At 41.9% G+C, this 104,346-nt stretch overlaps 7 protein-coding genes across 9 annotated transcripts; 5 read left to right on the top strand and 2 right to left on the bottom strand.

The window, feature by feature from the left end:
• The first annotated feature begins 12,955 nt into the window (after nt 1–12,955).
• LOC128742498 (glycoprotein 3-alpha-L-fucosyltransferase A) lies at nt 12,956–32,021 on the top strand. The gene is made up of 6 exons (XM_053838878.1): nt 12,956–13,041; nt 13,539–13,635; nt 18,171–18,194; nt 20,507–21,036; nt 31,257–31,440; nt 31,506–32,021. The coding sequence occupies exons 1-6, from the start codon at nt 12,956–12,958 to the stop codon at nt 32,019–32,021; spliced, it is 1,437 nt and encodes a 478-aa protein (XP_053694853.1).
• A 9,103-nt stretch (nt 32,022–41,124) lies between these two features.
• LOC128741514 (alpha-soluble NSF attachment protein) lies at nt 41,125–53,220 on the bottom strand. 2 transcript variants are annotated; one of them, XM_053837388.1, is made up of 6 exons: nt 52,994–53,220; nt 52,433–52,619; nt 43,067–43,198; nt 42,677–42,997; nt 42,449–42,611; nt 41,125–42,305 (listed from the first exon to the last, which is right to left on the bottom strand). In XM_053837388.1, the coding sequence occupies exons 1-5, from the start codon at nt 53,083–53,085 to the stop codon at nt 42,462–42,464; spliced, it is 882 nt and encodes a 293-aa protein (XP_053693363.1). In that variant the 5' UTR covers nt 53,086–53,220; the 3' UTR covers nt 41,125–42,305; nt 42,449–42,461. The 2 variants fall into 2 exon arrangements, with proteins under 2 accessions (XP_053693363.1, XP_053693362.1); XM_053837387.1 differs by having other exon boundaries at nt 41,125–42,611.
• Nucleotides 53,221–53,350: 130 nt separating this feature from the next.
• LOC128742872 (peroxisomal biogenesis factor 3) lies at nt 53,351–54,950 on the top strand. The gene has a single exon (XM_053839361.1). The coding sequence runs from the start codon at nt 53,572–53,574 to the stop codon at nt 54,667–54,669; it is 1,098 nt and encodes a 365-aa protein (XP_053695336.1). The 5' UTR covers nt 53,351–53,571; the 3' UTR covers nt 54,670–54,950.
• An 11,432-nt stretch (nt 54,951–66,382) lies between these two features.
• LOC128742237 (serine protease inhibitor 77Ba-like) lies at nt 66,383–68,544 on the top strand. Its single transcript, XM_053838528.1, has 6 exons — nt 66,383–66,843; nt 67,002–67,135; nt 67,202–67,401; nt 67,471–67,762; nt 67,824–68,186; nt 68,249–68,544. Exons 1-6 carry the CDS (start codon nt 66,828–66,830, stop codon nt 68,513–68,515), a joined length of 1,272 nt encoding a protein of 423 aa, XP_053694503.1. The 5' UTR covers nt 66,383–66,827; the 3' UTR covers nt 68,516–68,544.
• Nucleotides 68,545–68,612: 68 nt separating this feature from the next.
• Nucleotides 68,613–69,624, bottom strand: LOC128743230 (GPN-loop GTPase 2). The gene has a single exon (XM_053839771.1). The coding sequence runs from the start codon at nt 69,558–69,560 to the stop codon at nt 68,643–68,645; it is 918 nt and encodes a 305-aa protein (XP_053695746.1). The 5' UTR covers nt 69,561–69,624; the 3' UTR covers nt 68,613–68,642.
• Nucleotides 69,625–74,440: 4,816 nt separating this feature from the next.
• Nucleotides 74,441–75,660, top strand: LOC128743261 (RNA/RNP complex-1-interacting phosphatase homolog). The gene has a single exon (XM_053839807.1). The coding sequence runs from the start codon at nt 74,740–74,742 to the stop codon at nt 75,565–75,567; it is 828 nt and encodes a 275-aa protein (XP_053695782.1). The 5' UTR covers nt 74,441–74,739; the 3' UTR covers nt 75,568–75,660.
• A 7,639-nt stretch (nt 75,661–83,299) lies between these two features.
• On the top strand, nt 83,300–96,915 carry LOC128741830 (actin-interacting protein 1). Of its 2 annotated transcripts, XR_008412232.1 has the most exons (5): nt 83,300–83,581; nt 84,689–86,223; nt 95,789–95,939; nt 96,018–96,196; nt 96,273–96,915. XR_008412232.1 is itself a non-coding variant. In XM_053837914.1 (4 exons), exons 1-4 carry the CDS (start codon nt 83,566–83,568, stop codon nt 96,128–96,130), a joined length of 1,815 nt encoding a protein of 604 aa, XP_053693889.1. In that variant the 5' UTR covers nt 83,300–83,565; the 3' UTR covers nt 96,131–96,915. The 2 variants fall into 2 exon arrangements, 1 of the variants encoding a protein (XP_053693889.1); XM_053837914.1 differs by having other exon boundaries at nt 96,018–96,915.
• The last annotated feature ends 7,431 nt before the right edge of the window (nt 96,916–104,346 follow it).

The raw sequence follows: 104,346 nt of genomic DNA, 5'->3' as shown, positions 1-104,346 counted from the left end.
TAAAACATTTTCCAAACAACTTTCACTTACTTAGTAGCCTTTTTTTACGCACCTTAGAAGATACGGTACCAGTTTCCTGGAGCACATCCAATCTTCAACAATGCTTATAGAGTCAACAGTCGTCAACTCAACCTCTCTGATAGATTCACCGTAGACTTCCAAGGTGATGTCGTCCGCAAAGCTTCAATAGCTTAGCAAAGCTTAGCTTCAATAGATAATGGAAATAATTTTCCAGAATCCTGTACAGCGACACCGGTACTTGGACGTTCCAAAGCGAGTTGGCTATGGAGACCCAGCTAGCGCTATTAAACGCATTTCTCACGTCGAGTGTGACAATTGCGCAATAGCGGATACCCGTCCTCTTGCACTGGATTGCCACCTCGGTTGTCTTAGTGACAGACAAGATGGCATCGACCATTGCCTTTTCGGAAGCCGAATTGGTTCCTTGATAGACCGTTTGTAGTCCAAGTGTACTGTACGAGTCTGTTAAGGATAACCCTCTCCAGCACCTTGCCGGCAGTATCGAGCAGACAGATCGGCCTATAAAACGAGGGGACACCTGGAAGTTTTCTCGGCTTCGGCAATAGGACCAGGTTCTGTCGCTTCCATCTGTCGCTATGGTGTGAGATACTGGAACGTCGGCCGTGGGACGACTCAGCGGCCTGAGGCCAGAGCCTTGGCTCGTGGCGCGGAACGAGGCCCTCGATGATTCACTCTAGCATCTTTGGCGATCGCCCTGCGGGCGCCTTCACGCCCTTGGTCTTTGTCATTACGACCCTGTAGGCATCACCCCATTTCGCATTGGCACTAACACATCACCTTTCAAAGCAGGCTCGCTTGCTAGCTTTTATCCCACTCTTAAGTGCTGCGCGTGCAACAACAAGTGCTACTCGACATTCTGCCCTGCCCTCTTCCGAACGAGCTCTTTGCATAATTCTCCTTGCACGAAAGCAAGCTCCGCGGAGTTCCGTAATTTCTTTTGTCCACCAGTAAACCGGTGACCTACTATACCTAGGTCGGCTTTTCCTAGGCATGGTGGAGTCACACGCTCGCGACAGGACCTCAACCAAATGATCAGCGTTCGGATCGGGCATATCGCAATCACTGCACTCTCTTCGGATTGCTTCTACAAATACTTCAGAATCGAAGTATGATGTCTTCCATTCACGGGTGGTTGGAGTGATGACTCTACCTGTCGTCTGCCGCCTCGTTATCTGACCGACACCATATAGCGGACCGCCTGATGGTCACTGTGAGTGTAGCTATTGTCTACCTTCCAGTCTCCTATCAGACCAGGACTGCCGAATGCCACGTCGATGATAGACTCCGCACCGTTCCTACTGAAGGTACTTATGGTGTCGACGTTGGCCAGGTCTACGTTGAGCTTTGCCAGAGCGTCAAGCAGAATCTGACCCCTATGGTTCGTGCGACGACTTCCCCACTTAACCGCCCAAACGTTAAAGTCGTCCGCCACAACCACCGGTCTTAGACCAGTCAGCAAAACTGATACTCGGGCTACCATCCGCGTAAACCGCTCGATAGATCATCTCGGCGGAGCATAACAGCTGCAGTAGAACACTTCACCCACTTTGGCAACCGCAAATCCCTCGTCTGCGGTTGACACAACCTCTTGAACCGGGAACCTGCTTGTCGTCCATATAGCCGCCCGAAAGCGGACCTATCCGAGATCCAGTTACCGTTTCCGGCAGGGATGTGGTATGGGTCCGAGATGATGGCAATGTCCGTCAACGATTCAGTAACAGCTTGATACAACAGCTGCTGGACGGCGTAGCAGTGATTCAAGTTTAGTTGCGTTACCTGCACTACACCCGTGTTTGAGTCGACGGCGCGCCTGCCGGGTGCTTTGGGCCTCCAGTGAAATCGAAGTGCCGTTTGCCGGTACGTATCAGGCACTTGGGTGGCGCAGCACAGTCCCTCGCTGGCTTCTGTCAGGCCCCTTACAGCTCCAGGACTTGTACCCTCGCTCAAAGTACCGGAAGCAGGCCTCCAGCTGCTTGCACACGCTCAGTGGGCATACGGACCATCCCACCTTTAGCTTAGCCACTTTCAGGGCTGCATTTCCGTCTACCAGTGGAAGCCTTATACTAGCTACCTGGGTTCTCCCTAGTGCCTTGCGCTTTGCTCTTTTATTCAGACTGAAATTGAAATGCTCCATTTTCTTCAACGTAGATGATGGAATGACAGACCACGAAAAATAGGCGGAACCGATTCTTGTCGCTTGCTCTGGTACATAACACGAGGTAAGCCAGCGAACAGCATTATTCAAACGCTAGCTGAGCTACTGTCAATATCTTACTGGTATGTCTGGACGCGACAAAGGAGAAAGCATCAAGGGCAAGCGAAAGTCACGCTCGAGTCGTGCACGTCTGCAGTTCCCGGTCAGTCGTATTCATCGGCTGCTGAGGAAAGGAAACTATTGAAGCAGGAGCTGGCTGCCGTGATGGAATTATTAACTGCGGAAGTGCTGCTCGCGACAACGAAAAGACCAGAATTATCCCACGTTGCTTGCAGCTGGCCACCTGGGCTGATATTTCATCGTGACTCATGACTATATACGAACGGCTTCGTCGATCGCATAGCTGCTGTAGCTTTCCGGTTGGTTCGTTGCAACAAGCCGTGCCTGGTTAGCGGTTATCGGTACTCCAATTTACCGAAAAGAAAATTACGTTAAGTGCGTTAGTGCTAGTTTATTGCAAACTGGAGTTATGATAATCAAACAGTCGGTTCTTTTAAGGGCTACGCAACAATTGAAGAGTTTATTATATTTTCTTGTCCAGTTAATACGATAATAACAAAGGTAACGAGGGAAAAGTTGAATTTTTCGCCGTTGCGGACGACCAGCAAATGGCGGGAATAATTTTTCCTGGTCACGGACGACATTTTCTACCACTTCCAAAACGCCTGCAACTTGTAAATCAGAGTTCTTCTTTTGTAAGCCACAGAAAAGTAGAATTCAACGTAGAAACAGATCATGAATATTGATTTACTGTTTGGTTTAGTGTGACTGATTCGTTTTAGCTCCTAAATCTGTTGAGGATTGAACGTATACAATGTTCCTATTTTGATAAACGTTACGTACAACGCATGTAGCTTGTATACATGAAGAATCGTATTATTACATACATGGATACAGCCTACTATCGCTACAAAGAGACTTACGTAGTCCTACGTCACCTATGCGGTCGTGTCTTGTGCACAACCCCTCTGATTTTTTTAAAAAAATCTGGATATCCCAACGGTTACATACGGTGTACTTATGAACCCCCGTCCACGCATTTTCAAAGCCACCATTCCATTCAATGAACATACATATGCCAGAAATGCAGTGTACATTAGTCTTTGATCTAATGATCTGATATAGTTCTACGTCACCCTTTCGTACAACCCTTAGGGCTGTATACCTTGTAGTTTTAATTTGAATACATATATCTACTCCCTTTGTCAGTTCTCCTCACGTTATCTCCCAACCACTTCTAAATCTGTCTTATTATCGGTAATCCCTATAAATCGACACAAAGCCTTTTTTACGTTATTGAACCTTTTTTGATTGTCTACGCTTCCTTAAAGCAAATGTACGAGAAAGAGAAAGCAACCTAGTGTGTGGAATCAGGCAGTTAAATAATTTTCCACCTGTTTTATTTTACTTGGTTTAAATGTAGGTAAGCCTCTAGTATTTCTATGTGAAGAGAATTCTCGGATCGCCATTGAAAAATAAGTCGAACAAAAGTTATCTCACAGAATGAATAGGAGAGTGGGCTGATTTTAAATTCCTATTAAAAAGTAGGTAAAACATAAGTTATCTCTTTTTCATCAATGAAACGTAAGGATTTAGAACAATTCAACCTACCTGTAAGTTTTATATGACAAGTTTCTAGAAAATAAAATCAGTTGTTAAGAAAAAGCTTTAACGAGTAGGTACAATCCATAAGTAAGAATACGCTGGTTGCTGAGCATCTGAACGCTAACTCCGTCGTTAAAATGACCATTGGCAATCATCTACGGAACGACGCTAGTTATTTTGCAATGGTTTAACATTTTAACGACGCTGCTGGAAGCCGTTTGAATTCAGCAATCCAGCTCTCTACATTTTGGTGGATCCAGAGAGCGGTCAGTCCTTTGAGTTAGCCATACTCTACAATATAACATAAAATGGATTCCATCGTTGGTAATGACAGTATGGTTGATATAATAAAATCTGCAGAGGCTATGCTTTCGGCTTTCCAAATAGCCGCTGGTATTTCAGACAGCCAATCCACCGCACACGTCCCTGGCAGTAACCAACTAACCTCCAGTCAGATGGAGTCGATAAGAGGTGAGTCTAACTAATAGCGAGTCATTTGAATCCGTGAATCAATTCGAATTTGAATTTCAGGGGAATCCCAAACTGTGCCTCAGTCAGAAGACACAGATGATTGTGTTATTGTAGAACCCGTGTCAGCAGCTGCCACCGTCGGAATTCCTGCTCGAAATGGTAGACGACGAAGAAGATTAGCATCTGCGGTTCCTGTAACTGAATCTATAGTTCTTGACGATAGCGTTATCGAAGCGAATGACGATAGCGTAATTCTCGTGCAATCTCAAGATACCAGTAACGATACTTCAGCTATCAACTCCGCGCGAACCGCCAAACAGAAAAGCGATATAGAAGAGTCTAGTCCTACAGCTCGCTCGGTCGATTGTCCGATCTGTTTTGAATCGGTATTTACGGTAGGAGCATCGTCAACCGTTTGCGGTCATTTGTTCTGCCATGCTTGTATTAAACAAGCGGTAACTTCGATAAAAATGTGCCCTTTGTGCAAACGAAAACTGAAACAATCACAGGTTCACCCAATATATTTTAATTAAACTTTCTGAAAGAATTATATTTCTATAAATCAAGTAAAAATATTATAAAACTAACTAAGGTGTTGATAAAGTAAACTAAATGATACTTACAAACATTTACGCGTTCTAAGAAAGACAATATAATTATTGTACGCAGTACGTTCTAGATGTTCCTGAGACATTAAAAAATTACTATTGTTGTGTAGGAAGGCCAGGTCACACCACTAGGTGGATAATTTCAGATTATAAGTATATAACATAATATAATAAAACTATATAAGCTCTAACATGTTTTGTATTTAAGGACTGTGTATGTTTCTAATTATGTAACATAAATAATACTTCAAAAACTACAAAAGCAAAACCTAGAAAAGGTTTTCCCGATCGTATAACATTAAATTTTACAAGACCACTCGATAGGAGAAGAAAACATAAAATCACCATTGTAATATAACGGTAGAAAGTTAGCAAGCTACCACCAGCGAGCTACCACTTGTCTGCTACCAAACGAACTCGTTTACCCTCCCCGTGTTTGATCGGTTGCTAGGATATCATCGAAAAAACCCGCTCATTTCGCTCACGCTGTTCTGCCTTTCACTATGCCGCCCGACCAATTGCGTCAGGAGAGAACGATTTTATCAAATTTTAATTTTCTCAATCCACTCTCTCTTTTTACTTCACTCGTTGGCATTGTTTATTTTAGGGTGAATGAAAAATCTTGCTAATTTCCCATCCCCTAGGATTTTCGCTACATGCAACAATACTGCTGGCAACGTGTCCTTTGAGCATCCTTGTGAGTGTATGGGTGTTATTGGGCGAGCACCACCGGAGAAAGGTATACGTGGTAAAAGTGTCAAAATTAGATTTCTTTTGGATTGATTTTGGGAAAAGTGCTGTACTGTTCATTTTGAACAGCTTCAACTTAACACTAAACGAGATTTTTTCTCTAACGATTTTTGCTTTCAATCAGCTGATCCAAACAGTCATATTCAGAGTCACCACTGGTCGCCTATTTCCAAGGCATCTCAGCTGTCGCAAGTCGTTTTCGACCTAATCGAGCCATATTTACTTTACTTTACTTTAGGTATTAAGCCGCGATAGTTACAACCGATCACACTTTTTTGTAAATGCGACAAACAACTCCTTCTATCAATTCCTCCGTCGTTCTCCGATAGGTAACTACTTTGAAATCTTTAAAATAGCCCATTATAGAGCCGTTGCCGGCGTTTCTTGGACATATTTGTACAGCTTTAGCTGTCTAATGTTCAACCAAGGACCGTTTTGACATGTCTAGTGCATGATTGACAGTTTTGAGCGCAAATATACTGCTACTTTAGGTGATGATACATAGACTGTAGATTACAGAGGCGCCGAGACACTCAAAATCCGCTAAATTTTGAAACAAAACGGAGAGTACCATCATAAATAAAGGTAACTCTCCGCTTTCGTATGCTTGTATGCTCCGGTATGCTGGCAGATGGGTATTATTTTCAAATCTTATCCAGATTTTTGCAAATAATACCCACGCCGGCAGTAGCTGTTGGCCTGTCAAACACATTGATAGGGTTGCCAGTCCCTTGTGTTATTCATACCATATAGAAAGGTTTGTCTAAGGGTACCGCCAGAGTGCAAGCGACATGCGACGCGACGCGACATTTCTTGTCGAAATGAAATGTCGCGTCGCGTCGCATGTCGCTTGTACTCTGGCGGTACCCTAAAGTGTGTAATAACGGGTGACAACTAAAATTTTGGATTTTTTTCTTAAGCTGTCAAAAAAAAGACAAAGATACATGAAGAAGATCTGATTTACCGAAATTAACGATACATTATCCATTATTGAAAAAAAGAAATAGTATACCTACATTTGAAAATGGTCCGTAATCGGCTATTCGGCGAAGCTTCCGTTTGAAGTCCAAACAGGAGCGTTGTACGGCCGTCATGTCAATTTTGCGAATGCATCCCTTGGTTCTACCAATCAATTGTTTGCAATTTGTGTCTCTACAGTTATTTTTGTACACCAAGGAACTCAAAATCACAAAGAAATCTTCGATTGGGCGCTCTGAGACAGATTTGTCGGGTCGTGGTTTTGGGTACAAATGGGATCAAATGGGTATTCAGGAACGATTGTGTTTTTTTGGCGTAATGCGATGATGCTCTATCCGACCAAAACACGTATTTTCCATCTGCATGATGTTTTTGTAAAAACGGGGTCAAAATTTTCCTCAAACATTCGTCTGGCACATCTTAATTGATAGCCAAACCAGAGGGCTTGTTTTTGAAAGCACGAGAAAGAGAAGATGTCGTAAACAGTCGAAGCCGCAACATATTCGCTTTTTAAATGTTGATTGCACTGCAAGGTAGTTTGTCCAATCAATAAGTGCGCAATCGCTCATAAAAGCGCAATCGCTAGTATAGAAGAAAACTAAACCGAAAACGTGAATCGGGGCAATTTAAAATCGCATAAAACCGTCGCGAACGTTTAGGAACCTTTTATAGGAATTTCAATCACGATGTTTAGAATAGGACCAATGCACTGCCCAATGAAATCGTGTCTTTCGCGCTTATCTTTTCTAGCTATATAGAAGTCACGAGTGATTAGGCTATTTTGTATATTTGTACACATACTTCACTTTTTTCGTTTAATAAAGTTAGTGTCGTTTAAGAAACGGAACAGTGTCAGTGTCTTCTCAAAGTTTATCCAAAAAATTCCTTCCTAAAGTCGGCCTCATCCAAAAGTTCACTACTCCGGTTTTTCCACTGTAGGTTCGTTCCTCCCTTGAGTGAAGAATCAAGAAGTTCAGCCTTCATCGGTTCTGGGTGGGAAACTCCTCAGTCAGCCTGCCACTGACGTAGGCTGTATGGTGTACTTACAGGTACACTGTGTTAGCCCCCAATGATGCGTACGGTCATCTATGCTATGCTATGTTAGCAAATCTTCCTAGAAATCCTAGCAAAACATTAGCTGGTAAAAGTTTTTCATAAAATTGTCTACGGTGGTAAAGGGAGATCGAAGTAAGCCGGCCGCGCGAATGGATGTCATCTTTTTTCGCGAGCATTTTTTTCAATTAATAAATTAACATTAATAACGGAAACTAAAAGTTTTTTGAATAAAGGTTGATTGTGATACGATACATTTTGCATAAATCAAGTGTTTTGTCTCAGATTTGCAGTGATTTGTGTTTTTTCTCGTGATCAAGATCCTCAACATTAGGGAAAAAATGTTTCGTGTCAATATTTTTTCGTTTTTTACCAAAAACGATTTTTCTTTCAAAATGCTTTGTTCTCGGAAAAGGTGAATTTAGTGTTAGAGTGATTCATGTGTCCAACAGGATGTTGGATAAGTTCATTCCGGAAGTGGTCCATCTGGTCGTTGCCAGATGTCAAAGCAGAAATAAGCTTTTTTTGAGTTGTGCTGTTTTTTGTTTCAATCAAGTAAAGGCGATCGCTAATAGGTCCAGGAATTTGCTGTCGTGTTTGCTTATCGAGACCGAGGAGGACAAACAAGGAATGCGGGTGAGATCGTTCTGTAATTTTATCGTTTATTTTATTTTTGATATTCAAGTTAATGCTTCAAAATCTGAACACCATTTTTGTTATGTTAATTTTTATATTTATTTTAAGCCTTATATTTATCTAATTTCGGTAGCTCGTATGATTTATCTATTTTCAGAGAGCTAAATAAGCCGCTATAACCTTGGCCTATTGCAGCTTGGCTTGTGGTTAATGTCACAAGTTCATCCTCGAGGGTCCGGAGTATCACTTAACCTTTATTAGCAATTGATACTCCCAACGAAAACAAAGTTAAAATTACTCAGAGACGGTTGGTACGAGACGTCCCCGTTTCTTCCCCCTGTTGATTTAGAAATATATCTATGTATGAATAACTTATTCACACAAGATTCATTTCGTATAATCGTCTTTGCGGCAATACTTCACAGTTGGTCTGGCCGATTAAACATTTGTGATATATAGTTGATATTTTGCAAATGGGTATACAGACAAGAAAATAATTTGAATTATTTCTATGATTAGAAATAATTAAAATTATTTCCAGGAATCCTCATTGTGGCTGTGATGGTATTAATAAGATAAGAAAATTGTCTTCGGTGGTAAAGGTTGTTAGTTTTTCCGAACGTAACTTATGTCCGGAAAATTCTATATTGGAATTTTTGTTACTAAAAATTAGCAAGATTTTTTTTAACTTTTCATAACTGAGAACACAACCCAAGGAACAATTTGTGCTTATTAAACGTTTCACTGACAGCTTTTATTCAGCACATGCTGTATAGCTGCTTTTAAAGTATATCTAAACACCTCTGTTCAATGCTTATACAGTTGGTTTTGGAGAATTTAAACAGCACAGTGCTGAATATGGGCGTGGAAGATGCGTTTGAACGACTGTTAGGCAACGTATAGTAAAACGTTTATTCAGTACGCATAGGTATGTTTATTAAACTGCTGCTAATGGCACTGTAGCTACGTTTATTCCACAGCAGTTCAACATTTAGACAAGCAAAAAGAATAAAGTATGCCGGAAGTACTTTTATTTTATTTTGTGGGTTTCGTTATTTTCATGTTCACTTTTGTATTCGTATTTTTATAATTTAATGAGTTAATGAGTTTAATGAGTCACTTAAGTTTCCTGCTAAAAACCGTTGCTTGACTCAAAATTTATGAAGCCTGCCATACTTTTTTCATTCATCTGGATTCGAACTTACATCCTGACGGTCGGAAGCCATCGACGAACACATCTGAGATAATCTGACATATGACAGGCGCCGAGTTTTTAGCCGATGTGGATTTATCTGTTTAAGTTTGTCAAGCGTGGAACAAAAATGGGCTAAAATACATTTAAGCGCTGAAGAGTAGTTTCTTAAATCATGTTTGGCATCTGCTGCAAAAGATTGCTGCAGAAGTATTTATTCTGCACATGTTAAACATTTAATAAACTATTTGTGCTAATGTATTTCGCTTGTGCCACCAGCAATACCAGCAACATAACACACTCACAACGCAAAGGTTTTATTTTCTCTTAAATATTGACGACGGTGAGCGGTGCTATTGAGTGAAATTCACTGGAAACTGGAAATCCAGAACTTTCGGCTAGCTGCGAATATTGTGTGCGATTGTTCAGTTAGTTAGCAGTGATGTGATTAGCAGCAGGAGTGATTCGTGCTAGTACCGCAGAGAAGGAGTACTTTTGTCACCCCGTCATTAGTTTACGCAGATAGTCCTGAGCATATTGCTGCTTCAAGTCGCTCGCTGTCTGTGCACATCTATTTGACATCGACTTTGATTTAGTTTTTTTCATCCAAAAAACAAAAAAGAGCAGCGGATGGCACGAGAAGCAGTGGTGTTTTCGCGCACCGGCAGCGGGAGCTGGTCACACGATTACGGCGCTACCAGCAGTGGTGGTATCGTCACTATGCCACCCGATTATAACAATTCTGGCGGCTTTAGCTCGACGGAATTTATCTCGCTGAGCAAATCCATTGTGAGTAACTCGTAAACCGTCAAGCAGCCAGCTGTCTTTGGATATAAGTGTGTTAAATTTATCGTTACGACGAGGGATAACGCACGCCGAGGGAAAAGATACACACCGTACAGGCAACAACACATAAAAGGATTTCCACGACCAGCAAAGATTTGCGGCGGCTAAAAGTGGTTATGCAAATGTTTTCTATTCTTAATGTATCAAAAAAATAAAATAAAAATAAAGGGTACCTAATATAAATTTAAAGCAAGTGTAAAGTATAAAGTGTCATTCAAGTTATTGGTGTTATTGGCTGCCATCAAGCACCTTTTATTCCACACCTGCTCTTGGTGGTGTTATTGATACGTTTGTACGACGATTATTCGACACATATTCCACAATTCCTCTTAGCAATGCAGCTGATGCGTTTAGGCAACTCTCATTCCACTCTTATTCCACACTCGCTCTCAGCAATGCTGCTGATACGTTTGCGCAACGCTCATTCCACACTTATTCCACACTTTCTCGCAGCAATGCTGCGCAACATTTATTCCACTGTTATTCCACACTTGTTCTCAGCAATGCTGCAAATTCGTTTGTACAACATTTATTCCACTGTTATTCCACTTCTATTCTACACATGCTCTCAGCAATGCTGCTGATACGTTTGCGCAACACTCATTCCACACTTATTACACTATGATTCCACACATGATCTCCGTAATGCTGCTGATACGTTTGTGCAATGCTTATTCCACTTTTACTCCACAATTGCTCTTGACTGACACGTTTGCACAACGTCTATTCGACATGCATTTTCATGGTAGCTTTTGGGCGACCATTATTCCACACCTGCTCTTAGCCGTACTACCGATACGTTTGCATAATGTTTATTCGACTCTTATTCCGCACTTATATAACAACGTATAGATGTTGCTTAGAAGCTAAAAAATATATAGGATATGACGTTTAAACAACAGACAATTCAGCAAATTCGCTTGTTCAGCACCGAATGCTACCACACAACTCTTATTCCACACCTGCTTGTTTAGGTGCTGCCGTTTTGTTCCTTGGGAATTCTAAGAAAAAGGGTGGGATTGCAAGCGAGGAGTCCAATCGTCCAAATCCTTATAACAAAAACCCAAACTGAAAAATCCCTGCCACCCTGAAAGGTGATCGGCGCAAGGACATTCGCTCGGCATTTGACATTTCCTCGTTCGTTGCATGGTGTGCGTGTTGCGGTACCGACAGCGAACGAGAGCCAGTTTGCTCTACAGCAAGAAGGACCTTCACAATAAGGCTCGAGCCAGCAACGAGCGTATCTCTTTCCCTTTTTCGCGTATCCGCCGAATTCGGAACATTTTGCGCGAGAGTAAAACGCACCCATGAATCATGCTGCATGCATTCCATCCCCTTTTCGATATGCTCTTGTTACTGTGAAATCTCCTCGTTTATGTAGCGCACCGCCGCGATCATCGCAGCAAGCGTGTGGCTCTCTCACGCAAAATTGCGAGCGGATGTGCACACGGCTGCTATGGGGTGCGGTAAAATATCGTATAGGGTGACTCCTTCGGAGTGTCCTGGCTCTTCCATTGTACGTTCAGAAGCTGTTGCAATCGTATCGACTTTGACTAAGATGTTTTTTTTGCAACATTTTCAACTAAATTTTGTGATAGTAAAGTTCAAAAACGCTCAAATAACCTGATGTTATAAACGGTGTTACCACGTGTGGCTAAACGGACCGAGTGAGTCAATAGCAGACTAGCGAAACTAACAGAAAACAGTGCTGTTTGAAGGCAGGAAAAAAGAGGCGTATATTATTGCCAGACAGCGTGAAATTTTCGTTATCAATTTAATGACAATACTATAGAGACCGAGCAGCACGAAAAAAAAGGCACACACTCTCCATGGCTACCGTACGAAGCCAAGCACAGTATCCAAAATGATGTGGCCCACTTGGATATAATTGCGATTTAAGTGACGGTTCTTGTAGAGTTCTAGTTTTTGTTTTTTTTTTGCGTGACAAGCCGCGACTGCAGAGCCATTGTTGATGCTTATCGAAATACGCGAGAGGAAAAATGTTTCTGTTTTGCATCCGCTCGAACTAACCAGTGCAAGCATACCGCAGCAGCATTCAGTTCAGTTCTACCCGAGATGCGAGCGCGTTAGATGGAAAATTGTCGCGGTTCCAGTTAGCCATTGGAAAAATACTCCCCATCAAATAGTACAAAAAGCGAGTCATGCGGTTAATCGTGTTCAGTAAATGGAAAAAACTTCACAACTAGTGTATGAAACCGTGTTTAAGATGTCGTACTTCACAGTAGTGGCACCACGGACCATTAGACAGCAAGTTATATAAGTTACTCAGTGGTATCCCCCCGTTGTGTGCGAAACAGGACCCACTAAAAGACCCACATTTGATGACACTGGAAATCGATTACCTCACAAACAACAGAAAAAGAAAGAAAAACCCACGTTCACAAACCGGATAACTAAATTTCGGATAAGAAAAGTGCTGCCGCCTATCCTTGCGTTTTTTATTTGCCTGCCACTATATCGACCCATCGCTCGCGGACGCAGGACGGGCGAGGGAATTAAGACTGAGCCTAATCAAACAAAAATTGAAATGCATCGATCATGAGATTCCCCAAGGTATCACCGAAAAAGTGTTTCTTTCTTGTTTTGTGTTTTGCCGTGCTGGTGCTGTTAGTTTTCAACCTAAGGTGAGTTGCTGTAACTGGCCATGCCATGGACTGTTTTTCTTGTGGGAAGCGTGAAAATCTCTTCCCTTCCGCGCACACACATACACCCACCCACACCCGCACCACCTACAAACCCCTCATTTTGCTTACAGTAATCGAGCGCATGATGCTGACGATGGGGTGGCGAATGGGCCAGCCTCATGATTATTAATAATTTAGTTTTGACGACGAATGCCTCCATCCAGTATACGTGCGTGCGATGGTATCGATTTTCCAAAAACACTCAATCGTTTTGGGGGGAGTTTTCCCCGCGAACAGTTGTAAACCGGTGCGTGGTGGAGGGGCAGAGATTTTAATTCCGATCCAAAAATAATTAAATTCTCACATGTTGTTTTAATAATGTGCTTTCCTACACGCCTGTTCCGCCCTAATGTGAAACATCCCTACGAACAATTGTTATCCTACTTCTGGCTACACCTGCTGTGAACGGTTCGGTCGACATTCCTTCACATCGGCAGAGATCGGGAAGTGGGCAGCAAGACAACACGCCCCGCTTACGCCACCAGAGACGAGTACCAGGTGGAGTACAACAATCAGGATAGCGCCAAAGATGAGGTAGGTAACCTAAATGTGCTGCCACGAAGGACATTTGATTTAATTAGTCTTGGCGTAAAACTATGGCGTTAGGTTGACAAAGAACCCAATTTGGGTCATATAATTGTGCTTTCGGAACTACTTACGATCCGGTTGGCATAATAGAATGATTAGAAAATCTGACAAATACATTTTTTTATCTCTTTTGCTCCATTCTGTTATTGTGGCTTTTGGTATGTGCTGCTATCACAGAGTACAGAACAAATTAATTCCGCAGTATAGTGACAATCAGTGAAATGGACCGATGCGGTACCCCAACATTGACAAAACTGAGCACAAAGTTCAAAATGATACCTAATTTCAGAAATTTACACGAAGTGCTGGATATCTGTTTCCTGTGAAGCTATATTGTCTTTGTTTTTTTATACGTTGTGGAAACGAGGTCATTATTTTTGCGTTTCTTCCATTGTTTTACCAGAATTAATATGCTTTCGGTGGTTCATATAGCAATGAAAACCTATATTCTAGGTCTACGCATCATAAATCTTTTCATTTGAAAATAAGTTGAAATGTATAAAGCTTGTGGTCTTTGCCTTCTCTTATGTTTTGTAATGAAAACTTAAATTTTACAATTGCAATCAAATTTTAGACTTAGATCCCCCGAATGAGACGATTCAATTTTTAGTAGCTTATACTGTAAAATATATTGCTTGTAAAAAACGCCGTTGTAACTGTTGTTTTCTTTAATATTGAGCCAATTTTGGAAACAAAACGTCTAAATTTTCATAATAGCACTTGAATGTACATACCAGATTACTTTTACAAACAATTTGCTCACAAGTGACGTACATTTTGTTCCAAAACTTAGAAAAACTACCGAGGTTACTGACATGCGTTTATTTGTGCTTGGATAAGCAAGACCAGTCATAGCATGCCTTGATGCATTTCCGGCAACTCGGTCGATGTCTTAACCTTGTTTTCAGGAGAACGTGTTCGAGTATGACCAACTATGGTCCGGGACACTTTATATGCCGATAAATAAACTATAGTTTTGTCATTCCGAGTACTGTCGAGAGATGTCACATGTAGTAACAGAAACTGTTCAGCTCAGGGTACTTAACGTGTCTGCTAATGATAATACGGTTCGTTAAGGTCTTAAAAACTATAGACTTTTCTTACGTCGGCGGTCCCGACGAACTGCACCTTTCTTATCTTCGGATCCAGTTTCCGTCTTCTCCCGTTCCGCGTACAGTCGATTCGGTTTTGCCCGGCATTGTTTACTAAGACCGGCTTTCATCGCAAGGCATCGAAATTTCAATTCTTCCGCTGAATTCTATTTACCGCCGAGCATCTCTTTAACTCATTCCTAGAATACACTACGCCTCCATCCGAGCGGATCGCTTTTCGGCAAACTTTCATGCTAGTTTTGCATCATCTTCGAATACTATGCGATCTTTGCAGCAGCTTCCGATTTGTTCGTTAAAAACGGTTTCTCCTCGCAATCGCACCCTTCAACGATCCACCACACAAATCGGTATAAACGAGATCCCCGATTTTGCACCCCTTTTGGTTAAACAAGAGCACCCTTCAACGACCAGTCGGCATACCAATAGTTTTTCAGTCAATCCTGGAATGTGATAGACCTCCTTGACGGTCACAGGTACTTCTATAGCATTCCATTCAACGAACAAAGTCTACTCGAACCTATCGCTGTGATTTTGTTGTCATCAGCAAGGCCAATCATCGGATGCACCTCCGGTCACCTTTTTTAAAAGGAACTTGTCACAGTAGGGTGACCATATCGGTCCAACTAAAATCAGGACATTTTTTGCCCAAACATACAGATGAATATTTACATACGACAAATTGACTAACCTCATCACTCTCCATATGCTTAGACTTCAGAAGATGCAAGTCAAACAACGCTAGACAAATATGATGATCGTGATGATGTTCTAATATACAAACATACAGATAACCAAATTAAACACGGTTGTAGATCTTTCTTGTATGAATGCTACAGTGAGTTTCAGTTTAACAGTGAGCCTGCTAAACTTAACTATCGTCGAAATGGCATTGAAAAGCAATGGAAAACTCGCCCGAATGGACTAATCTGGTAAGGCTCAGAAAGCATCACCAAAGGAGACAAAGAAAGAAGAAGCCACACCGTATGGAGCCGGGATGGTATCAAGTGGTACATCCTTGCGACATGGCTGGTCTACCGTATTCTCCGACTTTCACCAGGTTCTCCGTTTTTAAATTGGCGTAGATTGCTTCCGCTATCCCAAGGTTTCTGGAAATGATGTCAGGGTCGTCTGCTTAGTTTTGTTGAGAATCGTTCGTCTTGCTTTGACGCCCGCTCACATCACACCTTCTATAGCGACGTTAAATAGCATACGGGGCTGTCCACCGACCGTTTAGATAGAACTCGAGAGTGCTTTCGAAGTACGCGCGTAGAACATCACTCGTATCAGGGTAGCTATGATTCTCCCGAAATTGAAAACATGTTTTTCCGCGGGTGCAGATGGAATCCAATAAGTGGTGCTAAAAAGATGTGCTGGAGCTCTGTGTAAACCGTTGCAAAAGATTGGTAATATGTCATTAGAACAGAACAAGTTCCCGGAGTGTTGGAAAAGATCCTATGTCTTTCCAATCTACAAGAAAGGGGATAAACGTGACATTGCAAACTACCGGGTGTGTCTTTATGTGCCGGGTCGAAACTGTTGGAGATTCTTGTGGGAAAGCTGCTACTTAGCAAAGTTAAATCGTACATCTCTATAGAACAACATGGCTCTTTTTGGCCAAACGCCCAATCAACACGAACCTTCTGCAGTTCTGTTCATTTTGCCTTCGTCAGGTTGAAGACGCTGCGCAAGTTGATACCATTTACACGGATCTTAAAGCTGCATTTGATCGTATTGATCACCAAATTCTGCTTCGAAAACTGAATCATCTAGGAGCTTCTGATGGCTTTGTCCGCTTGCTTAAGAGTTACTTAACAAATCGACAACTCTCAGTAAAGTTAGGCTCTACTGAATCGTACAGTTTTTGTAATCGATCAGGAGTTCCACAGGGAAGTAACTTAGGACCGTTACTATTCCTTATATTCTTTAACGATGTTTGCTTTGCGATACCTCCTGGCTGCAAGCTGTTGTATGCAGATGATTTAAAAATGTTCCTCACTGTGCCATCTGCTGAAGACTGCAAACAACTGCAAGATTATATTAATCTGTTTACATAGTGGTGTCACCTGAATAATCTTACCGTCAGTGTGTCAAAATGTTCAGTCATCACCTTTAGTCGAAACAAGACTCCAATCGTGTACGCTTAAGAGATCGCTGTGTTGTTAAAGATTTAGGGGTTGAACTGGACTCTAGAATGATCTTTCAAAACCACTACTCTAACATCATTTCTAAAGCGAATCGCAATTTAGGCTTCATAATGCGCATAGCCGACGATTTCCGTGATCTACATTGCTTGCGAGCTTTATACTTTTCGTTGGTGCGATCGATTCTTGACATCACTTCTATGGTGTGGTGTCCGTTTACAGAATCGCCAGAATCGAGGCTGTACAACGTAGATTCGTCAGATACGCGCTGAGACATCCTCCGTGGTCGGACCCCAGGAATCTCCCACCATATGAGGATAGATGCAAGTTACTTAATATCGAAACGCTGAGTAGCAGGAGATCTGTATCAAGAGCTGTCTTCGTTGCTCAACTCCTAAAGAGCGAAATCGATGCTCCTGAACTTCTGTCCGGCATTAACATTATGCCTCGTCCGCTCAGATCCCTAGAATTTCTTCGGCCTACTTATCATCGTACGCAATACGGACAACACGAACCAATCCAGGCGATGTGCAGTGTTTTTAATGACGTGTATGACCAATTTGATTTTACACGTTCTAATAAAACTTGCCCGTCTCGTTAGCTCGAATAGTTGTTCTAGTTCTTCACGATCCCTGTCCTGCTCCTAACGCTTTTTTCCTAAGGATCATGATCAACTCATTGCGCGCTTGTCGATACTTGGCCAAATTCTCCCTAGTTTTCCAAGCTTTTTTTTCTTCATCGCATGCACGATCACATCACTTATCAAGGTGAATCCAGATCCTAGCTAAGCTAAGCTAAGATCTTTTTTCCTCTCCAATGAATACTGGCATTCCGCGTCAATCGTGCCGCGTCATTTCGTGCACTTTAAGTTTTTTCACCTAGCTTCATCGATGGTTAATCGTATGCTGTCCCATCCACCCTTGAGTGTCGAATCATCTTGCTCCACAGAGGAAGGTAGAGTTTCGTCCAGCAGGTGCACGCAAGCCGCGGGTTGTCTAATTGTTTAATCGAGCAGGACTGTCCATAATTTTTAAAGCACGTGGACTGGTACTAGGTAAAGATACAGGCCGATATCCACACCCCGTAGGAAACGTATGTTGATATTTGAAGAAGAAAAACCAGCGATAAGCATTTAATAGATTTGGCCAATGTTCGCCTTGTGGATAACTCGGTCCCAGGTGGCCTTGTGGATAACTCTGCAAGAAAAGAAAGTGATTCTGATCACAAGGCCTCGAGAAGCTCTGAAGTTATCGTGTCGCTGTGCAAGATATGGATACGATGATAAGCCTATACATCGCTTCTCTACCGACCTGGACGATCATAGCCCCGATTACGATCTTAATGTCCCGTGGCGAACAACTTGTACGTCATCTACAGCTGCGCGTAGAAGGCTTCCTACCTCATCATCGGGTCTTCCTCTGCGACAGTAGGAGGTATGCTACAATTACGAAATTGAATATGTAAAGTCGAGCATCGATGAGGGCAAGATAACCTGTTTCGGACTGACAATATCGTACGAAAACAGGACTGACAAATTATTTGTATTTCAATTTATTCAGTAAAGCAGGATTTCATTTTGAAAATCAGGATTTTCACTGCAAATCAGGACACCAGGATAACACACGCGAAAACAGGACATGTCCTGGTAAATCGGAACGTACTTTACTCAGTGAGTCACTGGTCATATACAGCAAATACTTTGGCGCAATCTTTCTCTCTCTCTCTCTCTCTCTCTCACTCTCAGTTTCACTTTTCCTCTTCTCATTTTCTTTTCTTTTTTTCTCGAAAACCCTTCATGCTAATTCCACCTCTGAGCAAACTGTTGACAGAAGAAGTGATAGCTCTCCAAGTCTTCGGACGGAGGGGTTACTCACACGCAAATTTTCCTCAGAGGTAGATGTTAGTTATACCATCCATTTCAGGGTGAGCTGTCAACTGTGTCAACTGACTCCAAGTCTGTGGATGCACTCATGGCTTAGCCGAGATGTAGCATGTAGACGACTGTATGGGTAACAACACTTCAAGTCCGCGGACGGAGGGATCACTTGTACGGGATTTTTTTTTTAATTTCACAACGAAGACTCGCTACGGTGTGGGTGATAACATTCCAAGTCCGCAGACAAGATCGTTTACAGCTTTTACTGTTGGAAATACAACCAAGGTATTCAATACCACAGGGTGCGAATGCTGAGGGAATTGTTACCAATAAAGCCTGTTGCTTGAAATCGGAAAGCTTTCGAACGACCGATCTCAAACATAAAAACGTTTTAAAAGGGTTCAACGCAAATAATTAAAGATTATTCGATCTCGAAAGCTAGGAGAAGTTAAAAGTGCGCGCGGTGTTCAATAATAGAAGTTTTGTTTAAATTTGTGTAATAAGATAATATTATTTTGTGCAAATTGTAAAGTGAAATAGGTAATTGTTTATGGTTAAAATGGTCACTAAAGTGATTTTGATTAGAAATTTAATTTTCAAAAAACGTTGCTGGTGTACAGAAAGCTAGGTAAGGCTGAAGTTATACGATAGCTAATCCCCTTGAATAGGTCCTCGAGGGGCCTTTTATTCTCAATTCTGGTCTTTACAAATAACAGACTGCCTTTGCCACATGCATCCGTGATGGTAATGATCGACCTCCTCCACCGTAGACCCATATTGGCTGCTATTAAAAAAACAGCAACGCCAGCAAACCTATTCTTTTCGACTTCACACAACATTATCCCAAATTTTATATTCATTTGTTATTCGCGAATCGAACTCGAAAAAACTTGTAAGTCGTCGTCTGTTGATTTCCGCTTCGAACAATTCATTGGTTGTTTGGTTGGTCCTTTACAGGATCTAGGAAAATGAAAGATTTTCCTCTGGCAAGATTATCATCCGTGATTGATGGTTTAATGCAGCTCTCGCTATTTTCGTGCGAAGTTACGTGGTAAATATTAAATAGTGAAGACATTTCGTTTCCCATCCGAAATTGCACTCACCACAACCCACTGAGCAGTTCGTGGACGTGGATAAAGCACTTTTCTCCTGTCTCTCATTCTGGTGCGGCATCCTGGTGATTAACTGATGGCTCAAATTCTCATATGAACGGTTGGTCAAGTAAACCCTATCGCTTTGAAAGTTTACAAATTACTGTATTGGGAAATTTTTCTCTACAGAAAACACGATGTTCGCAAGTTGACCGCAATCGAAGCAATTCCTTCGTTCTCCCAAGTGTAACTTGTTACTACTTCGGTGTAAGATGATGATCAAGCTCAATATAATGCAATCACAGTATTACTTGTGCACGTTTGTAACCAATAATCAGAATCGTTATCATAATTTTTATCTGATTTCTATTGCATCGGGCATCACCTGATTGACTCAAAGTAGTTTAATGATGATCAATTTTGAGAATATATTTTAGTTACAAGAAGGTCCATTCTTTTATTGCAATTAACATTTTTTATATAATATAACAGCACAGATCCGATGTCTGGAATGTTCCTAAGATGTACATTTTATTTCCCAACTTTCAGTCATTATTCAGCACGGACGGCACCGGGCCGGACCAGGCAAAGGAAGAGAACGACCTGGACGCCCGCTACCGGCTGGACGAGCAGCCGGTTGTCCTGCATAGCCTGAGCGAACTGAGCATGAGCGAGCGGCCGTGGTATTTTTCCAACGGAGTGCGCTATCCGAAACCAGTTCGACGGAATAGAAAAACCAACAAACGTAACGCCCGACTGCTACCGTCGGAGACCTCGCGGAGCGATCGCATCACCAATCAGCTGATGTTCGTTCCTCCTAACTACGAAGCGATCAAGCGGAAGGGTAAATTGAAAACCATTCTGCTGTATAACGGATTGGGACCGTGGAACGTGAAGGCCGGCCGGGATGTGTTCCTTAATTCCAAATGCCCGGTGTCAACCTGTAGCATCACGGCAGCCCGGGAACGGGTAACGATGGCCGATCTGGTGCTGTATAAAGATCACTACATCCCGCCGGCCGTGCCACGGTCGGCCCGGCAGATCTACATGATGTACTTCCTAGAGTGTCCCTACCACACTCAACATGTCAAATTTCCCGATGTGTTCAACTGGACGGCCACCTACAGGTGAGTGTATACAAGTATAACCATTTCCGATCCGAACGGTCACACCTGAGCGACATCTGAACCGGTAATAATTGTTTGTTGTTTTACGGTTCGGCGATAAGAATGACACGTCTTTTTATACATTTTGAAAACAATGGCACAAAACATTTTGATAAAACCTGTGCGAGCGTGATTTGTTTGATTTGAACGAATCGCCGGGAAAGTGTGAATGGGCCTGGCTAAAAAAAAAGAATTCATTTCTATGCTATTATGAATGGCGCTACTTCAATCGTAGTCCCTTTTTGCTAAAATCGACATTCGCTCCGTTATCATATTTGCTGAGTTATCAACTTGTCATTTTTCCGTGAAGTAGTTTTAGGAGATAATTTTTATTTCTCACTGTATGAGACTGTCAACAACGATACTTGTGCTAAAGAGGTAACTCATCACTTGAAAGGATTTGCCATATCTTAAACAGTTATTTTCAAGTGATTTATCTATCACTATTATTGGCAGTGGGCACTGGCGTGCCGTGGCCGAAGTACACTAGGGCACGTGAATCACTTTCACCTTCTCTTTAAAATTTAATATGAAACAAAATTATTTCTGTGTCCCAGTTCCCAGCATCCGTAGTTTTCAATATAATCTCTTCCTATTTTTACGACAAATAAATTAATTGTGTAAAAATAGATCCAGTTTCGAGCCCAATTTAACGTCCAGTCATAAAATAAAGTTCAAGGTTAGTTCAAGTTCCTACAATTTCAAGTCTGCTTTCATGTTCAATTTTAATCCATTCAAGGTCAACTTCAAGTCCAATTCAAAACCAATCAATATTTATTTCAAATTTTAAGCCAAACTTTCAGTTGAGTGATGGTGGAAAACTCCGAAGAAAAGTCGGAAAGTTATGTTCTGTCATAAGGAAATTTTGCTTGATTCGCTCTTATCTGAGTGACCGATATCAAGCTGTTTTCCATAACGGAATATTATTTAGTTTCTTACTCATTATATCTGAAGTTCCAGAAGGATTAGTATTGGGTCCAATTCCTTTTTCGTTCTAGGTTAATGACCTTCCTTCCGTTGTTGGCCATTGTCAGCTGAAGATGAGGGGGTAAGGGAGGGTCATATGAAGAAACGCCTAATAAAGTAGTGTACCGCAATGTTTTACCCAAGCTGGGGGATTCCATGGATCGAACCAAGCTGCAATCCGAGCATTACAACCGGATTCGAACCCAATCCTCCCACCTGGACAGGTGGCTCGCCGGTGGTAATGATCCTTTGAACCACAGAGGTGCAGAACAAAAGAGAGACTCCACAACCCCCTTATTAACCTTCCGTTACTCGCACCAACTTTTGTAACACGGATACTCTTTATCTCGGAATATCTCGGAATCTTGGCTATATAGAAAGCTACTGTCTTCAGCAAAGTTAATCAATAGGTGAAGACCTTTCCTTTGGAGGATAATATTTTAAAAATTTGTCACCAGATGGCGCTCAAATGCACTGTAAATTGTACATCTTACAATTGCAGCCATATACAGATTGTTGCATTAGGAAAGATCATTTCATCATTCCCAAATGATGTAGTATTCTATTGACTAGATTTTTTCGAGTAGGTATCATGTTTTTTAGATGTTTTTCATATAAAACATAATATGATAGCATTTCTGCTGTCGGCAGCTTAGAAAATAGGGTTGATGGGGTGTTTTGATTCGCTTGGGCAGGAATGTTTAGAAAGTTGTTTGCACACTAATAATACATGGTGAGAAAATTTGAAGCTTCCGTTCATCTGCCTAGCGTTTTCGGTCCACTAAAACATTTTCTGAAAACAAGACCTTACGAATAAACAGATTACGTAGATACAACAAATACAGAAAGCTGACCCGTACACTAGCGCCGTGCAGTAACGAAATTGCGAACTTTTGCATACCTTCGGAATGATAAGCAACTGTTGAATAATTTAGCTGCAAACAGAAACCAAGGAAAAATGAAAAAACGAGAGAAAATCCTGGTAGACCATTTGCGGTACCCCTCACACGTCGCTCACATCGTTTCGGTTTACGCTGATCTATTTTTCTGAACAGTTTAAAGCATTAATGTATTAAATAATTACATATGTCATTTTGTTCATAATAAGTTTATTGAAGAATACACATTGGTTTGACATCGATCTGTTACTTTGACACAAAATGGCATCCAAAAATCTACAAGTGTTGTACATAATACAACAGCGCGAGTAACGGAAGGTTAAGCGTGTGACGTATTACAAACTCTACCAACACTTGGTAGGTTGAGTTATTTTTAGACACAAATTGTGCCTCTTCCTCCGTCTTCTGTAGAAACCACCGATTGGTCTATTCTATAGGAACGGAGCCTTTCCCCGAACACCTACGCTGAGAATCGCAGCTAACACGCTGACAGACGACCAGTGTCACACCTGGTCACGCCTGGTCAGTTAAACGAGTTAGAACTTCTCGGTCCATGAATCGCACTTTTGCCCCGCTAGGCGCTTGACGGTGTTTAATCAAATTATGAAAAAGTAAAATATATTTTGTAAATTCTTTTCACCGCATTTTCAAGAGAAATATCTGAGTGATGTCAAACGCTACTACAATTTTTCAACAAGTAATATGCTTCTGTTGATATCGTATTCGCCGTATAATGAAATATTACATCAAAACCACTCTAAAATAACATTTACCCATAACTCAGCTACTATGCTTCATAAACAACAAATGTTTATGATAGATTTAAGATGTCGAAGTAGCCACCCATCCATGCCAATGTAGTCAGTTTACTCGGAATCTGCACTGATAAATCATTGAATCGTACTTTTAGCCCCATCACCCTTTTGCCCCTCCTTACTCTACTCCAATAGCCGGTCGCGAAGTCTGTCGATAAAGAAGGGTCAAGTCTTAGAAAGACGTTTAAGCCCAAGGCTTAGCTGTTTTTTTAATAAGTAGTAGTAGTAGGGGAAAGCCACCATCATTTCAAGGACTTGCCAATGTATGTGGGTAGAATTACAGTAGATCCAAATTTGATTATCAAATGAATTTCACACTAATGCTGTTACAGAAGGGCCAAAAGGGATTGGGCGGACCCACAAGCAGAGGCACTTGTGCGCATTCCGGGGTTATAAGAGTCGCCTTCCAGCATTAGGATCCTTCCATGTAATAATCAACTTCGCTATACCAACTTTAACCCACGTGATGGTTTGTTTGTTTTGAATTGAGAAGTGCCATATTTGCTTCAGACCTTAAGGATTCAGGTTGGCAATCCACTCCGTCATCCAGCCTTCCACATTTATGATATCAATAATAATACTGTTAATATATGATATGATATTAAGATGAAATGTGGTATAAATGATAAAAATAGAACAATCTCACCAGCAGTCCTTCGTATGGAATAGAGTAGCGTCCTTTGGGTTCCATAAATGCTTCTTATTTAATTTTAATTCTTAAAAGTTAATTTAAGTTTTCATTCTGGTATCCATGTGCAGTATTAAAACTCGTTTTGGCCAGTTTTTACTATATAGCAGGAGATGCTTCATAAGCTAAAACGAAAAAAATAATTAAAATAACTTATTAGGCTTACCTATTAGCTAGGCCGTGTGGCTCCGCCGTCTGCCCAAAACCGCGGTTTTGAGACCAGGCAGCCGGGAACCACCCAGCAACGCACCTCCTAGCTTGGCTACTCAATAGAGCATTACCAGGTATGGCCACGTGGAGGCGCTAGGTAGGGGCTTGGGATGGCTAGAGCTATATTGGACGCTCATTTGCCTTCCCCATTTCATACCCACTTAGCTGTTTTTTTAATAATAATAAAAACTACAAGGTATACAGCCCAAAGGGTTGTACGAAAGGGTGACGTAGGACTGCGTCATATAATACTCATTATATTGATAACATGTTTTAATCGATGAAGTATAACTTTATGTCTGATCATTAAATCAAAGACTAATGTAAACTGCATTTCTGGCATATGCATATTTGAGTATTTGTGAGTATCATTGTTTTAGTGTTTATTTGTAAAAGAAGAGCGAAATATTCTGATTTAATTCTTCATTGAATCAATAGTGGTTTTGAAAAAAAACCGTTTGAAATTGTTTGGTGGCCCTGAAAAGAACTATGTTTGAGCTGATAGCACTTCTTAAAAATCAGTAGTATAATTACTGTTGCCAATATATAGATGGATGTCGCTATTCCTTTAGACTCTAGGATGATGGTTGCCCGCTAATACAGGAGTGATAGGAAATACCAAATCACTGTAAAGTAGAAATGGATTAGTTTTATCAAAATACTGACCGTCCGTCAGTGCGATCGTGCGGTAAATGAGCAGACGGCGAACCTAGTGTGCGATTTTATAGTCACTGGCTCTGCCGTTGCTACTTGTAAGCTAGTGTAGGTATGGGAGAAACCAGATCGGCTGCTGCTGCTGCTCAAATAATTATCCGAATGGAACGTTAATCATTTAGAAAGTGTAGAAAAATCTTTCCATTCTTCAATTACTATAGTTCTTATAAGAACTGTTTAAGACCACAACGGCCTACTGCTGAATTTGCTGCCCGTCAGTCGATCCGTTTCCATTTGCCTTCAGTGTTGGTTTGCGAAAATTACCACCAAAATGCCATTGGGTTTGCCTCGAATTGTCATCGAAGATGACATTAATTGCCACAAAAGCCCTTGGATTTGCCTTCAATTGCCGCCAAAATGCTATCGTTTTTACCTCCCAATTGCTATCGGTGTTGCCTCCGATCGCTGGTGTTGCCGCCAAATGCCGTTGCTTTCGCCACCGATAGCCGTCGATGGTAAATACTGACCGTCCGTCAGTGCGATAATGCGGTAAATGAGCAGGCGGCGAACCAAGTGTACCATTTTATAGTCACTGGCACTGCCGCTGCTACTTGTAAGCTAGTGTAGGTGGTGGAGGAAACCATATCGGCTGCTGCTGCTTAAATGATTGTCCGACACTGATTGAGCAAGCTATCGAACAATTTCGCATGTCTGCGATGGGGATAATGCATGTAACGTAAATTGCATCGTGTGGGATTCACGTTGGCCATTGCCCGCTGATTCCGCTCGTCTTCGGGGTCGGTGTTGCCGTCAATAGCCATCGATGTTGCCAATTGGATTGGAAAAGGGGTGTGGCTTACAAAGTGGTCTCAAAGGTTATTTGGATCCAAATCCTTTGGTGTATCTAATTGTCGTCCGTGCCTGTGAAGCTAGGCGATCACAAGGGAAATGTATGGGAAAATTCGGCCTTAAAACTTTACACACATTTTCACTATTTAGCGTATAAAAAATTATTATTAATATGTTACTATAAAATTGCTGGACATTTTATCTATCCAACGACATATTAACTGGTATGTTTCGTTCACTAGTATAGTAGCTATTAGCGTTTGAAATATTTCATTGAAACGTTACACTTCTATTTTTCGTTTTTACAAAGTGCTACCCAGTCCCAGTATAGTAAACAAAGACGTAGTCCTACGTCAAAAGAGCACGGGGAAATGTGACAGAAACTGGACAGGCGGGATAGAATAATAGGAAAAATTCAAGAGATAAAGAAAAAAACTGGCATGAAAAAATTAAGAAAAAATGGTGACAAAATGGGAGGGGAAACGGAACGTGACACAGAAATAAGTGGAAGAGAAAACGGGAGAAATAAGAGGAAACAAGATAACAAACAGGAGACTGCGGGAAAAGGAGAAGTAAGAAGAAAAGAAGCGGCAAAGAAGAGAAAAGAAGCAATAACGGTAAAGAAAACTAAGAAGAAAGAAAGAAAATGAGGACAAACTAGACAGAAAAGGAAAAAACGGAATCAAAAAGTAAAAATGGGATACAAAAGAAGAAAACTCGGGCGCAGGAAAATTGAGAAACGAGAAAAGAAAAAGAGGAAAAGAAACGGAAATGGAGGAAGAGCAAAATACAATAAGAGAAAGACAAAAACAATTAAAAAAACAGAAAACAAAAAGCGAAACTGGAAAAGAAGAAAAGCTGGCCTAATAAAGGGGCAAAAAAGGGAAGAAAACATACACAAAAACGGAACAGGAAAGAGAAAAACAGCAGGAAAGTCAGTACTGAAAATGGTGAAAAACGGGACTGAAAAGGGTGAAAAACGGGACAGAAAAGGGAAAAACGTAACACAAAAGGTAGGAAAACGGGAAAGAAAAAAGAGGGATAGCGAGAGAGAGAGGGAGAGAGAGAACGATTGAAACGAGGAAAACAGGGCAAACGGAATATAAAAGAAGAGAGATAGAACAAAACGGGAATGGGATGCAAAATGGGAGAAAAAAGAAAAGAGAAACAGGAAAAATGGTTCGAAAACAAAGGTAAAACTATACAAAAAAGACGACAAACGGGAGACAAAAAAGGAAAAACGGAGATTTCTGTTTATAAAGAGAGCCAAAACAAGAATAAACGTGACAGAAAAAAAAGAAAAAAACGAGGCATCCAAAAGAGGAAAAACGGGACAGACGAAGACGAAAAACGAGAAAGATAGGAAATAAAAAGAAATAGATGAAGACGAGAAAACAAAATTAAAATAAGAAAAAATGGGACAGGAAACGAAGAAAAACGGAACAATAAAACATAAAACAGGAGACAGAGAAAAAAGAAAAACGAGAGGAAGGAAGAAAAACGAAAGGATAAAGTGAGAGCAAAAATCCAGAAAATTGTACAGAAAAATTAAAAAGAACAAAGGAACTGTAATAGAGAAAAAATATCACAAAAGAGGTAAAGCATGTAAGAGAGTAAGATGAAATTATGTCAATCGTAATTCCAAGTAAAACTTCGTGCCTAATTTCGTGTCCATGATTGGTTGGAGGAAAGGGAGCACCGAGCACTGTGCTGATGTCTTCTGTCGTTGTTGGTTCATTTTCAAGAGCATCGCTTTTTTCTAAGTCAGCTTCACCTCGGCAGACAGGAATGAGCTTTCATGAAATTCACGTCTCTAGTGATGATTATTTTTCGTAATGTCTTGTCCCAAAGCGAACGCCAAGGAGCGTAACCAATCATTATCATTTAACGATCCTTCTGATTTAGCTTTTCCCGTTGTTGTGCCGGTATCCACGCAAAGCATTTACAACCAAATATCCATAATTTGCTCAAATTTGGCTTGGTAATTCTCCATCTATTTCGGTCCATGGCAGCTGGTCTCCAGTTCTGCGGGCACCCAGTGCTCGCCAGATCTCGGTCCACCTGGACTTGCCACCTCGCTCGCTGTGCCCCTCTTCGTCTTGTTCCTACCGGATTTGATGCGAAAACCATTTTTGCAGGACAGTTGTCCGGCATTCTAGCAACATGTCCTGCCCAACGTATCCGTCCAGCTTTAACCACTTTCTGAATACTTGGTTCGCTGTAGAGACGCGCGAGCTCGTGGTTCATTCTTCGCCTCCATACACCGTTCTCTTGCACTCCGCCAAAGATAATTCTTAGCACCCGCCGTTTGAAAACTCCGAGTGCTCGTAGGTCCTCTTCTAGCAGTGTTCACGTATCGTGCCCTTAGAGGACAACCGGTCTAACTAGCATTTTATACGAGAGCTCAAATAGTTCGACCGCAAGTGCTTGTGGAGTCCGTAGTACGTCCGACTTCCGCATATAATACGTCTTTTAATCTCACGGCTGGTATTGTTGTTCTCTGTTGCCAGCGAGCCAAGGTATACGAACTCGTCGACTACCTCGAACTCATCCTCGTCGATTACCACGGTACTGCCCAAGCGGGCCCTGTCGCGCTCGGTCCCGCCCGCCAGCATATACTTCGTTTTAGACGTATTTATCTTCAATCCTATCTTCTCTGCCTCGCGTTTTAGTCTGGTGTACTAATCTTCCACCGCCTCAAATGTTCTGCCGACAGCATCCACGTCGTCAGCAAAGCAGATAAATTAACTGGATTTATTGAAAACCGTGCCCCGCATTTCGGTCGCCACTCGTCTTATAACACCTGCAAGCGCAATGTTGAATAGCAGACAGGAAAGCCCATCTCCTTGTCGAAGTCCCCTGCGAGTAGTAAACTTACCCGAAAAGCCGTTTTCGTCCAAAATTTGCCATAGCTCTTGTCGGTTTACGCTATCATATGCGGCTTTGAAATCGATAAACAGGTGGTGCGTCAGGACTCAGAATTCGCGGCACTTCTGGAGGATCTGCCGCAGGGTGGAGATTTGGTCCGTTGTAGAAGCCGGCCTGGTAACTTCCCACAAATCTGTTGGCTTTTGGCGATAGTCGATGAAAGATGACTTGGGACAGCACTTTGTAGGTGGCATTCAGTAGTTCTCACAATCCAGCTTATCACCTTTCTTGTAGATAGGGCAGATAACCCCGTCTTTCCACTCCTCCGGTAGTCGTTCCGTATCCCAAAGCTTGACAATCAGTTGATGCAGACAACCGGCCAACTTGTCCGGGCCCATTTTAATAAGTTCCGCTCCAATGCCATCCTTTCCCGTTGCTTTGTTGTTCTTCAGCCGCTGGATGGCTTCTTTAACTTCCCTTATCGAAGGGGGTGGCACATCTTCGTTGCTTGCTACACCAATGTGGTCACTTCCTCCACTATCATTGTCTTCCGCCTGCAAGCCATTCAGGTGTTCATCGTAGTGCTGCTTCCACCTTTCGATCACCGCACGGTCGTCAGTCAAGATACCTCCTTCTTTATCTCTGCACATTTCGGCCCGCGGCACGAAGCCTTTGCGAGATCCGTTGAGTCTCTGGTAGAACTTCCGTGTGTCGTGAAAGCGGTACAGCTGTTCGAGTTCTTCGCACTCCTTATCCTCTTGGTAGCGCTTCTACTCCTTGAAGAGTCGGGTTTGGTGCCTCCGCTTCTGTTAATGGCTGTTTTCATAGCATTCCAACAGTCCTCAAGTGGGGCTTCATCCGACTCACCCTCTTCCGGCAGCGCGGTTTCGAGCGATAACGCGTAGTTTTCGGCGACCTCCGGTTGCTTCAGTCGTGCTAGATTATATTGTAGAGGGGGCCTGTATTGTATATTGTTCCCAACAGATAGTTTTTGACGTATCCTTACCATTACTAGGTAGTGATCCGAATCAATGTTAGCGCCCGGATAGGTTCTGACGTCGATAATGTCTGAAAAGTGCCGACCATCTATCAGAACGTTGTCGATTTGTGATTCTGTCTGGTTGGGTGATCTCCAGGTGTACCGATGGTAGAGGTTATGCTGGAAGAAGGTACTACGTATGGCCATGTTCTTGGAGGTGGCCAAGTCGACAAGTCTTAGGCCGTTTTCGTTCGTTTGCGAGTGTGCGCTGAACCGTCCAATCACCGGTTTGAATTACTCCTGACCAACCTGAGCATTACAGTCCCCGATGACAATTTTGACAACATGTCTTGGGAGCGTAAAATTCGTCTTTGCCATCTTCTGTACTTCCGGGGTGAGGGCCGTGCACGTTAATTATGCTAATATCAAAGAATCAGCCCTTAATTCTTAATCGTACGTACGTACGTACGTACCATCGTTCCTTTCCAGCATACCTCCTGCAGCGCTACGATGTCGAACTTGCGGCTCTTCACTTCTTTAGAAAGCACGTGGGTACTTCCGAGGAAATTTAGAGATCGACAGTTCCATGTTCCTAATTTTCAATCGTTAGTCCGTTTTCGTTGCCTGGATCTTTGCCGATTGTTCCGATTAGAGTTATTATTATTACTTACGGAGTCCATTGCTTTGATCTTTAGTGGTTCAGGCTTGCAAAGCCCGCAACCAACCTCACAGTATCGCCGGAGACCCAGCGTAGCTCGAAGGAGCCCACCTCCCCTGTCGGCATACGATCTTGGCTTCCACCGGGGTTGGTAACCCGATCTCCACCGAGGTTGCTCGTATCCCGGCTGGTACCACGAGGAGGGGTTGCTGGGTAAGAGGTTGTGGATCACTGTGGGGTCTATTTTATGCGTACCGTTGGTACGCATTACCCAGCCGTTTACCAGCCTTTACAGTTTACAGTTTTCAAATTCACCAACGTTTCCACGAAACTGCTGTATTCCGTGAGCAAAGTCATTCTGCGTAGTGCCTATAACCTATTGAAGAACTTTAACGAAGATACAGAAAAATGCTGGTATTGTTGTGATATCTAATAATAGATTCGCCATTCTACGAATACACCATTTTTCCAAGCCAAAAAAGCCTTCTGCAAAATCGAGGACCCACCTTTGTTTTTGTCTGGGCACGCTAGTGACAGTAGATCGCCTGCTTCGATCCTAAAACTAACATGCTTGGTTTGATCTTTTTTTTTTCAGAAAAGACAGTGACGTCGTGGCACCGTACGAAAAGTGGGAATACTTTGACCCTCGAATTCGTCAAGTCGAACAGGATCGCAACTATGCGCTGAACAAAACGCGCAAAGTGGCTTGGTTCGTATCCAACTGTGGGGCCCGGAATGGCCGCCTCCAGTACGCACACGAGCTGCAAAAGCACATTCAGGTTAGCTAATTATTTCGTAGAAAATTTCCTACAACAGACAAAACTAACGCTTTATCATTTCAAAGGTGGACATCTACGGTGCCTGCGGTACGTACAAATGTTCCCGCACGACGGCGGAAAAGTGCTTCGAGATACTGGACCGGGACTACAAGTTCTATCTGGCGTTCGAGAATTCCAACTGTAAGGATTACATTACGGAAAAGTTCTTCGTGAACGCTCTCAATCGCAACATTCTGCCGATCGTTATGGGCGCACGACCGGAAGACTACGAGGCCAGTTCGCCCCAAAAGTCCTACATTCACGTGGACGAGTTTGCCTCTCCGAAGGAACTAGCCGAATATCTCAACATATTGGATCGAAACGATGAGCTGTACAACTCATACTTCAAATGGAAGGGCACCGGTGAGTTCATCAATACCTACTTCTGGTGTCGAATCTGCGCGATGCTGCACGACGAAGCGTCGTTCCAAACGCCCAAGTGGTACGAAGACATTAACGACTGGTGGCGGGGACCGGGTGTATGCACAAACGGATCCTGGCGAAACTTTAGGGCCCGTAAGGACGCCATCAGCGAAGAATGACATCGAAACGATCATCATCGGAGGGGCATCGCGGCGGAGAGGCTGCAGAAAAATCCAACCGATAATGGTGCAATAAAGCTACCATGATGATTTTATCGAAGTTGAAATAGCTGACATCTTCCTGCAGCATGCTCATTCTAAAAAAACAACAAAGAAAAAAACAGCGGAAAGACTAACTAATCAGCAACAACTTGAAAAGAATTAATCCATCTTGGAAGGTTGGAAGGAAATTTTCAATTACCTTTATAGAAGCTTATTCAAGTAACCGTACCATGCGATCTAGTCCAACTTTACAATGGCAAAACTTAACAATAGACAAACAAGGATCTCACGATTAGGCAGTCACTAATAATGTTATATTCTAATAAAGTAAACCAAAGGGGCAGCACCCGCTGAAGAGTGTTGAAAGGAATACCTAGCAAATAGGCTGGCTGCAACCAGAAATCAAGACTAACGAAGCATTCGATTCATAATGTTATCCACTCATTTGTGATTTTAGTTACACTATTTCATAGGTTTGTTGTTATTTTTATTAGTTGAATTCTATCTTTCGAGCTAATCGTATCGTTTAGTAGGCAAGGAAGGGAAGGAAGCAGACAAACTATTTCGTCAGTATTATTGTTCATGTACTTTTAATCTGTATCGGAAACTAAGCAGCAGCTTAAGCAACCGCAAGTGATACTGCTATACCAAATGAAAAGCGCTCATACAACTCGTCACACTACCGCAACTACTATTACTATATCAATTTAGTTAGATTAAACAAAACTAAACTTAGTTAAACTTCTTCTCTTGCAAGTATCGAGTAGTGTAATGGAACAAAGCAAATGACTAACTATTAATTTAATGAAATTCACATACCAAACTACGTTTCTAAGTCAAATTACCATACCATAGTGTACGCGTTCAGTTGGTACAGTTCCACAGGAAAACAAATTAAAAGCATTAGCCTATAAGTTTTTTCTTTCTTCTTCTCTCGAACCAGTTTCTAATGGCAGCGATAAGTGAGCGGATTGATAAGATCAATCGAGTATGTATCGGACAAGTGTATTTTCTTGTAATCCGGAAAAGTTTTTCTTCTGTTCTGTTCTGTATTGTTCAGCGAGTGATGGTGGTAAAATTACCGGCGCACACGCACGCTGCTAGTAGGTATATTTTATGGCGATTATAAAGACAGAGAAATATGTGGATCATTTTGGTGTAGAAATAAAATTCAAATGAAATGGTTTCTCGCACTAGCGTATGGTTTTGCTGCGATGACAATGTGCCCAACTTAAACGCCAGAGAAAGATGTGAGCTGAGTGCGATTCCTAGACATAAACAAAAGTTGGAGTTGAGGTACCCGACCTATCAGATGAATATTTCAGTCTGGGAAATCGAGTTATGGTGGAATGACGAATCTATACCTATAAAAATGGATTTCTGTCTGTCTGCCCGTATGTTCCTTATAGAATCGAAAACTGCTGAACCGATCAGCGTGAAAATTTGCACGTAAGGGTTTTTGGGGCCAGGGAAGGTTCTTATGATGGTTAGAGACCTCTTCCCCCACTAAGAAGGGGGGGCTCCCATAATAATGAAATACAAATTTCTGCATAACTCGAGAACTAATCAAGCAATGAAACAAAATTTGGTATGTGGGGATTTCTGGAGGCAAGAATTTTTTCTATGGTGAATTGAGATGTTTCGAGTGAATAAAATTTCGTAAAAGGTAGGGGAGTGTCGTCATGGTTGGGTCACGTTTTGGAATTCGCCCATAACTTTCGTTTCGAAAGGAATTTGGGAAATCTAAATATATCGTTGCAAAGGTCTAAGAATAAGGTATATTTCCGGAAAGTTTTGAACTGATTGCTTGAAAAATAAAAAAAATATAGGCATTTACGTGAAGACAAAAAATGTTGTCATAGTCGGGTCATGTTTGTACAGGTTGGGCCACCGCAGAAAATCTATCAGGTATCAGCATCTTTGGCTCGACATCTTTGGACAACAAAAATCTAGGTTTTTATCGTATTAATTTTGCTTTATTTCTTCACATTTTACGTGACTGACATTCTCTAGCGATTATCCATCCATCCCATTGCAAATAGCGCTTTTCTAGTGTTTCACCAAACACCTTACTGGAGGGGATTTTTCTATAGTCTTCATGTGCAGCACAACACATTTCACATATTTTCAAAATTTATCTCGATAATTGGCATTTCATGAATCATTTCTTGAAGAAAAGTTCATTGCGCCCGGAAAACTTTTTTTGTAAGATTTAGTCACTGAATTCAGTACGGGTGTTTTGAATACAAACTCACAATTGAAACTCACAATATTGTGAAAAGTTAGCTATCACAGTAAGAAGTTTTACAATGGTTGTATCATAGATATCATGAGTCACTAAAACTGTAAAATCGTGATGGCCCGACCATAACAGTGACCCGACGATAACGACAATACCCTGCGTTTTGTCAGATCAATCCACACATCCTAAATCTCCTCCGTAACCACAACGCTCTGGGACTCGGATACAAAAGAGGCCTTCTGTACCCACTCCACGACTCCCAGACCAGGAGTCGGAGCTTTGGCAGCTTCCCCTTCTGGGTGACTGCGCCCTTCCGAGGCAAGAGCTCATAGTTCATAAACTATAGAAAAAGGAAAACTCCGAGGACCCGTGACTATCCTGCGGTACACAAAATCTGTTCCTAAAATGGAATAGCATTAGGCAATAATAAACCCTTGCCGCACCTTGGATACTGAAAGGTTGATTCTTCCTTGCCGACCCTTGGATGTGAAAGACAGAATAGGTCCGGGCGACTCCCAGATCTTGGTACAAGTAACGTTGGGCGAATCCAAGTTAAAATTGAAACATTTACGGAATGCACTCTAAAGTTGGCGATCCTTGGATGTTAATGGTAAAATATTTCCTTGGCGATCCTTGGAAGTCAAAACAGACCCTGGGCGAATCTTGGATCTTGTTATTGTAAGTTTCCCACTTTATCGAACGCGATGAATTAAACTATCGCGAACCGAAATCGTCTCCATCGTCTTATGTCGTCGATTATCACCATTTTCAAAGGAGTTCGTGGGACAATATCAAGCGGGATTCATGGGTGCCTGTGCCACCACGGATCACGATCGATCGAGATCAGCTATGGCAGATTATGCACTACTACGGATTTCCGGATAAACTAACGCGATTGGTCAAGGCGATGATGGATCGAGAAATGTGTGTTGTTCGAGTATCAGGGGCAGTCTCGAGTTCCATTTAATCTCGAAGAGGGTTACGGCAAGGTGATGGGCTTTCATATTTGCTGTCATGTCAACATCGCTTTGGAGGATGTGATAAGAAGAGCGGGGATAGACACGAGTAGCACGATATTCACGAAGTCCGTCCAGCTTCTTGGCTTCGCCGACATCATTATACGTAGGAAATTGTCCCCTGTTGTGAAACGGTCCCGGTTGTGTCGGGGTACGAAAAACCTGCCCAAAAAAGTTTTTTGAATATTTTGGGATTAATGTTTTTGTCTATCAAATAAAATAGAAAAAGGCAGTAAAATGCATATAATCTTAGTTTTGGGCCTCTATTTCATTACACATACAAATTTCATATGAAATAATTTATTCAAAAAATTTTACATAAATTTTTACAAACTCATTGTTCGCCCCGGTTGTGAAACAGTACAGTTCTCCGATTATGAAAAATTCAGAAAAACGATTATACAATACTTTCATAATCACAAACATTTTTAACACCCTTTTCAGGTACTTGAGAGCCAAATCCGCATATTTGAGATCTCAAACTTTCTGTTTTAACATACATTGATTACAATTTAGAATTAACATGGAAAGCATGGAAATCAGATAGAAGTTATTATATTTTCCAATAATGATCAACTGAAAATCACGTAACTTCCTGTAGAGAAATTTACGTGATTTTACACATGTGGATCATTTTGCGTGCATATTAATAGATACGGTCCAAACGTCGCCGTGTCTGCTATTATCCGTTAACAAACGGAAGTTCAGTCGCTGCTGAGGTGGGTGTAAATTTTGTATTAGAAAATATTACAGAAATTGGGACAGATGCCGTGGCCTGGCCCCATCCGCTAGTCCGTAAACTTGGAATTGGACTTTAACTTGGAGTTCGTACACGTACTAATGCGTAAACGTGAAAATCAGGTAGGGGTAATATGAAGCCTTGCAATCGAGTCGCAGAGGTTGCCTCTGGAGCACGCAGGGAAGGTTCCGGATGACGCTTTCGGAAGCCACGCAGCCAATCCCAAACAGCTAGCTGTATTTTGGTGTTGAAAACATGGGCTTTTCCATTTTTCTCCCCCAGCTAATATACAATGCTTCTGATTTCACGAGTAGTAGGTAATACCGTACCATCGAACCTCCGTTTTTAAAATATGGTTCACTAACACTTGTTCTTCAGCAGGAGTGAAAACGGTCTTAAAAGAACCGATTTAGAACACCTCAGGTCTTGATACCGTGGACCCCGTTCGTTTGACCATTTTTAATCTGAACACTTTTTAATTTGAACCCCGTTGGTTTACACGACGTGCAAATTAAAAATGGTTCAAATGTCATTCTCAATATGACATCATTTGTTTATGCATGACAATGCACAGAAACACGATTCGTTTGTACTGACTTAGCGTGTTTAATCGGTTTCACATTTCGTTTTCCTAACGATTAAGAGAGAAATCCGATCGGAAAATGCAATATTCGCACTTGCAACTGCCAACTAAAACAAACCACCAAAACAATAACAAAGAGCAGGGCGGCCAGTTCACACAGGTTTCAGCATATTTCGGGTTGCCAGTTGTTCAAATTAAAAACTAACCCCGTTAGTTTGCATGAGGAATCGTTCAAACGAACGGGGGTTCACTGTATTGCGGCTTCATATCTTTTCGCGTGCTCATTATGCCCCTAATCCCCCTAGATCTTTTAATTTTTTACAATAACATTCAGCTGAAAATCCTTGTAGAGAAATTTATGTGATTTTTCACGTGGAAAGGACGTCTGGATTATTTTGAGTGTATCACAAACGTTCAGGTGGCGACAGAAGCAACATTGAGCAACAACTATTGCAAAATTTCGTATACCACATGTTGCCAAAAAATTGCCCAGTTTAAGCGCACCTTGAGATTTACCTATATTATTAACGTGCGTTTAAACTGGGCAATTTTTTGGCAACATGTAGAATGCAACATGCGATATGCGACATGTTGCTAGTTGTTGCTCAATGTTGTTTCTGTCGCCACCTGAACATTTGTGATACGCTGCCATAGTTGCTTGGAAACATCGGGCAACAGTTTGGAAAAAGTTGCATGCCACATGTTGCCGATCTAAACGCACCTTTAGAAGAAGAGAAAGATGTAAGATCGTAGCAATCTAGGACAGGACATGACATGTGACTTCTTATTATTCTAGTTTATTGTTTTGGCGATTCCCTTTCAAAATTTACTACGGCAATGAAAAGTGTTTCCAAGAATGCAGCTGCAGTTTATCATAGAAGCTACTTGTCCTAGTTGATCACTAATTACACAAAAACAGATTCAATCTGGCCGAATTACACTTTCACTTGAGTTTTAGTTTGTGTTATGCTAACACGCCACGATAAACACACTGTTAAAATCCTAGTAACGTTAAAAATTTGATGGTTTCAGTGTTTGCTGTGGTTTCCAGCAACACTTTTGCGCTTCCCTTGTGAATTTTTGTTTCTACAGCACGCATGAAATCAGCCAATCAGGAAGCTGGCTCTTTTTTGACAGCAAATTGGCTCTTTTGCGATACAACATGTCACGTCCTGTGCTAGGCAGCAATCATAAAATGTATATAATGACAGCTTGGCAGAATAAAATACAGGTAAAGGGAGGGCTCCCAGTTGGCTCCGAGGTATGACGCTGGCCTAATAAGCCAGTCGTCGTATGTTCGAATCTCGACTGGGAGAAGCTGTTAGAGTCAATAGGATCGTAGCAACTGTCCCTGTAATTGCCCTGCACTCTAACAGCTGGCTGCGAAGTCTGTCGTATAAAAACAGAAGGTCAAGTTTCGATAACGGAAATGTAGCACGTAGGCATTGCTTTACGGAAGGGTATTTTCAGCAGGTTTCTAAATTCAGCCTATTTGCCTCTTCTTTCGCCAATAAAAATACTTTGCCGACATACAATTTTAATATGTTATAACTATTTTCTCAAGACTGTAAGTAATCTACTATTTTTATAAAATGTTCTTCCACTAGAACTAGGCCATAGACCGAAAAAATAGATACAATCACTTAAGGGGACATAAACGACTAAAATTTTGAAGAAATCATTATTTTTTTATTCCAGATTTTGATTCTGCAGTCTTTTCCGCTTATTTTGATACTAAATTTGTAATGATCCGACCACGGGAAGTGGCCGAAAAACGATCTTACACATAAGCGTTGCAGTGCGGCGTGGAACAACTTCGGCGGAATAAAACACCGCTCCTGGAAAACCATTGTTTTCAAACTTTATGCACCTTTTTCTCAGAAACTACACAACGTATTGGAACAAACTTTTTTTTTTGTTTTGTTGATAGTAGCTTGGCATAGACTTTTATAATTTTTGAGGTTTGTAAACGAAACACAGCCAGAGAAAAAAGAAAAAGGAGACAAAATTTAATTTTTTCATGCATCTATTCTTCTTCTTTTTCTTTTTCCTCAAAAAATAATGATTTTTTCAAAATTTTTGGTCGTTCATGTCCCCTTGATGGGTCGAAATTTGAATAGAAGTATGGCACGGGAGGGTAGTGCCATACTTCTATTCAAACACGCTTCTACAATCAATCCTCGTTGTTTCGTTTCCGCTTTGAATACCGTTGGATTATTTGGTTGGGTTTAAATAACATCCAGGTGAAAGGATTTTCTCTGTGGTAAAACGGTCATCTGTGATGATTGGTTTGCGTCGGCAATTGCTGTCCCCGAGTGAAGTTACGTGCTTGTATTAATCGAGCTAAGCTACATACCCCCTTTCCCATCTGCATTTTCCCTTACCAGCAACTGAGCAGTTCGAGGCTAACACCATCTAGATCGTCGTGACATGTCAGGCAAGCAGTTCTGCAGAGATATTATGATAAGGAGGTGGTCACTTCCGAAAGAATCCCTATCAACGTTCCACAGCAGGTGATTGACAAACCTAGGGCTGGCTAGGGCCACGTCGATTGCAGTATTGTGCTGACTGGAAGAGTAGATTGAGGAGCCATCATTAAGGATAACGAGATCCGTTTCTTCGCCAGACTCAGCGACAGAGGTGCCACGAGCATTAGCTGATGGACTTCCCCAGGCCGGATGATGGCCGTTGAAGTCTCCAAGGATTATTTTGCGCTCCGGGATCGAGTTTGTAATGCGGACAAGCTGGTTACGAAGATATGGAATGTTACCATGTGGCAGGTACACTGGGTATGTCAAATGTGCAAAAACGTGCAACCGCGAAACACGCTTCAATTTTTCTTTAATAATCAGTCGATTTTGGAAAAATCCCCTTTTGGAAATTCCTTACAATTCCAGATTTTCCAGGTTTTACCAGGTAGTTGCAACGCTGATGATGGTAGAGTGCGTCAAGAAGGGGTACCGTCTGCCATTCCGCCTAAGTGTGCAGGTCTACCTCCACTCTGTTCTTTAGCGGCATCTTAGTATTCATCCTGGCAGCACAAAGGCGAGAAATATCGTACAACAAACGGATTTCACCATTGGCGGTGGTTTCTTCTTCTTCGATTAGGGAGTCCAGGCTCTTTTGTCCCGGCTGCAAGTTTGTATAACAGCCTTTTCCGGTTTGGCATATCGCTCTTTCTTAACCGCTCTGATTTGCGTTCGCTCAATGCCGGCTTTTGCCTCTTTCCAATGCCGATCATGCGACAATCAATAAAACTGTTCTCCAATGCTTAAATGTATTTTAAGTGAGTTTTGTTGAGCTCACATCGGCCACAAACTCTACGCCAGTCGTATTTCAGAGTTTTGGGCCCCATTATGAAACGCATGTCGAGTGTCACTTTGCTCAACTGAGAAGTCGAGCTCGAAACGATTCTGTCGAGTAGTTTGATTTGACCACTCATTGAAGCAAAAATACGACCATTTTACTAAACAACTCGACGCATTTGAGGAAAGACCGATGACTTACGTAATAGGGCCCTTTCTCAGATACGTTCGTTGACGGACTCCGATCGACATGATGCGAGTTCGAGTCCGGGTGAGTGTAAAAGTATGACAGCAAGAAAAAGAAAGTTCAGAAAGTTATGAAGGAAATGTATTGACAGAGACTAACAGGATGGGACAAAGTGTAAAGTGGAAATAGCTAAAAATTTGATGGGGGAGGATCCTTTGAAGCATCTCTTTGGTAATTTATGGATACCACGCCAAAAGAACAGTTCCTCTTTAGAAACAACCATTTATCAAGGATTCTTACCACATTTTTTTAAAGAATTGCTTAGTAAGTGTGTATCCCTTCGATGCAAATAGGATGTCAAGCAAGCCGTACGTGAAAGAACTTCCCAATCAAATGATTTAAACGTTTCCTTGGCCGACTTTGCAATGTGTGATGTAGCATTGTCATGCAGTAAAATCACTGCCTTTTTTGGTATTCTGTTCATTCGAGTGTTCAGTACTAACGGCCTTGCTAGGTCAAAACCTTCTGACTGAGCGATTTCCATAGCGCTGCAATCGATGTTGATGGTTCTCCTGGACATGTCCAAGATATTTTCATAGCCAGTCACAATCCGATGGAGGAGAAATGGCTTTCTTTTGCACCTGGCGAGCAGCATTTCACATGTGATTTTTCGGTTTTCCTCGGCTTGCAAATCCAATTCCAACAATTTTCAGGCACAAAAACAGACATATATTTAAAGCTCCTGGAAAATACTTTTACCGTAACGGTATTCGAGCTCTGCCAGACAGATAGGAGTCATTTGTAGCTTGTGAATATTGGTAATATTGTCAATGGCAGCATTTTTCATGTGTCCGAAAACCTTTTTCTTTGAAAACCAGCCTGCGTGCCATTACGGGATTGATTCGTAATACTTTTCGGAAAACCTGTTGTCTAGCCCGAGCCCAAAGATCCGCGCAAAAGAAAAACAAATCTCGTCTATTTACCTTCATAGTACCTTGTTGTCTTTATTTATTGCAATTCGGAAACATGTAATTTGTTTTAGTGTTTGCTGTTTAATTTTATTTTGTGTTTTTTTTTGTCTTTTTCAAATTTACTTTAGCTAGGTATTATGCCTTCCGCCACAGAGCGCTCTATAAATGGGCACAAGTATATGTGTATATCGTTTCGATCCTTTCCGGCGTTCGCTCGAGACAGCTCGAAAGAAAAAAAAAACCAGTGCTCACGCACGTTGTGTTGGCCGGCCACACGGCGAAATGTCCCATTGTGTGTTGTTGTGATTGAGTAAATTTGCTTTACTGTGCACAGCTCGCTCGCTCCAGTTCCGATAAATCGTTAAATGCGCTGCTCATGTTTCTTTCTTTTCGTTACAATAATATGTGGGTAGGTTTTCTTTCGGTTCTTTTGCGTTTTTCTTTTTCCTATTCTGAATTTGAACGAATAGCTGTGACGATTTTCTATGTTAATTCAATATGTATATACGCTTGGGCTTGTGTGTTCTGTGTATTTAGAGTATAGATTTTTTCATATTTTTTTCTGCACGAGAGATTTACGATGTCACACGATTTTTCAACTATCTTAGAAGCTTATTTTGTTTTCTTGATTTCAAACACATTTGAGAGCGATTTAATTTTTCTGATCCTAAGGTAAACTTCGGTTGAATTTCCTGTGATTTTTTTTTATTTTCAAAAGGAGTTTTCCGCTATAATACGAACGTAACAGTTTATTGATTTTACTCCCCGGCGAATATTTGGTTAAGAGTTTTACTTCCATGTAATAGCTACTTCATATATTCTGACTAGTAAAAACTAAACGAATAAAATTGATTTTAATTGTTGTGTCAGTAGCATTTCCCCTTTTCACGATGTATTTCTATTGAAGCATCTTTATTAGAAACAAATTTCGTAACAAACAGAACATTATTTCAGCGGTAACATTTTTCGTTATGGTTTTAATTTATCAACTCAACCGGAATGATAGTTCCGCAATAACAAAACAAACGTGAGTTTCGCTTTTTCTTCCTGTCGGAACTTTTTTTTATCATGTAAAGTTTCTGTACTTAATCTAAAGATAAGTGATAATATTTTCATGGATTATATAGCGCAAACTAGAATAAAAAAGATTGCGATCTGACGCCTTTTTGCTGCTATTGCTGCTGCTTCCGTTGGGATTACTAAAAGCACGCACACATCCGTCGAACAATATTCGTTTGGCGATTTTAACCATAGCAAACATGTCGAACCAAACGAATGTAATTTGTTTGTTTGTTGGGATACAGATATAATAGAAGATGGAGTTGAGTGATCTACTACTTACTTGATAATAGAATTTATCGCAGGTCAGGATTATCATTAGCCTGCTTCTTGATTCTAAGCAATATGGTAGTGTACCATTGATCCAGCCGGGAGATACTGTCGTAATCTTTTACCGCTTCGGTGAAACCATCCACGTTTTGCTCCTCCAGATGTTCGCAGAGAGTCTGGAATGGAACGAAAAACAATTTAAACCATACCTTACGGTAACCAAACACCTTAAACATCCCACCTTAACCAATTTGTACTCCCGCGAGTCCTGGAAAGCCGGATACTGCTGGGCGTACTTCTCGAGCGCATGCTGAGCGTTCAGCAGATCGACGCTCAGGTGGCACAGTGCAGCACGGAAAAAGTACTCCTTGGCACTGTACTTGAGCAGCGAGCTGTCCAGACAGGAACCGGCCACCTGCTCGTAGATCTGGATGGCTTTCTCGTAGTCCTCGAGCTGGGCCGCATACTGGGCGACCTTTAGCATGCACTTGTTGGCCGAGCTGGTTGACTCCTCGCCCTTGAAGTAATCGGCCGCCTGTTCGTAGTGCTGCACGGCACGTTGCTGTTCGAGGAACGGAGCAGGTTATAAATTAAATGGGGTGATACAACTTGGATTGATGGAGAAACCTACCAAATCGTTAGCTTCGTTTTCGTACATTTCGGCGATACTCTGATGGTGCTTGGCAGCCATCGTGAACCGACCCATGTCGGTGTAGATGTCGATCGCCTTCAACAGGCAGCTAACGGCTTCGTTAGGATCAACCTAAAATAAGGAGGAAAACAATCAGCATTTACCAATCTTGTTCATAGTTCAGAGTACTGCTAATGGTAGAGTTTCGTTCCATCAAACTTGCGAGCCTTTTTGGAGTATTTTTCTAAATGTTTTCTTGCTAGAAATGCCAGCAGGATACCCATAGACAGAATTACAAAAGCCTACATTAGCAATAATCAAAATGATTTCGAGCTGGATACAAAGTATTTGAATATAATAAACGTTTTGGTTAAAGTGCACCAAAGACTTTCCGTTGTTACCAACATTCGGTACCGTCGCCCACCGCGGTACAATCTGGAACGACTTCCTAAAGTCGCCCAATGCCTTGAGGTTGCGCTGGCGGGTGAGGGAGAGCACAACGGAGCCCCTCTCGAGGACTGCTGGGATAGTGTTAAAGCAGCCATCAACGGCGCTGCCTATAGCTGTCATTGGGTTCGCTGCAAGGTGTCGACGTAATGACTGATTCGATGACGAATACCATAGGATGTTAGACGAGAAAAATGCAGTTAGATCGATGCTGCGGCAGTGGACCCATCAAAACGTGGAAGGATATAGACAGAAACATAGACAGCATACCCAGTTTTTCTGGGATAAAAAGCGCCGCCTGAAAGAAATGGAGCACGAGGACAGAGAACTGCTGTGTCGTTCTCAGGAAGCACGAGAAACTAAATGTATCCCGCAAAGGCTTTGTGCCGCGAGCCGAAATATGTCAGGATGAAAACGGAGGGATGTTGTCCTCCGAACGTGATGTAATCGAAAGAGGGAAGTTGTACTTAGTGCCCCCTGCCAAGTAGTACTTAGACTGGCCCCCGCCAAGAGTGCTTGCTGTTGGGAGCGCCAAAAAGGGTCTGCGTTTCAGTGAAGCATTAGCTAACATATATGCATTAAAACACTGGACTGATTTTAGCGATTTTTCATGCCACGTTATTAGTGGCGAAAACACTCGAAAAACTACGCTCGATGCTTTGTTCGTACTGACAGCTCCACCCGTGGCAGTTACAACATCCTCTCTCGCGAGATAGGTAAAAGAGTTGAATAGATGCCTGGTTCCGGCCGTCCAACAGTGCTGCGCGACCGTAATGTGCAGCAGAAGCTGAACTTGAAACCCGAGAGCAAGGGGCTCCCGTCGTTCCGCGCCTTAGGCAGGGAGGTCGGAGCAACTGGCTGAACGGCGAAGAAGTACTTGGTCAAAACGAAAATTTTTATGCGGAAGCATGTCGATGCTGGCTGTGTCTGAATAGCAGGTAACCGCCCAAAGAACGACTGAAGGTGCTGGTGAAAAATATCGTTCCGGCGAAGCACGATGTCGTGGTCATAACTTAACGCCGGATGGCAGGGCCATTATTTTGTTCGGGATTTTCAGTGAATGGGGAGATATCGAAGATACAATACGAAGTCATCAAGAAGTATTGCACAAAGGGTGTGGTCTTTTGGCCGGACGTAACCTCGGTCCATCATGCCAAGAGATCAACTAGAAGAGATGAATCGGCTATGTGCCGCAGGCCGATATGTGTCGGGACTCAGACGGTAATCTTCTCAAGAACGAACGTGAGGTGATCGTGAGGTGGAAGCAGTATTATGACGAGCACCTTAACAGCGATGTAACTGAACATGAAGGTGACGATATGGCAATAGATCTTGGAGCCCGTGCAGAAGACGACAGAATACCAGCCTCCGACCTTCAGGAGGTAGCTGAAGAGATCGGTCGGCTGAAGGACAATAAAGCGGCTGGGGCTGATCAGCTACCCGGCGAGCTGCTGGGTAGAGCGCTGCACTGGGTCATTGTCAAGATTTGGGCGGATGCCGGAAGAGTGGACGGAAGGAATCGTATGCCCGATCTACAAAAAGGGCGACAAATTGGATTGTTGTAATTACCGCGCAATCACACTGTTGAACGCCGCCTACAAGGTACTCTCCCAACTTTTATGTCTTCGATTATCACCATTTGCAAAGGAATTCGTGGGGCAATATCAAGCGGGACTCACTCATCATTTATTCATCGACTTCAAATCAGCGTATGATATGATCGATTGAGATCAGCTATAGCAGATTATGACTACGGGTTTCCGGATAAACGATGGATACGATCGACGATCGTCGATCGTCGATCGTCGATAAACGACGATGGATCGAGTAATGTGTGTTGTTCGAGTATCAGGGGCAGTCTCGAGTCCCTTGGAATCTCGAAGAGGGTTACGGCAAGGTGATGGGCTTTCATGTTTGCTGTTCAACATCGTATTGGAGGGTGTGATAAGGAGAGCGGGGAGTCCGTCCAGCTTCTCGGTTTCGCTGACGACGTTGACATCATTACACGTACCTTTGAGAGGATGGCGGAAACGTATATCGGACTGAAAGCTGAAGCCAAACGGGTTGGACTTGTCATTAATGTGTCGAAAACAAAATACATAAAAGGAAGAGGTTCCAGAGAAGTGAATGCTGACCTCCCTCCCCGGATTCATTTAGACGGTGATAAAATCGAGGTGGTAGAAGAGTTCGTGTATCTGGGCTCACTGGTTACCGGCCATGGACCGAGTGGAATGGAGACGACTTCTTCGTACAGCAGAGGAAACCACGGCCTGGAGCTGATTAAGTTAAGTTAAGACGAATCGGCTATAGATAAACGTTGTACCGACGATATTTTTTTCGACAAAACAGAGAAATAGCTGACCGCCAAGGCCGCGAAAGAGTTTAATAATTTGCTGATGTCTTTCTTTTGATCGGCCATAGCGAAGATTGTGATGAACCGCTGTAAAGCTATTTGGCAGGGTAACTAATATTTTTATAGAAGGTTTGTTAAACGTAGGATGTAAGAAAAATTTGTTTTATCGAATTATCTTTTGTATATTCTTCATCACGGTTCGAAATCAAATCATTTTTCTAATACATACATTAAGTATAGCCATCACGGACGCATCTAATTACACGTCCATTAAATTTCGTTAGGAAAATTTAGAGGAACCATGGAAAAACCAACCAACCAGGTATAGTGCAGGAACTCTCGAATTCTTATGAAAAATAAGTCAAACAAGAGCAAACGTATAGGAGAGTAGGATGATTTGAATTTCTATTGAAAAGTAGAAAAAACACAAGTTATCTCGCTTTCACCAATTACACTTAAGGATTTAGAATAATATTATGGAAATAAATTTAATGCAAACTCAGACCAAGCAGTAATCGCTTCTGAATCCAAACATTCCTTTTGAATATTCTCAACTTGCCTGCGAAGCCTTCCGAATAAGAGAATGCGACCTTGGCTTGAGGGTTTAACGAGAATCCTAAGAGGAGAATCTTCTTCGAGAAGCGGGTCCGATTGCGCTCATTACTTTACCCTTAGCGGTAACATTTTGGTGACTTCAGAAGAGAGGAACCGACCTCTGAGCCAGCCAGCTGTAACAATAGGAGAATGGGCCACACCATCATCCATAGTCCGAAGCTTCTAAAGAATGGACTAGTCGCTGGGACGTAGTGCAAGGGAACGAAGATAGCCAATTATGCGAAGCTGGCAATGGGTAAGCAAACCCAGCTGCCATTTCTGAAGAGCGCGATCATCGTGCCATTGGTTTCCAGGAGCTTGTCCACACAGACATATGCGGACCAATCGAAGAGAAGTCGATCGACGGAAGCCGGTATTATGTGTCGTGTGGATTTTTATCTACTTCCTGGCAACGAGAACCAAAGCTGAGTTCTTCCATGCATTCGACAAGTTTCGATCCCTAACTGAGAGACAGACCGGGTCCAAGCTAACATTTCTTCGCAGCGACAATAGTAAAGAGTCTACTAACCGGTCAGTTCAGAAAAAACGAAAAAACGGAAAAAGCACGAAAGAAAACGTGACAAAAACTGGACAAACGAGTTAGAAAATAAGGAAAAACGTCAGAGTAAATTCTTATTCTTATTCTTATTCTTATTAATACCGTCACAGCCACAATAAAGGATTCCTGGAAATAATTTCAGTTATTTCTAAGCAAAGAAATAATCCGAATTATTTTTTTGTCAGTATTGACATTTGTAAAATATCCTAAATATATCACAAACGTCAAATCGGCCAGGCCAACTGTGAAGCATTGCCGCAAAGACGATTCTGTGAATTGTATCTGGTATGAATATATTATTCATACATAAATACATTTCTGAATCAACAGGGGAAGAAGAAACGGGGACGTCTCGTACCAACCGCTTCTGATTAATTATTAGTGATTGAGCTTTTTCGTTGGGAGTATTTAGCTAGTAATGGTTAAATAATACTCCGAACCCTCGGGGATGAATGGTTATGGTATTTAGACCAAAAGCCAGGCCGCAATAGGCCAAGGATATAGCGCCTTATTTCGCTCTCTTAAAATAGATCAAACATACCAACCTCCAAAAATATTCGTATAAATAAAATGCAGATAACATTTGTTAATAAGGGCCTATGGCTCAGGCTTGGTCCCAAACTATAGTTATAAGTTTAGCAACCAACAATCACGCGGTTGAACAACTGAAACGATCTTACCAAAACTCGTCTGTTTTCGTGCAGAATCGCAAGCCCGTCATTCTTCGAGTGATTAACCTTGTATGGTGATATTCTCTTACTAATCCAGTAAAACCAGTAGTACTCAAAATGACCTGTAGCTTGACTCCTACAACTTCAATTATTCAATGCGTTATTAGCTCTCAGATCTCCAAATCTGAACTTCGTAAAGGTGGCGACGACTCGCACTTGCTAACAGGAACTGATGCAAAAACTGTGCAATCTATAGACTGGAGAACTGGAGGATGTCCAGTGGCAGAATCAACTATGCCTTTATATTGTAGATCCCAAACGTATGAAGGCCGATTATCTACTACTATCTTTTTGAATTAAGTAAATTACTAGTGTCAATTTTCTAGAAATCCTTGCTTAGAGACCTCAACCGTTTTTTAAAGCTTTACTACCACTAAAATTTGAAGCAAGAGCAGTGTCTGAACCAGTAGCTCCAGGTCTGCTTTCGGCATTTAATAGTGAATAATTAATCACAAATCACTTGAACAAAACTTTATTGCAAAACTTACATGTAATGTAAAATTGTTCAGATTCGAAAAATTTAGACACGATAAAAATTACGACTATTCGCGGTCGCGGTTTACTGCGATCTTCAAAAAAAAAAAAGGAAAAAAAGGAAAAACGTCAGAGTAAAGAATAAAAACTGGGATGAAAAAAATAAAAACGACAGAAAAAACAGGACAGAATAGAGACACAGACAAAGAGAAGTGGTAAAGAAGAAAACGGGAGAGAAAAAGAGGGAAAACTGAACAGAAAAAACTGCACAAAACAGGAGAAAAAACAAGTTAGAAAAGGAGAAAATACGGGAGCAGAAAAAGAAAAAAATGAAAACGTAGGGCAAAAGAGATAAAAATAACAAGAAAATCAGAATGTGACAGAAAAGAAGCAAGCAAAAAAAGCAAGACATAATAGGAGAAAGAGCGGAACAGATGAAAACGAAAAAGTGATGAAAGGGGAAAATATACCGACTCCCAGGACCGAAAAAAAGATTATAAACATAAAAAGACGGAACAGAAAATAACAAAAAATAAGATAGGAAAAATGAAACACGGGCTCGAAAACAAGGAAAAACAAGAAAAATACGGAAAATGGTGCATAAAATATATTAATCGAAAGGACTAAAACGAGGGGGAAACGGGACAGAAACAGAAGCAAAGCACGGAACAGCAAAAAATGAGTCAAAAATTAAAACGGATGATAAAAGGGATGAAGCGGAACATGTGGAACGGAACGAAAAAGGAAAAACGACGAAAACCGGAACCGAAAAAAAGAATGAGGACAAATATACTGCCCATAAACGCATAACAGTCCCATATGACTTTTCACCACTTTTGAGATAAACCTGGGAATCATCTTTAAATTATCTATTCTTTCAATATTTCAAATAAAAAAGTTTTTTCGAAATGCCTGGACCGATTCGACTGCAACAGCTACCAAACGGAAGATTTTATGGCCTAATTAATAAAAAACATACCCTTAACTTCGGCAGTTTTTCTAAGCTTTGGAACAAATTTTAAGTCACTTGTGAACAAATTGCTTGTAAAAGCATTCTGTTATGTACATCAAAAGTGATATTATAACGATTTGGACGATTTGTTTCCAAAATCGATTCAATATTAAAGAAAAATTATCGCGGTTTCAACAGCGTTTTTCGAAGTTGCACAATTTTGCAGATGTGACCGCCTTCCATTTATGGGCAGTACAGATGAAACTGAAAATGAGAGGAAATTCAGAGAGCAAAAAAACAACGGACAGGAAAAATCAAAAAGAAGAAGAAAGAGAAAAGGGAAGACGGGGGCAGTAAAAGATGAAATATTTTGGTAGGAAAGGTGGAAAGCGGTAGACAATGAGAGGGAAAACGGAATAAGCAAGGAAAACCGGGCCTGAAAATAGAAGAAAAAAGAAGAAAAACGCAAAGAAAAAAAAGGAAAAGAAAATCACAACTATAACGGGGAAGGAAGAGGAGAGAGAGAGAGAGAGAGAGAGAAGTGGGGAAACGAGGAAAATTGGAAAAAGTGGTCTAACAAGATATAGAGGATAAGATGGAACAAATAGGGTAATGAGAAATGGAAATGGTAAAGGGGAAATGGGACAGAAAAGAAGAAAAGAGTGCTAAAAGAGGAAAAACTGAACAGACGAAGATGTGAAACAAGAAGTATAATAAGAAAAAGACGAAAACTGGAAACAAAAAAAAAAGAAAAACAGGAAGAGAAAAGATGGAAAACGGGAAATTACCCAAAATGACTTAACACAAAAAGAAGATGAAAAGATGAAAATCGGGACTGAAAATAAGAAACAATGGGACAGAAAACGAAGAAAAACGGAACAAACGAACAGAAAAGGCAGGAGAGAAGGAAAACGGGAGGAGAGGAAAACCAGAGGAAAAAAGTGAGCAAAAATCAACCAAAGCAGTACAGCAAAGGAAATAAAACGGAAATAGAAAGTGGAAAAATAGGACTGTAAAAGAAAGAAGGCAAACCCGAAAAGAGGTAGGATGTGTGAGAGAATAAGACGAAAAAATCAATTTTAATATTAAGTTAAATTTGGTGTCTAATTTCGTGTCCAAGTCCGGTTTGAAGTGAAATTCCAAAATCATAATAGTCTAAAATCAAGTTTAATTTAATGTCCAATGCCAAATTCTATTGTAGGTCCGAATTGAGCCCAATTTCAAATCTCATTTAATTCCAATTTCTGGTTCAATTTCAAGTCAAAGGTGAACTCTGATTTGAAGTACATACAATTTTAAGTTCAATTTCGAGCTTAATTTCAAATGCAATTTTAGATCAAATTTTAAATTGAATTAAAGTTCATTTCTAATCCAAGTCTAATTCAATTCCATACAAACAAAGTTGCATGACCAATTTCAAATAAGAACATCAAATTCTGTTTTAAGTCCGATTCAATCTAACTGATCACAACTAATGGGTAATTTGCAAGACTCTTCCAGTTCTTTCGTATGCGTAAATAGACTTTGCAGACCCACGTAAAATTCATTCGAATACGAAATTGACTCGGGCACCATGGCGGTCTAATGCACGGCCAAAACAAAGCAAGCTCATGCGTCGTTTGCTGATAGTTGAGCTACTCGACAAAATCGTGTCGTGTGTCACTTATGTAATACCAAAATTCGACTAGTCGAGCAAAGCGATTCTCGACGGTAACTTCCATAATAGGGTCCTCTGTCTGCGTGCTCGTACTCCTTGAGGATATCTTTGATATGACGTCCGAAGGTTTCCCCGCCGCCGTGGACTCGTTAGGTTAAAACTTTGTATTCTGACAACTAATTTCAACTGAGGTACTAATTTCAAAGACGTGAACAACGAAATGACCAGACTAGCAGCCCTGTTTCAAGAAGAGCAACCGCAACTGAAGTTCAATGAATTTTGTGTTGTAAGAGCGATCAGGTTATCTTTCATGCCACCACGTAGTTTGCATTTTGGCAGAATATGGGAAGCCGACGTAAAGTCGGTGAAACGACATTTCAGGCTTGATATTGACGGAACTTTAACTGCTGTTTGAGCAGTTTTCAACCGTGCTAGCGCAAACACAAGCCATCTCAAACCTGCACCCCCTGGCTTCAGTGTCAGATGACCCCACGGATATCAGTGCTATCACTCCGGCTCACTTTTGAATCAGACGTGAGTTCCAGCGATTCCAGAATTATCGTACGAATGCATTCCGCAATGCAGATTATCCCTTCCAATGACTGGCTGATTCAAGACAAGCAGAAGCTCTGGAAACTGTGATGCCTAAAAAACATCAAGGTCGTCGATTATCAGGTGGGGACTTTCGTCCTTATAATTAATGAGCTACATCCCGAGAAGGACGACTGTTGAAATTTTAAAACTGTTAAAACTGTTGAAATTTTCAACTTCAAAAGGAGGATGTCTATGAGACTATGATGCTATATAAGGACGAAAAATAAGCGCAGCTGTAAAAGCTGTAAAAGATTTTTTCCGAGTCAACTGTTCTTTCCCGTGCTTGTATATATTGGGTATCATTCGAAAAAGCAAATGGCTGAACAGCAAACTACTGAAAGCCCCAAGTTGCTGCTTATTTAACGTTGTATTGCGTAGTAAATCATTTCCTCATATTTCTTTTGATAAATCTATATTAATGGCATCCCACTCAGTTACAAATAACTATCAATTTCTTCACTCTTATGCGCATTATTATAATTATATGCGTTTATCATAGTTTAAAAACAAATTCAATGAAAACAAAGATGTTACCTTAGACCATCTAGTATGCCTTGAATAAACATAACCAAAGTGTAGCAGAAAGTTTTGAATTTATTTGAATAAGAATGCATTGTAATAATTTCATTTATTTTGATGTAACCGATAAGAACCATCACAAGTCGATGACCTCTTGTTTTAAATTGTTCAATCGTCTAGGTTTTTTCAGTACAAGTATGATTGGTGGCCTCAAATTTTATAGAGCTCTTTTCAATTCCGACATGCAGTTACAAAAAACTATGTTGTAAAACATGTCTTTGCTGCCTTTTAAGATTAAACACGCGTTAAGAAATGGTAGAAACTGGGGTTAAAAAGAAACTAAAATATTTTTAATTACCACACAGCAGAAGTATACCACAAAAACGACCAGAGCAGCCGAGATTGTAGAGCTAACTTCACGGTGAAAGTAACTCAACGCGTTACAAGCAAACCAGCTGACACTTTCAATCTTTCACTATAACTTACCTTCTTGTAGCAGTTCGACGCATCGACATAGTTGGTAGCCGCATCGTGACGGCTGCCAGCCTTGGAATGCAAGTTAGCCGCCTCGCAGAAGGCCGATCCGGCCTGCGCCCACTTCTTTGCCATCTTAAACATGTTGGCCGCCCGTTGGTAACATTCGACGGCATCTTCAACCTTGTTGGAACCACCACTGCAACGAGAGAACGCGAGAAAATATAGTTTGGTTCTATTAGCTTTGATGATCATTGCAAAAGTTCAATTAGTATTGATTCCCCAGTGCATTGTATCTAGGTATGTGTCACGATTCACCTCTGTGATTAGGACATCTGCATTAAGTTAGTTTTTGTTCAAGGGGTGGTGGCACTACGAGGAGGTGCAAAACAATCGGTTGTTTTTTTATGCATGTTGAAAACGAAGCAAAGAAAATGATGATGCAAAATAATAACTCTGCTGGCATGAGTCACTTCTTCGCGTTAATTTCAGCTAAGTAATCGAAATCCAAACGAAAAGCAAAAATCCAGCAAATTGTGTTGGTCACTGGAGTATTGTACAAAAAAAACCTACCCAAATAGTGATCCGAAAAAACCTTTCGACGAGTTCAGCTTCTTTTCGGCCTCGGCAATCAGCTGCAGTGCCTTCTGTTCGTTATCAGCCATCTTTTGGACGAGTTTATTGCTAGTTTCACTCAATAATTGTTAGTTTTCCACAATTTTCACAACGATTTGTTCACTTTCGCGAACGAATGAAGAACTTTTATTATTGATTTTTCCTCTAACGCAATTTCTTTTGTGTGGCTGCCGTTTGACAGCTTTCTGCTGCGTCGATGTCAATGCGATGACAGATTGAAATATTTCGTTGCCTTATATGAAAGTTACTAAACGCACTCTGACAGTCTGACAGTCGTCAAACAACATAACAATACGATAGACGTAGAAGACGGAAAATTATCGAGCGAATGCAGGGAATGCAGAGTTCCAGCAAGTTAATGTTAAAAGCAGCAGCATAAAGCGGAACAGTTATCGCATAGTTTCAAGTGTAACACCGTATCGGTGGAAGGAGTTCACGAGATTCGCTGCAATCGTAACCGTGCGGTATATTGATCTTGACCTTTGATCGTGTTCTTTCTGCACCGTCAGCGCACGATGTTAACCGCAATAAAGGATTTCCTTTATCGCCACCGCAGAAAGTTGATTACGACCGGAGTGCTGCTAGGAGGTGGTCTCTTTCTGATTAAACTCATCCAGTACAAACTGCGTGAATTCCAAGAACGGCAAGCAAGTGAAATCGCGGAGAAATTCAAACGCATGAAGCACTTCGAGTCAACCGAACGAACATGTAATCAAACGATCGTGGGACTGTCGGAAAGCGTATCAGAAAAAGTTCTGCGTGATTTGAGCACCACAGGGATACTGGAAAAATTACGTTCTAATCCTGAAAGCAAGCTTGAGCTGTGGGAAGAACTGAAAATATTGGCTTTTACCAAAATAGTGACTTTAGTGTATGCGTCTTCTATGCTTGCCTTGACCCTGAAGACCCAAATCAATCTTCTCGGGGGCTATATGTACAAAGAAACGGTACCCAACGACACACAGGCCAGCTATCTGTCGATGATTCAGCACTTCATGGGCGAAGGTATGGACCAGCTGATGGAGGTTGTCCGGAACAACGTCACCATTGTCATGCAACGTCACAGCCTGAAACAGCAGCTCACACTAGCCGACGCGGAAACCCTCTTCTGGTCGATTCAAATGTCTCTGAACAATGATGAACGCAATCCTATCAAATGCATGGTTAAATATACGCTTCCCCAGGACCAGGGCGGCAACGGTGATTCATCGCTCCGTAAAATGTACGATGAAACGTTGGATGTGCTGGAAAGTGCCGAAGCTACTGACGTTTGCATATCAAACGTAACCAATGGCTTCTCGCTGATCGTGGACAAACTAGCCGAATATTACGCGGAAGCAGAAGCCGGCCAACCGGCCCCTTCCACGTCGAAATCTTCGCTCAATGTAGATTGTTTATCCAACATAAACAACATCAAGATATCGCTGGCAAAATTGATTCCTATCGTAAATGGGCTGACCGCTAAGCCCCTGGGAAAGACCGGAACCAATGGTCTGCAGAATGGCTTGGAGAAGCATCGAAATGATATGATGTCCTCGTTGATTGTTCGGTTTATGCAGTCGGAAAAGCTGAAAACGCTTGGCGTTAACGTTTACGAGACATTCTGTGCGTAAATTGTACGCCGTCCGTTAATGCCCTTGATTTACGGAAGCAGCACCGAACAAAACCAGTCTGAACAGTTTCTTAAAGCATCCGTTACTGATCGGAGATTCACATTCGTGCACTAAGGCTAAGCATTATTCTGTAGTACATTTTTTTATTATAATTATTATCAGCTGGTATTTGCGAAAAGTTGGTTTTCGGGAGAATAAAAGTGAAGGAACAGGGCCTTGCTAGACAAGCCAATAGTTTTACGTGAATTGTATCTATATTTTGACACAATTGTTAATAAAATGCCAACATATATATCACAGCTTTCTCGATATTTATTTATATCGTTTTGAAAATGAGGAAACCCTCACCGGAATGTGGAATATTAACTATTTCAGTCGGTGTTTTTCGCATACATGATAAGGTTAATCTGTCTCACCCGCACCTATTTTGCTTATCTTGTGGTTATTTTTTCAACGGTGGCACTTATGTTTCGAAAATATTGGAATCTAGCTGTGGTAAGAAAATTGATGAATGCGTTTATAATTGCTGTAAGTAAATATGTAGGTATTTATTGCTATTGAAAATTTTCCTGAAAATGGAAATGTAATGAAAGTCTGTTTTCTTTTTCTTTGAAAACTGTTAAGTGCCCGGATAGTAATTTTTATCATAATATGTAACTTAAGGTGATACTAACCTAACATTTTCCCTAAATAAATTAAATAAATTTATTTCTTTGGCCTTGGCCCGAGAGAGACATTCCCGGATATATCATGTTCTGTTGTCTTGAACTTTATAATGGGGTCACACATTATTATAAAAAAAATTATAACAATAATCTTTCTAATAGATGGAGGGAGTATAAAATCAAAAGTATTTATAGTATCCAAACAGAGTAGGACGAAACGTAAAGAGAAAAGAGCGGCAAATTAAGTAGGAAAGGAAGCATTTTAAGCGCCACGGGACGTCAAGATCGTCATCGGAGATATGAACACCCAAGTCGACAGGGAAGCAATGTATATGTAGACCGGTGATCGTGTCCCATAGCCTACACACCGTCACGACCGACACCGGCCAGCGATGCATCAACTTTGCAGCTTCCCGAGACTTGGTGATCAGAAGCACTTTCTTTTCCCACAAAGCCACCTGAAGATCACCTGACCAACGAAACTAGAACCTCGGCTTTCTCGAACACCAACAACGTACGCTCCCTACGTGGTGCGGATATCGACTCGGATCATTACCAAGTAGCAGCACGCGAATTGTCGAATATTATGTGCGCGTACTGGATGAAGCTCTGCCTTCCTCTGAGGATGAGCTAGATGCTTCGACCTTCGCAAACGGATACAGTAGGATACGCTCGGCCGTCAATGAAGCCGCAACCGCGATGCTAGGTGAGGATCACCTCGAGCCAGTGACGTAGCCAAGATTTTCGTTTGAGGGGCAATTTTTTTATTAGAGAAGTTTTAAACCTAAGAGGTTCACTCGCCTCTAGAGGGAGGCCAAGTTATTATGCAGAAAATCATTTGTTTAAGCAATATCTGTGGCAATATATTTAATGATTATGTTACAGAATTTTCTTTCGAATTTATTAATTTATTTATTTATACTTGAATACTCATGTAACACAAGGAACTTTCTAATGGTTTTCAAATGTTTGCGTACAAAATGATTTCTGCTAATTAGTTTGCTGTTGAGAAGAATGTTTTACAGAATTTTTAAAGACTGCATAGCACTCTCGCATCGGGCCTACTTTTCCCTCCGCAAGACGCTTCGATCAAGGAGCATACGCCGCATAAAGCTGACGATGTACAAAGCGCTAATCAGACCGGTAGTCCTATTTTTCAGCTGTCCAATTTCTCGCCGGATCTCTTCGGCATCGGGAATCGGCACGCAGTTGTCGTTTGTAGGCACTCCGAGGTTAACTTCCGTTGCGTCTCCTATTGCTCTATCGCTATATATCGAGGTGCTCATCGAAATACTGCTTCCAACTGTCGATCACCTCGCGCTCGTTTGTGATTAGATCCCCTCTCTCGTTCCTACACATATCAAGTTTATGTGTGTAGCCCTTATGAGTTTGGTTCACCTTCTTGTAAATCTTGCGCGTGTCATTAGCCCGGAATAGTTGTTCCAGCTCCTCACGATCTCTTTCCTCCTTCTGGCGCTTTTTCCTCCTCCGGATCATGGTCAACTCCTTCCGCGCTCGTCGTTACTTAGCCAAATTCTCTCTCGTGGCGTGGATATGCTCAGATAGTTTTCCCTAGCTCTTTTTTTCCTCTCTATCGCTTATTAGCATTCTGCGTCAAACCAATCATTTCGTGCACTCGAGGTTTCCACTCCTAGCACCGCGGCTGCGGCCTCGTTGACGGCCGAGCGTATCATACTCCATCTGTTTTCGAGGGTCGAAGCATCTAGCTCCACAGAAGAGGGCAGAGCTTCACCCAGCAGGCGCGCGTAGTTTCCAGCGACTGGCGGGTTGTATAGCTGCCGAATGTTTAACCGAGGAGGGCGGCTTTGTCACCAGGTATAAACCTTCGATAGTTTTGAGCGCACGTGTACTGCTACTAGGTAATGGTCCGAGTCGATATTAGCACCCCGATAGGGAGCGTACGTTATTGAACCGGCCCTCGATGAGAATATGCTTGACTTGGTTCGAAGTTCGTTGGCCAGGTGATCTCCAGGTGGCTTTGTGGATATCCTTGTGGGAAAAGAAAGTGCTTTTTATCACCAAGTCTCGGGAAGCTGCAAAGTTGATGCTTCGCTGGCCGTTGTCGTCGTTCGGCTATGGGGCCCGATCACCGGTCTATGCATCCCTGATGACGATCTTGATGTCCTGTCGTGAGCAGCTGTCGTTCGTTGCCTCCAGGTGCGCTTAGAACGTTTCCTTCTCGTCGTCGAGTCTACCTTCGTGTGGACAATATACGTTTACGATAATGTAGTTGAAGAACCAGCCTTTGCCGTGTCAACACGCACACCCTATCGTTGGTTGCTGTCCAGTCCATTACGCAATCCTGCATTTTCCCCAACACTACGAAGCCCGTTCCTAGCTCGTTGGTCGCTCCGCCGCTCTGGAAAAATTGGGTTTCGCTGCCACGGATCCATCACACCTTCTTGCTTTTGCGAAAGATCTCCTGCAGTGCCACAATGCCAAACTTCCGGGATTCTAACTGATCGAGCAGCACCCTGTCGCCATCAACGAAATTTAGCGATTTACAATTACAGGTACCAAGTTTACATTTCATGTCCTTATTTCGTCGCCTTTGTCAATGCCTAATGTTTCGAGTGACGGAGAGCTACATAGTTGAGAATTATCAAAGACTATGAGAGATACAAAACGATGTCGGTTATATTGTTACTCAAAGAGGCATTCATCAAAAATATACTTGTGTTATATAAATATAAAAAATAAATATATTATATAAAATATACTATACAGTTTTAGCTTGGTGTATTGTTATTCTGCATTGATTTTTTTTTAAATATAAGCAAAGAATTTCGGGGAGGCCAAGGCCCCCCCCTCCCCTCGCTATGTGACTGCCTCGAGCGCACAAAATGATTGGTTTGACGAGGATTGCCAACAAGCGATGGAAAGGGAACAAGAGCGGTTGTATAACATTTCGCCGAAGACCATATCGCGGAATACCATTTCGCGGAAAACATTTACGCGGAAAGTACCAAAACGCCGAAAACCCTTTCGCGGAAAGGACTATTCCGCGGAAAACCGTTTGGCGGAAAAAAACATTTCGCGGAAAACCATTTGGCGGAAAATATTGTTTCGCATAAAACCATGTTAGTAGCAAACGTTTCCTAGATGATTCGGGGCGAGCCGGCCGCAGAGGCCACTGCGGGGGGGGGGGGCAGCCCCCCCGCAGAGATCACATCTGTCTAGGTCTATTCGTTTTCCTAGGTCTACTGACCTCTAGTTAGTTGTTCCTAGTCCTCGCATCGATTTAACTTTCGTTGAATACAAAGCGGCGAAGCCGCTTTTTGCGGCTTCCAAACTGAATGAGCGGTGGTTCTCTGCCAAATAGTACTTTCGGCGAAAAATTTTTCCGCGAAATAGTACTTTCCGCAAAAATGTTTTCCGCGAAATGGTACTTTCCGCGAAAATGTTTTCCGCAAAATGGTTTTCTGCGAAACAGTATATTCCGCGTTATGGTCATCCGCGAATTGGTTTTCCGCGAAATGGTATTCGGCGAAATGTTATACAATCACAAGAGCTTGGAAAAACTATCTAAGCATATCCACGAGAGAGAATTTGGCGCTCGACGAGCGACTGAATGAATTGACCTCGATCCTGAGGAGGAAAAGGCACTAGAACAATCGTAAGGAGCTGCAACAACTATTCCGGGCTAACGACACGAGCAAGTTTTACGCAAACTTGTAAGGGATACACACCAAAAATTGACGTGTGAAGGACGAGGGAGGGTTTCTAATCACAAACGAGCACGAGATGTAAGCAGTTCTTCGATGAGCTTCCTATCGGCGATATAACAACAGGAGACGCAACGGAAGTTAACCTAGGAGTGCCTACAAAATACAAACGATAACAGGGTACTGGCTCCCGATTTTAAAGAGATCCAGCGGGAATTCGGTCAGCTGAAGAATAATAGAACCGCCGAAAAGAACCGACTCACGGAAGAACTCTACAAAAATGGTGTGCTTTGTCGCATATACAAAAAGGGGCGATCGGTTAGATTGCTGTAGCTACCGCGGCATTTCGTTGGTCAACGCCTCCCAGATTTTGTTACGTCGTCTATCCCCAATAGCAAGAGAATTCGTAAGATAGTATCAGGCAGGCTTTATGCGGGCCAGTGGTACTACGGATCAAATTTTTATTCTTCAACAAATAGTCCAGAATCATTGGAAGTAAAACGTGTCCACGCATTATATTTTCGTGAATTTAAGAACAACATATGATACAGTCGAGCGCGAACAGCTATGGCAGATAATGATGCACGAGTACGGTTTTTCGGACAAACTGACACGGAGGCAATCTACGCCAGACTAAAAACGAAGGTTAGGAAGATTGGGTTATATATTAATGCATCGAAAACCAAACATATGGTAGGTACAGGCTCCAGAGAAAAAAAACGTTCGTCTCCCATGGACAGTGACTATTGACGGCGATGAACTGGAAGTGGTTGACGAGTTTGTATATTTGAGATCCCTGATCACCGCTGACAATAGGTAAGGTGTGAGAAGATTGAACGACGTCTTCAAGCTGGCAGTCGAGCTTACTTTTCCCTCCGCTCGACGCTTCGATGACATAGGCCGCCGCACAAAGCTGCAATGTATAAAACACTAAACATACCGGTAGTTCTCTACGGGCTTGAGACAGTAACGGGTGACATACGTGCACTAGCCGTAGTTGAACGAAAGGTGCTGATGATTACAAACGGATAGCGGAGTACAAACGATCAGCGGAGAGGGATATGAAATGGGGAAGGCAGATGGGGAAGCGTCCAGCATAGCTCCAGCCATGCCAAGCTACTGCCTAGCGCCTCCACGTGGCTTTACCCGGTAATGCTGTATAGAGTACCCAAACCAGGAGGTGCGATGCCGGGTGGTTCCTGGCTGCCTGATCTCAAAACAGCAAGTTTAGGTGACGACTGAGCCACACGACCTTGTTAGTAGGTAAGCTTAATAAAAGTTATTTAATTATTTGTTTCGTTTTAGCTCATGAAGCACCTTCTACTGTATCAGTGAAAACTCTGGCCGAAAAAATTTAAATAATGCTCATGGATGCCAGAAGGAAAAATTAAGTTAATAATGGAAGCACTTATGGAAACTCAAATAATGCAACTCTATTCCATTCGAAGGACTGCTGGTGAGATTGTTCTCATCCATATATACTTCATTTCAGCTTAATGGTAAAATCATTATAGAAAATATATCATCATTATAGTAAAGGAGAGGGAGCATCAGGGCATCGAATGAATCAAAGACTGGATGAGGGATATGGTAACCAGCCTAAGTCATATAAGGTCGGAGATAATTTTAACGCGCCCTTCTAGCACACAAATTTGCACGCAAGATAAGTTTGCACGGCAATGTTATGTATCTAGAAACCGGAGGCCTATGCTGGAAGCGTCTTATATTCCCGTGAAATCATGTAAGCGACATTGCTTATAGTTCCACCCAGCCACTTGTGGTCCTTCACGAACAGCATTGATATGAAAGTTGCTGGGTAGATAAATTCCATTCTGCAGTAATTCTACTTGCATACAATGGGAAACCCTTGAGATGATGGTGACTACCCCCATACATACATACATACAAACGGATAGCGGAGAGTGGCGTACACTTGGCAAAAGTTGGGAGATTACGGTTAACCGGCCACGTCGCAATAATGCCGGACAACTGTGCAGTAAAATCCGTTCTTTTTAAGGACCCCACCGACACCAGGAATAGAGGGACCCAACGTGTCGAGACGCTCAACGATTTGGCGAGGAGTAGACCTCGAGAGTTCTTCATACGGCAAGAGTCATTCCGGATTTCTGCTGTTAGAAATACTACTACTTAGCGTGCCCAGACATAATCAAAAGGAGGGACACCCGACTTGTCAGAATGGGGTCAGAATGGGAACGTTTTGACCTGGAACAACGCAGTAATTGTAGGATGGTGAATCTATTATTACTAATCACATAAATACCGACCAATTAGTTTGAAGGCTCCGGACTTTCGAGATATGAATTGAAGTTGAAGATGAACTGGAAATTCGATTTGCAACTGGACTAGAAATTAAAGTTAAAATTGGCCTTGAAATCGGATTTAAGACAATTAATTAAGATTTGAATTTGGGTTAATTTGGGAAGCGTTACTTGAACTGGAAATTGAACCTAAAATTAATTTTGAAATTAAGCTTAAATTTAGAGTAATTTTGCGTCTAGTCAAGATCTAGGCGTTTTTACTTGGAATTAGACATGAAATCGAATTTAAAACAGAATTAGAAGTTTTTATTTCAAATTGGAATTGAACTACACTTGGAATTGAATTTGAAATTAATGCTCAAAATTGAACTTTAAAATAGCATTGAAATCAGACTTGAAATTAGTATTCAAATTGTACTTGCAATCAGAGTTCAATTTAAAATTGGAATTAAATTAGACCTGAACTTGGGCTTAAAATCGTATGCAATTCAGCTTGACACTGGAAATCAAATTAAACTTGAATTTGGACTACTTTGAAATTGAACTTCAAACCGGATATGGACACAGTATTACAAACGAAATTTTATTTGAAATCAGGCTTGCCATTTACCGTCTTATTCTCTCACATTTTTTGACGTAGGACTACGTCTTACGGCAAGTTTTGAGATAAGGTGTCATTCCAAAAAATCGAAAAATGCGAGCGTCACGAAAATTGAAAGGTTTTGAGCGCTAATTGCTTAGCGGTTTTTTGATCGATTTGCAATATTCTTACACTAACCGATCGGAAAATCTTCTAAGAATTGACCCAAATGAAGAAAAGTATGGATTCTTGATGTTGAACTATTGAAAAATTGAAAATAATGAACCTATGTTTTACCAGAATTCTCGCTTCGTGATTGGTTGGAAGATTCTTTACGATGATCTAAACCAATACCAATTTGATATCTGTGCTTGGGAAATAAGCCAAAACAAGTGACAAAGTTTCCTCATTTCAACAAGATTTCTTAACACCGCGGTTCAACCTAGACCATTTTGATGTCCTTGCTTGGGAAGTACGCCAGAGAGAGTGACAAAGGCCCCTCGTGCCAACAGATTTCTTACGAACGCGATTAAACCTAGTCCAACCTGATGTCTGTGTTAGGGAAGTGTGCCAGAAAAAATGACACAAGTTCGTTGTCCCAACAGACCGCAAATTCTTTACTGCGTGACGATTAAACCTCGGCGAATTTGTTATCTGTGTTGGAAAAATGTGCTACAGTTGTAGTGTACGGTTATAATACGGCTCTGTATGAATACGCATGCTTGCCGTTTCATTAGAAGTGTAGTGCAAAGATGTGCTGTTGATAAAATAGGATTGAATTGGAAAAACCCTTCAACGTGGGAAACCATGGACAATAAAAACAATCTCTAATTTCAGTAAGGTAGCAGGAAAGTAATAGTTTGTGTTCTTGATTTTGTTAAATTGTTTTCAAATGCACAATCTTTTGAGAATTGAACGTATGCAATGTTACTACTTTGATAAATGTTACATGTAGCATGTATACATGAAGAATCGAATGATTACAAGCATGAATACATGCCACTATCACTACAAAGAGTCTTACGTAGTCCTGCGTCACCTATATATGCGGTCGTGTCTTGTACACAACCTCTCTGATTTTTCTCTTTTTCTGTTTCGGCTTTGCACTTTTTGTTTTATTTTTCCTCCTTTCTTGGTTTTTGCTCTCACTTATCTTCCGTTTTTCCTCGTTTTCTATTCTCAGTTTGGCATATTTTCAGTTTTGTTTTCCTCGTGTGTTAAACTTGTTTTTTGTTATTCTCTTTCCCGTTTCGCATGTTTACTCTTCTTTTTCCCGTTATTTTCAATTCCAGTTTTCGTCTTTTTATACGCCTTTTTATCTTCTGTAACTTTTTATGTTTGATTTTCGTCTTCGTCTGTTCCGTTCTTCGTCTTTTCTGTCACGTTTCTTCTGTTTATGGTTCCCTTTTTCCCTTTCCTCTGCGGTCTTCTTTTTTATCACCCGTTTTACGTCTTCTTCCTGAAAACAGGAATTCTTTCCTTATTTTTCAAACTCATTTTCCCGTTTTAAATCCCGTCTTTTTCCTTTTATAGCCTGTTTGACCTCTTTTTCTCATTTTCCGCGTTTCCTCTATTGCAGCGGTTCCCAACCTTTTTTCGGTTCGCGTACCCCCTGACGGATTTCCCTATACTATTCTGCAGCGAACTAAAGTTTTGGCGAACCCCTGGGGGTTCGCGAACCCCCATTTGGGAACCGCTGCTCTATTGGTATTCTTCCCTTCCATCTTCTCTGTTCCCTTAGATTTCTCTTGTTTTCTATTCCGTATTCCTTTCTTTGTCAAGTTCTCTCTCTCTCGCTCCCTTTTTTGTCTGCTGGTTCTTATTTTTCTTGACCAAACTCGTGTTTGTAGTCTTTGACCTTGAAATGGGCTCAGGCATTAATATTAATTTTTTTTTTTGAAACGATGGTTCTACAATTGATGGAGGTACGATAGGGGAAAGTAATGATTTTTTTTGGGAATGGAGGGGAAAGAGTGGAAAGGAAGGGGAGTAATAGGTAGCTACGCTTAACAAGTTTTCGTTGTGACTCCTACCTTTTGTCCAATGCTGGAAGGTGCATGGGTCGAACCAACCTATAATCAGAGATTATAACCGAATTTGAACTCACAACACCTGCCAGGGCGTGTGGCTCGCTAGCACCCGTCCCGTTTAGACTCTTTTTTCTTTTTTTCAGCCCAGGTTTTCGTCGTCTTTCACTTCTCTATCCCGTTGTACATTTTCGTTTGTTTCGGTCTTCCTCTTATTATGTCCTGCTTTTCCTTGTTTTCTGTCACGTATGGTTTTTCTTGTCTGCTCCCTTTTGTCTTCCAGTTTAATTTTTGTTTTTTTTTGTCTTAGGTTTTCTCTTTTTTTGTTATCGTGTCTCCAGTTCTGTTCCCATATTTTCTCCTTTTCTATACCGTTTTTAGAAAAAAAGAAAAAGATAATAATAAATAATAATAATAATCCTCTTTGTTCCATTTTATCTTTTTCTATTTCTGTCCAGTATATCTTCATTTTCTTTTTCGTTTTCTTCATCTTCTTACGGGTTTTCCTTCGGGATAGCAATATCCAGTTTCTTTATTTTTCCTCCCTTTTTTCTCTTTTTGTGTCCCGTTTTCGCTGCTATTCTATCACGTTTTTCACATGGCAGTTTTTACTCTTTTTCTCTCTTGCGTTTTATCTCTTTTCTATCCCGTTTGTCTAGTTTGTGTCACGTTTTCCTTCGTTCCTTTTTTCGCTTTTCCTCCTTCTTCCTTTTTTCACTTCTTTTTCTGTAGAGCAGCAGGAGGTGGATTATCTATAAATCCAACGCTAATCCATCGGTGAATTGAATATGCTAAGAATAACAAATTCTTTGCTCTAGGTTGTTCGATTCATGAGACATAAAGTTTTGCATAAGGTAAATATTCAGGAAAACCAAAGGTGGGCACCGCTAATCAGCTAACCGCAAACATTTTAGCTAGCGAGTAGTGCGCTCGCTAAATTTTAAATGTGCTAGCGCTTTTATTAGCTTTCGATAAATAAAAGTACTACTAAATAAACTACCAGCCACAAAATTTTTGGAAATAGTTCAACTAGCCATGAATGAACTATATTTATTCGCGTCGCGAATAGCAGCGACCAATTTCATCAATTTGCAAGAAATCGTACACTTATTTTTGTTATTATTTTCAAAAATTAGCGGCTAGTAGTTTATTTAGTGACACTTTAATTTATCTGAAGTTAATGAAAGCACTAACACATTTAAAACCTAGCGAACGCACTACTCGCTGGCTAAAAGGTTAGCGGTTAGCTGATTAGCGGTGCCCACCACTGACTGGAAAACCTAGTTTTTCAGCCAAAACTAACTATCAACAAAAAACGTTATCATGTGAATTATATCATTAAAAGATTAGAAACTAACAAACAAGAAAAAATATTTCAAAAAGTTTCCATGCGACAGATTCAAATTTTCCACCTATTCTCTGGAGTTTTTCGCCATCACTAAATTGAACGTAAAAAATGAATTGTATACCTATATAAACTGCACTCGAAATTTGAATTTGGCTTGGACGTGACGAATCGATGTTAAAATAGGTCTTAACATTAAACTTGAAATTTAATTTATAGATGGAGTTCAAAATTGGATTTGAAACTTAATTTTACAGAGAAGGTGGGACACGCGTCCCGGCCTAGGCACGCAAGTGAGTAGTTAGGACCATTGATGTCATGTAACAACTAACATAATTGTTAAAAACTTGTGTAAAGGATAATTCGTACCAAATTGACGAAATCCGCGGAGGAAAATCAAGTTTGCTGGAAATGAGGTCTATACGCTCACGTCTATACAATACATGCGATTAGGAGGACATTGCTTGAGGAAATCAGTATTACCCTTCGATAAGGACTTTTCGCAATTCAAAAACTTAATTGGGGATAGCTTTTTTATTATTTCTAGTTTTTTAAAACGGGTTTTCGCACTGCTAAGCTCAATATAGGCGTTCTTTTTCCTGATCGCCGCTTTTACCCGGTTTTAAGCTGATAAAAGCAAAACGGTAAATTCACCTGTAGCTAACTTGATTCAGATCTCATCTAACAGAATGTTACGGCGCTTGTTTCGTATTTTACGTTGAGAAAGCCACAAATATTCATTTAAATAGTATTTGAATAAATTACTCCATGTTTTCTTTCTTACCAAACATATTCATAAATCCCTATGTTGAAGCTCATAAGCATGAACCCAACGGATAGAGAAACTAGCTGAATGTTATACCAAGAGTTCAAATTACGAATTACATTCGTTTTACGACGGCTAGTATGTACAAACTAGCTTCTCCAGGCAATCGATCGTAGACGGAGAGTGGCAATAACAACAGAGAGAATGCATCTCCGAAATCTTCTCACCGCGATCGAACCAATCCAAATATTGGCTGCATGTGTGGTTCACCCATCACATATTACATTACATATGCTAGTTATGCCACCCTCGGGAGAGAGGATCGGCAGTCTCGCCAGGCAGTGACGATCATAGCTTGGCCGCGAGCAGTCGCGTGTTGACGAACAGAAAAGTGTACGGTTGTGAATGTGATTCAGGGAAAAAAAGATCTAGAAAACCAATACAAAAACAACACCTCGGCAGGACCAACGCGATCACATCATTATTATGCCGATCGCGTTTAATTTTGATTGATAGATTTCATTCATTGTTTTCAAATTCTTGTAAACCGCAAGAAGCTCGATCGGTAGCGGTATTGGTGCTTTTCAACGGGTCGATAGTTTAGAAAGACTTCGACGAAACCGGTTAATGCTGTTCTGGCTTACGACGATCGCCGCTATTAAAGGAGGTGCTAATCATACAGCAGCTGGTGCATAAAGAAAATAGTCATCTTCCAAGTTCGCTGCCGAAGCAGTGAATAGTGCCTGGGTGCCCTCAACGGGGTGGATCGATGCGGTGCGCGGTGCTTTGAAAATCCCACAATTGAGGAAAATGACGATCAGTCGCGGTAGGTGCAGTTATTATTGCGTTTGCTAATAATACGCGATAATTGCTTGTTGGTGACCTTGACTTGCTTAATTTTTTTTGGACAAATGTGATGTCAATGGTTACGTAAAAGTTCTCCGAACCGTGATAGTGGAATGATGACACTGAGAATCTTTTTAGGGTCTTTTGTTTCCGCAACAGTGGTGTTCGCTTTGATCGCGCTAACCTGGTGCCAGTCGGAGATTTCAGTAACCGAAAGTCCAAAGAGCAGCCTATACAAAGGTTCGCAACAATTTGCGCTCAATTTTTTCAAGGTATTCCTCTGTTGGCTCGTTGATCTTTGTGATGCTTTAGGCTGTTATCATTTTTTTCTTCTGCAGAATGTTAGTAACGTTGTGGATTCCGATCCGAATGTGACAACCACCAATATAATCGTGTCACCTGTCTCCGTGTGGAGTTTGCTCGCGTTGATTACCGAAGGGGCCGGCGACAGAACGCTGTATGAGCTGCTCCACGTTTTAAATGTGCAGGATCAGGCAGAGATCAAGCACAACTACAAGGCTTTGCTAGACACGATCAAGTCGGTTATGCTTTGAATCGATGCACCGTTACGTTTCATGTTTTAACCTTGTATGATTACGTTTTCTAGTGTCAACACAAGTGAAGTGAAGATCGCGACCAGTCAATTCATATTTACCGACATTAATCGCCCGGTTTTGCGAGACTTTGAGAGAAACATCGATCGTTACTACGGAGAGCAGCTGCTGGAAGCTCTGGATTTTAGCAGTTCACCAGAGGCCATCAAATACAGTCACGATCGAATCAACCAGGTGGTATCCGATGCTACCGAGGGACAAATCACCAAAGCAGTGCACGCGAAGGACGTCATTCAAGCTCGGATGATTATGCTGTCGGTTCTATTTTTCAAAGGAGAATGGACGGTAAACGGAAAAAATCCGCTCAATAAATCTAACAAAAAATCATACAAATTTTTCACTTTAGCTGCCTTTCAACCAAACCCTTACGCTCCCAACACCGTTCTACGATGAAAATGAGCGCATGGTCGGAAACGTTCAAATGATGTACCAAAAGGCAGTTTTTCCATTTGCTGCATTCCGGGAACTGGAAGCACAGATCGTCGAACTCCCCTACGGCAACGACCGCGAGCTGAGCATGTTGTTGATTCTGCCAAGAAAGGGAGTCCCTTTGCAAACCGTCATTCGTCGGCTGGCGGACTTCAACATGGATACCATCTACAAGGAACTGAAGCAAGCTGCCATTGAGTACGAGGACGACGAGGTGGAGGTGTATTTACCGCGATTCGAAATCACGGCCGATTACAACCTGATACCGGTTCTGCACGATGTAAGTTAATGGGAGCCAAATTCGCCGGTTTTTTTTTGCAATCGTAAACATTTCAATTGCAGATGGGCATCCATGATGCATTGAACAAGGACACGGCTAACTTCAACAAGATGGCCAACGACATCTTCCTAGGATCGGTAATCCAGAAGTGCAAAATCATTGTGAATGAGGAGGGCACAACGGCGGCAGCGTTAACATCAGCAGTTTTTGCTAACAAAGCGACCCCACCGCGTTTCTACGCCAATCGACCTTTCGCCTTTTTGATAGTAAACAAACGATACGATTTGATTTTATTCATGGGACAAGTGAAAGATCCCCATTCCGTTTAAGCCGAGACATTTAGAACCCAAATATATAATAACAGATTTTACAAAATTTAATAAATCGTTTCTCTCAAATAAGAAACAAATCCATGGTCAAGTCGCTTTTATTTTTCCACTCACCTTAAATACTTAACTAACTTAAATACGGATCAATATCCCGCTCCATTCGTTCCTTCTGCGTTTCGACTCCGACTGCACAGGCCAGTAGAGTGTTAACGTTCTTCTCCTCTCCAGCACCATACACGTATCCATTTGCTTTGTCAATCGCATTTTTCAACCTCAGCAAACTTTCGTCGCGATTAGAATCCAGCAAATGAAAGGACACCAAACTGTAATCCTCAACCATGGACACTATCGCCGCATTCAGTTTTTTGTACTTATTTTTCGGTCCCATCATCGATTGATCCACACAATCCAACAAATACTGCAAATCCAGCACTTCCGTGTAGTACTCCAAACTGAACGCCAACTTCGACTCGTACTCTTTCAGCAAATCGGCCTTACTGAGCACATTAACGTGGGGCAATCCCATCTGCAGCATCGTGTGCAACGACAGCAGCAGGGTGGAAATAAACTTGTGCGGTTCCGAGCAGTGATGCGATTCCACCAAATGTACCGTACAAAGGTGATACCCTAGCTGTTCCAATTGTGCAAAAATATTCCGCACGGCAGTGTGGTGTGTATAAAGTTCCACCTGACCGGGGCAGTCAAAGATGAAGTACCTGTCGGGTGACGCCTTCAGCTGCTCTAGCAGCCAACCGAAGTTCGCTTCCAGAAATTCCATACAGTAAATCAGTGCTCCGTTCGGTCCCAAGCTGAACTGCTCCATCACGTCCTGTACGGTGATTAGCTGCATAATGTCGATACAGCTGTCGTACTCCATATTATCGTTAGCCGGATCCAGATTAACGACGGTAACCTTTCGCTCCAGCTTCTCAAGAAACTTTTTCATTTTGCTGCAATAACTGGTCTTACCGGACCCGGGAGGTCCAATTACCAACTGCCCGAACAGCGGGCTCTGCGTTTTTAACGTTACCAGTTTATTCTGCATTGTGGACTGCAACTCGGCGTTCAATTTTGACGAAATATTGGGAACTTTTACTTAAATAATTTCTTCACTTAAGTTGCGGGAAGATTAATTTGTTTTGTTGGTTTTGTTGTTAAACCTTTGAAATATTTCACGTATGTCTTCAAGGTAGAGCTGCCACGGCTGCCACAAATACAGATATTTGTGCATGCATAAATTTGGGACCCATCAATTACTTCAGTCGCTGTGATTTTTGGCTATAATGTTCCTAAATTTTAAAGCAGGGTTTTTTTCTAATTCCCGTCGTAATAAGGAAAGCCATTCTAATTTTCATCTTTTGTTGGATGGATTTAATGAATACTCCAAAAGTTCTTGTGCTGATTTGACTAAAACATACTCACCTTCCGATCTGTGCACTTTGAAATCACCGAAAAGCGACTATTACAGCATATTATTGAAATTACGCAACTGACTTTATTGCTAAAATTCGTCGTACCGTTTTAAAATCCGTCCATCAAAATTTTTCATCGTCCGAATTAAAAATCACAACGATGTTTACGAAGCTAACGCGCATGGATTTGTGTAGGACGGCATGACAAATGTTATTCTACAAAATTTCTGCAGGTCAGGCAAGTTTTCCTGTCTGTAGAATAACGACAATGCCTTGCGTCAGTTATTTTCATTTATGAGTGACGGAAATTAAAACGATTAGTCGACATTGTCCGACATTCAGGGCTGTCATTCGCTCACACTATGCGCCCAATGTTCCAATATTATGCCTTGTCGCACAGAGCGATTCGGCAACACACTTCTACAGCTAATATGCACACAGCGTACGAGCGAAAGCGGAGTGGGAGCGATCGACACCACTCGGTGAAAATCGCCCAGTGAGTGATCATCCAAACAGCACTTGGTGCTGCCCTTTGCCACACTCCGTGCGGAATTAACGCAAAAAATTGTTTTGTATTTACAAATTTTCCGCCCTTTTAAAAGTGAAAATACACGCTGCACTGAACAACTAATATGGTCTATGCTAAGTTAGTACGGATCAGCCGACGCAACAGAAAAAATATTTTTTTCAATCACACCACTTCAACTGACCCAGCGCAGGGTGTACAATCCAGCCGCGCAGAGTGCGGCTCTTGGTGTGGTAAAGCACGCAGCAAATTTATCACTCTGCGTTTGCGACTGCCTTTTCCTGGTGCGCGTAAAACACGAAAGAGCGTGTTTAGCAAAAGAGACACTGAAGGGAATTTTTGGGCGAACACACACCGCATGGCGAGTGTTGTGTTGTTTAAGAATGTGTGTCTTTTGGTTTGCGCTGCGGTTTATGCCACCTCTGCCGACATTGTAATACGCGCAGGCTTGATAATGTATGCATAAATATAAAATATCAGAGGTAATCAGTAAAGTAATCAAAAGTAACTTTATTCAAAGCTGCGTAGTAATCATTACTGTTGGAAACCCCTTACCACGATCTAGTCGTAGAAATACTCAGAGGTGAGAGATACGCGGAAGCAGCCATTTTGGGAGCCAATCGAGCAGCGAGAATTGTCAAAAGGGAGCCAATCAAACACACATACTGTTTGCTTGAATGTTTGATTAACAAGTATTGAAATAGTTATGAAATCTACTTAAGCTGTTGTCACGCACCTTGAATATTATACTCGGACACAGTGTGTATAAACTTTTGCAATGCATTTTACACTGATTAAGTTGAAAGATATATCGCTCTATTGTGCAAAATTGATGTAAATAATAGCGAATTCATAAATTAACTTGGATCAGGTCGATTCCCAGATAACACAAAATCGCAATAGAAAGTTCACATTAAATCGTTTTCATGTCAATTGCACATTGGAATTGTATAATGATTAGACTATGTCAAATCGAAGTGAACAATAAGTTGTTTTGCAGTCGTGCGTGTCTTCATATACAACCCAGAAAACACCGAAGCTGAATTAAAATGCTACTGATTTGGTCACAGCTGATTTAACTCTGAATACAGGTGGTAGACGCTGAATAAATTTAAGCAAAGACCTCTGTATTGTATAAGTGATTAAGCAGCCAACGAATGCGCTGTAAATCAGCTGCTTCACATAATAGTGTCACAAACAGATTAGGCGCATCTTCAACCTCTCCACAACCCGTCAATATTCTCAATAATTGTGCTATAAACGATTTGTCATCTTAATAAACAGCCCTCCCAAGACACATTTATGCGCTGATTAAGTATTTTAGCCAAGGGGTCGGACACTCAGCACATAGTGCCCCGGCACTGCAGAGATATCAAACGGCACACCTCTAAAGCCTTATAAAAATAACATTTATAGGGCTTTACACACCTCCGGTTCAATTTTAAATATGAAATGGGAGCACTGCCAGTTGTCAAAATCATCTCGCACGGTTGCCAGATCTATCAGATTTTAACGAATTTAACAAATCTTGCAGTTCGGCACTTTCGGTACAGCATCGGCACAGTTCGGTTCGTTTCAAGTCGCCTAACATAAAAACGGCTGTGCCGAGTGACCGACCCCTTGATTTTAGCATCCATTATTTTAACGAATTTAACAAATCTTGCAGTTCGGCACTTTCGGTACAGCATCGGCACAGTTCGGTTCGTTTCAAGTCGCCTAACATAAAAACGGCTGTGCCGAGTGACCGACCCCTTGATTTTAGCATCCATTATTATTCAGCCATAGCTGAATCGAATAAAATTTATGTAAACAATTCTACTATACTTATTCAGCCGAAATTGGAGAACTTATACAACCTATTTCGCTTGAGGTAGAAAAAACACTTGTTAAGCAATTATATCGCTATTTATATAACCTCTGTGCGCCTTGTTTCCAGCTTTGCGTAAATTGGTTATTTAAAACGCGCAAAAGCCTCTATTAAGCTCCATTGTAGCTTCGAAAGAAAATTGTCTTTTGCAATAGGGTTATGACAACTCCAATGCCACTCCAGCAACGGCACAATTTAGTAACCCAGCCGTTGATTTGTACATTAATCCAGTAGTGCCACCCGCAGCAATCGTGCTAATTTCGTCATCTTCACCGCGTACGCATTGCAAAAAGACGCCAAAAGCCGTATTTATTAATCATTACGTCTATGGTCCCTAGCGTATTTGCAATCCCGGCTCCTTGCTTCATCACATGGTTGGGCAATCTAAATGTAGTAAACATTATAATAATACAGTATCCCCCCGTTAATCCGACACCCAATAATCCGACGACTCAATAGTCCGGATCTCGCTAATCCGGAAAATTCCGAATTAAAACGTATTGTACTTGACTTCTTTCAATCGAACACTACCTTCGTTTGGCTTCTCCGTTAAAGTCAGAATAGCACTCTTTCTAACTAAATGGAAATGGTACACGGTGCTGCTTCTAACTACGTTCACTTTTCCCATGGCTATAATATTTTCATTGCTATTCTCAATAGACTGATATGCTTGCGCTTATTTCGACACTTACTAAGAATTTCAAAGTATTTTGTTGACGAAATTGAGTATTACCGCGTATAAAACATAGTTATTGCGTACTTACGACAAATATTTTCAAAAATTTCCGGAGTTGTTTACGTATGGATGTAAACAAAACCACATTTCAAACTCACACTGACGTTAGTTTGACCGTCGGATTATCGAGTCAAAATTCGCTAATCCGGCTATAAATTTGTCGGATTAGCGGGGCGGTACTGTATATAATTCCTATATACTATATAATTCCTACAATTGCAAAACCTCGATAAACTTACTGTGTTCGCCGAAGTTTGCCGGTTTGATTGGTCAATGCAGTAGCTCGCATTCTATTGTATAGTCCTGCCATTCCGCCAATTCCTGCACCAATCATAGCAAACGAACCAATTTGAGAAAACGCTAACGCAAAGCGTTGTAGCTGCTTTGGATGCACCTTCCCATAAATTCCGGTTGGGCCTGCTGATAACGCGAGTCATAGTTGAGATACGGCGACAGGGTCTGTATTTGCTGAGATGGTAGCACTATTTATATTTTGCTATTATTTCTGGGAACGTACATCCTTCGTACCGTTCAAACGAGGCCCGTTCCGGAATGAATCCATATATATTGGTAGCGGTTCAATATCCTTGTTTTTTCTGAATTGGTGTCAACGGGTTGTGACTGATGGTTTGTTACGTTCCTGATCTTTAGAACGTCTAATAGAGCGTTCTTAGTTTTGAAGACCAATTGTTTTGTTATCGAAGGCCGACAGTCAATCTAAATGTGTAAACTTCACACAAATGAACTGATAAAAATATCACAGGTAATCGGGTTGCTGAGATTTACGCGCAAGTTAATTTCTAAATTCCTAGCAGAGCAAAAGGGACAGATAGAGTTTGAGAACCATATGGTTACGTGAGTTCCGTGAGATGTGCAAGGGACGAAATTCACTCGCTTCAAATGAATCTGGTCCCTAATATTTTATGCTTTTTGTTCTACGCGTGGTGTCTGTATAGTTTGTGCTTATACTGTGAGTATTTCCACCCCATCGACATCTCTATATCGAGCTGCAGTAAACGTCAGCGACAGCATGTCCGGGGCTCAAAATTTGACAGCGGGCCCAAATCAGACTGCTGGCAGTTGAGTGAAACGCAGTGCTGAATTGCTATCTCATTTTCGCACACACGAGATGTTGGTGGCGAGAACATGGTTGTCTGCCATGGGCTTGAGTATTTCTAACTAGTCGCATTTTTCTCCTAGATCGAGCGTGTATTTTTTTCGGTGTGGACAATGGACATGCCGTTCCGTTACGTTGCCATTAGCGATTACTGACGGTCAATTTGATTCCACCTTCATTCAACAACCGCGAATGACGGATCAAGAAGTCAGAAGTGTGGTAGATGACAAAACAAGAAAAAAGTCGAAAGCAAAGTAAGGTGGAAGTACTCGTGGTCGTGGTAGTCAATGTATTATTATTTATTTCTCCTCGAATTGAGCGATTAGGCTCCCTAAAGTTATTCATCAAATGAACCAGCAGTGTCCGCCGCCTAAAATTGTTAAGCAAATAAAACGATCGCTCAGCTAACATAATACGATCAGCAAACGGTGCCCGAGCCAAAAAAATATTCGTCGGTACGGTGGCCCAAGTCACCAGGTCGTTTGCATTTTTTTGGATTTAACCGCGGCAGCGATCGACCTGTAAGCAGACCGTGCTAGTATACGACAGCGCATAGCAAATTAACCATGGCCCGTGAACTTCCAGATCGTTGGTCGAAGTACAGTAAGTTTGGTCGTCGCGTCGATACGACATCCTTCGTTCCACTTAAAGTTCCTTTGAAAGAACAGTACTTTAGAAGTGGCAGAACCGGCAGAACAGAACGATTTACACCCAACGATGCAATTGAAGAAATACCCAACCTAGGCCTCGTAGTGGATCTAACAAATACAGCTAAATATTATAATCCGCAGGAATTTGAATCTAAAGGTGTTCAATATTTAAAAATCTACACCAAAGGTCACGATGTTCCAGATCGACATCTAATCGACAAGTTCATACGAAATGTGAAAAATTTTTTAGTCGCTGAAGAAAATAAAGATAAATTGGTTGGCGTCCATTGCACGCACGGGTTAAATAGAACCGGATATTTCATCTGTGCCTATATGATTTTGGTTCTGGGATATTCGCCAAAATCGGCCATATCTTTGTTTAACGAAGCTCGTACGCATAAAATGGAACGGGCGAACTACCTCAACTCTTTACTTCGCTTTATTCCTCTGGATTGTGGCAGACCGAACGGAAGTGTTAATAATCATCATCATCACCGTTCCGATCGATTTCAACCTTACCGACAAAACGACTCCAATCGACACGACAGAAGCAGACACAGATCTCGCAGCCCTCGTTATGCGTCTAGAGATGAGCATAAATCTTATCGTCAAGGATATCAGCATCGTCCCGCGGCATATTTCCGCTATGATAACTTTTCTAACACTAATGATGACCGAACAGTGAAGTACACTGTTGAAGGCAGAGATAGCAGGCCACCCAGGTTCGGACAAAGGTGGCAGTGAACGTAACATTATTGGTTCTAATGTTGTTTGATTAAGTTTTTTTACTAGTGTATGTGTCTTTAATAAGTAATAAAATCTTACTGTAATTAGTTGTCCCTGAAGAATAATAAATTTAATTAATAACAGCCTATCTTCATTTTTACTAGTGGTGTTATTATATTCTTGTTCTCTAACCGATGCAACTCATCGTCTACTGCGCTGTACATAGCCAGGGTGTCGATTTCCTGCAAAAACCTGGAAAATCAGGGAATATCAGGGAATTCATTTTTGGATCAGGGAAATCAGGGAATATCAGGGAATTCAAAAATTCAATCAGGGAAATTTTGGAATCAAATCAATTTTCGTGTAAAATATACGCAGATTGATCGGTTAAATTAAAACTTGTTACTTATCTAGTGGCGATTCGATTATCTTTCAGTTTGCCGTAAATTTTTATTTGTTTTGCGCCGTACAATTGGCAGACTTCACTCGCTGTAGCGCTCGAAATCGGCAATGACAGGCCTCGCGCACTTCACGGTGCAGACATCAATAGCACAAAGCAGACTGTTATTTACACGCGATCTACAGCGTTTTCACCAATTGCAGAATTTTACACTCAGAAGCACCAAGCATTGAACATCTTCCTTCAGTGTCCACGATTCATGTCTGTTAAGGGTTACCGGGAGCATTAACGTTCTGTAGAATTAGCGTTTATGCGAGTTGGCAACCTTCGGGACTGGTTCAGCTGGTTACGTAATACGCAGAAAGCTTACATGTTTCTCTGTTCTGACGTGATCCGCAATGAGCATGCGACTCTTGACCTGGTTCTTCTCATCTGTCATTTTCTGGCATTCGACATCAAACATGCTGTTACACTCACCCTTATTCTGCGAGGCGAGTGACGTGACTATTTGGAGTCACCGCGAATCAGGTGACATTTGTCACCTAGGTGACTCGCTTTGTCACCTAAGTGACACGGTCTGTCACTTAGGTTACAGGGGTTTCTTACCTAGGTGACTCGGTTGTCACCTAGGTGACTCGACTCGCCTTGGCGAGTCACGGCGAGTGACAATTGTCGTATTGAGTCACGTGACTCGCAGAATAAGGGCAACTCACCCTTATTCTGCGAGGCGAGTGACGTAACTAATTTGGAGTCATCGCGAATGAGGTGACAATTGTCACCTAGGTGACTCGCTTTGTCAGCTAGGTGATTCGCTTTGTCACCTAGGTGACACGGTTTGTCACTTAGGTGACACGGGGTTGTTACCTAGGTGACACGGTTGTCACCTAGGTTACAGCACCCAATTTGACTCGCCGTGGCGAGTCACAGCGAATGACAATTGTCGTATTGAGACACGTGACTCGCAGATTAAGAGTGATTGTTTTCCCCACGTCGTACCTATCACTTCCCTCGTAGTTGTCGGCGCCATGGCGGATCATCCACGGCCTACTTACGTCTTATTCCCTTTCTTCCTACTGTTCTGCGATTCGTTGATCAAGATTTCTGGTGTACTCCACTGCAACGTCATATGCCGTAAACCGCTAGATATTGAAATGCAACAACCTCTTAGTGCGAGCCTTCGCCGATTTCGATAACCTTGCGTGGATCTTACGACGAGATAGCGGTCAAAGTCGCTAAGAAAAGACTGTATATTGATGACTTCCAAAAAGTATTGACCGTTAAACAGGATCGATCTGGGAGCTAGAGTGTTGAATTTTCAAGTCGGGCGCACCCCATAAATCCTTTCGAACCTGTCATAGAATTCGTCCCTAGCAAAGCAAAGCAAAGTCTTAACCGTCACTAGACATTATCCTTCTTTATCGACAGACTTCGCAGCCGGCTTTTAGAGTACAGGAAAATTACGGGGTCAGTGCAACGATCCTACTGGTTCTGTCTAACAAAAACCGGCTAGCCGAGATTCGACCACAACTGGCTTGTTAGATCAGCATCGTACCTCGAAGCTAACTGGGCGGTTCAATTCGTCCCTAGTATCATCGAATTTATGATTTGTTGGTGACTATACGTTGATTAAGCTGTAGTTGAAGAATTTGCCTTAATTCTCAACACCCATATACGGTCATCGGACCGAACGGCCGGCCATCGAACTACCTTCTAGTCAATGTTGCTCTCAAGCCTCGATAGTTGCAATCAGAAATCATGACACACAGCTTTAGTCTTAACTTCGCATACTGTCCACCATTGAGGGTTAAAATATTTGCCATTTTGACATTTTCTAACAATATATATATAGCTAAAGTTTTGCCGTACCTCGAAGCCAGCAAAACGCACATTTTTGTACCAAAAATCTTTGGGGAATCATCACCTTAACCCCATACTTTTTGCAGTAAAGACAACAAGCTGAAAATTCCAGGAAAGTTTTGTTTTAGTTTAACTGAAAACCCACAGACATGTGTCCTCCTTCCAGCGGCAAAGTTACTAGTTTGAGCTGACTGAAAATTAGCAAGATTTGTTATGTTTACACGGCTGTAATTTTGTTGTATGTAACATCTAAGCTTTGTGCAAAAACAGGTCGATTAGATTATTTCTCAATCTTTGTTTCTTTGGATTCAAGTTGATACCTCAAACATAACTGTCCCTAGACTCGATAAAAGAGGGCTTTTTCGAAACGCTGGTAAGAAATAGGTTAAGAATCTTTGATATGTGTTCTTAAAACATGAAGAAATCTAGCTTTAGTTTTCAGCAGCTCGCATAAGCCATGCTAAAGGGTTAAAAACTTAAGCCAGAAATCGCCCATATAAGCTTGATATTCGAGTTTTGAGGGTCAGGGAAAAATATTTGAAGCATCAGGGAAAATCAGGGAAAGTCAGGGAACTTTATTTTTGGATTTGAGTCGACACCCTGATAGCGTACGCCACCGGACGTTTAGGACGAAAAACTGGCATTTGATCTGGCTTTAGTTCGAGCTTCACTGTAGTTTTTATACATTTACCTAGCTCGGTACTACAAACTTGTGGATACTGAGCCTTAAGACGATCCGCTAAGGATGGAGAAACGGAAACTACGTTGCAAAATGCATTCATCGGAACCGAATCTAGATGGAATGCCTCGATTAAGTCAAGTCAAGATATGTAAATCTTTTTCCGCGACGAAAATCGTGCCTACGTGTGTTACCCCGTTAACACTTATTGAACAGTCGAACTGTGACACCAGCTTGAGTGGGTCACCTGAGGCTGCTTTGGCATTCACTGACGGTGGCTTTACTTGCGGTCGTCCTAGCTGCTTCCATGTTTGCACGGATATGACACTAATGTCTGAAGCGGTATCAAACTGCATCCGAACGGACACACCATTCAACATAACGGGAATAACCTTTCTTCTACCCCGCACCATGTCCACTGATACTCGGACGGTCTTCGTATCTACCGCCACGCGCTGGAATTTCCGTCTGTAGTTCGGACGACTTTTCCATGCACTTCCGCAATAGCCTTCTTTGTGGCCGTAACGCTTGCAATAAGAACACTGATGATTTCTGTACGTACGGTCCGACTAAAATGCATTAACATGCATGTCCAACATGGACCAGTTGGCTTTTTCTCCATACTGGACGAATGCTGCTTCGGCAAATTGTCCTTCGCTACCGACTGTTTTCGGAACTTATGGAATTTCTGTTGTCTTCCGCTGATCACGTTGACCGCATTCAACGCGCAGTTTCCTTCTTACTCCATACCGAATACAGAACTCAAATCCCAAAAGATAATTGATTTTATTAACTGTGAGTACCGAATTGGGTACAGCATTACAACTGTCTAGCGCAACTTAATCAATGAATATGACCAGTCCGTAAACTATGTACAGCAATGGAAGCCCGCCCCAAAAGACGATAATTAAGGCTGCCACAGTGGCCTTTCAACGCAATGTCATTCTGGCATACAAACAAGGGCCTCACTACCTAATCTGCGAACTGTAACGCCGGTTCTGTACAGTCAAGTGAGGAGCGAACGATTTATGGTGACGGTCAGAGGGTAAAATCGAGAACGACGCTTCGATCAACTCGACTTCTCCGCTGTTACTTGCAAAAGTCCAGAATCCTACCGTTCGTGTTACGTACATTGCATGTTTGCTGCAATCCACTCTTATTTTTACGTTTCTTAGGTACAGAAAGCGAACACGGTCCTTAGGGACAGGAAGACACCCTTTTTTTTGTCGGAAGATCTGACCACTGCGACCATTATTTTGATCTATTGTGGTAGCACTTTGGTGTCGTATAGGTTTTCAAGGCGTTGCACTATGGGCAAAAACGAGAGAAAAAACGGACTTATAAAATGCTGGTGATTTTCTGTAAAATTTTCCGGAGAATCGTGTGGTGCCCACCCCTTTCCTGTTTATCATCGGGAAATGCCCCGTTTTACTAATTTTCCCCTATTTTTAATATTTTTTACCCTTATCGGACTGTTCCAACCAAGGCTTTGAGAAAACAAAACTTAAAAACCTAATAATTCTGTGTAAAAAAAGGCGGCAGAATCGAAAAGGGCTTATCTCATTTAGTTTAAAGTACATTATTTTTCTTTGGTTGAGCTCCCGTTATCAAACCGACCATACCAAACGGGAATTCAACCAAAAAAATTAATGTGCTCTAAAATAAATGAGATAAACCCTATTCTATTCTGCGGACTTTTTTACACAAAATTAGTAGATTTTTGCGGTTTGATTTGTCAAAACCTTGCTTGGAATAATCCAATAAGAGTGAAAATGTTAAAAATAGGGGAAAACGTGCAAAATGGGGCACTTTCCGATGACAAACAGGAAAGGGGTGGGCACCACGCGATTCTTAATCTACGCGATTCCGTATCTTAATTGGGTCCGTTTTTTCTCTCGTTATTGCCCATAGTGCAACGTTTTACAGCAAAGTTTCGTTAATTGGTGGTTCGTTAATTGGGCGGTTCGTTAATTGGGTGTTCGCTAATTGGGCTATGTGACAACTTGAATGTCAAAATTGTATGGAATTTTCGAGTTTTGAAATTTCTAACAACTATCAGTCGGCCCAATTAGCGAATCAGCTAGAGTGCAGTCGCGGCCCAATTAACGAATTCAGGCTGTATTCGAAATCTTTCTAACTTATATGTGATATATTGTTACAGTACGAATGATGAAGTTCATACAAGCAAACCACTCCATTTCCGTCAAGAGGCGAATTATATGGACAGACAGTTCGGTTGTGCTTTCGTGGATTCGTGCAGATCCGAGAAACTATCGACCGTTCGTGGCGAACCGAGTCGGTGAAATCCTCGAAAACACGGTAGTCGACGAATGGAGGTGGGTGCCGTCGGAGTTAAACCCCGGAGTTAATGATCCAAAGTTCTTCAGTCTTCCGGAACAAGAGTGGCCGAGTCCTGCGGATATTATTGTAGACACAGTTGAAGAAGGCCGGCCGTCAGTTCTCTTCCATGCCAATTGGATTCCAGTGATCGATTGCTACCGGTTCTCTAAATGGGAAAGGCTGCAACGTAGTTTGGCCTGTGTGCTGCGATTTATTTCTAACACGAGAAAGAAAGGAGAAAAAAGCTCTGGGCAACTGACATAACCATAGCTGTATGCCGCCGACATCGTGATCCTCAAGCAAGTACAGATGGAAGCCTTCGCGGATGAGCTGGCGACACTAAGAAATAATAAAACATTACCGGAGGACCAGAAGCAATCAATCGAGAGATCAAGCACAATTTATCAACTGATGCCGATGATGGATGAACAGAGATTGGTGCGGCAGAACAGTCGTCTTGCAGCAGCGAAACATCTACCCTACAGCGTCCGTTTTCCAATCATCTTGCCCAGAAAGCATCGATACATCGAGCTACTTGCTGCGCATTATCATAGCCTTTATCGTCATGCGAACTTCGAAACTGTGGTGAACGAAATTCGACAACTGTTCGTTGTACCAAGACTTCGATCCGTAGTGAAAGCTGTTGAACGAAATTGTCAACTTTGTAAAGTTCGGAAAGCACTTCCGACAGTTCCCCCGATGGCACCATTGCCATTCGCATGATTAGCTGTACATGATGGTGCATTCAATTACGTCGGAGTGGACTACTTCGGGCCGCTGCTAGTTAAACAGGGCTGCTCGAACGTAAAAAGGTAGATAGCGCTATTCACCTGTCTGACAGTACGCGCTGTTCACCTTGAAGTCGCATACAGCTTGTCCACATCGTAGTGTATCTCCTGCATTCGGCGTTTCGTCTGCCGTCGTGGAGCACCCAGAGAGTTTTTTAGCGACAATGCTACAAACTTCCACGGAATCGAACGGCTGCTCCGGAAACAAATCAACGTGGGGATATCAGCAACATTTACTAACGCTAATACAAAGTGGACCTTTATTCCACCTAGTGCTCCAAACATGGGCGGTGCCTGGAAGCGACTGTTCCGCTCAGTAAAGACTGCGATTGGGGATGCATATGCCGAGGGAAAGCTTAATGACGAGGATTTGCAAACTATGATCGTAGAGGCAGAAGGAATTGTAAATACCAGACCAGTTACGTACCTACCACTTGATTCTGCGGAATCTGCATCACTTACTCCAAACCATTTTTTGATCGGTAGCTCCAATGGAGTCAAGCAACCAACCGTGCATACTGTGCCTCAGCAGGGAGCATCTCTGGAGTCTTGACATCATATCCATCGCCAACTCAACCAGTTCTGGCAACGTTGGCTGAAGGAGTTCCTTCCAGTAATCCGAAAACAACCCGAATGGTTTGGTGAGTCTCGACCCGTAAAAGACGGAGACCTGGTATTGATAGTGGACGAAGGTAAACGAAATGGATGGATGCGAGGGACGGTGATCGAGGTGATAAAAGCGTCGGATGGCCATGTGCGACAGGCTTTAGTCCAGACCGCTGGAGGTGTCTTTCATCGACCAGTATCTAAACTCGCAGTACTCGATGTTAACGGTAACAGTGAGGTCATCGGACCCCGACCAGTGAGGTAAACTAATAATATAAATTATAAAGCTAAATGTTGAATACTTAATACTAAATTATGAACTATATTAATGCTACAGAATGAAAGTTAACCTACGCTGTTAACTACCAAATTGGAAGGAAAAACGAAAGAGCCACCGATTTGTATGTACACTTAATACTATAGATTAAACCTAACAACTAAACTATGTTAAACTTAATAGATTTCAAGCACTCATTCATCGGAATAAAGCTGTTCATTTAACCAGTGCGGTGACTTTCAATTTGGTGGTACAACAGTTAGGTTTTTCGCTTTAGAAACTTTGGCCAATATGCAGTCCACCGGAAAAGTGACGATTTCTATATTGGTTTCTACATCAATGTGTTTCACCAATAGGCAATCTATGTATTTGAAATGCAGGTGTATGTTTAACTCGTTGAATCAACGGATATTTCTTATGATACATCATTTTATGTAATATGAACGCGGCTTTCACGAGAAGTTGATGTGAATATCAGATATTAATGATTAGCAGTAGCACCAGGCGAAAATCTAAGTGATTTCCACATTGATCGCACGTATGTATTTTCTTCGGTGTTGGACGACAGTCGAATTTTTGTTTGGTCATGCTTCTCGTGCTTCTCACTAATCTCACTCTCGAGCGTATACTCACGGTACCGGTATTCTCATCAACTCCGGACTGTGTGGCATGATTCATTCATGTTTCGTACGGTGCTGCGGTCGGCAGAACAGGACAGAGTGCTCTCGTTATCTGCCTTACGCAAGTGGTAATTTATATGCCTAAAAAGGAAACGTCGTCGTGTTTTTTTCTGTCTGCAAGTAACCACCGGGTCGATCAGAAGCAAAGGCAAGCGTTATTCTGCGTGTGATTTTCTTGTGTAGATTCGCGAAATAGTGAGACGCTGGTGACAGATTGTGCAGTTTTCTTACCGTGGCCGGATCTGATCTGATATCAGCGATTAGCGGTTGTTCTTGGTTCGAGAGTTGGTGACTTAACGGTGAATTTTTGTCTTTTCGGATACTTTGCTTGATTAATAAGGCAGTGTTACGCTTTCGTTGCTGTCCAGTTACGGGATACCTTAGGAGCGATGTCCTACTCGAATAGTAAGTATTCATGATTGCCAAATTTGGTCATATTCAGTGAAACGAAACATTGACATTGTTCAAGTGAGAAGGGGAACCAACACCCTAATGCTACCGGCACGGTAATTACTGTGCAATGAGTCACACTTTACTTTGTCTGATAGGCTCTGTTGCAACTGAATTTGGATCGAAGCATAGAAATTCCCGCAGTAGAAAGTTACGCACGGCACGGAGGCACGGCGAAAGCGACCGAAAGAAAGAAAAGTCGCCCAAATGGCTGATGATAGATACCTATTCCGCCATCGCAGAATGCGTTGATTGAAAATTCCTCTCATACCCCTCTCAAAAGCAGGCAGACTGCATGCACTTGTTCTATTCTTTCCGCTTTGTTTTACCTTTTTCCGACCAACTATCGTAACGAAATCGGAGCAAACGCTGCAAAACAACGCACTGTGTGTGGTTGCTCCCTACCGTGATGGCAATAGTTTCGGAATAGTAACAACAACATCAGCTGCATAGTAGGCGGAAGCATCGAGCGAGCAATGCCTACCGTCCATGAGTGAGATTTATAAATAAAACTCCACTCGAACCACCGGCCTTTCTTGGATCTGCCGCAGCATTTCTCCCGAGCCGGCTAATCGAACATTGTTGGGCAAATTTTCGTTCGGCCGAAGCGACATATACCTATAGCTATCTACTGCATTTAATATAGAGCGAAAAGGAAAAGAAAAAACAACAAGTCGCGGTGGCCAGCGATAAATTTGGAACATGGTGTTACAGCATTTCTGTTTGGACCTGGGTTGGGGAAAAACGAGAGGGACGTAAGGGGGAATCGCAGAGCTGCGCTTCAATTGCAGGCTGGCCGATGCTTAACGAGGCTTATCTGATAAAACTAGACGAGCTCAGCTCAGCTCAACTCGACGGAAGCGGGAATGACAACAGCATGCGGAAAGTTTGATTTCACTTTTTAAATTATTGCAAATGATAGATGGGGGCTTTTTCTATTGTTGGAATCACACCCCAAATCGGGGACAGTCCAAGTTGATAAAAATTCCTTATAAAATAAAAAAATAAGTTGCACGCATGAAAATTAATATTCGTTTTACATTTCTCCATCTCTTGAATCAGAATTCATCTACGCGACGCTCCCACGAACGCAGCGCGGTCAGCCGATTGTACTGGGAGGCGACCCGAAGGGGAAGAACTTTCTTTACACCAACGGGCACTCGGTTATCATTCGGAACATCGACAATCCGGAAATCGCCGACATCTATACGGAACACTCGTGTGCGGTCAATGTGGCCAAGTACTCGCCCAGTGGGTTTTACATAGCCTCCGGCGATCAGTCGGGAAAGATCCGCATCTGGGACACGGTCAACAAGGAGCACCTGCTGAAGAACGAGTTTCAACCGATCGGTGGTCCGATCAAGGACATCAGCTGGTCGCCGGACAGTCAGCGGATTGTGATTGTCGGTGAAGGTCGGGAACGCTTTGGACATGTTTTTATGGCTGAGACGGGAACTTCTGTGGGCGAGATCTCCGGTCAGTCGAAACCGATCAATTCGTGTGATTTCCGGCCGGCAAGACCGTTCCGGATTGTGACGGGTAGTGAAGATAACACGATTGGTGTGTTTGAAGGACCACCATTCAAGTTCAAGATGACCAAACAAGACCATACCAGATTCGTACAGGCGGTTCGCTATTCCCCGAGCGGTCATCTGTTTGCCTCGGCTGGTTTCGATGGCAAAGTTTTCCTGTACGACGGAACAACGTCAGAGTTGAAAGGTGAAATTGGATCACCCGCGCACGGAGGTGGTGTCTACGGAGTTGCCTGGAAACCGGATGGAACTCAACTGCTCACGTGCTCTGGCGATAAAACGTGTAAACTATGGGACGTGGAAACACGTACTCTTGTCACCGAATTCCCTATGGGAACAACGATCGATGACCAGCAGGTATCCTGCCTGTGGCAGGGAAATCATGTCCTGTCGGTTTCGTTGTCCGGCTTTATTAACTACCTCGACGTTAACAATCCCACCAAACCGTTACGTGTGGTCAAAGGCCACAACAAACCCATCACTGTACTGAGCTTGAGTGAAGATCGTAGCACGATTTACACCGGCAGCCACGATGGTGCGGTTACCAACTGGAACTCAGGTTCGGGTTCGAATGATCGCGTTGCCGGTGCTGGTCACGGCAATCAGATCAATGCCATCTGCGCCGCAGGCGACTACGTCTATACAGCCGGAATCGATGATTCGATTAAGCAAATTACGATCGAAGGCAACCGATATAGTTCAGTGGAAGCGAAATTGAGCTGTCAGCCACGTGGCATGGACATCCTGAAGGAAGGCAACATTATAGTGGTCGGTTGCGTGAAGGATGTTACCGTACTGCAGGACAACCGGAAGGTTTCCACTATTCCTATTACTTTCGAATCCAGCAGCGTTAGTATCAATCCGGAAACGTTGGATGTTGCTGTCGGAGGCGATGACAGCAAAGTGCATATTTACAGTCTAACCGGTGGAACGCAGTTGGTTCCGAAGCTGGACTTGGATCATCTAGGTCCGGTGACCGACTGCAAGTATTCGCCCGACAATAAGCTGCTGGTTGCGTGCGATGCCAACCGGAAGGTTATCCTGTACAGTGTGCCGGAGTATAAGGTAAGGAATGCAGTGAGTTCTGTTTTGCTTGCCAATCTATATATTTATATTTGAGCGTTTATTTTTTATCGTTTTAAAATTTTTCTGAATCAAGAACTTTATAAATTTTAACCATTTATTTCTAGTTTGTATACTGAATTTTACTAAAGTAGTTTTATCAGTGGTTTTGTTTTTTAATTAAAAGTCAACAGATCTCTCTTTCTTGCTGACTGCTTAAGAGCTAATAGCTAGAATTCGAGGAAATAAATAAGCAAAATGAAACGGTCCGAGATGGCTACCTTGTGGGACTCCGGAAAAGCGATGAAAGCCGGTGAGATGAATCCATCAATAGATACATTAATGAGAGATGGTTTGACAGATACGATTTAAACCACTGGAGCAGTGGCCCTCCAAGGCCGAGTTTGTCCAGTTTAACGATAGCGATTTGATGATTCAGCTTGTCTTAACCGGTGGAGAGATCCACGTTTGTCTGAGAACGGTCGTTAAAGCAATCCGTTACGTAGGTAGGGAGTGTTAGTTGTTTGGTAGACGTTGAGCGCTTGGGCATAAATCCGTGTTGCCCGTCGGGGATGTATTGTTGGACGAATGAGGAAATTGGCACGAATACTACGGTCATAGAATCGTCAATAGTCAGGCTAGTGAGAAAATCGCCTAAATTTGGAACGTTGGAACGCTAGCACTAGCACAGTGAATACTTCTGTTTCGGATAGCCTTCCGTCGACAAAGAAGCTGGACAATTTTCACGAGAACAGTTGACAAACCATACCCAATTTGATCGCAGTGTCGTTTCCAAGAAACGTGGCTGATGGAAGACCATCGTCTTTCCGTTTCCAGAACGAATTAGGATTACGCTTCAGTTTACGCTCAACGTTGTTTAAGTATTTACGGAAGCAGTATTGGGCAAACTTTTTGGAACGCTTGTTGAGAGTCAGATAGAGGTTTCGCTGTGATTGAGTTTTATACCTTGAGTACCTCCTGAAAGTAGCCTGTTTTTCGGATTTAAGGCGACGTAGCATAGCGTATATCCAAGGCAGGTGCGGCTGTATGCGTTTCGTCCTTCTCGGCAGGTGGAGGGGTCCGGGGTTTCATTCCAGTGGATTGTTTGTGTCTAATAAACTTTGAATCGCGTTAAAATCGCACGGTTGAGATTGTAATAGATGGACAGTTGTATATCGGTCATTTTGCATGGTGCATATTAATGAATCGGAACTAATAGGGTGGATATGATGGAGAACATCCCTAACGAGTGGAGCAGCCGCCAACATACATTCTGCAGCCTTTTCATCGGAGATTTTGTAAATTTGCTGCACAGTTACTGTACTAGTACTATAACGGTCGAATATTTCGGTGGTGATCGGCGGAAGAGTTGAAGAACTCGAGTCGAGAAATAGATTAATCTCGGGAAAATTGAGCAAATCGTCAGAGGCGGAGGCTGGCGAGGAACTTACGGAGACCGATGCCGTATGAGCCTTGAGTGCCAAACTATGAGCCAACCTAGCTCAACAGGTAACTAATCATTGAGTTCCAAGACGAGTTGGCGCCGCCGTTCATTGATTTGCGACTGTTGTGCGCCCTCCGGTCACAGCGGAAGACATCGGTGTTCGATCCGAAGATTTGTGTGGAGGAGGTTCGCTCGTCGAGCCAGGTCTCAGCTAAAACAATTATAGCCTGTCGACACGCACTAGCAGATAGTCGTGGACGCTTGCGTTTATTCCACCGATATTCTGGTGTGGATGTTGTGCTAGACTTCATGCGTACTGTTCGGTAACCGGTTTGACGATGAGTTAAAAACGGGAAACGTATAAACGGTGGGGTCCTAATTGGCGGCAATACATCGTCCAGGTGGATGTTATTATCTACGTTGCTAGTTAAGACAACTCCGCGATTCAGCTCTGAAGCTGAATGGCACGATGGATGGCAGTTTGAGAGAGCGCTGGGAACGGACACTCGATGACGAGGATGTCGGATAGCGAAAACATCAGGAAGCGAGAATGGACTTTAAAGTCGGTATTTGCCCGAGACCCCTCATCGCCGGTACCGATCACAGGAACGGAACGTCTCTGATGGCAGCGACAGCGATGATGTAATCGACGGGACAGCGATGCTCGACTGTGGCAGACGGGTTGAGGGTTTCCATACTACTTTTTGGCCGTTGATGGAGAAATAGAACCCGTAGGCGAATCATCTTCCAATGGTCCAGTGGTCGTTAGCCTAAAAGCGCAGTACTCATCAGCAGAGCATAAGCGGGGACAAGAATAATATTTGTACTGTACTTGTCTTGACGAGAAAGGTGTACTAGCGGCTTCGGAATCTTTGAAAGCTGCCAAATGCGTTGGCTGTTAACTAGAATCGCTGTTAGCTTCACCTTGGTTACCAGCGATCGAAGAAACCACGTAGCTTGATCGGTCTCGGGGCCGCTCTACAGTCGAATGCACTTAATCCCTTTTTTTTTCTTTTTTTTTTTTTTTTAACGAGTAGGGAAATCTGCTATCAGACACCTGAGAAGACAGCTCAGGGAGTGGGGTTTGGTATCCCGTGAAGATCGTGAAGATCCAGACCCACTAAAACCCTACTCGAGTCTCCAGCCTCAATCCCCCCTGGAACCACCTTATCGGTATTACTTCAGGGAGGGGCTATTGTGCTTAACGCACGCTCTTAGATAACTACTGGACTATGGTAGTTAGGCTGTTTATTCGCCGTTGATCGGCTTTCCAGCGGTTTTGTAGCTCAAGTACGATCTGGGTAGCAGCCGCATTGACCGCACCCCAGACGTCCGAGCTAGAACACATCCTTTGGACTAAGTTATCCGGAGTAGTGTCCTGTCCGCTAACTGCCATCATGTTGCTTCTCACGCCCTCGAAACGAGGGCATATGAAGAAAGCATGTTCTGCAGTTTCCTCAACGTCCGCGCATTCGGGACACTCGGGGGACTCCGCATGCCCAAATTTGTGCAGATACTGTCTAAAACAACCATGCCCTGACAGAATCTGTGTCAGGTGGAAGTTGACTTCGCCATGACGCCTGTTGACCCATCCGGATAGTTCCGGGATAAGTCTATGTGTCCACCGGCCTTTTGTGGAATCAGACCATGCCCGCTGCCATGTGATCATCGAGGCCGATCTTGTGGTACTCCGTATGCCTCTAGTTCCACGTTGGTTGAAGCACTCTACGTCCTCGCTCATGATGATACCAATAGGCATCATACCCGCTAAGACGCAGATTGCGTCATGTGAAACTGTGCGGTACGCACTCGCCACTCTTAAGCACATGAGACGATAGGTGCTTTCCAGCTTGGCTAGATAGCTTTTGGTACCTAACGCCGATGACCACACCGGCCCGCCATACCTGAGTATGGACTGGACCACGTTAGCTAAAAGCCTTCGCTTGCTGCCATATACCGCAGAGCTATTAGACATCATACGAGACAATGCCGAAATAGCTGTGGAAGCCTTCTTGCAGGTATAGTCGACGTTGCTCCCGAACTTGAGCTTGTCGTCGACCATGACTCCAAGGAGTTTTAAGAACCGCGTTGACGAAATAGTGCAGTCCCCGACACTGATATTTGCTTGCTGCACCGACTTGCGGTTGTTAACCACGATAACCTCCGTTTTATGATGCGCTAGGTCCAGTTTCCTGGATCGCATCCAATCTTCAACAATGCTTATAGAGTGGGCAGCCGTCAACTCAACCTCTCTGATAGATTCACCGTAGACTTCCAAGGTGATATCGTCCGCAAAGCCGACAATCGCCACCCCTACCGGAAACTTTAGCTTCAACACCTCGTCATACATGACGTTCCACAACACCGGGCCCAGTATGGAACCTTGCGGAACCCCTGAGGTGATTGGAACGCATTTCTGACCCTCCTCCGTGTTGTAGCATTGCACACGATTCTGGAAATAATTTTCCAGAATTCTGTACAGCGACACCGGCACTTGGACGTTCCGAAGCGAGCTGGCTATGGAGTCCCAGCTAGCGCTATTAAACGCATTTCTCACGTCGAGCGTGACAACTGCGCAATAACGAATACCTGTCCTCTTGGGCTGGATTGCCACCTCGGCTGTCTTAGTGACAGACAAGATGGCATCCACCATAGATTTGCCTTTTCGGAAGCCGAATTGGTTCCTTGACAGACCGTTTGTACCCTCCGTGTACTGTACGAGTCTGTTAAGGATAACCCTCTCCAGCACCTTGTCGGCAGTATCGAGTAGACAGATTGGCCTATATGACGAGGGGACACCCGGAGGTTTTCCCGGCTTCGGCAATAGGACCAGGTTCTGTCGCTTCCATCTGTCCGGGAAGTGGCCAGCTTCCAGGCATCTATTCATTACTGCCCCGAATAATTCGGGAGCCTCTAAAATAGCCGCTTTAATGGCCATATTCGGGATACCGTCTGGCCCCGGTGCCTTGCTCACCTTTAGGGATTTAGCGATATCAATGAGTTCCTCGTTCGTAACCGTCACTTCCTCCCCGACCTCCAAACCGCCGTCGCCCACGTTACTTTGGATGTTCGGCTGGGAGGCCGACCATCCTACGCTATGGTCTGAGATACTGGAACGTCGGCCGTGGGACGACTCAGCGGCCTGGGGCCAGGGCCTTGGCTCGTGGCGCGGAAAGAGGCCCTCGATGATCCGCTCCAGCATCTCTGGCGATTGCTCAGCGGGCGCCATCACACCCTTGGTCTTTGCCATTACGACTCTGTAGGCATCACCCCACGGGTTCGCATTGGCACTAGCACATAACCTTTCAAAGCAGTCTCGTTTACTAGCTTTTATCCCGCTCTTAAGCGCTGCGCGTGCAGCAACAAGTGCTACTCGACGTTCAGCCCTGCTTTCATCCGAACGAGCTCTTTGCATAATTCTCCTCGCACGAAAGCACGCTCCGCGGAGTTCCGCAATTTCATCTGTCCACCAGTAAGCCGGTGACCTGCCATACCTAGGACGACCTTTCCTAGGCATGGTAGCGTCACATGCTCGCGACAGTACCTCAACCAAATGATCAGCGTTCGGATCGGGCATACCGCGATCACCGCACTCTCTCCGGATCGCTTCCACAAATACTTCGGGATCGAAGTATGATGTCTTCCATCCACGGGTGGTTGGAGTGTTGGCCCTACTCGCCGCCTGCCGCCTCGTTATCTGACCGACACCATAGCGGACCGCCTGGTGGTCACTGTGAGTGTAGCCATTATCTACCCGCCAGTCTCCTATCAGACCAGGACCAGTCACGTCGATGATAGACTCCGCACTTAATCCCTCGATTTGACCAGGAGGTATTGCATTCCAAGCAGTTAGCTTGGCGCCAACGCATGATAGTCCACTGGGAGTGATGCAACAATAAATAGTGATACCGTGTGCGTTAATTTAGACGCTAGGAACTCTCTCAGTGTGGCTTTTCCGCCACCGATGACACCGATCTGGATTTATTATCAGAATGTAAGAGGTTTAAGGACCAAACTTGACGATATCTGTCTGGCATCTTTTGACTGCAGCTACCACGTAATAATGCTAACGGAGAACGTTGTTGCGAAAGCAACCAAAGACTTTTTCGAATTTTCGACCGTTGATTGTAGCAATATATGGGTGCAGACGAGGGTTAAATATTTGCTAATTTGGAATCTTTAGGATACCGTTTTACTGTTACTGACTCTTTCGCGGTCAAACGTAAACTCTATTTTGATTTAAGCAGAGGAGCGTTTGGTGCGAAAAATGCTAGACTGAATACTAGGAAAGTTTCGACCTCGAGTACTAATCGAGAAATTGTGGGTTGGAGTCCCACTGCCACAAACTAACCCAGTATTTTTAGCCGCAGTTCGAAACTTTCCCAGTATTCAGTCTAACATTTTTCGCACCAAACGCTCCTCTGCTTTAATAAAAAAAATCTTTGGAATAGTCAATCAGCTTTTATAAATTATATAGCGAACGTGCCCCGAAGATACCGAAACGATTGAATGTAAAATAGCACTTTTATGAGCGATATCGCACTTATCAATTGGACAATTTTCCTTGCAATTTGCAATATAATTTATAAAAGCTGATTGACTATCCTAGATTTTTTTTCGATTAAAGCAGCGGAGCGTTTGTTGCGAAAAATGTTAGACTGAATACTGGGAAAGTGGATTTGGATGGTTCAATTTTCCTTGCAAGTACCAATATGTTAACATGTGCCGTGAGCAGTAACATTTAAGACGGCTAGTTTAACCGCTGGTCTCTCGAGTATTCCGGTAGCTGTTACTTTAATGCGGTAACTTCAATGATTCGTCTTTTTGGCTACGAATTTCTGGGCGGATTTTGGTCGATCACGATGACAATGTCTCCTTTCGCTAATGGTTTTCCCGGTTGGAACTACTTGGGAACTAAATGGGTTGCCGAGTATCTCCCAACCAACAGTACCGGTAAGGGTTGGGAGATACTCAGCAACCCATTTCGTCGGTCGGTGTTCAGTAGGGTTTAACATGTTCAGGGTCTTTTTTATTGACTGGATGAGTCTTTCCCAGTATCCTCCAAGGTGTGGTGCCGCGAGACAGTTGATAGACCATCTGATATGGTTGCTTACGAAGCTCTCGATTGCCCTGTTTTGGTGCATATTTTCCAGTGACACTCGTGATTCACGAGCACCTAAAAATGTGTGCCACGGTCGCTGATTATTTCTAGTGGCGAATAGCGAGTCTACAGGATTCAGCCGACAGTGAGTGGACGATTTCGATGTGTACTGCTCTGACGGTCATACACGTTATCAGTTCGCCCCATCGTTACTCATCGTCTCATTATTCTGTGGCCTACCATTACCTGTATGGGCCTGAAATAATCGATGCCGACATACAAAAAGAATCTAGTAAATGCTTTCAGATCGAGGTAGAACCGAGGTCAGATTGTTTAATGGGCCATTTGTCTTTAGATTCCCATAGAAATTGGGAACCTCGAAACCAGCAACCTTCAGACGACAGATTGGGTAATCATTTTCATTTTGTGGCATCATCGTCTACGCTATTTTTAGTTGGAATCTAATTCCATTCTGCAGCTTCCGTATTCTCCAGTATTTCAGTTATCCGGCAGCCGAAAAATTGGCTGTATTTACGGTGATCAGCACTCAGCTAGCGTATCAAGTCCTGCGAATCTGACCAGAGGAACTTCTGAGCTGACTTCAGCTTAAAGGATTCCGTTAAGCAACGTGCGAGGCGTATACTAAGACGAGGAATTGAGACGATCCGCACTGGAGCGACTGCCTGCCCGTGAATGTATTCTGCCCGCTTCTCTAACTTTCCTTGTTCAGCTTCTGACTCTACGCTGGTTACCGTATCATTGAACGATGGTTCATGAACGATGGTTTCTCTATCGTCCTTGGAAACTGCTCTTCGAAGGGTTGAGCATTGAGGTTCTTTACAAAGTGTGTGCAACTTGGAGAACAGGTTGCTCCAAATATCATCACAACCATGGCATAGACATCCGGATCACGACTCACGCGTTTCTTAGTTGCATTTTACAAGAATACAATGTTCTAGGCAATTATCGAAGCACTCAAAATACACGTTTTTGCAGAAAACGGCAAATCTCTTGGACTTTTACTTGCTAAGTTATCTCATATTCAAGCTTTATTTTTCCTTAACGTCACGGACCAAAAGCGTTAGCTTTGTAAGGAAAGGTCCTAGAGATTGGCAATCTTTTGCAAAAACGTGTATTTTGAGTCTTTCAATAATTTCCTAGAACCATATATTCTTGTAAAATGCAGCCAACAAAAGCTAAATATGAAAAACTAATTTTTAAGGAATTTCCAAGGAAAATGCTCTATAGCTCTGCTTTTGTTAGAGATAGAAATGTCATTTCTGGTGCAAAGTTGTTTGCCTTTATATTTTCTATAACTTTACCGAAGAAACCAAATGTCCTAACATAAAAGAATCATAACATAAAAGAATCGGGCCGATAGCGAACGCGAAACACATAAAACGTATGCTTGCCGTACTCTTATTTGGATGGTTAAGGACAAGCGAAACCCATACAAGTTCATAGTACTTCTTGACTTAAGCTTTAAGATGAAGCACTGATTTCATAAAAAAATCCACTTGCCCCATTTTACCCCATGGGTTCGTGAAGTTATGGAAATTTAAAGTTTGAATATATGATAACTTAGAAAGTAAAAGTCCCAGAGCTTTGCGGTCTTCTGCAAAAACGTGAATTTTGACTGCTTCGATAATTTCCTAGAACAATGTGTTCTTGTAAAATGCAACTAAGAAAAGCTGAGATAGAAAGATAGAAATTTTATTTCTTCAGCAAAGTTGCTTGTTTTTACATTATTTACAACTTTGCCGAAGAAACTATGTCTAAATATCGTAACACAAAAAAGTTATTTTTTTTATTTTCACTATAGTAAGCAATGACGAACTTTCGACTGTTTTACATTAAGGGGGTATTCATACGAACAAAAGTGCGGAAGACCATAAATGATAAAATGAAAGCAAAAGACGCTAGGAAAAAAGTCCCACTATTCGCGCTCTTTGACCACTGTACTCTCCATGATTGTTGCACTTATTAAAAAAAGCACTTACGTTACTGGACCAAATGGGATCCTTGCTGTTATTTTTTGTCGTTGTGCTAACGCATTTGCTGAACCATTAGCCTTCTTTTTCAACCAGTCATTCGAACGACGAGAACTTCTTGCGAGCTGGAAGCTGTCAGACATGTTTCCCATGTATAAAAGTAGTGATCGTCGTCGCGTCAGGAATTACCGTGAGATTTCCAGCCTTTCCGCTGCTTCGAAACTGTTCGAACTGTTCGGTCAAAACCTACAAGCCACGAAGTCATATATTTCTTCTGATCAGGCAGGTAGATCCGTAATCACGAACTTGTTAGACTTCATTTCTACTTGTTCAACGGCTATGGAAGGCAGAGCGCAAATTAATATCATCTATGCGGTTCTGAAAGCGGTTTTCGACAAAATTGACCATAAAGTATTACTCCGTAAATTGTTGCGAATGGGAGCAGCGGGCAGACGAGTATCGTGTTTTTCTTCCTATCTAACTGGAAGAACGCTGCATGTCCAGCACGACCAAAGCGTTCTCTTTACCATTCGTTAATACGTCTGGCGTTCCGCAAGGGAGCAGTTTGGGACCACCTTTGTGTGTTATTCCCTTCAATAATGTTGTAATCTCGCTGAATTATAGATGGAAACTGCCTTCATTTGCAAATGTTGCTAAATGTGTGCGTCAAGTGATGTTAGCTGAACAAACTCGTTGTCAGTATTGCACAATGATTATCAAATCGACTGTACTATTCTCAACCGAGCGGACGGATCTTGGTATTCTACTGGATCCTAAGCTTACCTTCCATGTGCATTACATGTCTACATTACTGAGATAGTTCGCCTATTTACTTCTGTCGAATTCGTGTTCGAATTTGAAATGTCTGCATCCTAATTTGCTAACCGAGTGAAAAGACTGAATATCATTCAATATTCATTATTATTTAGTATGCACTATTCATTAAGACAAAATTGTCAGCTTAATTATAATAAACAATCAAATTCAAAATTCCAAGACAGTAATGCAGAAAATTATTTTTCTAATTTTCAGCCTGCGCACAACAAAGAATGGGGCTTCCATAATGCACGCGTCAATTGTGTGTCCTTTTCGCCAAACTCGCAACTGGTGGCCAGCGGTTCGCTCGACACGACCATCATCATTTGGTACGTGAACAGTCCAGCCAAACATACCATAATCAAAAGTAAGTACCCAAACGCGTACAAGGTGTTTCAAACGGGACATTTGTTGTTGTAACTTTTCCATTTTACTTTCGAAACAGATGCCCACCCGCAGTCGCAGATTACCGGTCTGGTTTGGCTCGACAACGAGACGCTGATTTCGACCGGTCAGGACTGCAACACCAAGGTATGGCACATCGAACCGACTGCCTAGGACGGACTGCCCTAAAATGCGGAAAGCTTAATAATATCATGCAGGAATATTGTCTTGTCAAACACCGTAAGTTTTGCACTATATTTTCCCCTTCTCCCCCCTCTACTCTCGTTTGTTTTCCTATTATTACTGATGAAAATAGTTTAGCTGTGTATTTAGAGGATGCAGTGCATTTAATAGCCGCCGCAAGGAATAAAACAATAATTTTGCTGCTGCTGATGTTGTTGAACGAAACTCGGTAGAGAAAAATAGACAGGATAAAACACAGGCTTAAAATTCTAGAAGTCAGTTGATTGAATACGGCAGTGGGACAAGAATGAAAGCAGTAAATTTGTTCGTTTTTAACTGTAAAGTTGTTTTCGTTTTTTGTACGTTCAATTAGGGTAATCAGTCTTCCACCCAGTTTTAAGTTACAATTTTTAACAGTATCCTTCGCAACCATTGTAACCTTATTGAAGCAAACAAACCAAAACTGATTTTTCGTTGTTTTTTGTGTGATCTCACTCTTCTTACGCAGTGCTGTTGTCAACTGAACTGTTTTTTAAGTTTCCTGTTGTTCGTATTATTTATGAAACTTGCCCAGCACTTTGGCGAAACGTACTAACCGTAGAAATATTTAGCCAGGTTTGATCCTATTCAGACTTAAGAGATTTTGGATAACTTTATACAAGTAAAACTACGAAGGCTGAACAGCGGGTGTGTTAACACACCCGCTGTAATCCTGGAAAGAAAACACATTGTGTAGAAGCAATCGAAACATATTTATAAAAATAATTGATGAAAAACAAAACAAAACCAATCAATTGTTTATTTAGTGTGGATTGTTCGGATCGTATGATGACCGGTCGCCCTTCGGATAAATATTTTTCATCTTTATTCCGTTCATTTCGAATCAAAGAACCTAGGCGTAAAACAACATTAAGTAACATGTCGCATAGGAGGACTAATTTTCTACCCAAAAAAATACCTTTAACTGCATACCAAATTACCTATAGCTTTCGTGGTCCAAAATAGTGTAGCTTTTTTTCTGCGTTCCCTATCTTGAGTGCTGCGAAAATAAAATGCTTAAGCGCGAAAGTAGTTGGAAGCGATTGCACTGTACTAATTTCTTAATCTTTTTTTTTTGTACAAACTGGCTTAACTTACTCAACATTACACCGAATAGTCTTACTCGCTAAAATTCATTTCACTTATTAAAAGAATAGTTAAAATTTGATTTTTTCGTATCCTGTTAGCCGTTTAATAGCAGAAGCGTATGTTGGGGAATCAAAATTTACCTTCTTTTGTTTCTTTTTTTTTAATGCAATTTATCTATAAGCTACACTCATTTAAATGCTTTCGGTTGTTCCGTTTATTAGTTTACAGACGGTTTTTAGCCCGTTTTGGGTGTTTGTTGTTGTCAAACCTTATTTACATAATATGTTCATTCAATTCCATCTATATTTGGTTTCAACACAATTTTTGTTTGGTCAATCAAACTCTATACTTTTACAGGAGTAATGCCTATGATGCGTTGTGACAATGCACACAGAATTCAAACTTACAAATTCTGTGATGGTAAAAAGGTGCACGTCTGGTAGTTTTTTTTATGTAGAATATGTATCACCCGCCGAATTTTTGAAAGTCAGGAACGAACAGCTGTATTGTGCATTCCATCAGGTTATACTAAAGGTATGGACTAAGGAGGAACCTACGAACTGGTTGAAAGGTCTCATGTGCCCTATTTAAAAAGGGGCCACCGACTCGAATCCAGCAATTATAAAAACTCTATTTTGCATACAACTCTGTACTCTCCCGCATCCAGTTTCCCCGACGGACCTAATGTTCATGGCGCACGGTTCAGTTAGGCGAATCGAGCAGTGGCGGACACTAGCGCGCCCGGACACAAACGAAAGGTGCGGCAGCCGAGCTTTCAGAAAAAGTTTTAGTCTGCAAAAACGGAATAATCGCAGGATGACGAATATATTATTACTCAGCACGAAAATACTGACCGCTTGGATTCAAAACTCAGAACTTTCGAAAAAAAAACTAGATTTGAAACTGAACACGATCACTTTGATTTAATTTACGACGATTCTGCAATCTTAAAACTTGTACGATTCTCGAAAAATGCGACGCTTTCCTCTGGTCCTATGTCTGTGACTTTGGAACCCGATCCGTGCATTTTTGATTTGCTGATGAAGCGTGTTCTTATCGACTGGGAGCAGTGGAAGGTTGTCGAAGCGATAACAGCCTTCCGATGTTTTAACTGTTCGGAATACGGCCATAAAGCATCCGCATGTAGCAAATCCCTTTGCTGTCCCAAGTGTGCTGGACCCCACGATGCCAAGGAATGTTCGGCTGGTTTTGTGAAGCGCGTTAACCGTGACCAGCTTAATAAACGACGAAACGCTCCTGACGATAACCTTGTTGATATCTCCTGTGGTGCTTGGAGTATTGATTGCCCGCTTAACATGAAAAATTTGAAACGGGCCCGACAGAGGATTGACTATTCGACATAGCAATCAACATCGACGAGTTCCGGAGAACGAATTAGAGATTACTCACCGATTTGTAGGATTAATGATGCAGTTGCATACCCTGCTCCGAAACTTGGCTGAATGGCCAAATTTGCTCACCGCAGTTGTTTGGAACCAGTTACAACGTCTATCGCAACGATCGTGACCCGGAAAGAACTGGAAAAACAAGAGGTGGTGGTGTACTGATTGCCCTTTCCAACCGTATCAGCTCTTCAAGAACTTCTATTAATGTGGAATGTGAAATAGAACAGTTGTGGGTTGATATTGCTGCAGGTTGTCGAACTATCTACCTTGGCGCTGTGTATCTTCCACCTAATGTCTCGAGCTCCATTATTGCGATGGAAAAGCATATCAATTCCGCATTAGCAGTGTCTGAAAATCTACAATCTACAATCGGCGACTTTAATTAGCCGAGCATGTTGCGGAAATGTGCTCATAATGGAAAATTGTATGTCGATTCTGAATACTCCGCATATACTATAGCTAACTCAGCACTAGTGGATGGAATGACAGTGTTGGACATGGAGCAAATAAACCAAAGCCGAACATTGGATCTTGTTTTTGCTAACGGAAGCTCAATCAATAATACTGTGATATAGCTGAAGCAGCTGAACCTTGTAGTGTAGTATTCGAAGCATATGAGTCGGCGGCGAATATGGTATCGTTACCATGCGGAAATAATAAACAGTCACTTTACTTCAAGCAGTACTCAAGAGGACAGGACACTACATTGGCGACGAGGAAGAACTTCTGAAGAACTCAGAAGTTGACAAGGACATGAAAATGGTAATGGTATACATTCTTTGATTGAATAATTAATAAATATACATTATCCATTTCTGGTTCATTACTATGAAGTAAAGCAGAGGAATGGAAATGAATTATTGCTCAACTATGAACTTGAAAGAAAACTGCCAACATAGGGAATTTTAATTCCGGTCTGTTGAGCATCGGCGTTGGCAAAAAAAATCCGATCCGTCATATATCAGAGCGCAGGGAAATTTAATTTCCAGTGACGGCACCTCTGACATTTGAAATTGCAAAGAGTAGTTCATAATGTTCAGTCCATCGCTTAAGCTGTTCTGTACGGTCAGTCAGTAACTGTCCTTTTGCGGTATTCATTCAGTTCGGTGAATAGTGGAAGGGCAGATATCTTAGCCGCTTTGATGAGTTAAATGCTGGCTCGTGTTCCTCGACAGTTGCGTTATAGGCGGCAACTCCGAGGCTCGGTATTCAAGTTGTTCGACAACTTGGCTCTTGCAAGATTTAGCGAACTGGCAGATGGGAGAGAATTTGATTTTCATCGAGCTGATTTTCGTGGCCTGAATCTTGCCCTGCAAGGAATTGACTGGTCATTCCTTGATGGGACAGACGTAAATGAAGCTGCGAATTTGTTCAACCAAACTGTGGCTTCTCTGTTTAATGCGTATGTTCCCAAGCCTAAAGTGAAGCATAAACCTCCATGGTCCAACTACCGGCTCCGTGTTCTCAAACGCAAAAGAGCCAATGCATTAAAAAGGTATTCTCGCTGTCGTAATGTTAGCACTAAGGTAGACTTTACTAGAGCAAGTTCGCGGTACAGAAACTATAACCGTCAACTGTACTCAATATACGTTAAGCGAAAGCAAAAAGACTTAAAGCAAAACCCTAAAAAGTTCTGGTCTAAACGAGAAATGTAATGAAAGTGGTCTTCCAGCTAAGATGTTTCTGGATGAGCAATCACCTAGCGGTCTAGAAGATACTAGATTTATTTGCTCAACAGTTCTCAAGTGTTTTAGTGACAGTAACGTATCAACTGAAGAGATTGAAGATGCTATCAAGCTTGCCCCGGAGAACCTCTGCTGTTTCAACGTTGTTAGTTTCTCCGAGAACGAAATCATCAATGCTTTAAATAAATTGAAGCCGTCCGAAACTCCTGGGCCGGATGGCATTCCCGCCCTCATGTTGAAAAAATCCACTACGCAAGATTTTTTTTCCATGTGTGGACTCATTACTGCGACCAGTATAGTTGATCTATTGTAATATCGCCCGGGTGTTTGCTGTATGACCTGCACTGCATTTCTTTTTGCTATAATCGCTATTGAGTGAGCGATATGCTTATTTTAAATTGTATGCGTGCTTGCGTGTATTGGGGTTTACCCTTCCTTCAAAGCTTGATCTACTTTACCCACTTATTCCTCGCTGCCAGCACTATCTCATATTATAGCCGTCCCTGGCGAGGACTCATTCGTACCTCTAACCAGTACACTTAACTATAGGAGGGACATTTGCACTGTCAAGAGGCTTCAGAGGGTAAATATAGAATTCAGCACGAAGAAGGGTAAATGGAGGGGCCTGAGAATAAACCCATGCTAAAGTCAGTTGATATCGAATGGCTTGATTCTACTAAGATTCGAACCCACCACCACTCGCTTATCAAAGCAGACTCGGTAATCTTGCGGCTACGGAGCCCCCCTCACTACGCTGGATAATCAATCGATCTCTATGCGAAGAAACGTTTCCTGCAGTTTGGAAGAAGTCGTTCGTTTTCCCAGTGTATAAGAAAGGAAACAAAAATGATGTTTCAAATTACCGAGGAATCACCTCACTTTACGCTAGAACTAAAGTATTTGAAAGTATTTGAAATTTTAAAGTAGTTCAACAAATGTCTCATACATAACTTTCTCAAATTTTGCTTGGCTGAGGCGGTACAGTCAACTGAATCAAAATTGAGTCAAAGTGATCGTGTGTTTCCATTTTCCAAGTGATCCCTGATTGGACTTGAAATCGGACTTTACATAGGGCATTTAATCAGACACTTGAATTTGGACTAATTTAGGCTTGAAGTTTTGCTACAGCTTGAACTGAGCACTGGACTTAAAATTAGATATGAAATTAGATTTAAATTCGGAGCAATCAGGACTGGATGTTTTACTTGGAATTAGACATGAAATCGGACTTAATAGAGAATTTAAAGGTTTTATTTAAAATTAGAATTAATATAGACTTGGAATTAGACCTGAAATTAAAATGGAAATTTAACTTGAAATTGGATTTGAATTTAAGATTGACCTTGAACTTAAAATTGGAATTGAAATTGGTCATAAATTGTATTTAAATTCAATTTGACTTGAGTCGTCATTGACTCTGAAAATTTCAAAAACGGTTTTTTTGTTTGAAACAAAAGTTCTGTTCACGAAAATGTATTCTTTGTGTTATTGGCAAAAAGAATGTAGTGAATACATATCTAAAACCGGAACGTTTGTTTTGGGCCGAAAGCTGCTTCCGAAATTCGAAACGTGAATGATTGCTCATTTTCTTTTAAAAATTGCAGAAAAATTCTTTATAAAACGTTTATTCGTACGGCACTCCCATATTTTCCTTTTTGTTCTGTTTTTCTGCCCTGCTGTTTCGCTTTTTTTAGTTTTGGCTTTCACTTTCAATCCGTTTTCACCCTTTTTCCTCTCGTTTTCCTTTTTTGTGTCCCGTATTTCCGCTGTTTCGTAGTTCCGCCGTTTTCCTTTGTTTCCTGTTCCATTTTTTCTTATGTTCAGTCCTTTCCACAGCCCCGTTTGGCTGCTTTACCTTTTTTCTTTTCCCTTTTTCCTTTCGTTACTCTTCTTTTCTCTTTTGTTTGATCTTGTTTTCTGCTCCGTATACCCTCTTCTCCCTTTTGTTTTGCCTTTTTTCTGCCCTCTGTCTTCTCTTTTTCTATTCTTTTGCTGTCTGGTTTTCGTCCTTTTCCTGATTCTTAAATTACCTTTGTTCCGCTTTCAGGCCCGTTGCTCCTCTTTTCCTTGTCATTTTCCACCCCATTTCGTCTGCTTTTTACGGCATAGCATGTATTTTGGTTCGTTCGTCATTCGTTTTTTTTTCGTTTGTGTGTTCCGTTCTTTCTCTTTTTGTGTCCTGCTTTTCTTCCTTTTTTGTCACGGTCTATTTTCTTTTCAGTTTATCCCTTTTGTCTTGGCATTCTGTGCCATTTTATTTATTTACTAGCTGATTGCCCGATCTCACTCGGGGTAACTTTGTCACTCAGTAACTTGTACATCTGTTTTTGTAACGAAAACTCTCATATTGCAAGAAAAAAAACCTTTTTGACGTAGGACTACGTCTTTGTTTACTATACTGGGACTGGGTAGAACTTTGTTAAAACGAAAATAGAAGTGTAACGTTTGAATGAAAGTTTTTAAATGCTAATAACTACTAAACTACTGAACCAAACTGAACAATTTATATGTCGTTGGATAGATAAAATGATCAGTAATTTTATGGAGTGGGTAATGGAGCAATTTTTGAAGGGCGTAAGAGGGGGGCTTCTAGACAAATGAAACACAAATTTCTTCAAAACTCGCAAACAAATCAAGCAAATGGAATCAAATTTGGCATGTGGGGGTTTTAGAACCATCCGTCTTTTAACAGAGGGGGGGGGGAATACAAATTTACTCATAACTCGAGAACTGATCAAGCAAATGGAACCAAGTTTTTTGGAGGTATGAATTTATTTTATGATGGCTTAAGACCCCCACAAAAAAAATTCCTGCCTCCAAAACCCCCCATATGCCAAATTTGGTTCCATTTTCTTGATTACTTCTCGAGTTTTGAGGAAATTTGTATTTCATTTGTAAAGGAGCCCCCCCCCCTAAAGTGGGGAGGGGTCTCAATTCACCATAGAAAAAATTCATGTCTCCAAAAACACCCACATATAAAAGTTTGTTCCATTTGCTTGATTAGTTCTCGAGTTATGCAAAAATTTGTGTTTCATTTATATGGAAGCCCCCCCCCCCCCTCTTGGTGGGGGGAGGGATCTCTAACCATCATAAGAACCTTCCCTGGCCCCAAAAACCCCTACATGCAAATTTTCACGCCGATCGGTTCAGTAGTTTTCGATTCTAAAAGGAACATAGGGACAGACAGACAGAAATCTATTTTTATAGGAATAGATTGGTCACCTTCTGCTGCACTTAATATTTCTCTAGAAGGGAGAGGATGTTGTATGTGCTCTGGATCGGCTACATCCGGTGGACAACGAAGTGCCTCACAGTGCGCAATTTTTTCATTCCGGGCTGCAGCTGGCAGTACGAACAAAACATTATACAGTAATGTTCCGATTTTGTCATTTCCATGTTGAATTTTGGCCTGACTAAATAGGGAAACTGACAAAATCAAAAAAAAAATTTGGAAATTTTCCAAAATGTCTTCTACTAAAAATTAAATTTTAACCCTCAATTGGTCAACCTCAATGAACCGGTCACAGCAGCTTCGAGCGGGAAAACTTAGTTTTAGGTTTATGAAATCTTCGGAAGAGTTTCTTAAAATTAAAAGTTCTATCGTCCAGCGGAATTCAAATTTTGATTAATCCCCCTAAAAGTACAATAAAAAAATTATTTTTCTTTAGTTTCAAGATAACACATTGATGTGTTCTGCAAAGTTTTACACCATATTATTACAAGAAATTTTGCTTAAGACAGTAATCTTCTATCTCTTCAGCAAAGATAGATAAATCCTATTTCCCATAAATGAAAAATCGTTAAAATCAGTTTTTCTATTTTAGCTGTTTTTGTAGTTGCTGTTTGACTTTTTTCTGTTTTACAAAGTTATACAAATAGTAAAAATACACAACATTGCTGAATATAGTATACCTCTATCTTTGCTTGTTTAGGAACTATAGAACTTTTACTATAAAAAATACCTTAATTTTGACCCCGAATTACTCGC

This window comes from Sabethes cyaneus, chromosome 3 (assembly GCF_943734655.1).
Source record: "Sabethes cyaneus chromosome 3, idSabCyanKW18_F2, whole genome shotgun sequence".
In the NCBI taxonomy this organism is placed as follows: domain Eukaryota; kingdom Metazoa; phylum Arthropoda; class Insecta; order Diptera; family Culicidae; genus Sabethes; species Sabethes cyaneus.
This window is presented reverse-complemented; position numbering and strand designations above follow the sequence as displayed.

What these genes read in the sequence shown, in the direction of transcription:
- LOC128742498 (XM_053838878.1), top strand. Translation starts at nt 12,956, where the DNA reads ATGAGATTCCCCAAGGTATCACCGAAAAAGTGTTTCTTTCTTGTTTTG. An exon ending in CTGTTAGTTTTCAACCTAAG is followed by an intron (nt 13,042 to 13,538) that starts GTGAGTTGCTGT and finishes TCACATCGGCAG; the next exon opens with AGATCGGGAAGTGGGCAGCA. An exon ending in AGCTGCAAAAGCACATTCAG is followed by an intron (nt 31,441 to 31,505) that starts GTTAGCTAATTA and finishes ATCATTTCAAAG; the next exon opens with GTGGACATCTACGGTGCCTG.
- LOC128741514 (XM_053837387.1), bottom strand. Translation starts at nt 53,085, where the DNA reads ATGGCTGATAACGAACAGAAGGCACTGCAGCTGATTGCCGAGGCCGAA. An exon ending in TTTTTCGGATCACTATTTGG is followed by an intron (nt 52,620 to 52,993) that starts GTAGGTTTTTTT and finishes CTCTCGTTGCAG; the next exon opens with TGGTGGTTCCAACAAGGTTG. An exon ending in CGTCGAACTGCTACAAGAAG is followed by an intron (nt 43,199 to 52,432) that starts GTAAGTTATAGT and finishes TCCTTATTTTAG; the next exon opens with GTTGATCCTAACGAAGCCGT.
- LOC128742872 (XM_053839361.1), top strand. Translation starts at nt 53,572, where the DNA reads ATGTTAACCGCAATAAAGGATTTCCTTTATCGCCACCGCAGAAAGTTG.
- LOC128742237 (XM_053838528.1), top strand. An exon ending in TTGCGCTCAATTTTTTCAAG is followed by an intron (nt 67,136 to 67,201) that starts GTATTCCTCTGT and finishes TTTCTTCTGCAG; the next exon opens with AATGTTAGTAACGTTGTGGA. An exon ending in TGATACCGGTTCTGCACGAT is followed by an intron (nt 68,187 to 68,248) that starts GTAAGTTAATGG and finishes TTTCAATTGCAG; the next exon opens with ATGGGCATCCATGATGCATT.
- LOC128743230 (XM_053839771.1), bottom strand. Translation starts at nt 69,560, where the DNA reads ATGCAGAATAAACTGGTAACGTTAAAAACGCAGAGCCCGCTGTTCGGG.
- LOC128743261 (XM_053839807.1), top strand. Translation starts at nt 74,740, where the DNA reads ATGGCCCGTGAACTTCCAGATCGTTGGTCGAAGTACAGTAAGTTTGGT.
- LOC128741830 (XM_053837914.1), top strand. An exon ending in ACAGTGTGCCGGAGTATAAG is followed by an intron (nt 86,224 to 95,788) that starts GTAAGGAATGCA and finishes TCTAATTTTCAG; the next exon opens with CCTGCGCACAACAAAGAATG. An exon ending in CAAACATACCATAATCAAAA is followed by an intron (nt 95,940 to 96,017) that starts GTAAGTACCCAA and finishes CTTTCGAAACAG; the next exon opens with ATGCCCACCCGCAGTCGCAG.